The sequence below is a fragment of the Nomascus leucogenys genome, chromosome 15 (assembly GCF_006542625.1).
Source record: "Nomascus leucogenys isolate Asia chromosome 15, Asia_NLE_v1, whole genome shotgun sequence".
Lineage (NCBI taxonomy): Eukaryota > Metazoa > Chordata > Mammalia > Primates > Hylobatidae > Nomascus > Nomascus leucogenys.
Genome location: NC_044395.1, coordinates 69,696,583 through 69,818,478, shown reverse-complemented (window position 1 = coordinate 69,818,478; position 121,896 = coordinate 69,696,583). Strand labels below are relative to the sequence as shown.

The window sequence follows — 121,896 nt, the reverse complement described above, 5'->3', positions numbered from 1 at the left end:
GTGTGTGTGTGTGTGTGTGTGTGTTTTGCAGGGAAGCAAATGAAATTTAACATTTTTATGAGTCAAAGGAAGCCATCAAGAAAGTGAAAAGGCAACTCATAGAATGGGAGAAAAATTTTGCAAGTCATGTCTGACAAGAGTAGCTAGAATATATAAAGAATTCTCCATTTGTTTGTGTTCTCTCTTATTTCCTTGAGCAGTGGCTTGTAGTTCTCCTTGAAGAGGTCCTTGAAGAGGAAGAATCAATATCGTGAAAATGGCCATACCACCCAAAGTAATTTATAGATTCAATGCTCTCCCCATCAAGCTACCATTGACTTTCTTCACAGAATTGGAAAAAACTACTTTAAATTTTATACAGAACCAAAAAAGAGCCCACATAGCCAAGACAATCCTAAGCAAAAAGAAAGAAGCTGGAGACATCACACTACCTGACTTCAAACTATACTACAAGGCTACAGTAACCAAAACAGCATGGTACTGGTACCAAAACAGATATATAGACCAACGGAACAGAACAGAGGCCTCAGAAATAACACCACACATCTACAACCATCTGATCTTTGACAAACCTGACAAAAACAAGCAATGGGGAAAGGATTCCCTATTTAATAAATGGTGCTGGGAAAACTGGCTAGCCATAAGCGGAAGTCTGAAACTGGATCCCTTCCTTACACCTTATACAAAAAATAACTCAAGATAGATTAAAGACTTAAACATAAGACCTAAAACCATAAAAACCCTAGAAGAAAACCTAGGCAATAGCATTCAAGACACAGGCATGGGCAAAGACTTCATGATTAAAACACCAAAAGCAATGGCAACAAAAGCCAAAATTGACAATTGGCATCTAATTAAACTAAAGAGCTTCTGCACAGCAAAAGAAACTATCATCAGAGTGAACAGGCAACCTATAGAATGGAAGAAAAGTTTTGCAATCTATCCATCTGACAAAAGGCTAATATCCAGAATCTACAAAGAACTTAAAAAAATTTACAAGAAAAAAACAACCCCATCAAAAAGTGGGCAAACAATATGAACAGACAGTTCTCAAAAGACATTTATGCAGCCAATAAACGTATGAAAAAAGCTCATCATCACTGGTTATTAGAGAAATGCAAATCAAAACCACAATGAGATACCATTTTAGGCCAGTTAGAATGGCAATCATTAAAAAGTCAGGAAACAACAGATGCTGGAGAGGATGTGGAAAAATAGGAACACTTTTACACTGTTGGTGGGAGTGTAAATTAGTTCAACCATTATGGAAGACAGTGTGGCAATTCCTCAGGGAACAAGAACTAGAAATACCATTTGACCCAGCAATCCCATTACTGGGTGTATACCCGAAGGATTATAAATCATTCTGCTATAAAGACACATACAAGGCCGGGCACAGTGGCTCATGCTTGTAATCCCAGCACTTTGGGAGGCTGAGGCGGGTGGATCACGAGGTCAGGAGATGGAGACCACGGTGAAACCCCGTCTCTACTAAAAAAAATACAAAAAATTAGCCGGGCGTGGTGGCGGGCGCCTGTAGTCCCAGCTACTCAGAGAGGCTGAGGCAGGAGAATGGCGTGAACCCAGGAGGCGGAGTTTGCAGTGAGCCGAGATTGCGCCACTGCACTCCAGCCTGGGCCACAGAGCGAGACTCCATCTCAAAAAAAAAAAAAAAAAAAAAAAAAAGACACATACACACGTATGTTTATTGTGGCACTGTTCACAATAGCAAAGACTTGGAACCAACCCAAATGCCCATCAATGATAGGCTGGATAAAGAAAATGGGGCACATATACACCATGGAATACTATGCAGCCATAAAAAAGGATGAGTTCATGTCCTTTTCAGGGACATGGATGAAGCTGGAAACCATCATTCTCAGCAAACTAACACAGGAACAGAAAACCAAACACTGCATGTTCTCACTCATAAGTGGGAGTTGAACAATGAGAACACATGGACACTGGAGTGGGGGCATCACACACCGGGGCCTGTTGCAGGGTCGGGGGCTGAGGGAGGGATAGCATTAGGAGAAATACCTAATGTAGATGATGGGTTGATGGGTGAAGCAAACCAACATGGCAAGTGTATACATTTGGGCAATGTAGAGCAGTGCAAAAACTGGTCAGAGGGAACACTATGAGCATGAGCGCGTGCACATGTTTGCACACCTGGGAGTCCACACATGTTCCACAGAGCACTTCACCTCTCTGCTGCCACTGGCCCCCAGCCCCTGTGGCTTGCCCAGCATGCACACCATCACACCTGAGCAACATGCTTAGTTAACCCAGGGGAAGGAGGTAGAGCCCTCAGTGCTCCTGAGGTAGACAGAGGTTACCCATCAGTGTGAGCCACACTGCAGGCATTGTCTCCTTTGGGTGGGGCTGACATAAAGAGATATGGAGCAGGTGGGTTAGGCCTATGCTTTGCTGTATTCTGAGAGACTTGCCACCTTCAGAGTTCTTGTTTCCATACTGCAGAGTTTCCCACTAGGCTCCGAAGGGCCACTCTTTTTCTGGGTCCTCTACCTATGTTGGAGAGGGGAAGGAAAGAGGAACAGGACATATTTATTGGGAGCCCACTTTGTGCCTTTATATATTATTTCAGTCAAATGAGACAGAACCCTGAAAGATGGGTAAACTGAGACTCAGAAAGCATCAGTAACTTGGCCAAGGTCCCATAGCAAGCAAGGGGTGGAGCCAGATTCAAAGCTAAGCCTAGACTCCTCACTTCCCCACTTCCACCAGATACACTTGCTTCAGATACTGAGTTTTCTTTTTTTTCTTTCCATTGTTTCTCCTCTTCTGCTGTCTGAGTTGAGGTCAAAGCCTGTTCTCATCCCGGGAAATGAAACCAAATCATTGCTGACTGTAATGGATCCAAAAGACCCAGGCAACTTTGGAAAACACCAGCAGGGCTGCCATCAGCCCTGTTTCTTGAGGTCATGGTGATGTTGGCAATCACTCTGAAGGAAGAGGACAGAAATATATCTTATCTTTGCTTTAACTGCCAAAGCAGACACAGTCTTCAGGGCTGGGTGCCAAGTCAGGGGTACCATGTAGCCAGAGATCCTGGCACACATCTGGATAGCTGTTTGAAGAATCTTCCTGCCAAAGGGGGTTGGGGTAGTGGTGAGGACATCTGAGGAGGAAAGGGATCCTACAACTATAAGGACAAGGTGGTGCATGACGAGGGTCCTAGGAGTGGCCATTCTAACTTCAGGGTATGGCCAAAGGCAATATGCATGGGTAGGGAGGGAATGGGGAGGAAAATTTCTTGGCAGTCTCCCCTTTATCCTCTGCTCTTCTCCGCTACTTTTCAGGCCTCCAAACCTCAGCACTCATCCTGTTTCTCATTCTTAAAGGCCTCTCTGTTAGCTGAAGACCCAAAAGAGGGTTGCTAGGAGAATAGGTTGTAAGCCTAGATCCACAAATAGCCATCAGACAGGAAGGGTCTGCCTACAGGGGCATCAGCTCAGAGGAAAGCAGAGCTGAAACACAGTGATAATGTCATTTGAGTCTTTGGATCCAGCCATGCCTGAAGCCCTGCACTTTTAAATTAAGGGGACCAAAAATTTGCATTTTCACATAAGAAATTTTCAACTGGGTATCTGTCCCTTATAAGAAGAATAACATGAATAGCATTCTAACTGAAACAGTACTGGATTTTCTAGTATGATTTTCAAGTACAGATCTTCTATAACAGCCAAGGGAAGATGCAGAGAACTTTAGGATAGAGCTATTGCACATGGAAAATCCAGAATCTGGAGACACTGAAGAGAGGAATAGAGCTGGCCAGCCCCTGCCTCAGGAGGCCTCTACTCTAGGGATAGGGTAACATGCTCAAGTCTGGCTTCATGTCTGAAGCTCTGTAGAGAAGCCTAGAGAAAGGATAGGCCAGCCCCAATTTGAGGGTTCTGCAACCTACAGTTTTTCCTGAAGTTATTCCAGGTAATGATGGTTGCTACCTTCTGCTGAGCCTATGCTACATGACCAATGTATTACACTATCTATCATTTTATTTCTCACAGCAGCCCTGAGAAGTAGAGATATTGGCACAATTTTCTAGATGAAGAACTGAAAGCTCACAATGGTGCAGTAACTAACTAGTCACATAGCTAGTAAGCAGCAGAGCAGGGAATTCAAATCTAGTGTATTAGACTCCAAAACCTGTGTTTTTAACAACCATATTGTATGTTACTTCCTCCAAGATGGGTCAATGAGTCAGGGGACGTTGATTGGCTATATGGATAATTAATAATAATCTTTTCTGTTGGTACAGCCCTAGAGAGTTTACAAAGCACAATTGTATATGCAATCTCAGTACATCCATTTTACAGATATGGAAACTGAGGCTCAGAGGTAGGAAGTGATTTACTCAAAGTCATTTGGGCAAACAGGATAAACCACCCAGAGATAACTCCTTAAACTAAGCAGGCAGTCTGTAGTCTGCGAATACTCATAGTGTGTGGGGGGAGGAAGGAGCTGGCCTCACCACACTGAATGATGCTTGAGGGCAGTGATGGTATCAGTCTGTCCAAGGAAGGTCTCAGACAGGTGAGGGGACCAACAGGTATTGCAGCCAGCTGCAGAACACAAATCCCACTACACCAAAGGGCTCTGAATTCACAAAAAGATTCCCAGTTCCAGCCAGGCACCATTTATTTTTCAGCAACACTTGATATGGGCAAACTCCAGTTCAACTAGAGAGATTCAGCTTCCTGGTGTTCCCAGGGGGATCTAGCTCTGAAAAGAGCCCCTTTCTTCTGTCAGGACATCCTCAGCAAAAAAGGCTGCAGGTCTGAGCTGAGCAGCCTGGAGAGTGGGGATTCCAGTTCCCCCCGAGAGTGTCTACGTGCCTGGCTTCCTCCCTGAGGAAAGTCGCTGTCCCAGCCCAAGCCCTAGGGCCCCTCACTGTTGGACCTGCCCTGATGCTTTGCCAAACTCAGAGGCACCTGTCCTAGACAGACAAGGCAAAGCTGACTTTCACTGTTCCCTGGGTGATCCGCACCTGGAGGAGTGATCAGGCAGGGATGCAGGTGATGGGACAGAAGGGGCCAGGGCAGCCATTGTTGTTCACTGCTGAAAGTGTGCCAGGGGACTGGAAGGTGAATAGCAATCCCATCTGTCTCCTAGAGACCCTGTCCTCTGTGTGTAGGGGAGAGTAGGGGATGGGTACACAGGGAGGAATCCAGCCCTGGGGCTTCCTTGAAGCCAAGTGAGCAGCCTTCTGGATTTGTTTTCCCACAGTCTTTGAAACTGGGGCAAGTTTTGAAGGCAGAACAGAGTAAAAGAAGCAGCTTCATGAGGCCAAACCCAGTCTCTCCAGGTCTAGGTAGTCCAGCACAGGTTCTGGGAGTAGATGCCAGCTCTACCATTTGATTTCTTTGGTATGATCTTAACTTTTTGCCATCCTTTCACTAGTATTTATTGAGAACCCTCTGCATATTAGGGCATCAATGCTAAGCAGAAAATGGATTCAGTCACCTTTCTGGAGGTTCCAATCAGTGGGAGAGACAAATATTAATCCAACAACCAGTACCCCTCTACCCCTACCCCCACAGAAAGTGTGAACTGCCCAAGAGATAGATAGTATATACTTAGAGAGACTTCACCCTCTCTGGAAGGTCAGAGAAAGCTTTCCTAAAGAAATGATAATGGAGCTGAGGTCTGGAAGAAGCATAGGAGTTTCCTGAAGAGGGTAGGAGGGGGCACTGCACACAGGGAACAGGACAGTCAAAGGCAGGCCATTTGGCAACAGGTGACTGGAAGGAACTGGAAGAAGGCCCCTGAGGCTGAAGTACAGAGTGAATTGCAGGGTCTAGGCAGACCATGCAAGAATGTGGGTTTCTCCTAAGAGCAATAGGAAGCCTTCTGAAGTGCTCTTAGCAGGGAAGTGAGATGATCACACTTATCGTTTGAGAAGATTACTCTGGCAGCACAGTGAACAACGTATTGGAGTGGAACCAAGGAGCATTCAGGAGGCCAGACAGAAGGTATCAGGTATTTGCCTGTAAAATGGGGGTGATGAGAATACTATCCTACAAGCTGTGGCCAGGATCCAATGAGATACTGCATTTTAAGTGTCTATTCTAGTACCTGGCACATAGTAAAGGTCCAGTAAGCGTCGATATTGTTACTTTTATCATTGGTTATTTGCAGAGTGCACATATTTCTTATCCAGGTCTGCTCCTGTGTGATGGGGTGGAGGGGGTAGTTGTGGTTTCCAGAGTGGAAACGTGATTTGTGTCAAATCACAACGTCGAGACCAGAATCCAGGATGCCTGAAGGCCCGATCAGAATGTTTTAAAAGTATGGATTATTCAGGAAGAAAACGGGTTCCAATTGCTCCTACTAAGGACGCTGGAGGGATGGTGAACGATCCTTCAGATGGTAAGCCCTAGCACTTATTGAGAAAAACAGGTGCTTCTTTGGTCGGAGAGCAGGTGTAGAGCTCGCAGCCGCGTGCGCTCCCGCGGAGGCGAGGGACCCTCGCCACTCCCCCGCCCCACGCCTACCCGCGGGCTTCCGACTGCACCTGCTCCCCCGGCTCGGAAACGCGGGCCGGGTGCCGGGCTGCAGGCGGAGGGTGCCCGGGGGAGGAGGTCCCGAAAGCTTCCTCCACAAGCCTGCACAGGCTGCCCCCTCCCCAGTCACGTGGCCTGGTGGGTGGAGACCTACCTGAAGTTGGAGAAATCCCGAGCGCTCCCAACTGCGGAGAGAGTCGCCAGTCCTCCGGGACCGGGCGGTGGACACTGGAGCCCAGGCTGGCGGCGTGGAGGTGAGTTTCTGAGAAGCCGAGCAGTGGCGCGGGCGGCGGGACTCGAGGCATGGCCCGGCTGTCGGTGATCCCCGGGTCGGCCACGGCGTGGACAGGTGAGCAGGCACCCGCGGCCAGCGACAGAGATGGCCGAGGCTGCCGGGGCATCGGGCCCCAGAGCGCACGCCCGTCCAGGGGATGCGGGGCCCCCACGCAGGAGGGGGCGGTTGGGTGAAGAGGCCGCGGTGGATTCTCGGCCTGCCGGGTCAGTCCCACCAGCGCCGCCGCCTCCTCGCCGGCTTTGCCACCGGGCGAGCAGGGGACGCGAGACGCTGGGGAGCCGCGCGGGGCGTGGACTCTGTGCCGGCCCCGCCCCCCGCGCGCGCACTGGCTGCTCCCCGCGGCGTCACGCTCGGCTATAAAACGCGCGGCGCTCGGCCCTTGCGGCGCTGGAGGAGCTCGAGGCTGAGGCTCCCGGGGGGCCGCGGGCTACCGGGCCGCCGGCGCCTCAGCGATGTTTTACTCAGGGCTCCTCACTGAGGGCGGCCGCAAGGAGACCGACATGCGGGAGGCGGCGTCGCTGCGACAGCAGCGCCGGATGAAGCAGGCGGTGCAGTTCATCCACAAGGACTCCGCCGACCTGCTGCCCCTGGACGGCCTCAAGAAGCTGGGCTCGTCCAAGGACACGGTGAGCCCCCGCCGCCGTTCTCGCCCCAGCCCCGGCGGCTTCGCGCCTGCGGTTTTCCGAGGCCCCGCCGTTGCGGCTTTCACTGAGTCACGGCCCGGCCCGCCGCTGCCCTTGGCTCGCGGTCGCTGCGTCGCGGATTCCTCCCCTTCCAGCATCCCTGCTGCGGTTTCGGTGGGGATTCCGTCGTAGCTTTTCTAGCTTGCGCTCCCCTCGGCTGTGCCTCCTCCCTGGATGTCTCTTCTCCAGTAGAAGGAAGAGGTCCTGCTCTGCCCTCTTGCCCTCGGGTCTTCTTTTTCCTTATTCTTAATACCGAATTTTGTTCATGGGGCTTGTGCCTCCTACGCTGTGTGGTTGGTCCTGTGACCCAGACAGAGGTGATTCCTAATGGCTTCGTGTGAGGGGGAAAGAAGTGGAAAGGGGGTTTTTTGACAGTTGCCAGATCCAGAGGACTTTTGTTGAATCCATTGTCCCCCTCTGCAAAATCCACTTCTCTAGTTTTGGTCCTGCCTTTGACCTATCATCCTGAGTGGGGAGAGAGAAAAGGGGCCGAATGTGAAGGTTTCCTGAACCCCCAACATCTCTTCATCATTCTCCTCTTCCAGCCCCGCCCCCATGGAGTGGGTAGAGGGAGGAAGCCAGGGTGCTTCATCTCACCGACCAGCTAATGTGTGCATTTGGAGCTGGGGTGGGTGCAGTCTTCTTTTCTAGCACAGTTGTTCTTGGCATTAAGTAGAAGCACCCCAGGACAGGGGGCCTGGGGTCAAAGATGGTACTCTCCTCTTTCTATAGAATGGGATGGATGGCTAAGGGTTACCAATATAAAGAACTGTATTTGTCATCCCTCAGCCACTGTAGTGGTCCTAGGCCAAGTTTATGTTTAACTTTGTAGTTTTATCTGGAGTTTTCTTGTAGTTTGATTGTTTTCTTGAATTTCACAATCTTTTTACTCATTTGGGTGGTAATATATGAAACACTAATTAAATGTCTTTTAACAAATGAAATAGGTGCTCTGCATAATTTTTCTAGTTTTTTTTATTTTAAGCTTTTAAAATGTTTAATTTTGGAGGTGGTTGTCGGCCCTAGTTCACTGAAATTGCCATTTCTGGCCCCAGGAGGGCAGAGCTTCTGCATCCATTCCCTTTTTTTTTTTTTAATTTAACAGCTCTAATGATACACAGGTACATTATATTATACACGGTATAATATAATATACAAAAATTATACACAGTATAATTTTTCTCCTCCCTGCCATTAGTTACTTCTGTGCAGGGTTTGTCTGCTTCAGTTATCATGCTCTGTTTTTTAAAAGTTGTGTTTTTTTGTTTTGTTTTGCGTTTTGCACAAGCCACAGGGTAGTTTGTCTGATTTATGCTAACCCAGAGTGATAAGTGATTGAAATGTGCTCCTGCAAAAGAGATAACTCTCTTTTCCCTTCTTTCACTTTAAAGCAATTCGATTCATTTAACAAATCAGGTTCGAGAAGTATTCTTTCCTTCAGGCCAAATAATCCTATCCTAGTTCCTAGAATGCTCAGCAATCAATAAGAAGGAAGTATTATATTAAGAGAAGAATTAAAATACAGAGTTTTTTAATGCTGGATTTGGTTGTCCCTTGTTGTCGAGGAGTTTCCTAGCCCTGAGAGCTACCTGAGCTTCCTTCTGCCTAGGATTTCTTATACTACTTCATGCTGTGTAAGAATTCCATCCGCTTTTCTGACTCCAGTCTGTCTCAGTTGAGTCACAAAGGGCTGATAGCATACAGCACAGGCAGCAGGCTGCAAAGAGGAAGGAGCCTCAAGAAGCAGGATATTGCCTTGAGTATGACACATACACATGACAGTTGACTGTGAGGCTCTGAATCATGGTTCATGCTTTCTGTGCCCCACCGTCATGGAGTTGATTTCCCTCTCTCACTGTTTTCACACCTATAATGTACAAGTGATTGTACAGAACAGCCAGGTTACAGAAACCAAGGCAGACTGAGGTAGGGCTAGGAGAGCCGCAAGCGCTGGGGTGAAGCAGCATGCTTAAACTCTCTTGGAACTGTTGTTGCAGCCTTAGTACAATCTTAGAAGTGACCTTAGAAGTACATTATTATTGTTTTACTTTATAAATACATCTGGGATAGACCAGTGTTAACTCAATTTTCTCTCACTGCAAGGGAAATTTGGAGGATGCTAAAATTAATTGAATAGTTCTTACTTGAAGTAGTTTATAGTATAATCTCGACAGAAGGAGTCCAAGAAAAGGGAGAGGATAGCATCAGAGGGAGATAAGGAAGAGAGAGGAGAAATTAGTTGTTATTGACTTTTGGGTTTGTGAAGACTGTAGGTTGTTTTTCCTCATACTAGTAACCTATATTTGAATTATACCGCTGGGATCTCTGAATTATCTACCTCTTACTATGCTGTTTCTGTAATGTTCACTGCTTGATACCAGCCTGCCAGCTCTTTTAGGACTGGCAGAAGGCAACCATAGGAAATCAAAGGGGGTCATGTTCTCTTGGCCCCAGGAAAGTGCCTTTGCATATTCCTGTGTATATGGAGTTGGCTGCTACAAAGTCTTCTGTGGAAATTATATTTTTGTCTGGCCCTTTTGCTTTTATCCTTTTATCTTGTATTGTTCATTCTGTATTAGATTAAGAACTAAAACCAGAGATATGAGTGAGTGATATTATATTTGATTTTTTTTTTTAAGAGACGGGTTCTCACTCTATTGCCCAGGCTGGAATGCAGCTGCAGTCACATCTTACTGCACCCTCAACCTCACAGGCTCAAGAGATCCTCCCACCTCAACCTCCTGGGTGGCTAGGATTACAGGTGCACACCACAACACCAATCTAACTTTTGTATTTTTTGTAAAAATGGGGTTTTGCCATATTGCCCAGGCTGGTCTTGAACTCCTGGTCTCAAGCGATCTGCCCACTTTAGCCTCCCAAAGTGCTGGGATTATAAACATGAGCTACCACACCCAGCCCTGATTTTTTTTTTTTTTTTTAACTCAGTGAAGCTGGAGAAAAACATCTCCGTTCTTGGAAATTTGCCTATTGTAATTTATCTTGTTTTAGCCACCAGGTTCATAAAAGTTTTTCTCATTGTGCTAAGGACTTTTTAATTTTTAAAAACAGTCATGTTACGTGATAATATGCTGTCTTTCCTAGATGATATTATACTTACCTGTATGCATTAGGCCATATTCTTACTTTTCTGGCAATAGAGTTTTTCTTTCCTACATATGATTGCTTCTGATCATAGCTAAATGCTTTTTCAAAACTGACTAGAATTAGGAATGATGCTGGGGGAAAGATGGTTGAACACAGTAAAGCAAACTTACCATAAAATACCTGAACAGAATCTCTGTCTATTAGAGCAGGTCTGTGTGGTGTGCCCTATAGATTAGCCATCCATATCACCACAAGTCATGGGCTGGAGAATTTCAGAGGCTTAGAAGAGAAGCGTGAAATACCAGTATAACACCAAGATCTGGCACAAACTTCAGATTTGCAGAGTTGTGATTGCTTCCTAGTAATAGCAAACATTATTTGAATACTTGCTGTGTTCAGGACACAGTCCAGGGGCTAGGACACAAATAGGAAGATAGAAGTTTCTCTTTATAAACAGGTTTACAGATTGGGGGCAGGGAAGGACAGATCAGTTAATTTAATATACAAATATTTATTGAGTACCTACTACACATGTCATGCAATAATGTAAGCCTTGGAGATATAATAGTGAACTAAAACTGAGTTCCTGCCTTGACAGAACTTGCATTCTTGTGGGAGGAGGAGGCAGAAAGTAAAATTAAGTAAATGTATATAAGGTAATAATAATAAATACTTTCTATGGAGAAAATAAATCAGGGTAAGGGGAATAGGGAAGGCAGTGACTGGGGTGGGGTGGAGCCTGGCTATTTTGTAGGGTTGTCTGGGAAGGCCTATCTGATAAGATTACATTTGAGGAGATACTGAAGGAAATGAAGGAGCAAAGTTTCTCAGGGAAGAGTGTTTTAGGCAGAAGGAACAGCAAGTGCAAAGGACTGAGGCATCACTGTGCTTGATATAACTGAAGAACTGTTGGAGGACCATGTAGCTAGAGCAAAATGAGCAAGGGGGAGGGTGATAGAAGATAACATCAGAGATGTAGTAGGAGGCCATTGTGCAGGCATTTGGGTGTTTTTTATTTTTTATTTTTTTATTTTCCACTCCTTTCAGCGCATACCTATGCATTTGGGTTTTAACCCGAGATTGGAAACGAGTGGAATATTTTGAGCAGAGGGGTAACATGATATGACTTATTTTACAAAAAGACTCCTCAGGCTACTATGTGGGTTACACTGTAAAGGGGCAAGAGTAGATGAAGCAGGAAGACTGATTAGGAAGCTATGATACAGTAATCGAAGTGAGAGGTGATGGTACCTCAGAGCAGTGTGATAAGCTGTGAAGGAGATGAGAAAGGATCAGGTTCTGGATATATGTTGAAGGCAGAGCTGACAAATGTAATTGATGCATTGGATTAAGAGTGAAAGAGTAATCAAGGAAGACCGCGAGGTTTTTAATCTAGCCGTTGGAAGAATAGAATTATCACTTACTGAAGTGGATAAGACTTGCAGGGGGGAGCAGGCTGAGGATGGCAAATAAGAATGAAGAGTTTGCAGGCTGGGCGTGCTGGCTCACGCCTGTAATCCCAGCACTTTGGGAGGCCGAGGCGGGCAGATCACGAGGTCAGGAGATCGAGACCATCCTGGTAAATACGGTGAAACCCCATCTCTACTAAAAATACAAAAAATTAGCCGGGCGTGGTGGCGGGCACCTGTAGTCCCAGCTACTCGGGAGACTTGGGAGGCTGAGGCAGGAGAATGGCGTGAACCCAGGAGGCGGAGCTTGCAGTGAGCCGAGATCGTGCCAATGCACTCCAGCCTGGGCAACAGAGCGAGACTCTGTCTCAAAAAAAAAAAAAAAAGAATGAAGAGTTTGATTTTTGAACAAGTTTAGGGTCCCCATTAGTTACTTAAATGTAGATGCTGAATAGACAATTCTAGAAGAAGATAAGTAACACCACCAGAAAGCCTGTGCTAGTTGCCAAGATGTAATAGTCAAATGTGCTAGAGGAGTCCAGTGGAAGAAGTGATTTCTCTAGCCTGATGTGATGATAAGGATGGAGACCGGCATCTAATTACACCTTTACCATTCCCTTTGAGCCAGCTGACTGTGAGATGGTATAGAGAGAAGGCTGCCTCTAGAGTATGCTTTGTAGAACCTCAGAGTAGGAAGAATTTTACAGGTTATCTGGTCTAATTCCTTGCCCATTTGTGAATCCTTTCTAACAAAATGCAGCCTCCATGAGCAGCTGAGAAACCATTATTTCAGACGAATCCACAAAACAGATAACAATGAGGAATAGGCTGTTTGTTGGGTCATGAGCAAAGGCAAAGAAATAGAACACAGAAGGCCTGGGGCAGTGTAACAGCCTGCCTTATGTTTTTGAGCAACTGCAAACTGAAGAACAATCTGTTTGTGTTTCCATGGGGTAGAATGGGTCACGTGTTATATATTCAGCTAGTAAGCAAAGAGAAGGCACAAATATTGGTGACCTTTTGGATTTCCAAGGTCAGAGATAGAGACATGTATACTGGGCTTGACTCAGGAGTCCATGTTTATCTATAGACTGTGTATGAGGACTAAAATGGAGTAGGATGATTTCAGGCCCTTTTGGGGTAAAAGAAAAAGTGAATGGTATCCATGACCCTTGTTCTAACTAAGCTCTAGTTGTGGCTCTATTGCTAGCTAGTGACCTTGGATTTCTCTCTTGGGAATAAATGCTACAAAGAAAGCAGACCCCTATCATTTCCTGTTTTCTGGTTTAGTTCATTCTGTGGACCACAGAAATCCGTTAGTTTCTTTCTGTCTGGGTAGCTTGGGTAAAGGGATTGAGAGAGTGGCTTTAAAGTTTTTGCTCAAATTATGATTCTATGGTATCCTGCACTATAGTCTGATTCCTCTCACCTCTCTTTTCTTCAAACTCTATAGTTTGGTTAGAAGAGATGTTTAAGCAGCGTGGGTGCCAGACTGAGGAACCGTATTTTATTTTCACCCAGAATACAGCACTTCCCATAGTGTTAATTTCCTTTAGAAGCTCTTGATGGTAATGGAGGCAGAACTTGCCTGGTTAGAGTTTAGATGCCTCTAGCAGCCACATTTCAGGAAGAGTAGAGAAGCAGGGACTGCTTAGGTTAGCAGCTGCCTTGTTGAAGTTTAGCATAAAGCAGAATCCACGTCAGAAAGATGACTTAAAAATTATGTCTAAATGGCCACCAGGGTATCTGCAACATCCATCTAGCAAATTAGTACTGTGTATCCTTTTTTCTTTCTTTTTTCTTTTTTTTTTTTTTTTGAGACGGAGTCTTGCTCTCTCACCAGGCTGGAGTGCAGTGGTGCGATCTCAGCTCACTGCAAACTCCACCTCCCGGGTTCAAGCGATTCTCCTACCTCAGCCTCCTGAGTAGCTGTGATTACAGACACCTGTCACCACACCTGGCTAATTTTTGTATTTTTAGTAGAGACAGGATTTCACCACATTGGCCAGGATGGTCTTGATCTCCTGACCTCAGGATCCACCCACCTCAGCCTCCCAAAGTGTTGGGATTACAGGCATGAGCCACTGTGCCTGGCCTCCTTTTTTCTTTTTTTGAGACAGAGTCTCACTGTGTCACCCAGGCTAAAGTGCAGTGGCATGATCATAGCTCACTGCAGCCTTGAACTCCTGGCTTCAAGTGATCCTCCCACCTCAGCTCCCGAATAGCTGGGACTACAGGCGTGTGTCATCACGCCCAGCTAATTTTTAAATTTTTAAAATTTTTAATTAAAAAAAAATTTTTTTGTAGAGACACAATTTCACTGTGTTGCTAGGTTGGTCGCAAAGTCCTGGCCTCAAGGAGTCCTGCCTCAGCCTCCCAGAGGGCTGGGATTATAGGCAAGAGCCAGTGCACCTGGTCAGTACTGTGTATCTTGAAAGACAAGACAGCCCTTGGAAGGCCAATATGTCAATAAACAAATGAGAACCACTTAACCACATTTATAAAACAGTCATAGACTGGGGATACAAATAGTACAAACTCTTTAATATACAAGTATTGAAGGGATTCTGAAAGAAAAAATTCAATGACATTAATCAAGAAAGGCTTTTTGGCTGGGTGTGATGCCCCACACCTGTAATCCCAGCACTTTGGGAGGCCAAGGCAAGTGGATCACCTGAGGTCAGGAGTTCGAGACCAGCCTGGCCAACATGGTAAAACCTCATCTCTACTAAAAAGGCAAAAATTAGCTGGGTGTGCTACTATTCACCTGTAGTCCAGCTACTGGAGAGGCTGAGGTGAGAGAATTGCTTGAACCCAGGAGGCGGAGATTTCAGCAAGCCAAGATTGCGCCACTGCACTCCAGTCTGGGAGACAGAGTGAGACTCCATCTCAAAAAAAAAAAAAAAAAAAAGGAAAAAAAAGAAAGGCATTTTGAAAAAAATAAAGGCGTTTTGAAGAAAGAAGATGTAGAGATTTCTTTCAGTACTATGTCAGGAGCTGAGGATATAGCTGAAATCAAGACAGTCATGGTCCGTGCCCTTGTGCAGTTAACATGCTGGTAGGGCAGGGGTGAAATATAAACAAGTAAATACACAAAATGATTTTGTATTGATAATTACTATGAAAGAAATAGTGAGATTTGTTAGTAACTAAAAAGGTGACCTACCTACTTTAAGTTGTATGGTCAAGGAAGGTGTCTCTGAGGAAATGACATTTGAACAGAGACCTGGAAGATAAGAGGGACCTAACTATTAGAAATGTTAGGGGAAGAACATTTCAGGCAGAGGGGACAGCCGGTGCAAAGGGATTGGAATGAGAAAGAAATTTTGAGCAAGGAAGTGAGTGTGGATGGTGTTGAATCTGAATGAATAAAGGCAGAGTGGTTTGTATATGGAAGGAGAGGCAAGGGCCAGTTGGTACAGAGCTGTATAGAGAAGGGTAAAAAGTTTGGATTTTTTCTGAAGAACAATGGGAAGCCATTGAAGGGTTTTGAGTAAAGTACTGTATTACCTGACTTATGTTTTAAAAAGCTTACTCTGGTTTCCATGCAAAGAATGGACTGGAAAAGGGTAAAAGAAGAGGCAGAATGCAAGTTAGGAGGCTGTGACAGTACAGTTAAGAAATTATAGTGGTTTGGATTAGATTGGAAGTAGTAAAGATGCGGAGAAGCAGATCAATTCCAGGTGTGTTTCAGAGTACAATAGCACTTTTGATGGGAGGTCAGGAAATGAAAAAATAAAGAATGGATGTATGGTGGTGCCACTTACCAAGGTTGTTGGAAAGGAATTAACCCAATATGTTAAAACTGAACAAGACTTTGGAGCTCAAACCTCCTTTATAACTGATCAAGAGAGTAAGGTTTGGAGAAAAGTAATGCTCATAGAGGTTAGTGATTTGCCCAGGGTAATATGTGACAAGTGGTAATTTGCTGAAAGCAGAAAGCCTTCATGGAGTAGTAATTAAAAAGATGAGATTGGGAAGGAGGATGAACGGTAGTGGAAGGTCTTGAATGCTAAATTGAGGATTTTTCTTTGATACAACTAGCAAGAGAACCACTGTAGGGGAAGAGGACCATGAAAGTAATGTTAGGAGATTGCTTGGGCTTAGCAGTAACAGTAAATGAAGAAGAAAACAAGAGGAGGCAGAATTTCACTCACCGAGATAGGGAATAAGGGAGAATGCACAAGTTTTATAGAAAATATCAGTGGGATAAGTTACGTTTGAAGTGCCTGTGGAATATCTAAGTAGAGAAGTTGAAAAAGGCAGTTGGATCTATGGGTCTAGAATTGAGGTGACATCTGGACATGAGATAGAGTCATCATCATAAAGGTAGTAATTTATGCAATGAAAACAGATAAAATTGCCCTGGGAGTATATGTAGAGTGACAAAGGACCAAAGACAGAGCGATGAGGAACACTAACATTTAAGAAATGAACATAGGCAAAGGAACCAGTGAAAGAGTCAGGAACAGAATAAACAGGTGGTTTTAGAGGCCAGTGGAGGAGCGTTTCAGGATAAATGAAATGTTGAGTTTATTGCAGCATTGTTTCTAATGGCAATAATCTAAATGCCCATTAGTAAATAATTAAGGTATGTTTATACCACAAACTTGTCTGTCAAGGATGTGCTGTTTTAAAATGCAGAAAGTAGGGCAGACATAAGAAAATAGATGCTAAGCTGGTTATAAGATAACCTGGTATTATACCTGCCTAAGTTACATTGTGTGTGTGCACATGCTTTAGTTTTTGCATCTGGCAGACAGTTAGTTGGCTAAATTATCACCCATTCTTAGCCCTTTTCTATATGCTTAACTCCTCTATAGAGATTATAAAAGCTAAATTCTCTCCCAATGTCTGTTAGAGCTGGGAGTGGCCATATGAGTTCTGACCAAGAAGATATGGGCAAAAAACTGCTGAAGGAACTTCTGGGAAAGCTTTTCCTTTTCTGATAAAAGCAATTGATGGTGTTAGTGTAGACCCTCCTCCTTCCTCATTTCTTGAATGTGGATATAATGCCTGGAGCTGGGGTATTCATCTGTGACCATGAAGCAATGTCCAAGAGAATTAACAGAGTCAATAGCCCTGAAGTTGTTAAGCTGCTGAGTTAGTATCAGCAGCTTCTATCTCTAGACTTCTTGTTATGTGAGGAAAAATAAATCTCCATTTAAACTACTGTAAGTTGGCTTTTCTTGTGGCTGAACTCTTTTCTGCTACATGGGGTATATTTTTATTTAAAAATTTTTAAAATGTAAATAATTTAAAACTTAAAAATTTGAAGCTGTTGCTTGTGTTAGGGATCTCCATATCTCCAAGTAAATGGTGATACTGCTATTTCTTAATTGTTTTCATCACTATCTATCTAGTCTTACTTTTTTTTTTTTTTTTTTTTTTTTGAGGCAGGGTCTCGCTTTGTTGCCCAGGCTAGAGTGCAGTGGTGTGATCTTGGCTCACTACCACCTCCACCTTCTAGGCTCAAATTATTCTCCTACCTCAGCCTCCCAGGTAGCTGGGGCTACAGGCGTGCACTACCATGCCTGGCTAATTTTTGTATTTTTTGTAGAGGCAGAATTTCACCATGTTGCCTAGTCTGGTCTTGAACTCCTGGGCTCAAGCAATCTGCCCGCCTTGGCCTCCCAAAGTGCTGGGATTACAGGTGTAAGCCACCGCACCCAGCCCTGATTTTCTATTATAATGGATAAAAATTTAATTCTCTTATACCTTCCCATAATATTCACTCTTCTATTATGCTAACATTCTGTTAAATAACTATTTTGGGTCAAATAAGCATTTACTGCTTACATTATTATGACTATGTTCTTGTTATTTACAGCTGAGTCAAGTGTACTATTTCTTTTCTCATAAAAACATTTTTCTCAAAATTAATAATTTCCTTGGTTTTTAAAAAAAAGTTTCCATGTAAAATTTAATTCTCCTTCAAGTAACTTAAAACTATAGATGGTCTAGCAAGTCCATTGTTTTCTTGGAGGATCCTTCCTAGAGCCCCCTATCTTTTCATTTCATTTTGGACTGGCTGCTTTTAAGGCCTGTAGGCAACCTGTATCCTGGACTTTTCCTTCAACACCATTCTTAGAACTGCCTTTGCCTCTATTGGATTCTTTCATTCTTAGATCTCATGCTTTTCTCCTTGTTTGTTTCCCTCACTTTGGTGAAGCATGCATATCTTTCAGTAGCTTCTTGAGAAGACACACGAAATAACTTTCTTGAGTCTTGATTGATAGTTTGACTAGGTTTAGAAATTATGTACTATCAGATTTTTTTTTTTTTTTTGAGACAGAGTCTTGCTGTGTCACCCAGGCTGGAGTGCAGTGGCACAATCTCAGCTCAATGCAACCTCCACGGTGAGTTCAAGTGATTCTCCTGCCTCAGCCTCCTGAGTAGCTGGTATTACAGGCACCCACCACTACGCCCAGCTAATTTTTGTATTTTTAGTAGAGATGGGATTTCACCATGTTGGCTTGGCCAGGCTGGTCTCGAACTCCTGACTTCGTGATCCGCCCACCTCAGCCTCCCAAAGTGCTGGGATTACAGATGTGAGCCACTGCGCCCGGCCCCAGATTTTTGAAGGCATTATTCTATTGTCTTTTAGCTTTGACTGTTACTGTTGAGTAGTCCTATACTATTCTGATTCCTAATCCTTTGTATTTTGATCATCTTTTTCTCTTTGGAATCTTGTGGAATCTTTGTCATCCATGCTATTCCAAAATTTCACAGTGATGTGAAATCTTGATGTGGATCTTTTCTCCTTCATTATGGTAGGCTCCATGTGGGCCCTTTCAATCTTTAAACTCATGTCCTTCAGTTCTGGCTTAGTATGATACCCCATACTACCCTTCAGCTGTTCTCGAAATCTGAAAGCCTAGCCAAGCTATCAACCAATCAGTCTTTTTATTTACTCTTACAAGAAGAGTAAACTTTTGGCCTACTCCCCAGTTCTCTGGATCAAGTGAGAGTCTTATGAAGACTTCAGTCTATTTCCAACCCTAATTGCATCCTTCAACTGTAGAGGTTCTGATACCTCTAACTCCTCAGCCTTTTAATTTTAGTTTGAGTAGGACAACTGCTTTTACAGCTAGATGCAAATATATAATAGCTCAAACAAAATAGTTTATTTTTTCTTAAGTAACAGTATTAGTGGAAAAGTCAGCAAGATAGCCTCTTCCATATAGTCCTTTAGAGACTCAAACTAACAGTAGCTCTTCTGTCTTCAACATGTGGCCTCTGAGAAGGTAACCATAGTGGTCATCTCCACTCCAGCCAGTCAGAAGAGGAAAAGAATATAGAGAAGTATGCACAGGAGACTTTTATGGGCCAGGCATAGAAATGGTGCATGTCACTTCCACTCACATTCTATTCTGTAGAACTCAGTCATATGGCTATGCCTAACTGCAAAGAGGGCTAGGAAACAATCTAGGTATCTTCCCATGAGGAAGAGGAGAATTTTAAAGAGGATTTTAAAGAGCAACTGGCAGCCTCTACTGCTTCAGCTCTCTGTGAAGTGAAATGGTATAAAGCACTTAGCTTTCTCTAGTCCAGGTCATTAATTACTGCTTTTCTGCCTGCAATTCAGATTCCAGAATTTTGTCAACATCTTTTTTTTTCTTCTTTATTGTTCTTTTTGTTTTGTGCGTTTAGGACTTATTCTTTTACTGTCATTTTAGTGAAATTTTGGCTGAAAGCAGAGGTAAATATGCAGCTATATTGTTACTTAAGATATAGTATATGTAGGCATAATAAAATGACCAGAGAAAAACATCTCTGAGGTTCATATGGGTTTGTTGGCTGTAAATTTTCTATTCCTGAACTATATTATGAGTACTTTTTAGTTATCAAAGAGAATGAAAAGATTTATGTATATTGACATAGAAAATGCCTTTTTGTTTTTAGACGGAGTCTTGCTCTGTCGCCTGGGCTGGAGTGCAGTGGCGCCATCTCGGCTCAATGCAAGCTCTGCCTCCCAGGTTCATGCCATTCTCCTGCCTCAGCCTCCTGAGTAGCTGGGACTGCAGGCGCCCGCCACCACACCTGGCTAATTTTTTGTATTTTTAGTAGAGACGGGGTTTCACTGTGTTAGCCAGGATGATCTCCATCTCCCGACCTCGTGATCCACCCGCCTTGGCCTACCAAAGTGCTGGGATTACAGGTGTGAGCCACTGCACCTGGACATAAAATGCTTTTATATATTAAATGAAAATAGAAAATTTCAGAACAGTTTTATAGTATGATTATTCTTTTATATGTTTATAAATGTATTAATATTTTTTGAAAGACATATTTCTAAATTTAATGGTCATTATTTGTTGGGAGTGGGACTGAGAAGGGTTTGAGAGATTGGGGAGGTTTTTGCTTTTAATTTTATTTATGTATTTGTTCATTTATTTATTTGTTTTGAGATAAAGTCTTGCTCTGTTGCCCAGGCTGGAGTGCAGTGGTGCGATCTAGGCTCACTGCAACCTCGGCCTCCTGGGTTCAAGTGATTCTCCTGCCTCACCCTCTCTAGTACCTGGGATTAAAGGTGCATGCCACCACGCCTGGCCAATTTTTGTATTTTTTCTTTTAGTAGAGACGGGGTTTTGCCATGTTGGCCAGGCTGGTCTCGAACTCCTGACCTCAAGAGATCCGCCTGCCTTGGCCTTCCAAAGTGTTGGGATTACAGGCGTGAGCCACCGTGCCTGACCTTCGCTTTTTATTTTATATATTTCAGTGATACTTAAGTATTTTACATTGAGCATGTGTTTGAACCTTTTTTGGTTACTAAAGAACAAGTAAAGGAATAGTCAGCAGGGCCAAATGCACTAGAAAAGTCTGGTAAAATTAAGGCTGAAAATGTCTATTGTATTTGGAAATCAGAGGTCATTATTGGTATGGGATAAGAAGTGATCTCAGTGAAGAAAATATGCGATATCAGAAAATAGATGTCATGGTTTAGGCTTTTTTAAAAAAGACCATTCCAGATAAGGAGGGTGATTAAAGGAGGCTGTAGAGTCAAGGCAGCAGGATCTGACATTTTGTGGAGGAGTTTTCTCCCCAATATCTAGGAACTTTTAGTATGTTTTATAACTTGTGGAAGACGAATCCAGTAGAAAGAGAGGAAAATACAGAAAAGGGATGAATTCAAGCATAATGATTTCAGAACTTCCCTCGTTTGTCTCATCTGTCCTAATCATCCTGATTAGGTTCCTTTGCAAGATTAAGAACCAGATAAAGTGTTTAGCAAGACCAATGTAGGAAGACATCCCCAAACTTTAGGTAAGAGGGCTTTGTTTAGGTGGTCTTTGAAACTCCTTCCAATCTTCACTTCTACAAGTCCGGTTTTATCTGAGTTGGTCCTGGTAAGCATGGATGTAACAGAAACAAACACCCTGCTTTAGTATGGCTTGAGCTAGGAATCCAGTCTTATTGGTGAGAGAGATTCGAATGAAACATTTTCATTTCTTTTGAGAAGCAAAGCATTCTCTCAGTGTTGCATCACAAAATCTGACAGCGTTAGCACTTCCTCTAGCTCCTAGTCAAGCTAAGAAGCTCTCATTTTCTTTACAAGTGCCTCTCCCTCCACTTTTCCCAAAGATACCAATATAGAATGTGCTTTGCCAAGAATCAGTGTATTTTGGGAATCCATTTCTTCATCTCACTAGGGTTACAATGAGTCATGGCTGTGACTCCATTCTTCCTTAGGAATCTGAAAGGTGGCAGATACACTGAAGACCTCCAGTGCCAGCCCCTCCCCTTGAAAGGTTCTAGGCTCTGCACTTCTAAGAGTGACTTCCTTCCCCGTAGAATCAGAGTGTCATCTGGTATATGTTAGATAGAAACTTGGGGTGAAACACTCTCCTTTGAGGGATTTCAGGTTTAACACTCTCCTTTGAGGGATTTTAAATGCTGTTGTAGCCGGGGCATAAGATATTTGTGTATACAAATTTCTCCAGTCAAAGGATTTCTTTTCAAGAGATATCTTAAACTTTCTGGAGGCCACTTTGAATAGAAACAGTGGAGCATGATTATATCTGCCCTAGGAACTCTCCTAAGCTCTATCAAAGTGTAGACTTAAACTCACACTTCTCATTTTGCTTCTTAATATTAGGCCTCCTGGCATGCATATAAGGTCTAATTAAGTCCCCTGCTTCTTGGTCAGTGTTTTCCCCCTTCATACCTCCACTTTTTGGGCCACTAAAGGGAAGGGAAATGGATGACAAGATAGGGCAGGAGAAACCAGTGTTTTGAGGTCCAGGGGATGCCAGCATTGATGATTCTTGTGTGTTCTGTCAGGTTTCAAAGTGTGTCTGCTGAGAGGCTTGCTCAGCAAGTGTGAATTCCTGTCTTTTCACCCTATCCACCCATGGGTGACTCAGCCCACAGGAGAGCCAGCCACTAAGGCTTCGGCAGGCTGCATCTGAAAGATAAGAGAGTGAGACCTGACACAGAAGTAGGCAGAGCTTCTGAATACCTGTGTTAGCTAAGTTTCTTCAGCCTATGAAAATGAGCTGCCCTTTCTATAAGGCAGTGATTTGCTGTCACCTGGGAAGATACAGAGATTACTTACTCTAGACTAAGACCACTTTTCCCTTGAAATGCTCTTGTAAGGGGAAGAAAGGTAGCAGGCCTAGGTTAGTCCAAATCACAAGGGCTCTCAGTTCTCTTAAGCCCTAGAATATTTATCGGCCCTCTCCACATTTCCCAGTGTCATATCTTGCATTTTCATTCATTCAGGGTGGCCTACTGCAAATTGGTTTATGGTACCTGCTCTGATAATACCAGTGAAGTCCTCACTTGAAGGAAGTATAAATAAGAAGCAAAGATAGAGCTCAGTTATGGGAGGCTCCTTCATTATTTTTTTATGGCACCTGGGGGACAATGGGAAAGAGGGATGTGGCCTGTCACTAAGAAGTCTCTGCTTTCTATCCCTCAAGCAACCTCATAATATTCTGCAGAGGCGCCTCATGGAAACCAACCTGTCTAAGCTCCGAAGCGGCCGTGTCCCTTGGGCCTCTAAGACAAACAAACTCAATCAGGCTAAGTCTGAGGGGCTGAAGAAGTCTGAGGAGGATGACATGATTTTGGTTTCTTGCCAGGTAATGTTCTGAGAACAGCTTTTCCAGGGGTTTCTGGAAAGTAGGATGTGGGGCCCTCTCCTCCTGACTTTATAGAGTGTGGGTCTCATGGAATTCATAAGTGAGTTTTAAAAGGGACACTCCATGCAACACTGGAAGTGTATGTAACATTTTGTAAGCACGTGCGTCTTTATGGGAAGAAGGAACAAAGCTTTCATCAGATTTACAAATGGGTATGTGATTTTTAAAAAAAAAAAAAAAGATTAAGAGCTATTTGGTATATAGCATGAAACACCTAGAGTTTTTGGGGGATCTTCTGTCAGCCCTGGACTCAGCAGGAACAAGAGCCAGTCAAAGGCAGACTTAGCAGTGGGTAAAGATGGGACACTGTAACCCGTAATTGGGAGGATGCTCTCCAACCCTGCCTTTCATATGACATCTGCTGCTTGCTGTCTGCATCTCCTTTCCCTTCTGCTTCCCTGGCTCTTATTGAACAGTACATTTCCTCCCCACAGTGTGCTGGAAAGGATGTGAAAGCCTTGGTTGACACAGGCTGCCTATATAATCTCATCTCTTTGGCCTGTGTGGACAGATTGGGGTAAGTAGCCACTTGTGCTGAGTGGAACTTAGATGTGACTGTACTCTTCGCTTGACTCTATTTTATGGTTAGAGATGGTGAGGGTCTCTACAGCAGCTCAAAGAGAAGTATGCAGAGTTCAGATCTCAGCTGGAACCAGAATCCTTAGGAGAGGGGAGGAGTGGTGGGTTATCCAGCAAGTGGGAGAAATCAGTGAGCAGGGAAACCTTTGGCTTTCTGTTAACTCCCCCTATTAAGTTTTGAGCAAAGACCTCTACATTTGAATGAGAGAGCCTGAGACCTCTGGCTCCTTGTGTGTGCCCTGCCCTTATCCACTACATAGCAACTTAAAAGGAGCTGTCCTGTTGGTATACTCCATCCAGATGAGTAAAAGTAGGGATGTAGTGGGGCTTAGCTTACTCAGTCTTTCTGGAGGATGCACTGCCTGTCCCCAAGAAACATCCATCAGAACTGAGAATAGGACTGCACTTGCTACTGGGCCTGGGCCATCATAAAGGTGATTAGCCAGTAGTTTCTTTTGTTTTGTGTGGCAGAGCCTCACTCTGTTGCTCAGGCTGGAGTGCAGTGGTGCAATCTCGGCTCACTGCAACCTCTGCCTTCTGGGCTCAAGTGATCCTCCTGCCTCAGCCTCCCAAGTAACTGAGACTACAGGTGTGTGCCACTATGCCTGGCTAATTTTTTGTATTTTTTGTAGAGAGGGGGTTTTGCCATGTTGCCCAGGATGGTTTTCAACTCCTGGCCTCAAGCAGTCTGCCCGCTTCAGCCTCCCAAAGTGCTAGCATTACAGGTGTGAGCCACTGCACCCAGCCCTGAGCTTTTTGTATGGTGAAAAGATGAAGTACAGTGCAACATGATGGTTCCAGAAAGACTAATAATGTCCTGGTGCATAATTAGGCAGCAGACTGCCATGATTCCAGAGGAATTAATAACCATCTGTAAAACTGCAATTATTTTTCTTTTGGATGGGCTATAACACCAACAGAGAGGAAATAGAGGAAAGCAGAAGTATTGGCACAGAAAGTCCATAATTAAGTATTTATCCACCAACCCATAATAGCTCGGGTGCTAGCTATTCCAATCAGCTTATGTAACAATATGAAACCTTGGTACTGTTTCTTTCCTTCCTCCCCTGCACAGACAAGTTAAATTAACGAGGATTTTCTCCTTGATATTCCTTGCTGATATGAGTATCAGTGCACTTACCAAATAAGTACTTACCTCCACTAACATTATAGTCTAAGACAGACTGATGAAGACAGAGTGAAATAGAAAGGACATTGAGAAAATTACACATTGAACAAAGCACCTTATAAAATTAGGATTAATCTGACTTCTCTAGTATCTGTTACTCACAGATGGGTAAAAGGATGTGTTAACTCAATTGCCTCACACAATGGTGGGGACGGTAGGATACAGCATAGGATTCTCTGAATATGTCAGTTCCCCTCTCTTCACCAATACACATAAGTGATGTAAGGTTTTTGGGAACGGGAGATGAGTCTTTAGTGTTTTTATATCCCCCTGGCATGTTTAGAACAAAGTGCTGGAACAACATATGTAGGATGGCTAGCACTTTTCGGTACATTAATCCCAGGAGATCCCTGGAGAATTCCAATCGTAGGTCAGAAGGTAGGCATTGCAGGATTCTACCAGGAATCTCTGTCAAGGGGATTTTTGTATCTTCCTCTTTGGTACAGACTCAAGGAGCATGTCAAATCCCACAAGCATGAAGGAGAAAAGCTTTCTCTACCCCGGCATCTCAAAGTAGTGGGCCAGATTGAGCATCTAGTGATCACACTGGGCTCCCTCCGCCTGGACTGCCCAGCAGCTGTGGTTGGTAAGCAGAATTGAGGGCTGGACCTATGGACCCTAATGGAAACCCTCTCCCTACCCCCAACAAAACCTCATGTCATCTCATGCCTGTAAATATTGACTTTTTCAAAATGGTTCCCATTTTTCTGTACTATAGACCTTGTCCCAATTTTTGCTCTCCAAAGTACTAGATGGGCCCTGAGCTACATTCAAGACATGTTGAGAATCAATCAGTAAAACAAATGTGGAGGTCAGATAAAAAAAAAAAAAGTTCAAGGAGCAAGAGGCCGGGCGCGGTGGCTCACGCCTGTAATCCCAGCACTTTGGGAGGCCAAGGCGGGCAGATCACCTGAGGTTGGGAGTTCGAGACCAGCCTGACCAACATGGAGAAACATCGTCTGTACTAAAAGCACAAAATTAGCCAGGACTGGTGGCGCATGCCTTTAATCCCAGCTACTTGGCAGCCTGAGGTAGGAGAATCGCTTAGACCTGAGAGGCAGAGGTTGCAGTGAGCAGAGATTGCGCCACTGCACTCCAGCCTGGGCAACAAGAGCAAAACTCCGTCTCAAAAAAAAAAAAAAAGCAAGAAAACACATTTTTATGTACAGGTGAAAATGTCCCTGAGAGCTTTCCATGAACTAGTTAGAGACAGAGGGCAACTTACTCCTTTGCCATAAATCCCTTGATAATTTCCCACCAGTTTCCATACTTCTCTACATTTGATTCTTGACTATTCCAAGTTCTTGGGTTTTGTGTAAAGGCCTTTGTCCTTTAGAGTAAAAAAGACCTGGGTTTGAATCTTGGCTCTATTGCCTTGTAACTTTAATGATCTAGGAAAATTACTTAATATAACACATGCTCAGCCAGGCGCGGTGGCTCATGCCTGTAATCCCAGCACTTTGGGAGGCTGAGGCGGGTGGATCACCTGAGGTCAAGAGTTCGAGAGAAGCCTGGCCAACATGGCGAAACCCTGTCTCTACTGAAAATACGCAAATTAGCCAAGCGTTGTGGTGGGCGCTGGTAATCCCAGTTACTCAGGAGGCTGAGGCAGGAGAATTGCTTGAACCCGGGAGGCAGAGGTTGCAGTGAGCCGAGATCGCGCCACTGCACTCCAGCCTGGGCAACAAGAGCGAAACTCCATCTCAAAAAATAAAAAAATAAATAAAAATAACACATGCTCAATATATGTTTATTGGATGTTATTGGATGGATGGATGGAACCTAATAGTGATTAGGCCAATTTCTAAGCAAGCATGGAAATGGCTAAATCTTAATCATTTTTTTTTTTGTTTTTATTAGATGACAATGAGAAAAACTTGTCCCTTGGTCTACAGACTCTCCGATCTCTGAAGGTAAGATTGACTCCACTTACCCCTTGATACTTCCTCTCTGAGGCAGGTATCCTCCTACACAGGAACTCACAGTGGTATCACTGACAGGTTACCAGTGATTCTCCTGTTTTCAGTGCATCATAAACTTGGATAAGCACCGGCTGATCATGGGGAAGACAGACAAGGAAGAAATCCCTTTTGTGGAGACAGTCTCTTTGAATGAAGACAAGTGAGTGCCCAAATGGGTCAGATCAAGTCACATCCATTTGTCATGAGCTGCAAGCAGGGCGGTAGTGGTTCTCAGACACTGTCTGGGGTTGTATCCTGTCTTTGGCTTTCAATTATACTACAAATCCACCCTTCCCCACACCCAGAGTTCACCATCCCACAAAACTCTGTAGTGCACACATCAGAATGAGCAACGGTGATGCCACACAGAGTGGTAGGGAAATGAGTAGCTTTGAAAGCAAAATTTTACTTGCCTTCAGTTTAACTTTTTTTGAATTTGGCATTATTTCTCCTGACATTTATTTCTCATTTCAGCACTTCAGAAGCATAACTACAGCCTGCAGCATGTCTGCACGTGTGCATACACACCGGGTTGACAGATTGAGAAAACTGGGTTTGAACCAAATGCCGTAGCAACTTGCTGTGGACCAAGTCCTTCCATCTAATAGAAGCTCCAGGGGCTCCTTCCCATTCAGACCTCTCTAGACTATAGTCCATGCTTAGAGATCTTGTCTGGTTATGGCCATTGTTTTTTACTACTTTGATCACTTATAGACCTTTTTTGACACTGCCAGTCTCACTTGTGGCCTATTTCTCTGCTTCTTCCAGGAATTTGCTTTTATTAGTCAAGCATAGGGGCTGCCAGGTTCTGTGTCTCCATAGATATATTTGCTTCTTTTCCTATAGCTAAATGTATAATAAACAGGAACCTGACCTTTACCTCCTTTCAGCTGTTTCATACAGGTGCCAAGATACCTATGTCTTAGAATTAGAGTTTCTTCAAATTGATTCATTGATTTCTTGAGTATAGATTATGTGAAAGAGCCCAGGTACATCATCCATTACAGTTTAACTCTTTCATTTAAAGGTCCAGAGAGGCAAGTGAATTGTCTAAGTTCATATATTAGGTCAGTGACTGAAGGGACCAAGAATGCAGACCTGATTTCCAAGCCAAGACTCCCATGCTGCCTCATTTGTATTCAAGCCTTTAACAGGAGGGCAAAGAGGTGATAATGTGTTAAAAAAAAAAAAAGGCAGAGCAGGGGAGGAATATGCTCTGGAGATGGATGCTAGGATGATTTGGGTAGCTCTCCCTCCTGTGTGCCAAGCCCACTAAAAGCTCCTTGCCTCAAACTGTCACACTTAGGCCCTCATCTTGGTGCCTAAAGATGAGCGTACAAAGATGAATGAAATGGTTTCTCACTGTGAACCTCTTGGAGGAAAGGAGGAACCACAGACAGAGGAATATTAATCCCTCTCTTATACGGAATTGAAGGCTTAAGTAAATCAGAGTGTCACTGTCAGACGTTGATTACTCCCAAGATCCGATCAGCATTTCTGCCCATCCTATTAAGTGTCTGTCAAGGACTTAAGTAGCTGGAAACCAGGAGTAGAGAAAGATGGGGGGGAAAAAAAAGAGCAAGGCTAGAATAGAAGGGAGTAGACTGAGTAGAATCAGTTGGTGGAGAGGCCTATCTAGATAAACCTTTCTGGGAGGTAGGGAATGACATTTTCAGGCAGGGAATTGAGATGTTCAGTTCTGTCCTGATAAAAGGAAAGAGGCAGAGCAGGAGCCAGCAATGTTAAGGACGACTTTTTATAACTGCGCAGTATTTCCTGACCCCTCTCAAAGGTTGGGGAGAATACAAGGTTTCTTGAAGCTTTTTGACTGGGGTGTCATGTTAGGCACACAGGTGTCTGTAATGGAATCTCCCCTTCAGTTTGGTCATAGAAGTGCTTGGACAAGTCAGAAAAATAGCTAGCTGTGGGTATCCCTTTAAGATATTCCCAGGTCTACCCTGTGTCATAGCAGTAGTTCTCAGGAGTGTTTGTTTAAAGGATCCCACTTTAAACAAGTACTACCAACTACCTTGTCTGGTGTTCAGCAACTGCCCCTACCGAACAACCCTTTGGAACTCTGAATGATTTGGGCCTCACAGAAGCTCCCTAAAGACTAGGAACTTGGTGACCATTATTTGAACAACTAGGCAGGCATACTGTAGTCAGTTGTCATGGGGTCATTCCCTAGGCCCCCTTCCTATCAGCCTCTACCTAAAGAAGCTAGATAGAAAGCTAAGCGCAGCCATGGTTGGGAGGCTACATCTGAAGCTCATCGGGGTGATCCTGGGGTTACCAGCCTTCAGCACTCCCTCTAGCAACACCCCATTCTCTTACCTAGCGGGGATTTGTACCTTTCCACTGAGGCCTCTCCATGCTCCTTTCCTACCTTTCATGGCAATACTTTGGCCTGCCTCTTATCCTGGTACTAAGTTGAAGTAAAGTTCACCCTTTATTTCCCTACTTGAAAGTTCTACTCTGAGCCTTGACTCTTAGCCACAGTGAGGTATGTTGAAGGTTCCTTCTGGTTTATTCTTTTTTTTTTTTTTTTAGACAGAGTCTCACTCTGTCGCCCAGGCTGGAGTGCAGTGGCGCGATCTCGGTTCACTGCAAGCTCCGCCTCCTGGGTTCATGCCATTCTCCTGCCTCAGCCTCCTGAGTAGCTGGGACTACAGGTGCCCACCACCACACCCGGCTAATTTTTTGTATTTTTAGTAGAGACGGGGTTTCACCATTTACAGGATGGTCTCGATCTCCTGACCTTGTGGTCCGCCCACCTTGGCCTCCCAAAGTGCTGGGATTACAGGCGTGAGCCACTGCACCCGGCCTTCATTCACTTCCTTTAAATGCCTCCAAATTGATTACTCTCTTAGCTCACATCTCCTTGATGTGCATGAGGGAGGACTGGGTCTAATTTTTGGGGACTGAGAAGGTAAGAAGGTGAGGTCAGTTTTTCCCAGGAGTCCTAAAAATTCTGGTACCTTACATTGAGGGTGTGGGAGAAAGGGTGTCTACCCATGTCATAGTTCTGAAAATAGGCAGTAGCATGAAGCACCAAACTTGTCTCATTCCTTATTAGATGTCTATCTCAAATAACAGGGAGTTTGAAAAATATTGTTTTTATCATTTGATATTTCCATGCCTGACTCACTTGGGAAAATAACGTTTTCTGACTTTTTTCTATTTTCTTGCCCTGCACAGACCCTACCTGGTACAGTTTTCTATTTCTTAGCTCAAAGTGTCTATACAATGGGTTGCCTGGTATGTCAGCTGCCCTCACTCTTGTGTAATAGAAATATATTTCCAGGCTGGGGACGTGGAGGAGACGAACTGGATTCCTCCCTCCTCCTATTGCCAGGCCTCTCTGCATTGGCACTTTATCCTTTCAGTGTTTCTGGCTGTGTTGGGTTCATTTGTGAGACTGATGTAACAATAAAGTGAAATCTTCCCCTCTGTGTGCTTGTCTGACAAAGTCTTTGTGTCAGGGCCCCAGTCTGGAAGGTGGGGGAGACTAGGTAAAGTCTAATTGCATCAGCATTTTTCTCTTAGGGTCTTCCGTTCCTCCAGTGCTACTGGCCCTTCAGGTGTCTCTTATTGACTGTATGTCGAGCACATTAGCGAACCTCACTGAGCTTGGTTTTGTAATCTATAAAACAGAAGTAATAAAAGTGCTTACCTCACAGTGTCAAATGAGAAAATCCATATAGAGTGGTTAGCATATGGTAGTCACTCAGAGCTTCATATACGGGAACAATCTTTTATGGTGGGCCAGTCAGAAGTCTGAGAGAACACTTCTAGAAAAGGAAATATAGCTGGACACGGTGGCTCACACCTGTAATCCCAGTACTCTGGAAGGCTGAGGCTGGAGGATTACTTGAGCCCAGGAGTTCAAGACCAGCCTGGATCACATAGCAAGACCCCTTCTCTACAATTTTTTTTTTTTTAATTAGCCGGGAGTGGTGGCATGCACCTGTAGTCCCAGCTACTTGAGAGACTGATGCAGGAGGATCACTTGAACCCGGGAGGTCTACGCTGCAATGAGCCATGATTGAGCCACTGTACTCCAGTCTGGGCGACAGGGCAAGACCCTGTCTCAAACGAAAAAAAAAAAAAAAAAAAAAAGGAAATATTTAGTTCAAACAAATAGGAGAGGTTTGGGAAAGAGTTGAATGAACCTTAATATATAGTTAAAGTCATTGTCCAAATGGCATCTCAAATAAGTGATTTTCAAGATGATGGAAACTTACCTTTTAAGTGTTGATGTTTTTAATATGACTTAAACAGCATGGTTAAATAGTCAACAAGCAACACGCTTTCATTATGACAATGGTTATCACCATCTAGAATTATGGTTTTACTACCATTCAAGATACTGCCATTCCACCTCAAAATATTTTGTTTTGTTTTTGTCAGTTTATTCTGATGATAAAAAATGTCAAGTGGTTCACCTGCCTGGTCCTTAAGCGATGAGTGACAGAATCAATATTCATAATCATCTCAAAAGAATAAAACCAACAAATTAAAATTTACACAGTTAAGAATATATATTGTTGTCCAGGCATGGTGGCTCACGCCTATAATCCCAACACTTTGAGAGGTCGAGGCGGGCGGATCATGAGGTCAGGAGATCGAGACCATCCTGGCTAATATGGTGAAACCCTGTCTCTACTAAAAAAATACAAAAAATTAGCTGGGCGTGGTGGTGGGTGCCTGTAGTCCCAGCTACTTGGGAGGCTGATGCAGGAGAATGGCATGAACCCAGGAGGTGGAGCTTGCAGTGAGTCGAGATCACGCCACTGCACTCCAGCCTGGGCGACAGAGCGAGACTCCGTCTCAAAAAAAAAAAAGAATACATATTGTTACCTTCATTTTAAAATATTTATTGCACTTGCATAGTGGGGGAGAACTTGGATTAACAGAAATTCGCATTAAGATGATACTGATGTTTTAGTTGATTATACATTGTATGTAAAAATATTAAGGACTCCGTGTATAGGAGATGTCATTTGTAAGGCAGGGACATGTATACAATGTGTGGCACATCCAGAAAAGCACAATGGTAGTATGATTATTGTCTTCAGAGTTGTCATGTGGAAAGTGTTTTTTTTTTTTTTTCTGGTACCAGAAGGCAAGCATTTCTAATAGATGGAGGTAGCAGAGAGGTATATCTTGACTCAATTGGAGGAAAGCATTTACTATAAACCAGAGACTATGCTATCCCCTGCAAAGAAGGTAGTATTGTTCAGTTTTACAGAAAAGAAACCTAAGGCTCAGAATAGTATACAGATACAACTATTGAACACAATTATTATTTTAACAGTATCTTCATGACATTTAATATTGAGCACATCCCAGCACTTTGGGAGTCCAAGGTGGGAGGATCACTTGAAGCCAGGAGTTTGAGACCAGCCTGGGAAACATGAGACCCTATCTCTACAAAAAAATTAAAAATTAGCTGGACCCAGTGGTGCACACCTGTAGTCCCAGCTACTCCAGAGGCTAAGGCAGGGGGATCCCTTGAGCTCAGGAGCTCAGAGGCTGCAGTGAGCTATGATCACACCACTGCATCCCAGCCTGGGCATAATTTCTCATGTCAAATTCTTTGATTCTAGGACATCTTTATTAAAATGGCATTGTGAATCAAATGTAGCTTCTTGTTGACTCACGCATTATGAGCTTGTTTGAAGGGTTGCAGGCTGCTGTTCTCAAGAAGCAGAGACAAACTAGTCTGTGTGTTATCGCTTAGACTCTTCTGTCAACTGCTGCTTCAAACTTCTATTATCAGTGCATCCTGAGCTATAATACAGTGTTGTCCTATTTCATACTCACCTGTCTGGCCAATGACCTACTGGAGGCTGTTTCTCACATGATGTCAAGTACATGGACATTGTGACAACTGTCTTCTCAGAGACCTTTTTATTAAAGGGTTGTGGTATGTTTTTTCTTTCTTTTTTTTTGAGATGGGTTCTCGCTTTGCCACCCAGACTGGAGTGCAGTGGTGCGATCTCAGCTCACTGCAACTGCCGACTCCTGGGTTCAAGTGATTCTCCTGCCTCAGCTTCCCAAGTAGCTAGGACTACATGTGCCCACTACCACACCTGGCTAATTTTTGTATTTTTAGTAGAGACAGGGTTTCACCATGTTGGCCAGGCTGGTCTCAAACTCCTTACCTCAAGTGATCCTCCGGCCTCAGCCTCCCAAAGTGCTAAGATTACAGGTGTGAGCCACCGCCTGGCCAGTATGTTCTGAAAGACTCATGCCACCAGGTGCCTGACCACAATGGACAAAAACCTGGGTCTTTACCTGCTTTTAGATAGTGACTTGTCCAAAGGTTCTAGCAGCCTGATGACTATAGGCCTTATTCTTTCTTTCCAGCACCTTTTTTACATTATTTTCTGGACTTATGCCTCTTCCAGCAAATCCCAGCCACCATAATCAGAGAGGGGACTTCAATCCTGGTATTGCTTTTACTGGAGCCAGAGTAACCTCCCAATCTGTAATTAATACAGAAAATCTAACTCTCCAGGGAACCCAGATACTCCGATGTTGTTGACATACACAAACACTGCCAGTGCCCTTAAATAAGAGAAGTGGGTTGGGAAGAGGGAGTATGGTTATTCTAGTAGAGGTACTTGCGTTTGCCAAGGGATAGATTGGGGGGCAGAGGATATGGGGACATAGAATCTCCTGTACTCTAAGCCTGCATAACAGGAATTTAACTCTGCTTTCATCAGCAAACTACTCAGGGGGTTCTGTTATGAAATGCTGGACTCCTTGAAAACATTGGATAACCTTGTGCTTGAGGGTGGGTGCTATAGTGATAAGTGATTTTCATCCTGCTTGTTCTGGAAATGGGTAAGGACAGAGAATTTGAATGGTGCTGCAGCTGACCATAATGAGGAGACAATTACCCTGTTTTGTAAGTCCCGCAGAAACTGAGCTCATAAGAGTTTCTCTGTGGTATACAGGAACAATTGGGGAATTGAAAGTATATATCTATCTATAGATCTATATATACCTATCTATATCTATATATAGATAAGATATATTTTGGAGATGGAGTCTTGCTGTGTTGCCCAAGCTGGAGTGCAATGGCACAATCTCAGCTCACTGCGACCTCTGCCTCCTGGGTTCAAGTGATTCTTGTGCCTGTACCTCCTGAGTAGCTGGGACTACAGGCACACGCCACCATGCGTGGCGTGTGTGTGTGTGTGTGTGTATATATATATATTATATATATATATATATAATATGTATATAGTATTTTTAGTAGAGATAGGGTTCCACCATGTTGGCCAGGCTGCTCTCAAACTCCAGACCTCAAGTGATCCACCGGCCTCAGCTTCCCAAGGTGCTGGGATTACAGGCGTGAGCCTGGCCTAAAAGTATATTGAAGTGAACAGGTTTCATAAAGACCAGTTGGAGCACAAGGGTGTATGAAGGGGACCTGTTCTAAGGCCCGAGGAATGGCAATGAAGAAGAGGATCCAATGGTGGATGCCCCCGGGAGAGTGGAATTTTAGAAATGGTAAGATTCATTTTCAGCAGGTGAGGCACGAGGGAAAGGACAGGAATGGAAAAGAGTGACAATTAGAAGAAGAAATGCAGTGGGAAACTCAGAATCAGCCTAGGTTGTTTCCACCACTGGGATTCAGATCTGTCTATGTATACCAGAAGCCTAGTGGGAGGACCCATCAGGTATTTGTGTGTTTGAGGGAATAAGCAGCATTCTGGGAAAAGTCAACCAGTCAGACATGTCTGATCCCTTAACAAAACTCTTGACAACTTTTTAAAAAACAGTGGATTGGCCCGGTGTGGTGGCTCATGCCTGTAATCCCAGCACTTTGGGAGGCCGAGGTGGGTGGATCACTTGAGGCCAGGAATTCAAGACAAGCCTGGCCAACATGGAGAAACCTCATCTCTACTTACAAATACAAAAATTAGCCGGTTGTAGTGGCGCATGCCTGTGGTCCCAGCTACTCAGGAGGCTGAGGTGGGAGGATAGCTTGAACCCCGGGAGGCAGAGGTTGCAGTGAGCTGAGGTCATGCTACTGCACTCCAGCCTGGGTGACAGAGTAAGACTCTGTCTCAAAAACAACAAAAAAGAACGGTGGACTAGAAACATGGCTTCCTCCTGAAATGCCACTAAAATGACAGTAAAGGAATGTTAAATGATATAAGGACAAAGAATATGAGAGAAAAGATGGCAGCATCCAGGCAATGTCAAGAAAATCTTTGAATCCAGAAAGCAAAAAACAAGGAACAAACTGAGTAGACCAGAGAAAGCAGAAGTCTGGGGCGGGGGCTGGTGGAGTGTTACTAGCAATAAGCAAGCATGTTTGTGCCACAGAACCCCAGAAAAGGCTTAGGAATTGGAGGCATCAGTTATCTGGAAAGCAAGAGGTAGTAGGTGGAGGGCTAAAAACAAGATGATTACTTGAAAGACTATAAACTAAGTCCTGAGATCCTCACCCCTTATAAACTCATTCATTCATTCATTTGTTCATTCGTTATCTCCTGGGGAAGATGAACTAGTTGAAGCGACCACCACCAACTGGGAGCTGAGGGGAAACATCCTACTGAATATAGGGATTTAAAGCTCAGCATTCTGTTTGTTTTTTTGAGACAGGGTCTCACTCTGTTGCCCAGGCTGGAGCACAGTGGCGTGATCATGGCTCACTGCTGCCTCAACCTCCTGGGCTCAAGTGATTCTCCACCTCAGCCTCTTGAGTAGCTAGGACTACAGGCATGCGCCACCAAACCTGGGTAATTTTTGTATTTTGTGTAGAGACAGGATTTCACCATGTTGCCTGGGCTGGTCTTGAACTCCTGGGCTCAAGTGATCTGCCCACCTTGGCCTCCCAGAGTACTGGGATTACAGGCGTGAGCCACTGTGCCCAGCCTAAAGCTCAGCATTCTGAAGAGTCAGAAACCTTTCCCTGGCTTGGATCCCAGCAGTCTGAAACTTGGCTGCTACCTTAGGATACTGCTTTCACTGCAGCCCTCTCAAGGTGATTTTTTTCTCCCACAGTCCTATTACTGGTCCTGGAGATGGGGTAGATGATGTTCTTGTTCCTCATTACTGCTTCCAGACATGTCTCCTATCTTCCCTTAAAACTCTCAGCTTTGAGTTCCATACCATTAAATAATATCTCTTCTCTTCACTGCTATCATCTACAAAATCTACAAACCCCTGGGTCATCCCCTCTCATTTCTCAGTAAGTTTAGTTCATTGCTCATTTCATTTCCCGCAGCACTACTCCTGATTTAATTCTTGTCGATTTTTAATCTTTCAACACCCTGACTTATAGGTTCTTCGAATAGTAGTTTTCCACTGACCTTGTTCTCTACTATTCTCATCCATTCACTCTCAGTCATACCTTAGATCTATCTCGTTATTACCAAAAACTGTAACCCCTCCATAATCTATCTCATTATCTGACCACCTCTGTCTATCTTCCAGACATCTAGTAACTTAACTCCAACACTTCTTTCACTACCACCTTTTCATTGTCCCTAATCTCCAAGTTCCTTCTCTTCCTGTCATAATCAACTTAAATCCCAGGATCAATCATTATAATCATGCAACTTGCATGTACTTTTAACTTAGTTTGCCCCTTTTTGTCACTCTCACTTTGCAAAATCACAACTTTAAAGCCAGCTCTTTGCCTTTGTACCTACTTCTGTGCAGCAACTATGCTGTTTCGTCTTACTTTAAATTCATGTCCATAACCTTCAGGCCTTAATGCTGCCTGATAATCATATTTCCCTACTTTCCCATCCTCCTAGATCAGGAGTCAGCCAACTTTTTCTGTAAAGGGCCAGATAAATATTTTTGGCATAGCAGGTCATAGTCTCTTTTGCAATTATTCAACTTTGCCACTGTAGCATGAAAGTAGCCAGAGGCAATATGTAAATAAATGAAATTTGAGTTGCATTTATTTTTTACATGCCATGATGTAATATCATCTTAAATTTTTTCCCCAACTGTTTAAAAGTAAAAAAGTATCCTTAGCTTGTGGACTGCACCAAAATAGGATTTGGCCAAAGGCTATAGTTTGCTATGCTGTGTCCTAAATTATTTTATACCTTCTCTTTTCTTCCAACACTTCCTTCCCCATTTTCACTCTCAGATGATGACCTTGTTTTCCACTTCATTTATCCACCACATCCACCCTCTTACCAGCATCTATATGCATATGTTCAGCTTTCCCTTCCATTGCTGTGTTACCTAGCGCAAGACCTAAATACTATATAACTCACTGTTTATCTCCCTCACTAGAATCTAGTCCCAGGAGACAGTTTTGTCTGATGTATACCCAGAACCTGGAACAGTGTTTGGCACATAGTAAGTCCTCAACAAATACCTGAATGAATGAGCACTGTCTGTCAGACTAGCAGGCAGGCAAAAGTTTAGAGAATTTTACTCCAGGAGAACTTATCTCAGTTTTTTTTTCTTTCTTTCTTTTTTGAGACGGGGAGTCTTGCTCTGTCGCCCAGGCTGGAGTGCAGTGGCGCGATCTCGGCCCTCTGCAACCTCCGCCTCCCGAGTTCAAATGATTCTCCTGCCTCAGCCTCCCAAGTAGCTGGGATTACAAGCACGTGCCACCATGCCTGACTAATTTTTTGTATTCTTAGTAGAGATGGGGTTTCACCGTGTTAGCCAGGATCGTCTCAATCTCCTGACCTCATGATCCGCCTGCCTCAGCCTCCCAAAGTGCTGGGATTACAGGCATGAGCCACCACTGCACCAGGCTGGAACTTAACCTAAGAGAAAAGACCTACCTGTCCTGACAGTTGGAGATCTCCTTGATTATCCTAAGTTGTACTTTTTCAAATTTCTTTGAAAAAACACCCACAATAGAAAAAAAACTTCCCATTTTATGGGATCAAACCAGTACATAATATGTGTATATGATATGTGTGTGTAAGAAACCAAAGTTTCATAAAATAATTCCCTTTCTATGTATGATGTATTCTGAGGTGGTGTTTTCTATTCTGTTCTGTCATTTGGGGGAAATAAAACTGATTATATTGATTTCACAAACTACTAATGGGTTTGCGACCAGAAGTTTGAAAAATATTGCAGTATGTCCTACTAATTACAAGTCCTGAGTATGTACACAGAACTGTTTTTTTTTTTTTTTTTTGAGACAGAGTCTTGGTCTGTTGCCCAGGCTGGAGTGCAGTGGCACCATCTAAGCTCACTGCAACATCTGCCTCCCGGGTTCAAGAGATTCTCATGCCTCAGCCTCCCAAGTAGCCAGGATTACAGGTGCGTGCCACCACGCCCGGCTACTTTTTGTATTTTTAGTAGAGATGGGGTTTCACTATGTTGGCAAGGCTGGTCTTGAACTCCTGGCCTCAAGTGATCTGCCCGCCTCGGCCTCCCAAAGTGCTGGGGTTACAGGTGTGAGCCACCTCACTGGCCAGTGTACACAAAACTTTCTATCGGCTTTCTAGTGCCCCACTCTTACATATGAATGGATGGCCAAGGATCTCCAGACGTTTAAGAAAAGCTTCCAACACAAAACAGAAAGAAGCCTTAAAAATTCAACACAGACAATTCAAGAAACAAAAGAAAACATTAGAAATATTCTTAGAGTAATAAGATACTGCATCCACCAAATGGAACAGACTGCTATTTAAAAAGGGGAAGGGAGTGGACAACAAAGTGCTTCCCTGGAGGATGTTATGCTAAATGGAATAAGCCAGGCACAGAAAAACAAAGCCACATGATTCCCAATGTAGAATCTAAAACAAACTCATAGAATCAGAGTAGAATGATGGTTACCAGAGAGTAGGGGGAAGGGGTGGTAGGGGAAACAAGGAGATGTTGGTTACAGTAGAAAGTTTCAGTTAGATAAAGGGAATACATTTTTTTGAGATAAATAGTATAGCATGGTTAATAATAGTGTATTGTATATTTCAAAATTGCTGAAGGTAAATGTCAAGTATTCTCACCACAAAGAAGTATTTGAAGTGATGGATATGTTAATTAGCTTGATTTAATCTTTCCACATTGTATACATATAACATCACTTTGTACCCCATAAATATATCCAATTTGTACTTGTCAATTTACAATAAAACTTTAAATTACAAAAATAAAATGTTTTTAATTAAAAGAGAGGTTGGCAAGAAAGTACTCTGGTAAATTTAAAACATGATAACAGAAATTTTAAAATTCAAAAGAAAAGCTGGAAGGTGGAAATTTTCAGAAAAACAAAAAGAAGTGGAAAACAGGGAAGAAAGGATAAAATTATTTCAGGACAAAAGCTGTGCAGTAGTCTTAGAGAAAAACTAGTCCGGAGTGAAGGAGGATGATGGGCTCCTAGAGAGTTGTCTCCAATTTAAAAAATAAACTGATAGACTACTTGATGTGTTTCAATGTTTTGAGAGGAGAGTTTGGAATAAATTGATTATAGACACTTGAATGCTAGGTACTTAAGAAAGTTGCATGGAGAAAGAGGCAATAGTTAACTTCAATGAAAATAAAGGAAATGTAATCATATTATGCTAATTGGATCAATTACATACCTTTATAATAGTATAATGAATAGTACTCTACCTATATAGGGTGATACAGATAAACTGAAGGATGGAAGATGGAGAAATACATGTGTGTATTAGCAGTCTTCAGAGTATAAACACATATCTTATTTCCTATAGAAAAAGTAAAATAATGGCCCAAACTGAAAAATTAAGAACTAGTAGTATAAGCATGCTATTTAGAAATATGGAGATAAATACCAGAAGAGGTAGCTGGGAGAACAGAGATTATATCTAGGGAGTAGAAACTGAGAGTGTAGAGGGCTGGGACAGGGTCTGCTGTTTTTCATTATAAACCTAGTGATACTATTTGATTTTTAATGTAATGATAAAAATAAAACAATATGATTAATGTGGTATTTCATTTATTTGAAAATCTTAGGAGGGACTGTTTTAAGTTTTTTTTGTTTTTTGTTTTTTGAGACGGAGTTTCGCTATTTTTGCCCAGGCTGGAGTGCAATGGTGCAATCTCAGCTCACTGCAACCTCCGCCTCCTGGGTTCAAGGATTCTTATGCCTCAGCCTCCTGAGTAGCTGGGATTACAGGCACCTGCCACCATGCCTGGCTAACTTTTTGTATTTTTAGTAGAGAAATGTTGGCCAGGCTGTTCTTGAACTCCTGACCTCAAGTGATCTGAGTGCCTCAGCCTCCCAAAGTGCTGGGATTACAGGCATGAGCCACCACGCACCCAGGCTGGAGTGCAGTGGCGTGATCTCGACTCACTACAACCTCCGCCTCCTGGGTTCAAGCGATTCTCGTGCCTCAGCCTCCCGAGTAGCTGGGATTACAGGTGCCCGCCACCACGCCCTGCTAATTTTTGTATTTTTAGTAGATATGGGGTTTCACCATGTTGGCCAGGCTGTTCTTGAATTCCTGACCTCAAGTGATCCACCTGCCTCGGCCTCCCAAAGTGCTGGAATTACAGGCATGAGCCACTGCACCTGACCTGTTTTCATTAAATATTCTAAGACACTGGGAAATCAACAATACTGATTTAGCACCTCTAAAAGGAACTAAAAATTCTCCCCACTTTGGTACTCACCTGCACTGTGGTGTTTTATTTCAGGGACCCCAGTAACTTGTCAGAAGTAGTGGCACCAGCAGCTCTAGAAACATATTCTGTCCCCATACATTGTTGTTATCATGGTGAACACCAGCAAGTGATGCACTTAGGTGGCTTTACAGGCAGCAGCAGGCTTTACAGTAGGCTGAAAAATCCCACTAAACAGGGCTGAGTAGGAGGGAGCATCCTAGTGGGTGCACACAATAAAGAAGAGGGCTCATAAGACGTTTCCAAGATATGCTCAGAAATAACTGGAAGGATGTGTGTGTCCCCAGCCATAACCACTGGAGGCACAATACAAGGAAATCACCAATGCTGTGCATAACTCCATTTGTTCTCCTGGACTGGTGTTGCCTAGACAAGTGCTGGGTAGATCAGAATGGATGGGGTGGAAGAATTAAGGGGCATCCAGAGAGCTATTTGATCACTGGAGGGGAAAGGGCATGGGGGGATGCAGACAGATGGCAAAACCTGGGTCCAAGATATATTTGTCCCAGATACATAAATTGTCACTTTGCTCCCTCCCCTTCCGACTTGCACACTTACAAAGAAGGTTCCTCTTCCTTTTCTAACCATCACCCACCAGAGAATTTTTCAGGCCTTACAAAGAAGTGAGAGGACCCAGGCCAGTTGGGAGGGTACACATGGACCTACATCACTCTTTTTGAGGAAGTGAGTAGGGAAACCTAGTTATAAGGAAGCAAGGAAAATAGAGGGAGAGTGAGTACTAAGGCCAGCACCGTCTATAAACAGAACAACTCCCGTGTGACCTGAAGGTCTGGGAAGACCCGAGGTCAGAAATCTTCACTCCTCTGCCTACTATGGTGCGCCAGATCCCACCATTTGCACATCTTTGGGCATCTCAGCATCCCCTCTCATGGTCAGAAATAAATAAGGATTCAAGTAGGTGCCTGATACTTTTCTTTTAGACTAACCAGATGAGCCTTTCCCACTCCCCTTTTCCCTGGTCCCCGCAAACATCATATTGTTTTAATCTGTCTCCAGGTATAACGATAATAAGACAAAGTCCTTACCTTCAGAGAGCTCACAATATTTTGGTGGAGGTTTGAGTATAAAGGCAAATGTGAAAACATAATTTTACTATAATGGGGTAAAGTTAAGAAAGAGATCTATGCAAACATAGAAAGGAGTGCACTTAAGTCAGGGAAGGTTTTCTGGCTTAGAAGACCCCCAACCTAAAGGAAAAGTAAGAGTTATCTAGATATGAGCAGGGCAGAACAATAGAAACTGTCCCCTCCACTTCTATTGAGTCACCTGAAATTATATTCATTTTTTGGCAGACATATACCTCCCCCAAACATTCGGCTCTAGTTGTGCCACTTCTTCCTTGTCAGCCGTCTCCTTACCTTGGCCTGAGGCTTCATTGTCTCCAGTCAGGCAACTATCTCATAATCACACTCCACTCACGGCAGCCACATTCTGTATTCTAGAATAGCACTTCCTAACAGTGCTATAACATTTTCTAGTAGCCAGATTTAAGAGGTCAAAAAACAAGTGAAATATTTTACTAATATATTTTATTTAACCCAATATATCTAAAATATTTAAACCATATTTTTAAATTATTGAAATATTTTACATTTTAAAAATATTGTCTTTGAAATTAAGCGTATATTTTATACAGCACATTTCAATTCAGTCTAGCCACATTTCAGATGCTCAGTTGCCACATGTAGCTAGATAGTGGTTATACTGTGGAGCTCTAAAATTCTGCCCAGACTGAGTGTGCTTGGTGTTTCTCCATTAAACAGATGAGCCCCATCAGTTTGAGGCACAACTATGTATTTTCTCTAAGCCTCTGTACCTCCAAGGCCTTGAAAACAATTAGGAAGGAAGAGAAGGCCTATGAGGTTTCAGCTACAGCAGGCACTCCCTTTAGATGCCAAGCCTAGACAACCCTAAACTGATGCCTAACTTGCAGCTGAATCACCTTTTAGCAATCAGATCCAGTGCCTCACCAACCATTTGACCCAGGGAGTCTCCAGTTTGTCCTTTGTCCAGTAGAACACCCACTACAAAGCCTTGATAATTCATCAAAGTGACAGCACCTTCACAGGGCAGTCTGGTGAGAGGACATCTAGCCCTGCCACCCGGGTTCCTGTTGGGAACAATATCAGATAACTTCTTGTGTTAGATTCACATGAATCTAAGAATCAACATGGGCGAAAAATATTGAGAGCATTCAGTTAAAACATTTCCACAAATTAGGAAAAGACCATCTTTAAAAATCTGTTGGGGCCGGGCGCAGTGGCTCACGCCTGTAATGCCAGCACTTTGGGAGGCCGAGGCGGGCGGATCATGAGGTCAGGAGATCGAGACCATCCTGGCTAACACGGTGAAACCCCGTCTCTACTAAAAATACAAAAAAAAAAAAAAATTAGCCGAGCGTTGTGGCGGGCGCCTGTAGTCCCAGCTACTCGGAGAGGCTGAGGCAGGAGAATGGCGTGAACCCGGGAGGCGGAGCTTGCAGTGAGCCGAGACTGTGCCACTGCACTCCAGCCTGGGCGACAGAGCGAGACTCCGTCTCAAAAAAAAAAAAAAAAAATCTGTTTAGAGGTAAAAACACGGGTATTACATGGAGCATAATTTGAAATCCATTCCCTCATATTGAGCCAAGAACTACGGGCCCAGGGAAGGGAAGTGATTTGCCCAAGGTCATTCAACAAATCCCTAGTGGCTGTGATGATCCCTGTATCCTTGCCACTATCTCCCTTGTCTCCACTAACAAAAATATTTCAACGGGAGAATGTGCCGATCTAAGGTATTCCTAAAGTACCTGCTGAGAATGACAGCCCTCGGGAGACCAGTCAGCAGCCCTGAACAGGCACTGCCTTACCGGGGCGTAGCGCCCCAATTCGCCACCTCTTGGAGTCCTAGGCGGAGGATACTACTGGGGCAGTTGTTTCGCCAATTCCACATCTCCCGGAGCCTGGCCTGGCCCAGCCCCGCCCCGCCGCTGTGACCCACTTCCTAGCTGCAGACTGGACCAAGGGGAGGCACACGGGGAGCTCCACAGGGAGGCCATGTCCACTGGGGCAGCTCACAGAATTAGAAAGCCGACTGGGTGCTGTGGCCAGGAGGCGCGTGGTGCAGAGACCACCCCCAACCCTTTGACTGGGGGTTGGCATCCCGGAAAGGCATGGCTCGGCCAATTCCAGCCCCGTTTCCACGCTCAGCACCCGCCCTGCCTGTGCGCGAACGGCTCCGGCCAGCACGGGTCGCCAGAGGCGCCTGTGTGACACTCGGAGTTTGCTGGGGTCTCCGTGGGCGGGAGGACGTTCCAGCGCAATGGCGACTCCATAAGCCCCGCAGCTTCTGCGCCCGGGAAAGATATCCAAGAGCTGCAAAGCTCTGCTGGGCCCAGGCTGCCACCCCAGAGGCCCCCTTCCGCCCCGGGGCCAGGGCTAGGCCAAGGCGGGCACCAGGACCGCCCAGCCTCCCGGCCCTTCGCACTGGGAATCGTTTCCGGGGCGGATGCTTTTTGCATCTGACCTGGCGCGCCCGGTGACGCCTTCGCGTCCAGACGGAAGTGCCGGCGGAGGATCCCCAGCCGGGTCCCGAGCTTGAGCCTGAGCCTGAGCCCGAGCCCGAGCCCGAGCCCGAGCCGGGAGCCGGGAGCTGGTCGCGGGGGCTCCGGGCTGTGGGACCGCTGGGCCCCCAGCGATGGCGACCCTGTGGGGAGGCCTTCTTCGGCTTGGCTCCTTGCTCAGCCTGTCGTGCCTGGCGCTGTCCGTGCTGCTGCTAGCGCAGCTGTCAGACGCCGCCAAGGTGAGTCCCGCCCAGCCTCGCTCCTGACGGAAGCTCCTCCCCTGCCACCGGCCTTGCGGAAACTGGGTCTGCCAACCTGCTGCTCGGCCCATTCCTGACAGCCATACCCCTAGCCTCACAGCTCCGGCAGACCCCCGCCGCCACCAGCCCCGCCCCTCCCGACTGCCCGGCGGCACTCTCGCCCTCAGCCCCGACTGCCTGGCAGTCAGCGCCCCACGGTCGTCCCCAGCCCCGACAGTGCCCACAGCCCGGACAGCAGCCCCCCACCGCCTTAACATTTCTCTTCCCAGCCCCGGCTGCACGCACCTTACACTTGACCTTTTCACCTCCGAGAGCCTTTAACTTTCCACCCTAAGCTCTTGACAACCCACCTGCGCCCTCCGCCAGCCTCACAGGCCCCGCATGCTCCAAGCCAGAATGATAGGAAGCCCCCATCTGACAGAAGCCTTCCCTGTCAAGGGCCGACTCAGCTCAGCTCACTCCTGAACACTTCCCTTCCTGTGGTGGGAACTTGCTACTCCTGGCCTACTTCCCTCTCAGTAGGACCTACGGAGCATCTCTCATCTGCTTCATATTCTCACCTAACTCCCTCCACGAGTCCCTTAGTGCCTTTCTTGCTTTCTCTCTTCCTGATAATTTAGTGGGTAAGGGAAGAACCAAACTGCAAGAGAGGTGAGGTTGTGGCCTCCCTGGTTCGATTTCTTGACCTTCTAGTTCCCTGATGCCGTTCTCTGGTCCCCAGCTCTCCAGACCTTCCCTAGCTCCATGCATACCTGTGCTTCCTCTTTGATGAGCTGGCTCGTCATTGGGGGAAAACAGAAGGGATTCACATTAGTATGATGGGAAAACAGAATGACATTGCATTTTTAAAAATAGCTTTAATTTATAATATCTTTAAATGTAGGAGTGGGGAAAGGTTACAGGCAGGCAAATGTTTTTGATTCAGAGATTCTTTTTGAAACCATCTCTACCTCCTACCAGAAACAGGGACAGCAGCACGTCTCCTGACTTTCAAAACATTGCTGGCACCCTCTGCATATCTTGCCTCATAACTTTATGTATTGTGATCATGTATTTATTTTTCAGTCTCCTTTACTAGGGTGTGTCCTGATTATGGGCAGAAACCATGTCTTATGCTTATCTGAATCCACCTCATTGAGCACAAGATCTAACACAGAGCAAATGCTCACTAAGTGGTTGCTGAATACGTATGTGAATTGTCAATAGCTCTGCCAGACATATCACTGTATATAGGAGGAGTGGGCAAGGTCCTCTGGGGACTGATGATCCACTTCCTTCTCAAACAGATTCCCCTTTGCTGAGGAAGCATCTCTTCTTTTCTTTATCCAGACACTTAGTCACCTGTTCCTCCACCTCTTGAAACTTGTTTTGTTGGTAGTTGTTCTGTCTGTCAACCAGGAATTAGAAGCAAAGTTTCCTGGGAAGAGTATACTAAACTGATCTCAGAGTCAGGCTGCTTCCTGTGTGTACTTCCTTTCTAGTTGTAGGTGGGTGCCTCTGACATTTAATCCCTTCTACGGGACTCTGGCCCAACCCCTTTTATCAATGTCAGTGCCTTCTACCAGAGGGTGAAAGGATGATAGGTAGGAGAATTGTGACCTTTTTGTGAATAATTTTTAGTTTCTTTCCCATCCTTTAGTAATGAATATTCTTATTTACAGGCACAACTATCTGTTTACTATGTATCTTTCTAGTGGCAGGTAGATGGTAATAACATTAGCGTAATTTGATTGTCATGTAACCCATAAATATGGTTAATAAGTCTTAGATCATGTATTAGGTATTATTTCAAAATAACTACATGTAATATATAATGATTCATTAGCATTACCATAAAGGACTGTGGCTTTTAAAAACTTGTATCTGTCAAAGTTAAAGTTTTAAATCAATGATTTTAGAACACTTGGTAGAGGTTGCTTGGCAAAATGTATATGGTACAGTTTTAAAAAATATTGATGATGAACTGTCAACCACTATACTGTTTCCATTTTGGTTACAGAATTTCGAGGATGTCAGATGTAAATGTATCTGCCCTCCCTATAAAGAAAATTCTGGGCATATTTATAATAAGAACATATCTCAGAAAGATTGGTAAGTATCTGGATTACTGAATTACCTGTCACATTTGTTTCTGTGGTTGTCAGTGTTATTCCAGAATCTTCATCAAATGCATAGTTTTCTTTTTAAGTATTTCATTTGAAGCAAAAATGTGAAATTCTACTTCCATTTGAAAAAGTGAGAGTAAGGCCCTAAGTGCATGATGCAGGCCTAAAGGTATACAGCCAAAAACTAAGACCCATGTAGGCAGAGTTTCATGGGGGCATATGACTGGGTTTGGGGCACCTAAACTACCCATAGCTATCTTCCTGTACTCCCTTAAGTTTTGGTGAGGAACCTTTCTCCCTCTTGCTTTTCAATGGAAGGTTAGCAAGGCTCATTTATCTGGGTTATAATTTTTACAACTTGTAGGTTTTGATGATGTATTGCCAAGTATGGGAAGCTATGTTTAAAAGTGTCAGACGGCTCAAGAAGAAGTGGAAATGAGCTATGTGGTCAAGAGTTTCCCATTTGGTGTAAATGAAGAAGTTACAGTTGTGCCAAGATATTGACCTGTTCAGTCCATGGGCAGTCAGGCAGGCCTGGGATGACTGGGGGATCCTGACTGACTAGCCACCAGCAGCCTTCTCTGCTTATTCCAGCAGACCTGACAAACAGCTTTTTTACGTGTGCCATGAAACAGTTGGGATGCAGTTGTATTACAGCAGGATGAATGTGTTCCTTCCCATACAATTGTGATGTTTTATGGTTTGTAACCACGGTAGAAGATGGATGGGGTAGGAATTTAAGAAAAATAGTTCCAAATGGTAGGAGCTTTCACGTGTACCTGATTTCTTAGCTACATAGCCATCAAAGAGTTAGAAAGCAAGATTAAATTCATTCAGTTAACAGTATTCCAACCTGACTTTAAAAAAGAAAAGGCAGCCTTCGAGTATGTTTATTTTCTCTGATGCCACTGTCTGTTCTTCCCTGATACGCATTTAGGTTCAGTCTCATATTTGTGTGTTTTGTTTTGTTTTGTTTTGTTTTGTTTTGTTTTATGAGACAGAGTCTCACTCTGTCACCCAGGCTGGAGTATGATGGCGCTGTCTCTGCTCACTGCAAGCCCTGCCTCCCGGATTCATGCCATTCTCCTGCCTCAGCTTCCTGAGTAGCTGGGACTACAGGTGCCTGCCACCATGCTCGGCTAATTTTTTGTATTTTTAGTAGAGACGGGGTTTCACCGTGTTAGCCAGGATGGTCTCCATCTCCTGACCTCCTGATCCACCCGCCTCGGCCTCCCAAAGTGCTGGGATTACAGGCGTGAGCCACCATGCCCGGCCAGTTCTGTCTCATATTTGTTAAGTGTGTTCTTGAGAACTTCTTGTGAACCTCTATGTTCCACTATAAGTGGTGTCATATTAACCAAGCAATTTGGCCATATTCTTATAGGTTTTATATCAGGAAGTTACTTTATATGATACAAGAATGTTCAGGCCGGGCACAGTGGCTCACGCCTGTAATCCCAGCACTTTGGGAGGCCGAGGCAGGCAGATCACCTGAGGTCAGGAGTTTGAGACCAGCCTGGCCAACAGGGTGAAACCCTGTCTCTACTAAAAATACAAAAAAAATTAGCCGGGCTTGGTGGCGGGTGCCTATAATCCCAGCCACTCGGGAGGCCAAGGCAGGAGAATTGCTTGAACCCAGGAGGCGGAGCTTGCAGTGAGCTGAGATCGTGCCACTGCACTCCAGTCTGGGCGACAGAGCGAGACTCCGGCTCAAAAAAAAAAAAAAAAATGTTCAAATAAATCTTTATGTTACTTCTTTAAATTTTCCAAATTTATTCAGTGCTTACAGTTTATTCTATTATCAGTAATGAAATGCAATGCCTGTCTTTTGAGTAGCAAATGAACTCACTATTCAAGAGTTTAGCACTAATCTTTTCACTAACTTTTTGTTATTTCAGAGTCAGACAGGACCATATGTCATTAATCCCTGGTTATTAGTAAAAATAGCTTTGAAAACAGTTGAGGCAGGACATGGTGGCTCACGCCTGTAATCCCAGCACTTTGGGAGGCCAAGGCAGGTGGATCACTTGAGGCCAGGAGTTTGAGAACAGCCTGGCCAACATGGAGAAACCCCGACTCTACTAAAAATATAAAAATTAGCTGGGCATGGTGGCACACGCCTATAATTCCAGCCACTCGGAAGGCTAAGGTAGAGAATCGCTTGAGCCGCAGAGGCAGAGGTTGCAGTGAGCTGAGATTGTGCCACTACCCTCTAACCTGGGTGACAGAGCATGACTCTGTCTCAAAAAAAAAAAAAAAGAGAGAGAAAGAAACAAAGAAAATAAACAGTTGAGAATAAGGCTTGCTTGGGGTTTTTCTTCCCTCTCTCCCACTCTCCCTTGTTTCTTTCCTGCAGCCTAGCATTTTTCTGGGGATAAATTCCCAGCTGGCACTGAAAATTTTTAACTGACTTTACAAGGGCAGGCAAGTTATGATTCACCAGAATTATGGCTTTACGAGGACTCCAGTATCTGTGAGGGCCTAGATATAGTTTCACCTTTTGTTTTCTAGGCCTTTCATTTTGTCCAGTTTTTATCTTTAAGTCTTCATTGACTTACGCTGGCCGACTTAAAACTTAAGAGTAGTTGGAGTGCTCTGGTTTGTGTTTGGGGTGATTTAAAGCTAATGATGTGTTCCTTTTGGCACTAGGGGGAGGTGTTGCCTAGTTCCTTAAGTGGTTAAGCTCTGACTAGGTCTAGCTCTGTAATGACTGGTCAGCCAAAATCAACCTTCCTGCTTCCTCTCCAGCTGGGCACAACTTTTGCACAGCACTCAGTATCTTTTTGTTATTAAAATATATGTATCCTTCAAAAGAAATACTCAATACTTACTTAGCACTTAAAATTCCCAAGTCATTCTTAGGTATTGTTGCGAAGGCTTCTGAAGCTGAAGTAGGAAACTAAATAGGAGAGAGATCAGTTTCATTTTCCCAAGGTTCAGAGATAAAGAACTGACATAGGAAGCAGGAGTCCTGGATTCTGGTCCTTTCTCTTTTTTTTATGGCTAGAGTGCAGTGGCACGATCATAGCTCATTGCAGCCTTGATCTCCTAGGCTCCAGTGGTCCTCCAGCCTCAGCCTCCTGTGTAGCTGGGACTGCAGGTATGTACCATCACCCTGGCTAATTTTTATTTTTGTTGAGACTGGGTCTCACTATGTTGCCCAGGCTGGTCTCAAGTTGGCCTCAAGTGATCCTCACATCTTGGCCTTCTAAAACTCTGGGATTATAGAGATAAGCCACCATGTGTGGCCTGATCCTTTTTCAAATACGATTTTACTCTGTGACCTTCTCTAAGTGTGAGGCTAGATGAGCTCTGTGATCCTCAGATAGATAACCCCTGTTATGGGATATAGTTCCCTCTGCCCATTTTGTGCCTGCATCCGGTTGGGTAGATGCCTGGTCTTCTGTATATTTGGAACAGATATCACACACTTTTATGGTGAGAGTTATGGGGCCTTACCCGTATTTGAAATACCATCACTGGAAATTTAATTTTTCATTACTACCTTTGTTAAAATTAAATTACCTGTTAAGAATAACCTGGGCTGGGTGTGGTGGCTCATGTCTGTAATGCCAGCACTTTGGGAGGCCGAGGCAGGCAGATCACCTGAGGTTGGGAGTTTGAGACCAGCCTGACCAACATGGAAAAACCCCATTTCTACTAAAAATACAAAATTAGTCGGGCGTGGTAGTGCATGCCTGTAATCCCAGCTACTTGGGAGGCTGAGGCAGGAGAATCACTTGAACCTGGGAGGCAGAGGTTGCGGTGAGCCAAGATCACGCCATTGCACTCCAGCCTGGCAACAAGAGTGAAACTCTGTCTCAAAAAAAAAAAAAAAAAGAATAACCTATAACAACTTCTATCATATACCATTTTTGGTTATGTTTTTCTAATGCCACAGTTCAGAGGGAACAGAACATGAAAGGATGAATTTCTAGAAATTTATTATTTTTTTTTTGAGACAGAATCTCACTCTGTCGCCCAGGCTGAGTGCAATGGCGTGACCTTGGCTCACTGCAACCTCTGCCTCCCAGGTTCAAGTGATTCTCCTGCCTCAGCCTCCTGAGTAGCTGGGATTACAGGCATGCGCCACCAAGCCCGGCTAATTTTTTGTATTTTTAGTAGAAATGGGGTTTCACCCTGTTAGTCAGGCAGGTCTTGAACTCCTGACCTCATGATCCAACCACCTCAGCCTCCCAAAGTGCTCAGATTACAGGTGTGAGCCACCACACCCGGCCTTTTTTTTTTTTTTTTTTTTTTTTTTTTTTTTTTTTGAGACAGAGTTTTGCTCTCATTGCCCAGGCTGGAGTGCAATGGCAAGATCTCGGCTAACTGTAACCTCCACCTTCCAGGTTCAAGCGATTCTCAAGTCTCAGCCTCCTGAGTAGCTGGTATTACAGGCATGTGCCACCATGCCCGGCTAATTTTTTTGCATTTTTAGTAGAGGCGGGGTTTCTCCATGTTGGTCAGGCTGGTCTCGAACTCCCGACCTGAGGTGATCTTCCTGCCTCGGCCTCCCAAAGTGCTGGGATTACAGGCATGAGCCACTGCGCCCGGCTGAAATTAATTTTTAATTGACACAATAACTGTACATATTTATGGGATACATAGTGATGTTTCAATTCATACAAGATATAGTGATTTGATCAGAATATTTAGCATCTCAGACTTTTATCATTTCTTTGTGTTGAAAATATTCAACATCCTCCTTCTAGCTATTTGAAACTATAATATATATTATTGTTGACTATAGTCATCCTACAGTGATAGAGAACACTAGAACTTATTCCTCCCACCAAGCTGTAACTTTGTTTCCGGAAAATACATTTTGGTAGGGAAAGAGAAGGAATCACCCTAGAGTATTGGATGTCCCCAAGAGAATGGGTAAGATAAGATAGGATGGTGTAGTAGAGTGCTTGAGGCAGCCAGGAATGTCTAACAAAGAGATGCCAAAAGGAAAGAAAATTGTCCAACAGCTGGCAGGAGGACAGGAAAGCTTTCCCTAATTTTGCTGAAGGTGATAAGAGTCATAGACTCTTAATAGTTGAGGAGAATAATAATTTAGTTATTGCTTAGAATTGACAGATTTCTAGGAAAAATCTGACAGCACTGTGTTTACATAAACCATACATAATTAGCCTTGAAAATGGGGACGGGGAAATAAGTAACATTCAACAAAAACATTCATCCCTTTGTTAGTATTTATTTAGTTCTTTGGAATAACCAGTTTTTGTTTTAAAATATTTTTGTTATTCTATTTCTCCTTGCTTTTTCAGATTTGCTCATTAAGAAAAGTGATTGTTTCTTCCTGTGTGTGGCTTTGAGGGTTCAATTTTCAGAGTTTCAGAATTTACCACTCTGTTAAACGTGGTTAGTCATTCATACACCACACTGGCAGTTAAGAATGATGTTGGCTGGGCACGGTGGCTCACACCTGTAATCCCAGCACTTTAGGAGGCCAAGATGGGAGGATCAATTGAGGCCAGGTATTCAAGACAAGTTAGGGCAACAAACCAAGACCTGATCTCTACAACAAATTTAAAAGTTAGCCAGGCATGGTGGCATGCTCCTGTAATCATAGCTGCTCTGGAGGTTGAGGCAGGAGGATCACATGAGCCCAGGAGTCTGAGGCTGCAGTGAGCTATGATGGCGCCATTCCACTATAGCCCAAGTGACAGAGCAAGACCTTGTCTCTGAAAAAACAACAACAAAAAAGAATGATGTTAATTCACAAAAGAGATAATCTTATATTTGAACAGTGCCCCATATCACTTTAAACCATTTTAAGTAGTTTTGCTTAGTAACTGAACAAGTCTAAAGGTGACTTGATTTGTTAAGTAGTTTTTCATCCCATTTGGGATTTTTTGGGTGCATTTTTGTAACTGTTAACAGTAGCAACTTTGAAAATAGACACTACTATATGTGTGTCTTTGTGGCTTCTTAAATGGTTAAAACTTACCAAAATGCTAATATTGAGAGCAGAAATTATTTTACTTTATCTTATTGATTATTTGTTTTTTATGCTCTTTCAATGGGTAGGTTTAGTGATTATTCTAGATTTCAGGAAACTTTTGGTCAGAGCAAGCAGAAGAGCTAGCTGGGCTTAAGCAGCATTTTATCTTTGTTTTTTCAGTGATTGCCTTCATGTTGTGGAGCCCATGCCTGTGCGGGGGCCTGATGTAGAAGCATACTGTCTACGCTGTGAATGCAAATACGAAGAAAGAAGCTCTGTCACAATCAAGGTAAAATATATATCTCTATGTATACCTGTCTGTCTGTCTATCTGTCTACCTCTTTTTCTGCTTCTGGTTGGTTTCTAGACAAGACAGAAAAATTTGGATCCCTACCCCAAAAGGAATAATGGGCCTGTTCTGCCTGCCTCACTGAGGTTTGTGGATTAGTTAGGGCATGTTAGATAAATACGTGAAATGGCACAAAAATGCCCTATGTGTAATTAGCATATTCCAGAAAGATATCCCAGCTTCTGTGTAGGCCGTGTGTACCAAAGGCTGAGAGAGCGGCATTTATAAGCCCTCCTCTCCTTGCCTTTCCAGCCCTTTGAAAAAATTAAATATATAGTAATTATTCTAGAACTATTACTTCTGGATTTTAAGATTTCCCCTCTTCATTTCCTGTAGGACGGGGGTCCCTAGCCCCCAGGCCACAGCCCAGTCTGCAGTCTGTTAGGAACTGGGCCACTCAGCAGGAGGTGAGCAGTGGGCAAGTGAGCAAAGCTTCATCTTATTTACGGCTGCTCCCCATCATTCGCATTACCGCCTGAGCTCCACCTCCTGTCAGATCAGCAGCAGCATTAGATTCTCATAGGAGCGTGAACTCTATTGTGAACTGCACATGTGAGGGATCTAGGCTGCATGCTCCTTATGAGAATGAGAATCTAATGCCTGATGATCTGTCACTGTCTCCCATCACCCCCATATGGGACTGTCTAGTTGCAGGAAAACAAGCTCAGGGCTCCCACTGATTCTATGTTATGGTGAACTGTATAATTATTTCATTATATGTTATAATGTAGTAATAATAGAAATAAAGTGCACAATAAATGTAATGTGCTGGAATCATCCCCAAACCATCCCCCACCACCCCTGGTCCATGGAAAAATTGTCCTCCATGAAACTGGTCCCTGGTGCCAAAATGGTTGTGGACTGTTGCTGTAGTAAATGGGATGTAGATAACTCTCATCACCATTTGTATCTCTAATGAGTTCAGTTACTTTATTATAGTGGCTAATGGTTTTTCTTCCTTTTTTTTTTTTTTTTTGAGATGGAGTCTCGCTCTGTTGCCCAGGCTGGAGTGCAGTGGTGTGATCTCGGCTCACTGCAGCCTCCACCTCCTGGATTCAAGCGATTCTCCTGCCTCAGCCTCCTGAATAGCTGGGATTACAGGCGTGCACCACCACGCCCAGCTAATTTTTGTATTTTTAGTAGAGACAGGATTTCACCATGTTGTTCAGGCTGGTCTTGAACTCTTGACCTCGTGGTCCACCCACCTCAGCCTCCCAAAGTGCTGGGATTACAGGTGTGAGGCACTGCGCCTGGCCCAAATTTTTTTACATGGCACTTCCCATTCCTTTCTTCCCAAAAAGGCCCTGTGGGGAATCTGGGGTGGTTAGTTATAATAGTCACAAAGATTTCTGCTGTGATTGACCCTGTGGAAGAGCTCTTGCTCCAGCAGGGTGCTGAACTTTAGAGAAATCCTCACTGTACTATTATTTAACAGATTTGTAAAAAATATACAACTTATGTACCCTAAAAGTCACTCACTATAAGTATACAATTCTATAAATTTTAGTAGATTTAAAACATTTTAAAATCCAGTTTCAGGCCAGGCATGGTGGCTCACATCTATAATCCCAGCACTTTGGAAGGCTGAGGCGGGTGGATCACTTGAGGTCAGGAGTTCGAAACCAGCCTGTCCAACATGGTGAAACCCCATCTCTACTAAAAATATAAAAATTAGCCAGGTGTGGTGGCGCACACTTGTAGTCCCAGCTACTTGGGAGGCTAAGGCATGAGAATCACTTGATCATGGAGGCAGAGGTTGCAGTGAGCTGAGATCGTGCCACTGCACTCCAGTGAGACTCTGTCTCAAAAAAAATAAAAATAAAATCCAGTTTCAGAACATTCCCACTACCCCAAAAAGATCCCTCATGCCCATTTACAGTTAATCCCCATTTCCAGCTCCACTCCGTCACTAGTCTACTTTCTGTCTCTACATACATGGACATTTCATGTATATGGAATCATACAATGTATGGTCTTCTGAGACTGGCTTCTTTCATTTACCACAGTGTTTTTGATGTTTATGCAAGTAGTAGCATGTATCAGTACTTCGTTTTTTTTATTGCTGAATAGTATTTCACTATATGAATATGCATTTATCAGTTGATGGACATTTGGATTATGTCTGGGTTTTGACTATTATGAATAATACTGTCATGAATATCTGCACACATGTCTTTGTATGGATATATATGTTTTCCATTCTCTTGGGTTAATTCCTTAGAATGGTAAAATTATGTTTAACTTTTTAAGAGAGTGCCATATTGTTTCCCAAAGGGGTTGTACCATTTTACATTCCCACCACAGCATATGAGGGTTGTTTCTCCATATCCTTGCCAACACTTGGTATTGTCTATTTATTTTATTGTAGTCCTTCTAATGGGTGTGTCACACTGTACTTTTTCTCAGTACATGAATTAAGGTCACAAGAAAAAATCACCGGCCTAGAAAATACTTTTGTATATCTAAATTGAGCTAAAGAGTAGCTGAATCTAGGACATTATGTTCAGCTGGGAAAAAAAACAAACTGCTGTGCTAGCAGTGGTGACAGGTGATTAGCAGTAGGTGAAGTTGGAGTCTTGATGACCTGCAAAAAGATCTCAAAGATCTTTCCTCTTTTTTCTTAAATAATACTTTGGTGAAGAGTTGAGTTTATTTCTTATATTGCTATCTGGTTTGTATAGAAATCTGTAGGCTTAGCAGATATGTCAGTCAGTTTTACTATTATCATACAAAGTTCTGATTTATGGGCTTAAACAAAGATGTAACTTAATTTTCAATTTCCTTTAGGTTACCATTATAATTTATCTCTCCATTTTGGGCCTTCTACTTCTGTACATGGTGTATCTTACTCTGGTTGAGCCCATACTGAAGAGGCGCCTCTTTGGACACTCACAGTTGATACAGAGTGATGATGATATTGGGGTAAGTTCCCAGCCTGCCCTAGCTGCTCATGGCCAGTCCCTGTCATCATTTGATGTGAAGTGCAAGTGAAAAATAGTCATATATAGATGTTCACATGCTGAAGCAGATCCTCAACTAGAGAAGCTAAAAACAGCTCTGATTTCAGTATGTATCTCTTTATGAAGAAATTGCTTGATGAAGCCATAAATGTGGTGATTTAAATGATGATCTTTGGTGAGTGTGCTATACAGGGCCTTGCTTTCAGTACCAAAGGCACAAGTTTATTGCCATTCCCTGTTTACATTGAGAAAAGTGTCAGAGATGGTTTTCTCTCCAAGCTCTCCCGCCTGAAACACCTTTCCTGTCAATATCACCAAATACTTTAGAAGGCAGAGAGGTTTTCATCAAGGGAAGTGTGAAGATCATGATGTTCTTTTCTTAATGAAGTACAACTTGATAACCTGCTGATGTTTTATATTTCCTTTTTTTCTACTGCTTAAAAAAAAATCTGTGGGCCAGGTGTGGGGGCATACACCTGTAATCCCAGCAATTTGGGAGGCCAAGGTGGGAGGATCACTTGAGCCCAGGAGTTCAAGACCACCCTGGGCAACATGGTGAGACCCCGTCTCTACAAAAAATAAAAACATTAGCCGGGTGTGGTGGTGCGTGCCTGTGGTCCCAACTATTCAGGAGGCTGAGACAGGAGTGTCACTTGACCCCAGGAGTTCGAGGCTGCAGAACTGTGATCACACCACAGGACTCCAGCCTAAGCAACACAGCAAGAAGCCTATCTAAAAAAAAAAGAAAAAAAATCTGAGATCTTTAGAGAAAAATAAAACCATGACTACCATCACTCCAGATTCTCTTCCTGTCTTTAAATCACACACACACACGTGTGTGTATATGTTTATATATATATAGTATATATGTGTGTGTATGTGTGTGTGTGTATATATATATATAGTTGGCATAATCTGTATAAATTGCTTCATAGTCTTTTTAATATTTGTTTATTCAAAAATGTCCAGAAATTGACATAGTCCACAAACTTGTTGTTCAGTATAGCTTAGAGAAGTTTTTTTTTTGTTTTTTTTTTTGAGATGGAGTCTCACTCTGTCGCCCATGCTGGAGTGCAGTGGCGTGACTTTGGCTCACTACAACCTCTTCCTCCCGAGTTCAAGCGATTCTCCTGCCTCAGCCTCCCAAGTAGCTGGGTCTACAGGCAGCTGCCACCACGCCCGGCTAATTTTTTTTTTGCATTTTTAGTAGAGACGGGGTTTCACCATTTTGGCCAGGCTGCTCTTGAACTCCTGACCTCAAGTGATCAGCCCGCCTCGGCCTCCCAAAGTGCTGGAATTACAGGCGTGAGCTGCTGCACCTGGCTGGATATTTTTGTTTCATCATTATCCTGTATGAAATTGTTTCTGAATTTTCCATTCTTTTTTTTTTTTTTTTTTTGAGACGAGTCTCACTCTTTCGCCCAGGCTGGACTGCAGTGTTGTGATCTACGCTCACTGCAAGCTCTGCCTCCCGGATTCACACCATTCTCCTGCCTCAGCCTCCCGAGTAGCCGGGACTACAGGCGCCGCCATCGCACCCGCCTAATTTTTTTTTTTTTTTTTTTTTTTTTTTTTTTTTTTTTTTAGTAGAGACAGGGTTTCACCGTGTTAGCCAGGATGGCCTCGATGTCCTGACCTTGTGATCCCCCTGCCTCGGCCTCCCAAAGTGCTGGGATGACAGGTGTGAGCCACCGCACCCGGCCGAATTTTCCATTCTTTCATTATTATATATAATTTTTTTTTAGAAATTACTTTTTCATGTGGATTATTATATTGGACTATGTTCCTTAAAATGGGTAAAATTTAGAATAGTTTTAAGGTTCAATTCAAAAGCCAAACCCAGAGTGAGCCCTAGCCAACCAGTCAAAAGTCCTTTTACCCTGGAATGGCTTGTGGATCTATAGGCATAGATGTTGAAAGTCTTAAACTACATCCTTCCTTTACAGCATTAAATATCTTCCTGATTTCAGAAATAGACAATACAATAACACAAAACATAAAAGAAATGGGTGTAGAGATGAAAACATGTAGGGCAGGCATTTAATTGGTGGGATCACATGCTCAGTAATTGTTTTGTCCACCAGTGATTGATTCTGCTTGTGTATTGACTATTTGAGAACATTGTCTGTGAGAGGCCTGGCTGACTCTTGGATGTCATTTAAACTGATTCTAGGCAGAGAGAGGTTTTCTGACCAGAGCTGCGAATTTATGGTAACAACTCTACAAAAATAAGTGAATTTTAATTTTTAAAACTGTTGCTTATCCAAGATGTGAGTTCTGCACTATTTATATACTTTAAAAATGTTTTTGTTAAATTATCAGTTTTCATTTTTTCTGTTTTTGTTCAGTGTAGAGCATTTTAAAGCAAATAAAAGTGAGTACGAATAGTTAAGCTCACTGCAAGTAGTCACAATATTTACTATATCATATATCCATGACACATCATCATTATTACCAAAGCATTACAGTAAAACATGTTTTGTGTTTATTGTAATTTTATCAGGTGTGAAAAGAACAAACATAAAAAGGGTAAATCTCTATTTGCATTCCCCCAGCATCCGTGACCATGAGCAGCTAGTTCAGTCTCGTTCTGATGGGTAGAGAGCAGACCCAAAGGATTAGCTGGTTTGTTTAGTCTTTTGAACTTGTTCCTTCAGAAGATTTTTCTCCCCTACCTTGAAGAATAGATAACAGCACTAGGAAACTGAGAGGTCCTCTGCTGATCAAGTACATCCTTCTTCCCAGTATTGCTTATGTCAAAACAAACCAGTGGTGATAATATTTTCCTCCTCTGGTCCTTGACTCAGGGGATGATATTTTATACACAAATTCACTGAAGCACCATATTCTTATAGTGTCATTTTAATCTACCTGACCAAAATCTGTTTTGAGACAATATAACACCAAGTCAGGGTTAGGCAGGCTAAGTTTTAGTCTTTACGCTAATTTGTTAAATGACCTTGGGTCAATTTATTTCCATAATGAGAAATCAAGCAATTCTATAACTTTAGCCTGCCTCCTTTTTTTTTTTTCTTCTTTAGCTTTTTTCTTACATTTTAAAAAACATTTTAAGCCTCATGGAATTGTCTTTATTGTTTTCATTTGTAAGGTTAAAAGTTTAAAAATAGGCTATAGGTCCCAGCTACTTGGGAGGCTGAGGCAGGAGGACCACTTGAGGCCAGGAGTTCAAGGCTGCAGTGAGCTGTGATCACAGCTGTGAATAGCCACTGCATTCCAGCCTGGGCAACATGGCTAGACCCTATTTCAAAAAAAAAAAAAAAATTAAGTTCATGGCCAGTCTGGGCAATATAGTGAGACCACATCTCTTTAAAAAAAAAAAATCCACTTTTTAAATAACTTGAGTTTTAGGATTTGTACAAGCCATTACCTAAATAAAGTGAAAAGTTGAAGGAATTTTGGCAAAGAGGAGGAGGAAAGATTCTTTATAAAAACTCTTTGATATCTTTCAAATGTAGACATTGTATAAATGCCTTACTATAAAAACAAGACCAGGTGTTCTAACTCCTATAATTATAGTTGTATATATGGTTATGTGGTTATGTATATAGCTTTCCATATACATGCTGACTCCTGCCCTGGATATATAATAGAGCTTTTTCAAACATGCACAGCAAAATAATGTTGTTTCTCTCCTAGAGGCAAAGTTTAGTATAAGAGGTACAACTTGTGACTTGGATCTTCTGTTGGAACACAGAAGATTTGCTAACATGGGGTTCAAGAAAAAGAGATCAAGGAAAAGGCAAACAAAAGCAATAAATTACTATTGAATACTTTCTGTCATTTAGACAGCTGTGTTTATATCTCATTCATAGATAGATTAGCATGGTGGCTTCCTGTGTAATGACTACAAACATCCAGTTGTACTGGTTTACTTTGACCAGGTTAGGCTGGTTTTCTACACAGATACCTGGGCAACCCTTCAATAGCCTCTTTCCCAAGGCGGCAATTTACATGGAAGCCACTGGGTGCTTAACAATGGAAGATTCAATCTTTGTTGAATAGAGAGGGTGATTGTAGCACTTGAACTGTGTCTCTTTTCATTACAGATTGGGGAAGTGGGGAAATGAGGAAGCTTTTGGAAGCTAGTCCATTTAGTGTGTGTGTGTTGAGGGTACAGGGAGAGATTAAAAACAACCCAAGATAAGACTCTGTCGCTCACCCTCCCAGAGTGATGTGGCCCCGAGCTGGCAAGAAAACAATTCTAATGGAGACAGGAAATTAAAAGACAGATCTTTCCTCTGCCACAGATTAGCTATATAGTATTGAATAAAGCAAGGAAAGACCCTACTTTCCATATCTATAACATGGAGAGATGTTAACATGAAAACAGATTTTCTTTTCCCTACCAGTTAAGGAAGGCTTCTCTTTAACACAAATAACCACTGTCTTTTGCTTGGTCTCCACTTCTTTAAGGGAAATATCTTTGGAAATGGCAATCCATGGGAACGTTTCACAAATACTCCATCATTGCTTATGTTTCTTGAACCACCTAGGTCTGTACTTGAGTTCATACTCTATCTGGTAGTTGAGTGCTTAGGAGTGCTTAGCCAAATAAATGCTCTGTTGTTTGAAAAGTCCACCTACCCCTATTTCTGTGGCTGGCTGGTGACTGTTTTGTGTCTATGTTTTACCCTGACTGTGCCATCTCTAATGTTCTCCATTCCTGGACTTTTAGGATCACCAGCCTTTTGCAAATGCACACGATGTGCTAGCCCGCTCCCGCAGTCGAGCCAACGTGCTGAACAAGGTAGAATATGCCCAGCAGCGCTGGAAGCTTCAAGTCCAAGAGCAGCGAAAGTCTGTCTTTGATCGGCATGTTGTCCTCAGCTAATTGGGAATTGAATTCAAGGTGACTAGAAAGAAACAGGCAGACAACTGGAAAGAATTGACTGGGTTTTGCTGGGTTTTGTTTTAATGCCTTGTTGATTTCACCAACTGTTGCTGGAAGATTCAAAACTGGAAGCAAAAACATGCTTGATTTTTTTTTCTTGTTAATGTAATAATAGAGACATTTTTAAAAGCACACAGCTCAAAGTCAGCCAATAAATCTTTTCCTATTTGTGACTTTTACTAATAAAAATAAATCTGCCTGTAAATTATCTTGAAGTCCTTTACCTGGAACAAGCACTCTGTTTTTCACCACATAGTTTTAACTTGATTTTCAAGATAATTTTCAGGGTTTTTGTTGTTGTTGTTTTTTGTTTGTTTGTTTGTTTGCTGGGAGAGGGGAGGGATGCCTGGGAAGTGGTTAACAACTTTTTTCAAGTCACTTTACTAAACAAACTTTTGTAAATAGACCTTACCTTCTATTTTCGAGTTTCATTTATATTTTGCAGTGTAGCCAGCCTCATCAAAGAGCTGACTTACTCATTTGACTTTTGCACTGACTGTATTATCTGGGTATCTGCTGTGTCTGCACTTCATGGTAAACTGGATCTGAAATGCCTGGTGGCTTTTCACAAAAAGCAGATTTTCTTCATGTACTGTGATGTCTGATGCAATGCATCCTAGAACAAACTGGCTATTTGCTGGTTTACTCTAAAGACTAAACATAGTCTTGGTGTGTGTGGTCTTACTCATCTTCTTCTAGTACCTTTAAGGACAAATCCTAAGGACTTGGACACTTGCAATAAAGAAATTTTATTTTAAACCGAGCCTCCCTGGATTGATAATATATACACATTTGTCAGCATTTCCGGTCGTGTTGAGAGGCAGCTGTTTGAGCTCCAATGTGCGCAGCTTTGAACTAGGGCTGGGGCTGTGGGTGCCTCTTCTGAAAGGTATAACCGTTATTGGATAACTGGCTTTTTTCTTCCTATGTCCTCTTTGGAATGTAACAATAAAAATAATTTTTGAAACATCCATCAGTGTATCTATGTCTCCTGGTTTTTTCCTCCTCCTCTTCTGCTGTATAATGAGATTGAATATATAAAGACATTTTGTACCCTGTTCTGAGACTACTGTTTTATACCAATCTAACCGTAAAATATTGGTGTAAATTATCTGTGTTTGCATGTATAGACAGAATATATGAATTTGGGGGCGGATCTCTGAAAAGTATACTAATATTTTGATAAATTGGGAGATTTCAAATTCCTGAAGGGGTACTTGTTCTGAGAAATTCTTGGCAAAAAAAATCAGAATTAAATTCATAAAAGTGAGGTTTTAGGAGCCATTAATGGGGTTTTGGGGTTAAGTAAAATTTAGTTTTTTAAGCACCTACAAATATAAAAATCATCAATTTTATTGTTAGTATTAAAAGATTTAAGTTAAACCATGACCAAGTGGGATTTATCCCAGGTATGCAAAGCTGGTTCAACATTTGAAAATAACATATCTAAAGAAGAAAAATTACATGAATTTCTTTAAATACTTCTTTAGAATTTAAAGAAGAAAAATTACATGGATACAGAAAAAGCATTTGACAAAATAACCCCATTCATGATAAAAATTCTCAGGAAACTAGGAATAGAGAAGAACTTCAACTAGATAAAGAAATGAGCTTACAAAAAAACCACAGCTAACATTATATACTTAATGAGAAATTAGAAGCTTTCCCACTAAGATCAGGAATAAGGCAAGGATGTCTTCTGTTACTATTCCTTTTCAACATTGTACTGGAAGTCCTATCCAATGCAATGAGACAAGAAAAGGAAATAAAAGGTATAAATATTGGGAAGGAAGGAATAGAACTGTCTTTGTTTACTGATGCAATGATTGTCTATGTAGAAAACCCAGAAGAATTGACAACAACAATAATAGAACTAATAAGTGATTATAAAGGCTTGCAGGATACAAGGTTAGTATACAAAAGTCAATCAAACCAGGTGCAGTGGCATGTATCTGTAGTCCCAGCTACTCAGGAGGCTGAAGCAGGAGGATTACTTGAAGCCAGGAGTTTTGAGGCTGCAGTGAGCTATGATTGCTGCATGAATAGCTACTGCACTCTGGCCTGGGCAACACAGCAAGACCCTGTCTCTAAAAAATGTCAACTGTTTTCCTATATACCAGCCACAAACAGTGGAATTTGAAATTAAAAACAATACCATTCATAGTAGCACCCCGAAAATGAAATACTTAGGTATAAACCTAGTAAAACGTATCTAAGATCTATATAAAGACAACTGCAAAACTGATTAAATAAACCAAAGAACTAAATAAGAGATATTTCATATTCATTAATAGGAAGGCTCAATATTGTTTAGATGGCAGTTCTTTCTAACTTGATCTATAGATTCAATGAAATCCCAATCAATATCCCAGAAAGTTATACTGTGGATATTAAGCTTATTCTAAAGGTTATAAAAAGGCAAAAGACACAGAATAGCCAACACAATATTAAAGGAGAACAACAAAGTCAGAAAACTAACACTACCTTTGAGACTGACTATAAAACTACAGTAATCATGACAGTATGCTACTGGCAAAAAAGATCAGTGGAACAGGATAGAGAACCCAGAAATAGGCCCATATAAATACAGTCAACTGATCTTTGACAAAGGAGCAAAAGCAATACAATGGAGAAAAGATAGTCTTTTCAACAAATGGTGCTGGAACAACTGGACATCCACATGCAAAGAAATCTAGTTACATACCTTATACCCTTCACAAAAATTAAAATAGATCATAAGCCTACATGTAAAGCGCAAAACTACAAAACTTTCAGAAGATAACGTAGGAGAAGATCTAGATGGTGGTGATGACATATCTGATAAAGGACTGCTATCTAAAATATACAAAGAACACTTAAAACTCAACAATAAGGGACAAAAAAATTGATTTAAAAATGGGCAAAAGTCCTGGACATCTGGACAAAGAAGAGACACAGATGGCAAATAAGCATATGAAAAGATGTTCCACATTATATGTCATCAGGGAAATGCAAATTGAAACAACAATGGGATACCAATACACACCTATTAGAATGACCAAAATCTACAACACTGATAACACCAAATGCTCTCAAGGATGTGGAGCAACAGGAACTTTCTTTTATTGCTAGTGGGAATGCAAAATGGTACAGCAGCCTTACAAAACTAAACATACTTTTACCATATGAACCAGCAATTGTGCTCCATAATAATTACCCAATGAGTTGAAATCTTATGTCCACACAAAACCCTGCATGCAGATGTTTATAGCAGCTTTATTCATAAGTGCCAAAATTTGGAGGCAACTAAGATTTCCTTTGTAGGTGAACAGATAAACAAATTGTGATACATCCAGGCAATGGAATATTCAGCGCTAAAAAGAAATGAGCTTTCAAGCCATGAGAAGACATGGAAGAACCTTAAATGCACACTACTAAGTGAAAGAAGCCAATCTGAAAATGCTATATGCGGCCTGGTGCAGTGGCTGACACCTGTAATCCCAGCACTTTGGGAGGCTGAGGCGGGCAGATCACGAGGTCAGGAGATCGAGACCATCCTGGCTAACATGGTGAAACCCCATCTCTACTAAAAATACAAAAAAAAATTAGCCAGGTGTGGTGGCGGGAGCGTGTAGTCCCAGCTACTAGGGAGGCTGAGGCAGGAGAACGGCGTGAACCCGGGAGGCAGAGCTTGCAGTGAGCTGAGATTGTGCCACTGCACTCCAGTCTGGGCGACAGAGTGAGACTCCATCTCAAAAAAAAAAAGAAAAAAGAAAATGTGATATGCATAATTACAACTATCTGACATTGTGGAAAAGGCAAAACCATGGAGACAGAAATATCAGTGGTTGCAAGGGGCTAGAGAAGGAGGAGGGATGAATAGGCAGAGCACAGGATGTTTAGGCAGTGAAACTATTCTACGATACCACAATGGTGAATACATGTCATTATATACTTGTCGAAACCCACAGAATGTAAATGTATAACACCAAGGGTGAGCCCTAATGTAGACTATGGACTTTGGGTGATAATGTGTCAATACAGGTTCATCAGTTCTAACACAGTACTATAATGGTGTGGAATGTTCATAGCAGAGGAGGCCATGCACACATGGGGGCAGGGAGTATATGAGAATTAGCTCTACTTTGTGTTCAATTTTTCTGTGAACCTACAATTGCTTTAAAAATTAAAGTTGGGGACGGGCGTGGTGGCTCACGCCTATAATCTCAGCATTTTGGGAGGCCAAGGTGGGCGAATCACCTGAGGTCAGGAGTTCAAGACCAGCCTGGCCAACATGGTGAAAACCCATCTCTATTAAAAATACAAAATTAGCTGGGTTTGGTGGTGCACACCTGTAATTCCAGCTACTTGGGTGGCTGAGGCAGGAGAATCACTTGATCCTGGAGGCAGAGGTTGCGATGAGCCAAGATCGTGCCATTGCACTCCAGCCTGGGCAAAAGAGGGAAACTCTGTCTCAAAAAAAAAAAAAAAAAAAAAAAAAATTAAGTTAGCACGGCACAGCAGTCTATAATTCCAGCACTTTGGGTGGGATTTCTTGAGACCAAGAGTTCAAGACCAGCCAGGCAACAAGGTAAGACCTCATCTCTATAAGAAATACAAAAATTAGCCAGGCGGGTTGGCTCGCACCTGTAGTCCCAGCTGCTCGGGAGGTGGAGACTGCGATGTGCTGTGGTCATGCCACTGCATTCCAGCCTGGGCTAGAGAGTGAGACCTTGTCTCTAAATAAATAAGAAGGAATGCTTCTAATATTTATATTTTTAAAAAGATAAAAGTATACTTAAGAAGAAAGAATAAAATGGCTATTTAAGAAAAAGGTATTGGCTAGTTCCTATGATACTGGGTTATCAGAATTTAACATCCACATTCGTGTCACTAAAGTCCCCACTGCTAAATCTGACTGGCTTTAAAAAAATAAAAAGTAAAAAAAAGATGTAAGTTCATACTGACCTTCCTAGTTCTGGCCTTAATCTCTATCTAAAAGAATACTGGCCAATATTTGCACATTATGAGTCTATTGCTCCATAAATAATTTTGATATAATATCATATAACCCAGAAGAATGGGGGACATTCTTTAAACAAAAGAATTTGTTACAAGTATCCAGTTTTGTAAGCACACCTTTCTATTTAGTATGGTTATTTGTTATCATATCTACATCTCGGATAGGAAAAACAGCCAAACCAGAACTGAGCAGTTCTGTTTAACTGTAAACTACTTTGCATATTGTTATTAAATGATCACCTATAAATCAGGTTAAGTCCAACTCAGCCCAAAATACAGCATCCTGACAACAAAACTCAGGTAAGAGACTATTCTCCAGAGTGGCCCATGGGGAAGAATAAGAACACGATTTTTAAGAAAATCCCTAGGTACAGTTGATAAATACTGAATTTTGTCAGCTATCGGATTATTCCATTATCTTAAACTACCAATTATTACCCATATAATGGAAGATCCAGGTTTTGCTGGCAATTAAATCATCTAGAAGAGCAGAAGGAGTTTTGATTTGGAAGTCGGGACACTAGGTTCTCCCCTGCTCTGCTACTAGCTTTGTAACCTTAGCAACATATTACAACCTATGAGGAAGTTTTAAGTTTCCTTCCAGCTCTAACATTCCATAATTCAATTATATCGGCAGTTGTAGCTTTTTATTTTTTACATGCTATACATCTCTGAAATTTGAAGCTTTTATGCTCAGCAGACATCCAGAATCTCTTACAATTTTATCATTAAGACCTCATCATTTATTTCCCAGAATCGCTCTAAGGCAGAATCTGAGATTTTCCCAACATAGATGTGTTTGTTAGCTGTGTCTGTTTCTGGAACCATGGAGCCCCAGCACTACCAATCTGTGTTGCTTTCTTTTAAAAACTTATACTCAATTCCTACAAACACATCCAGACCCCACTAGGCTTTTCATCTTGATTCTCCTTGTTGCTGCATTTTATTTCATTTTCTTACTCTGCTGCCTTAAATTTTCTTCTTTGAATAAAAGGTGATCATATTTAAATGCTAGTACATTGATTGGTGAACTTATTGGAAATGCTCAACAGAAAAAATTTCTCATCAGTGTGCCTCCAGAGACACCATGCTCTTTTTTCAAGAATTACGAAAACTATTGCTAAAACCTAGAAAGTCTTAATTACTTGTGGCATATACAAATTACTCAGATTTCATCTGGGTCAAGATTTAGGATATTGTTTAAATGGTCTTTTAGGGTAAAACCATCACCAAAAGAATGATTTTTGTATAGTTAGGTTTGATGACATCTGCTTTACTTTTTGGTAGGCTGTTAATTCCCGCTTGTTAACTAAAGGCAACACTATGTCTCTGCTGTTGTCAGAAATGCAGTAATACGGACTCCACACCCATTTGCCACCATTTTGCAGCTTCTGCCATACCCGTTCTTTCTCTCTTACCCTCTAGAATTCCTGGCTTGGGAATTTCCTAACTTGTTTCTCTCAGTAACTTTTTCTTTTTGACAGAATCCTGGCTAGTTTTTAGTTTTCCAGAGATTTTTGTTTTGTTAGTTATCTTAGGTCATTTGGTCAGTAATTTGGAATCTTTAGTTTCCTGTTCCTCTGTTTCGATTTTTAATTGGACCTATCCCACTTATCTCATCCCCCCACCCCGTCCCTTTTAAGAAGAGCTTTTCCTGGCATTGACTTCTTTTCCAGCCTCTTTCACCATGACTTACTATAACCCTTTAACCCTGGCCACTCCTCCCTCCCGACACCCCTGCCCCTGCTGCCATTGCTGTTTCTCTAGTCCCCTGACCTTCATACTTGAATTCTGGTCTTAGGGGCTGCTCCTCCCACTACACAGTGCAGCCTGCTGAGTTTTTGCTGTATTCAGGTAGAGAAACAAGTGCCAATATTATCTAATCTTGCCCTAAACATTAGGACTGGTGTGTGTGTGTGTATGTGTGTGTGTGTGTGTGTGTGTGTGTAGTATGCCAAGCACAGATAATAACCCCTCACTCCTAAAGATGCTGAAAAATCAGCCTGCTGAGAAATTAACACCGTATTTCCTTCTTTGATGGAGGCCCACAATTAGACTTCAAGCTGCTTTTCCTTCTCCACTTTAGGTATGTTCCTCATCTCTCAACACGTGTGTTTAGGATAGATCAGTGTTGTGACTCTACAGTGTTAAGGAAAACATAAACCAGGTTTTCTATAAGGTGCAGTTTAGAAAGGAATGCTACATAAGGATTCATTCATCTCTAAAGAAAGGAAAGAGGCAAACGTTGGGTGCATTATAGGCACAGTCACCCCTCTGTACCTGGGGGGGTTGGGTTTAGGACTCCCCTCAAATACCAAAATCCACAGAGGTCCAACTCCCTTATAGAAAATAACGTAGCACTTGCATGGAACGTACACACACCCTCTCAAACACTTTCAGTCATCTCTGGATTACTTATAATACCTAATACAATGCACATTCTATACAAATAGTTGTTACACTGTATTGTTTAGAGGATAATGACAGAAAAAATGTCAGTACTTATTTAGTACCCATGCTGCCATCCCTTTTTTCCCCCTGAATATTTTCCACCCATAGTTGGTTGAATACACAGATGAGGAGCTCACCAATATGGAGGGTCAACTGTATTTTTTTCACTTTATCCTCACAACCACCCTGCAGAATAGTTAGTAGCTCATTTGAACATGGGGAAAGTGAAAGCTCAGAGAGGTTAAGGCACTTTCCTAAGGACACACAGCTAGGAAGGGGTAAGGCCATATTGAAACCTGAGGGTGTTATGACTGAGAGAAAAAGCTCTTTTCCCCCTGCCTCCAAGTTAACCGGTTACACTGCAGTGCCTCTGTAAAATCTGTTGTTGCTATATGACTACAGTCAAAGGCAAAAAGTAACAGTAGTTTAAAACAGGAGAAGGATATAGACCTATTCACAAAGAAGAAATGCGTTGGTGTGGAACCTCTTGGGTTATACTGCTTCATCCTTGAGTTCAACAAAAACACACACACACAAAAACCAAAAAAACTTAATTATAGGCTGGGTGAAGTGGCTCATGCCTGTAATCCCAGTGCTGTGGGAGGATCTTTTGAAGCTAGGAGGTTTAAAATCAGCCGGGGCATCAAGGCAAGACCCCATCCCTACAAAAAAAAAAAAAGAAAAAGAAAAGGCCAGGCATGGTGGTGCACACCTGCAGTCCTAGCTACTCAGAAGGCTGAGGCAGGAGGATCACTTGAACCCAGCAGTTTGAGGCTGCAGTAAGCCATGATCACATTACTGCACTCCAGCCTGGGTGACAGAACAAGACACTACCTCTAAAAATAAAAATGTAAAATAAATAAAAAATTTTAAAAACCTAAACATAGCTACACTTTACTCAATATATTTACAGTTCTACATATGTAAAAACTTGTATATTGACTATGTTTTAAATGTGTAGGGGAAGTTTCTTACCTAAAGGAGTCCCATAGTGAACATTTAAGAGCAAATGATTCCTTTTTTATTTGTATTTTCAGTTTTGCCTCTAGCACATCAGGTATTATTTAAGAAGGCTATGCCTCTGAGGTTGCATGATCATTAACTAATTCATAATTTCCCTTGCATATATTTGAATATTTTGGTGTTTCAGCCCTTCCCACACTTTTTTTATTTGCACGTCTTCACAATCATCATTATATCTTTGTTCCACCTGTACTATTATTTACTCACTCTTTGTCTTTAAATCAAATCACGCTTCTTACTCAAGTAGATTTAGTTTTAAGACAAACCTTATGGCCGGGCGCAGTGGCTCACACCTGTAATCTCAGCACTTTGGGAGGCCAAGGTGGGTGGATCATGAGGTCAGGAGTTTGAGACCAGCCTGGACAACATAATAAAACCCCATCTCTACTAAAAATACAAAAAATTAGCTGGGCTTGGTGGCGGGCACCTGTAATCCCAGCTACTTGGGAGGCTGAGGCAGGAGAATCACTTGAACCCGGGGGGCAGAGGTTGCAGTGAGCCAAGATCGCGCCGCTGCACTCCAGCCCAGGCAACAATGCGAGACTCTGTCTCAAAAAAAAAAAAAAAAAGGAACTTTATGTCGCTACCATAAATGTGAAATTACTAGAACTCACAATAAACAGAAGTTAGTAAAGACACTGAATTCTAACTAGATGCTATTGCTTGTTGAAGGCTTTGATCTTAGGATGATTAGAAAGCATTCTAGGCCAGGTGCGGTGGCTCCCTGTGTATAATCCCAGCACTTGGGGAGGCTGAGGCAGGTGGGTTGCTTGAGCTCAGGAGTTTGAGACCAGCCTGGGCAACATGGCAAGACCCTGTCTCTACAAAAACATACAAAACTTAGCCAGGCATGGTGATGCCCGCCTATGGTCCCAGCTACTCAGGTGGCTGAGGCAGGAGGATTGCTTGAACCTGGGAGGTTAAGGCTCTAGTGAGCCATGATCACACCACTGCACTCCAGCCTGGGCGACAGAGCTAGAACCTGTCTCAAAGGAAAAAAAAAAAAAAAAAGAATTCTAGTGGTGCGGTGTGGAAGACACATTCTCAGCAGACTAAGGTTGTATCTTTATAACCACAAGGATTGAAAAAGAACAGAAGGAGAATAACTTTCTCATAAGGCGATTCAATGTTATTTAGTGCTGTTTCTGTGTACCACCAAAAATCCTCTTACTACACACAGAATATTATAACACCATCTCATTGACCACATGAGCTCAGAAATTGGTCATCAAAGCAGAAAAGTCTTTAAAACATTGATCTCCAGGCGGGCATGGTGGCTCACGCCTGTAATCCCAGCACTTTGGGAGGCCGAGGCAGGCGGATCATGAGGTCAAGAGATCGAGACCATCCTGGCCAACATGGTGAAACCCCATCTCTACTAAAAATACAAAAATTAGCTGGGTGCAGTGGCAGACGCCTGTAATCCCAGCTACTCGGGAGGCTGAGGCAGGAGAATTGCTTGAACCCAGGAGGCGGAAGTTGCAGTGAGCCAAGATCACGCCACTGCACTCCAGCCTGGGCGACAGAGCAAGACTCCATCTCTAAAAATAAAATAAAATATTGATCTCCAAGAAAGTAGATCATATCTGCTCTCTATCTGACCACATTTATAAACTTGGTTATGTTTGCAGGTTAAAGAGGAAATGATGGACAACAGAGGCAACTCTAGTCTACCTGACAAACTTCCTATCTTTCCCGATTCTGCCCGCTTGCCACTGACCAGGTCTTTCTACCTGGAGCCCATGGTCACTTTCCACGTGCACCCGGAGGCCCCGGTGCCATCCCCTTACTCTGAGGAGCTGCCCCTGCTGCCTTTTCCCAGTGACTCCCTTATCCTGGGAAATTACAGTGAACCCTGCCCCTTCTCTTTCCCGATGCCTTATCCAAATTACAGAAGGTGCGAGTACTCCTACGGGCCGGCCTTCATCCGGAAAAGGAATGAGCGAGAAAGGCAGCGAGTGAAATGTGTCAATGAAGGGTACGCCCAGCTCCGCCATCATCTGCCAGAGGAGTATTTGGAGAAGCGACTCAGCAAAGTGGAAACCCTCAGAGCTGCGATCAAGTACATTAACTACCTGCAGTCTCTTCTGTATCCTGATAAAGATGAGACCAAGAATAATCCTGGAAAAGTTTCCTCCATGATAGCAACCACCAGCCACCATACTGATCCTATGTTCAGAATTGTTTGAGTCGCTGTTTCCAAATAGATACGAATAATATCACAAAATGGGGTCTCTTACAGCATCATTCAATAGCTTTTCCTAAATGTAATTTCCATGTGGGCAGGAAATAGCTCAAATGCTAACCTATGCTGGGTATTACTCGCCTGGGTTTCAATTGTACTAAACATGATCTCAAGTAGGTTGAGGAGCTGCTCTGCTTCTTTCATGAACTCTAGGGGAGCAGGGGGCCCCAGAGTCTCTGCATGTCTCACTCTGCCCTTCTCACATGCTTGGCCAGAGGCTGAGCTGTGAGAAGCTCTCACGGAAGCTTGTGAAGCGTGACTAACTACTTGATGCCCGTCGTCACTTCCCTGAAGCATCGTGCTGAACAATCACAATGAACTTCTCTTCATTTGTCAACATTTGGAGATTTTTATTTATTGAGGATTGACAAGAAGTCACCACCGTGGGAAAGTGTCTTGGGGCTAAAGCAAAAGTAGTTTACAAAACCTTGTTGTTATTTGAAATTATTTCAGATGCATCATTTTCCTGCATGCAGACTTCTTCAGGCAGCTTAGTATAGGGTCCAAGAAGGCAGAGCTGTGGCCGGGCATGGTGGCTCATACCTGTAATCCCAGCACTTTGGGAGGCCGAGGCGGGCGGATCACAAGGTCAGGAGATTGAGGCCATCCTGGCTAATGCGGTCAAACCCCGTCTGTACTAAAAATACAAAAAATTAGTTGGGCGTGGTGGCGGGCGCCTGCAGTCCCAGCTACTCAGGAGGCTGAGGCAGGAGAATGTCGTGAACCCAGGAGGCGGAGCTTGCAGTGAGCCGAGATCGCGCCACTGCACTCCAGCCTGGGTGACACAGCAAGACTCCATCTCAAAAAAAAAAAAAAAAAAAAAGGTCGGGCGCGGTGGCTCATGCCTGTAATCTCAGCACTTTGGGAGGCTGAGACAGGTGGATCACGAGGTCAGGAGATCGAGACCATCCTGGCTAACATGGTGAAACCCCGTCTCTACTGAAAACACAAAAAATTAGCCGGCCTGGTGGCGGGTGCCTATAGTCTCAGCTACTCGGGAGGCTGAGGCAGGAGAATGGCGTGAACCCAGGAGGCAGAGCTTGCAGTGAGCTGAGATTGTGCCACTGCACTCCAGCCTGGGCGACAGAGCAAGACCAGACCTGTATCTGCAGTATAACTCTGCTACCTCTTCTCTATGTCTCGGTTCTTCTCCACAAGATGAGAATAACAACAACAGCAATTCCCATGTGTTTATGATGATGATTAACAGAGCTTGACATGTAATAAGTATTCATCATGATTAAAAACTTTTTTTTGAGATGGAGTCTCACTCCGTTGCCCAGGCTGGAGTGTAGTGATGCAATCTCGGCTCACTGCAACCTCCGCCTCCTGGGTTCAAGCAATTCTCTGCCTCAGCCTCTCGAGTAGCTGGGATTACAGGCACCCACCACCACAACCAGCTAATTCTTTTTGTATTTTTAGTAGAGACGGGGTTTCACTATGTTGGCCAGGCTGGTCTTGAACTCCTGACCTCATGATCCACCCGCCTTGGCCTCCCAAAGTGGTGGGATTACAGGCATGAGACACCACTCCCAGCCAAAAACATTTTTTTTAGAGATGGGGTCTTGCTATGTTGCCCAGGCTGGTCTCGAACTCCTAGCCTCAACCAATCCTCCCACCCCTGCCTTCTAAAGTGTTGGGATTACAGGTGTGAGCCACTGTGCCTGGCCATCATTACTGATTATTATTATCATTATCTTGTTTTGTCCATAGCATCACCATTCTCTAGGTTCTCTAAGCTAGAAAACTTGGAGCTGCCAGGCCTTTCCTTCATACCTGGGAAGGACAGTCCCTGCCCCGTATCTTGGGGTCTGCCTTCAAAATGTGTCTATTTCTGCTTCCATGGCCAGCTTCAGCTCTTCCTTCTCCTTTAACTCCCAGGTCCCATCTGTCCCAAGGCCCAGTCAATGACCTATCACATACTGTCTATCACACTTCTCTCCACTGCTATGCCTCTATGAAGTCTTCTCCAACTTCCTATCCCAGCCGTTACTTGTTCCTTTATTTTGTATAAATATTTCTCTTGTGGTTGCTATCCTGCTATCTTTAGACACTTTACACACCTATCTCTGTCTTCTTCAGTAGACTGCAGGCTTATTCATCTTCTATTCCTAGTACCCAGCAAAGAGCCTCAAATCAGGAAGGTGTCGATGAATATCTGTTGTCACTGTTTTCTTATTGCAATCCCGTCACCTGTGTCTGGGTTATTGGTAGCAGTCTCCTGTCTGGCCTCTTGGGCTGCATTCTTAACAGGCTCCACCTCACACTCTCTGAAAGTATTTCATGTCACTTCATCGCTTAAGCTGCCTGATGACTTCCTTCTGAATGCCACCTTGTTTAAATTTATCAGCTTAGTTTTCAAAGCTCCCTACTGCAAAACAAAGCAGAAACATAAGAAGCCGTGTTTTCTCATTTCTCCTTGCCAGCAACATTTCACAAAGCCCCTGACTCTTACCGCAGGCAGCTCTTTCGCTCTTCGTAAAGAAGCTTTGAAGACACGACAGGACAGAGTACACGCCCCTCTCCCTCCTGCACCCCGTTGTCTCCTGCCTGAGTCACTACATTCCTTAAAAGATAAATGACCCGAGTTTTGGCCTTTTCCTATATGTAAGATAACATCTGATGGGGTTAGCGATGATGCCTCTGTAATCTGTAACCAGAATTACTCTCACACCCAAACCCTGATGTGAGTCTGCTTTAATGTGACTCCTAAGCAAGTTCAGTGTGATTTTGCACATGCTGAACCCATTTCCCCCAAACAGAAAATCACAGTCTTGCAAATGTATCCTTCTCTCTTCTCTCTTACTTCCTACCTAAACTGGAATATTCTCCTTTTCCCCTCCTCCACTGGAATCCCACTGTCTCATTCAAGAATCCTTCTTTCACTGCCAGAGACTTCATGGGTACTTTTTAATTTATTTTTTATTTTTTGAGACGGAGTCTCTCTCTGTCACCCAGGCTGGAGTGCAGTGGTGTGATCTTGGCTCACTGCAACCTCTGACTCCCTGGTTCAAGCGATTCTCCTGCCTCAGCCTCCCGAGTAGCTGGGATTACAGGCGTGTGCCACCACGCCCAGCTAATTTTTTGTATTTTTAGTAGAGACGGGGTTTCACTGTGCTAGCCAGGAGGGTCTCGATCTCCTGACCTTGTGATCCACCTGCCTTGGTCTCCCAAAGTGCTGGGATTACAGGCATGAGCCACTGCTCCCGGCCATGGGTCTCTCTTAGACTCTCTGTATGCCAAATAACTCGGCCTTGGTATATGGTCCTGGGCAGCAGTCATTCTCCTGACTATGAAGTGATGCTCCGGGAGGGCAGTCATCAGTTAAGAGGCTTTTGGTTGCAAGTAAGAAGCAGCCCAATCCAGAGTGGCATAATCAATAAGGGGAATTATTGGCTCACACAGCTGAGGCCTAGAGTAGCAGCACTGCCTACAGGCAGGACTCAGTACTGTCACCGAGAACCTATTTTCAGCTGGGCGTGGGGGTGCTTGTCTGTAGTCTGAGCTCCTCGGAAGACTGAGGCAAAAGGATCCCTTGAGCCCAGGAGTTTGAGGCCAGCCTGGGCAACCCTGTCTCAAAACAAACAAACCAACCCTCTATTTCCTGAGGTCTATCCTCTCTCTGAGAATAGCTTCAGTGTTCCCAAAAGGCTGTCAGAGGCTCTCAGAACTATCAGCTTTCTTGTTCAGGCATAGGAAGAAAGAGAAAGCCTATACCCCAGGATTCCCAACCAAAGTCTCCAGATTCCTGCTGATTGGAGAGGTTCAGGAACACGCCCCTGCCTAACCAACCCCTGGGGCCAGACAGGGATGCAAGGGGTGACTGACACCCACTCTACCCCTGGAGGTGGGTACCCTGGCCTCCCTATCCACGTGGATCTGCCAACTGAAACAGGACCTGGTAGAAGCAGGGTATGAATGTGGGGGAGACACCTCCAAACGTGCCTGCATACCAGGCACATAACCAGTGCACAGTGACTGTCAGAGCCCTCCAAATACGAGCCCCTCCCACGAGCAGAATCTGGACTTCTGTTCCTTTGTTGCCAGTGTCCACACCTCTCACTCCAAATGGTCACAACACCTCTGCTCCTCAACAGAGTCCTGCCTGTTATAGACAAACAGGCCCACACCTTTGGTTATTTTGGTTTAGACTAGGGACAAATTCTATCCTAGAGTCCCCAGGCCTTCAGTGGCTCCCCCATCCCTGCCGCTAGTGTGTACAGGCAGGAGGCCCTCAGTTTCTGCGGAGGTGGCTCCTCCCTCACAGGAGTCTCCTGGGATCCGTCAGGGCTTCCCACCACCACTGACTCTTCCAGCAGTGGGGCACCCTGAGCTTTGGAGAACTGAGGCTATACTGGCCTTTTTCCCTTCTTCCTCCTCCTCTTCTCTCCAAAGGGAAACCTGGAGAACATCCCCTCCCCCATCACTTCCTGCCCCACCCCTACCTCCCAAGGCCTCCTGTCCCCCTCTCCGCATGCTCAGTGTACTCACTGGCCACAGAGGAAAGCGTCCCCAGGCTGCACGCATGGTAACCGGCCTGGCAACCAGGAGTCGGTTGGGCTGAGGCCCTGAGCCCCAATTGTCAGAAGGGGCCTGAGGCTGAGGTGGAGGCTGGGAGTTTGGGGCCGTGGGTAAGTCCTTTTGGGGTCAGACCTGTGGACTTGAGTGGGGGCGGACCCTCACGGGGCTCTGGTGGGCTGCAGCAGTGCGGCTTGATCTTGGGCCCTGGTGGCAGCTGTCTCCTCTGAACAGAGGTTAGAAAGGTGATGGACGGCCCTGAGATCTCAGCTTGCCTGGGGCCAGAACTAGCCTTGTAGGTGACCGGGGAGGAGGAAGGAGGAAAAATACTAACATAAGTTGAGCTGCTGAATACGCCAGGTGCTTTCCATGTATTCTATCCTGAGTGTAACTGGAGGGGAGAGGTTAAGTGAGCACACAGCCAGCAGGCTGTAGGGAAGGATTTAAAGCTGGGCTGCTCTAAACTCACAGCACTTGCTCTTCCAGTCCCTTCCTTGTTTCCTAAGTGGAGGTTCCCAAGGCAGGTGACTCAAAGAGGAAACTGTGAGAGTTTGTGGGAGCAGGTGGGGCCGTGCATGGACTCAACTGTCCCCAGAGGCAGCTAACTGCAGAGCTGAGCCCTGCCTCGCCCAGGCAGCCACCACTGGCTTCAAGCTGCAGCTCAGGTAATGGTGGTGCCTGTTCTCAGGTGGATCCTCTGAAGGCCATGGACTCCTCCACGGGGCCCAGGATGCCTTTGCTCAAATACTGCAGCGTGGCCACAAGCCTGAAGGCCCCTGGCTGGGACGGTGCTGCTCCACCCTGGGACCTCTCCTTCACCTACCCCTTTGCCCTCCAAGCGCCCTGGCTCACCGGGCACAAGCCCCTTGCAAGGTACCTGTCTCTGCCCCTCTGGGGGAAGTGGGTGCCCTTTTCTTTTTCCTTTGTTCTTGGCTGTTGGTGGTAGACCTTGGTGGACAGACTTGCTTCCTGAGAAGGCGGAAAGGGGTCTTCATTGTTTGGCCTATGATTGGTGTATCTGTGTGGGGTCTGTCACTCCAGCCTACACTGTGCTCCCAGAGTCCTCCAGGGTTGATCTGGCTTTAGCAGAGTTGCAGATGCCGCAGTTGGCATGAGTGAGAGAAGGCAGTCAGGGATAGCCAGTTACAAGTTTATAGCTCATTTTACCATCAACGCTGAGACTTGGCTGGGCGCAGTGGCTCACGCCTGTAATCCCAGCAGTTTGGAAGGCCGAGGCAAGCGGATCACTTGAGGTCAGGAGTTCGAGACCAGTCTGACCAACATGACAAAACCCCATATACTAAAAATACAAAAAAAAATTGGCTAGGCATGGTGGCTCATGCCTGTAATCCTAGCACTTTGGGAGGCCAAGGCGGGTGGATCACCCGAGGTCAGGAGTTCGAGACCAGCCTGGCCAAGATGGTGAAACCCTGTCTCTACTAAAAATACAAAAATTAGCCAGGCATGGTGGCGGGTGCCTGTAGTCCCAGCTACTGAGGAGGATGAAGCAGAGAATTGCTTGAACTCGGAAGGTGGAAAGGTTGCAGTGAGCCAAGATCACGCCATTGCACTCCAGCCTGGGTGGCAGAGTGAGACTCTGTCTCAAAGAAAAAAAAATAATTAGCTGGGCATGGTGGCGCATGCCTGTATTCCCAGCTACTCAGGAGGCTGAGGCAGGAAAATTGCTTGAACTCGGGAGGTGGAGGTTGCAGTGAGCCAAGACAGTGCCACTGCGCTCAAGCCTAGGGAACAGAGCGAGACTCTGTCTCAAAAACAAAACAAAACCAAAAAAAACAATGAGACTTGCTTGGCCACCATATGAGAAATCAGCTAATGTGGGGTCTCCAGGTCCCTCTTCAGCTTCCCTTGGTACCCCTCCTTTGTCCAGGATTTTCCTGAATAGGATCCTCAGTCCGCTTTCTAAAGTGTGGATACAAGAGGCCAAAGGCACCACAGCCATATATGCACATGTGGAGCGTGTCATCTCCAGGGACTCGCATTCCTGCTGCCTGATCCATTCTGCCCACATTAGGGGCATGCCAGCTTGAATGATCCTTAATGGCTCCCTTTTGTGATCCACCCCGTGGACCATCCTGTTCAAGGCTAGAGTTAAGCATGGGACTTCAGATGCCAACAAGCACAGGAAGGAGGCTGAGGGGGGCTGAGGGCAGCTCAGCATGGGCCTGCAGGAGCTCCTCAGCACGAACAGCCTGGGTGCAGTGACGGCATGTTGATGGCAGCAGGAGGCAGACAGGCCCCCTTTGCATTCAGCCTTGCCCACAAAGTAAAATGGCTTCTTCAAAAACCCAAACCCTGACTCAACAACTCCCCTAGGCCAACTGGCCCTGACCACAAATTTTCTAGAACTAGCATCTCCTTTTTCTGTCCCACAGCCCCTTAGCTCCTCTGGGTTGTCCCTGCCCAAACACTTCCTCATCCCTCTGACCCCACAGCATCAAGTGGCATTACAATTTCACACCCTTGGTATTACTATCCAAGCTTCCACGCCTCATCCTGGAATCCCACACGCCGCCTTAGGATTTACCTTCCTGGCACTTTTTTTTTCTTTTTTTTTGAGACGCAGTCTCACTCTGTCACCAGGCTGGAGCACAGTGGCGCAATCCTGGCTCACTGCAACCTCCGCCTCCTGGGTTCAAGCGATTCTCCTGCCTCAGCCTCCTGAGTAGCTGAGACTACAGGCGCCCACCACCACACCCACCTAATTTTTGTATTTTTAGTAGAGGTGGGGTTTCACCGTGTTGTCCAGATAGTCTCCATCTCTTGACCCCGTGATCTGCCCATCTCGACCTCCCAAAGTGCTGAGATTACAGGCATGAGCCACCACTCCCGGCCCCTGGCACTCTTTTCTTTTCTTTTTCTTGATGGGGGTCTCACCTTGTCACCCAGGCTGGAGTGCAGTAGAGTCATTTCAGCCCACTGCAACCTCTACCTCCCAGGTTCAAGCAATCCTCCTACCTCAGCCTCCCAAGTAGCTGGGACCACAGGCTCACACCACCACATCCAGCTAATTTTTTGTATTTTTGGTAGAGATGGGGTTTCACCATGTTGCCCAGGCTGGTCTTGAATTCCTGAGCTCAAGTGATCCATCTGCATCGGCCTCCCAAAGTGCTGGGATTATAGGCTTGAGCCACACTTTTCCAGTCTGTTGTCTAGTGTAGGAATAAGCATTAATTAACTTGAATGTATCAAGGCGAATTACCTTTTGGTTGCCTTGAACCAACTCCCAATCCACCAAGGATGGTTCCCTTCACTGTCCTCTCCTTCTGCCCCTCCCAGAGGTTTACCTTATCCTTCCGGAAGTCATAGATTGCCACTTTCCATATAGATTTCTGTTCCACATGCCTCGTGTGCTGTGGTTCACCTCAGATGTACCCGTGAAACATGTTTCTTGATGTGTTTAGGCTTGTTGCTCTCCATCCACTAATTCCATTTGCTTTTTTCCAGGCACGCCTCTTCTTGCCCATGTCTCCAAATTGCCGACCCAGCATGGCAGGGGCCTGGCTGGCTGGGAAGAGCTGGAGATGCTGCCAACACATGGGTCCTAGCAAGAAGGGAAGCAGATGGTTTTTACTACCGGGCTCAAATAAAGGTCGCTCCTGAGGCAAGTCCCTGACCCCCAGTATCTCCCTGGCGTGCTCCTCTGGGTGGCCCTGTCATACCTGACATGCCTTAGCTGTGTGCATCTAGCAGGCTGGTCTCTTGGATAAGCACAGCTCTCCCATGGCCATGTTGTAGAAGTGAACATGTAATACCACTGAGTGTATTAGTTTGCTAGGGCTCCCTAACAAAGTGCAACAAACGGAGTGGCTTAAACCACAGAAATGTGTCATCTCCCATTTCTGGCGGCTGGAAGTCCACGGGTTGGCAAGGTTGGTTCCTTCTGAGAGCTGTGAAGAAGAATCATTCCCATGCCCTGCTTCTGGCTTTTCATGGCTTGCTGGCAGGCTTTGGTGTTCCTCAGCTTGTAGAGGCATCACCTTGATCTCTGCCTTTACCTTTACGGGGCTTTCTCCCTGAGTGTGTGTCTGCCCACATTTCCCCCTTTATAGGGACATCAATCATACTGGATTAGGGACCTGCCATATCCAGTCCTCATCTTAATTACATTTGCGATGACCCTATCCCCAAATAAGGTCACATTCTGGGGTCTAGGACTTCAACATCTGAATTTGGCAGGGGGCAAGGCATGTTGGCTCATGCCTGTAATCCCAGCACTTTGAGAGGTAGTGGTGGGAGGATTGCTTGAGGCCAGGAGTTCAAGACCAGCCTGGGCAACATAGCAAGACCCTGTCTCTACAAAAAAATTAAAAATTAGCCAGGCATGGTGACACATGGCTGTAGTCGCAGCTACTTGGGAGGCTGAGGCAGGAAGATCACTTGAGCCCCAAACTGATGGCACCACTGCACTCCAGCCTGTGGGAGGAGGGTGGAGGTGGGGAATGGGACACAATTCAATGCATAACAGAGAAGAAAATGTACTTTAAAAGTACTTTGTTGAGGCAAATTCAGTGTGTTGAATGAACACTAGCCTAAGGGAAAGGTGGAACGAGATGTGTTTGCTCACATGCACGGGTGTGTGCTGGTACACAGAGAAGCACACTCCCGCCATGCTGGGGGCCAGGCCTGGCCTGTACTTCAGTGGCTACTCATTTCTTTTTTTTTCAGAGTCAGACTTACTTTGTGAATGTAGATTCATGAAGGGAAGACTAGTGTAAATTCTTTAAAAATATGAATTTCAGAATTTCCAATCAAAAGTCAGTTTTCAGCTGGGTGCGGCTGCTCACGCCTGTAATAACAGCACTTTGGAAAGCCAAGAAGGGTGGGTTACCTGAGGTCAGAAGTTCAAGACCAGCCTGGCCAACGTGGTGACACCCCATCTCTACTAAATATACAAAAATTAGCCGAGTGAGGTGGTGCGCTCCTGTAGTCTCAGCTGCTCGGGAACCTGAGACAGGAGAATCGCTTAAACCCAGGAGGCAGAGGTTGCAGTGAACCAAGATCACGCCATTGCACTCTAGCCTGGGTGACGAGCAAAACTCTATCTGGAAAAAAAAAAAAAAGTCAATTTTCAAGTAACTAATATGTGAATTAAAATGAAATTCTAGCAAAGCTTTGCTCAAATATAGGTTCTGTCCAGTGATTTGGTAAAAATAATTTATAACCAGAGTTTATTTCTCTTCTAAATCACAGAGTACTTGAAACGGCTTGTACTTTTAAGTAGCTGCAGCACCGTTCTCTCACTTTTGCTATTCATTTGCTTAGCTAACCCTTTCCTCGTCGCCTTGTCGACTGCAAGGGCGGTGCTGAGGCAGCCCTGTGGCCACAATCGCTCCTCGCCTGCATGAGCCTCGCAGGTGAACAACCATCCTGTTGGTCTTGGACACATCCCTGGTTGGTCTTGGACACAGGAGCGACACTTCTTGCGGGTGCTGGAAGGAAGAGATTGCATTGAGAAAAGGTCCAGGGAGGACCCAGGTTACTCCTGGCAATTGCAGGTCAAAAATTTGGTAGGAGGAAAGAAAACCAGGCAAAGGAAGGGAATGGAAAGAAAGAGGCAGGAAGTGATCCACAAGAGTTGCCCGAGGCAGGAAGAGATTCAGGGAAGCACAACTGCGCCACACAGCCTGCCTGTCTTGGCTTTGACTGGCTTGAAGCAGCATCTGCCCTGTCCCTTCTTTAGGTGCCTGTCACTGTTTGGAAGGCAGCCCCTGGGCCTGGTGTGGGGGCATCGTAGGGAACCTGGGTGCTTCCTACTGTACTTTGTAATGCCAGGTCTTATTCTGAGTGTTTTCTTTCCCACAGCTGGAGAGACAGGGGGTCCTGCTTGTGGAATTCGAGGCTCCTCTTGTCGCAGGCCCAAAGCTGCCAGCCCAGCAGCAGAGAGTGGTCTTAGAAGAGGATGTCATTCCTCTCTCACCATCTGTAGGATACTCACTGAGACCAGGGGACAAGGTGCTGGCAATCTGGAAGCCAGGCCAACAGCAGTACGGCCCTGGCACTGTTCTTTTGGGCTTGGAGATGAGAGATCCCCAGAGAGGTAAGAGAAGCTGCTCTGACCCATCAGTCCCCAGAAGGAGCCAGGCTGTAATCAGGCCACAGGAGAGAGCCAAGGGTGCGTCTACAGCTTAGGGGTTTCTAAGGCATTAAGAAGAGAATTTTTCCCCCTTGCTTGCTGCTTAATCTTGAGGCAGCAACATATGCCTCAAGATGCACATTGTATCTTTCAGATTATATAAAAAAAATTGTAATCAGGGTAAGTGGCCTAAAACTCTCATATCTATATTGCTTAGCTAAACCATGGTTTAGCTACTGACGACCCAGCCCTCACCAGGTCCTCCAGGGACCAGACAGTCCTCTTCTGCAGGGTCAGTCAGTACCACTGTAATTCAGAGAATGACAGAATGAGGCTTCTACTGAGAATGCATTTTGGTTTTGGCAAGAAAAGTGAGCCCCTGCAGGCCACTGTAGTCCAGGAGGCAGGGAGGCTCAGGCAAGTCCTTGGGAAGTGGAGGTAACTATGGTGCAGGTGAAGGATGTTCCTGGCAGGCTCTCCATGGAGAGGTGCATGTGAGGAGCCAGGCAGCCAGAGCAGAGGGGCCAGGCTGAAGCTCTGCCTTTGCCTGTGTGGATAGGAGAGGCTTTATCCCACTATTAGGAAGTGGAAGCTACTTGGGAGGCTGAGGCAGGAGGATGCCTTGAGCTTGGGAGGTTGAGGCTGCAGTGAGCTATCACTGTGCTACTGTACTCCAGTCTGAGCCAGACCCTGTCTCAAAAAAAAAAAAAGAAAAGATAATTGGTAATTATAACAAAATGTTGCTGTTTTTTGTTATGTAGCATCAAAGGAAGAAGAAATCACTGTTCATTTCTGGAATGGCAAAGCCGCTAAAGTGCCCCTAGGTGGGGTCCAGTCGGTGTCCCTGGCCATCTGGAAGAAGGCTGTGGAGAGGCTGCACAAGTCTTTCACCAGGGAGCACCCCAGGCCCCTTCACTGGGCCCCTTGCTGCTCTCTGCTGGGGCCAATCACTGGGTGCATCACTAATGAGCTTCCTCCGGATGCTCCATTCCTGTGCCCTCTCTGCCACCCTCATGTCTGCTGCCAGCTGCTGTACCAGGGCTGCCTCTGTGGCTGCCCTCCATGTGGCACCACTTGGTGGCCTCTAACCAGGACCTCAGAAGTCACAGCCAGAGAACTTCCAGAGTTGGAGCCCACAGCACAGCTTTTGCCCCTGGAAGGTCCTAAAGAGGAGAAAGTAGCAACACACGCTCCCCTGGCTGTTTCTTCCTCCTCGTCCTCCTCCTGTGAACAAGATGGTGTGGAGAATGATCTGGAGATGGGCCCTCCCCAGAGACTGATGGTGAACAGTGCAGTCAACACAGATCCCATCCTTCCTGAGACGCCTCTGAGGCAGAGTGGACTCTGCCAGCCTAAGTGGAGGTACTGGAAGAGAAACGGGCCTGAGCCATGCCCTGGGAAGCCAGGTATACCAGGGGAGTGGGCTTGCCTTCTCAGGCAGGGGCTGGGGCCCCGGCTCCCTTCCCTCCCACATGTCCCTTAGGAATTTGATGCACATGTCCACTCTGTTGGGACTGCAGTAATCCTTGGGAGTCTGGTCACGCTGAAGAGGAGGCTGTGGCAAGAGGGAAATAGCAGGTTTCCATTTCAGCTATGAGGCCCAAAGGAGCAGGATGAACTGATCTTTGTGCTAAGGTTGCATCCCTATTTAATACCTGCCTTTTTCTTTCTTCACTAGTCTCTGCTGACAGAGCACTGCCATTGTCTGTTTTTAGTCCCCTCCTTTTTTCTTGGAGGCCTTGGTTTTTCTCTAGATGAACAGTCCAAATGCCTCCAGGTGTTGATGAGTTGATGCACTGAAGCATAGAAACGGGTCTTAAGCATTGGTCGTGAGGCCCCACTCTCCCGCTGGGTCCCTCAGTAAGTGAGCGGGGAGGACCTGGGCACTGCGATGTGCTTCTTATCCCTCATGGCCAACAGGGAAGCCGTATGCTGTTGCCGCTGGCAGTCTGCAGCCAGTCCCACGCTGCATCGCCTCCAGCTGAGAACTGTGTGGCGGGCCCTGCTAGGTTCGGGGAGCCCATCCTATCTAAATTCCCAACAGAGTCCGGAAAGAGCAGAAGCCTGTCAGAGCTGTGTGAAGGAGGTGGCCTGGGTAAGTCTGGCCCTTGACAAGATTCTGGGGGTCCTGGGGTCACTGAACGTATCTGGGGCAGGGAGGCTGTGAGGTGAAGGAACACCACTGCTAAGGGCTTAGATCTCTAGGTACTGCCCACACTGGGACCCACTGGGGGTCCCTGGTTGAGACCATAGCCCTATTTCTAGGACAGCCACTGAGCCAGAAGGACTGCTCAGCCCATGAGGGTTTTTTTTTTTTCTTTTGGGACAGAGTCTCACTCTGTTGCCCAGGCTGGAGTGCAGTGGCATGATTTTGGCTCACTGCAACCTCTGCCTCCCAGGTTCAAGTGATTCTCATGCCTCAGCCTCCCCAGTAGCTGGGATTATAGGTGCATGCCACCATGCCTGGCTAACTTTTTGTATTTTTAGTGGAGATGGTGTTTCGCCGTGTTGGCCAGGCAGGTCTCGAACCCCTGGCCTAAGTGATCTGCCCGCCTCGGCCTCCCAAAGTGCTGGGATTATAGGCATGAAACACCAAGCTGGCACCAATGAAGATTTCAATCTTGCCCCAGGGGTAAGGACTTTATTAGTGTTCAGTTCCAGAAAGTTGAGAAATTGTTTGTAATGAGAAGCTTTCCTGGTGACTCCTCTGAACCCCTGGGCTTTGGGAGGGGTGGGGAGGAGTATGTCTGCTGCACTTGGATTTTATATGAGGATTTTCCCCTATCTCTCATAGGCCCAGCTGTGCTCTTCCTCCACTCTCCAGGAGGAAACTTTGTATTGAAAATATAAAATGGGGAGGTGGGTCCTAGGCTTCTGTGAAATGGGTTACTCCAATCTTGCAATGGCAAGCCTTGGCAGCAGCCACTCAGAAATGGCGATTTCGCTGGGCACAGTGGCTCACCCAGCACTTTGGGAGGCCGGGGGGTGGGGGTGGGGGGGACAGATCACTTGAGGTCAGGGGTTCGAGACCAGCCTGACCAACAAAGTGAAACCCTGTCTCTACTAAAAATACAAAAATTAATCAGGCATTGTGATGCACGTCTGTAATCCCAGCTAGTTGGGAGGCTGAGGTACGAGAATCGGTTGAACCCAGGAGGCAGAGTGAGCCACTACACTCCAGCCTGGGCGACACAGTGAGACTCTATCTGCAAAAAAAATAAATAAATAAAAAGAAAAGAAAGAAGTGCCGGTTTCTTTCTCCATTTGAAAGAAATGCAGCTATGGAGAATTTAGCATGAAAACTCTAGAGTTTGGCACCATTGTCTTTATATTATCATTTGTAGAGAGGGCATAAAGAAGATGGTACCAAACTCTAGAGTTTTCATGCTAAATTCTCCATAGCTCCCAATGCCTCTTGCTCCAGCACAGCTTGGAGAAAGAAGAGCTGTACCTACTCAACAGAGAGGGGTCTGTGGGGAGCAACTGAGACAGTGCCAAGCCCAGCACAGGGGAGAGGGACAACCAGAGGGGCCACGGAGGCCAGACATACCCTAGGTACCATGTCTGTGTTCCCACTGCTGTGGTTTGCTCCATAGCAAACTCTAGAAGGGTTCCAAACCTGATTAAGTCCAAACAAATTTCCCCTGGCCCTAAGTTTACACAGCTCTTACTGCTACTGCCCAAAGCCACTTACACCTACAGTCTCTCTCCACCACCACATTTAAACAGATCCACTCCAAAGTTATTTTCTCCCCTGAAATAAATTCTAATAATTGACTATAAAGAAGAGAACTATAGTATCTTCAGGTACTTGGCCTGGCTTTCCTGTTAAATACTGGATCTTGTGTTAAGCTCTAGGGAAGGTTCCTGGGGCTGACCCATGAGCATCATCAGCATGTTCCCAAATATATGGAGAGCATGCCCGAGATGGTGTGTGGAGACATGGCCATCCCCCGTCCTCGCCACACGACTGCCTGCTCACTAGTGAAGAGAAGCACAGAAAACCAGGGTTAGGGCTGAAACAAGGCAAACACCAGAGCTTTGCTTTTCTCCCCTCCAGGTTTTGTATCTTTTAAAGGAAATATGCTGTTTTGCTTCTCCTAAACATGCTTGATGTTTAATCAGTTCTTTTTTTTTTTTTGAGACGGAGTCTCGCTCTGTCGCCCAGGCTGGAGTGCAGTGGCGCAATCTCGGCTCACTGCAAGCTCCGCCTCCCTGGTTCACGCCATTCTCTTGCTTCAGCCTCTCCGAGTAGCTGGGACTACAGGTGCCCGCCACCACGCCCGGCTAATTTTTTTTTTTTTTGTATTTTTAGTAGAGACGGGGTTTCACCGTGGTCTCGATCTCCTGACCTCGTGATCCGCCCGTCTCGGCCTCCTAAAGTGCTGGGATTACAAGCGTGAGCCACCGTGCCCCACCAATCAGTTATTGCTATCAGGACTCGATATCCGTTCTGTCGAGTGCTGATGCTCGACACTCAATTTTGAGCTTTGCCTCTCACAAAAGCTGTTGCATAGGTTTCTCTGTCCTCCACACTTTCCCTTACTTTTAGTTACAGGCAGTGAGAGGTTACAATTAGATCCTAATAGTCCTAGGGAGGCCAGATTGTGAGCTGCTGGCAGGGAGGTGCTTTCTGCCTCCTTTGAAACAGGATTCAATCTGTAGTTTTAAAAGAAACGTAAAAAGCGTTCCTTCCCTTTTAGATTGGTCTATTCCTCAGGAAGTCACATCTCCCATTATTTTTGTTTTGCTCCAATATTTTTTTTTATTTTTAGAGACAGGGTCTCACTATGTCACCCAGGCTGGAGGGCAGTGGCACGATCATAGCTCACTGCAGCCTCAAACTCCTGGGCTCAAGCAATCCTTCTGCCTCAGCCTCCCAAATAGTTGAGACTACAGGTGTGCACCAATGCACCCAGTTCAATTTCTTAAAATTTGTTTTTCTATCAGCTTGTAATCTCTTCTTTGTGGTCTGTGTTATCAGTGATCAGTGAAGGTGTCAAAGCTCCTTTAACTGGTGGCAGTCAGTTACCTTTGCTTGCCCTACTGGCAGTTTAGAAAACACATCCAATAACTTCTTCACAACTCCAAATCTTGGGTATCAGATAATGTTTCCCAAAAGCATAAGGGCCAGAAATGATAACAATTTTTTTCTCTAAATATAGAAAACATTACATGGACACATTGCATGATGGCAAAAGAAAACAGGCCAGGTGTAGTGGTTTATACCTGTAACTGCAACACTTTGGGAGGCTGAGGCTGGAGCCCAGGAGTTCAAGACCAGCCTGGGCAACATAGTGAGACCCTGTTTCTACAAAAAACTAAACAATTAGCTGAGCATGGTGGTGTGCGCCTGTGGTCCCAGCTACTGGGGGCTGTAGTGAAGAGGGGGTGGCAGGTGGGAGGATGGCTTGAGCCCGGGTGGTCGAGGCTGCAGTGAGCTATGATCATGCCACTGCATTCCAGCCTGGGTGATATAGCAAGACCCTGTCTCAAATACATAATAAATGAAAAGAAAACAATGCTTGAGCTTACAGATACTTCAGTGATCCTTGTTTTAGTTCTACTTATCCCATCAAAATGGTGGCTTATTCAACCTAAGTAATTGACTTTTGGGTTTAGGAACAAGATATTCCAACATCTGGAAAGAAGAAAAGGATCACAAACAGCAGAGAGCACAAACTGTAGTAGTGGGGACTACCAAGGAGCTGGTCTCAAAAGCAACCCACACAAAGCCACCGCAGACCCCGCCAGGGGAAGCTGAACACAGAAAGTGGAGTCAGAGCCTTGCAATACGTCAGTGGAACAAGAATTCCTGTTAGACTAAGAGCCCTGAGGATCTAGGTAAAGCAGAATGGCTGGAAAGGGGCTTCCTAAGGACTCCTCACACGGGTCTTAAGACCTTTTGGGTCACATCCCCTTTAAGAACGGTAAAACCTATGACCCCTTGTCCCAGAAAAATGCACATACCCTCAATTTTGCATGTAATTTCAGAGGCTTATGGAACCCATGAATTTAATCACAGGCTTCTTGGGGGTGCAAGGATCCCCATTTAAATGACCCCCTGTTCTATGGTATTGGGTAGGGGTCTGCTTTATTAGGCCCTCTGAATATGGAGTCTATTCCTCACTAAGAATGATAATATAGCCCTACTTAAAACTTCATTTCCATCATATAAAACACTGGCACCTTTCCCAAGGAAAGGTTTGTGTTCAAAATGAGAGAATCGCCAGGCAACGAAACTGGGAGATGTCACAGTACTGCTGTGGCAGCTTCAAGACGTTTGGGACATAGCAATGACTTTTTTTTCTGAGACAGGATCTTACTCTGTCACTCAGGCTGGAATGCAGTGGCGTAATCATGGCTCACTACAGCCTTGAACTCTTGGGCTCAAGTGAGCCTCCCACCTGAGCCTCCTGAGTAGCTACGACCTGAGTAGCTAGGCACATGCCACCACACCTGACTAAATTTTTTACTTTTTGTAGAGATAGGGTCTCACTGTGTTGCCCAGGCTGGTGTTGATTACTAGGCTCAAGTGATCTTCCTGCCTTTGTTTCCCAAAATGTTGGGATTACAGGTATGAGCCACCGCACTCAGCCACATCAATGACTTTAAAATCAGTGACTTTTGATTCTTAAAATTGCAGTCGGCATAACAATCTATGGATTTTTTCCCCTTTTATAGGTAAAGAATAAACATGGTAAATACTCAAGGAGTTATACAGAGTGGCTGACAAGGCCTTCTTCAACGGAAGGAGGCAGAGGACAGGCCACAGGTAACAGTCAAATAACCATTAGTATCTCCACCCCACGAAGACCTCCCTGCAGATAAGCAGCAGGAAGGCACCTGTTGTGAGGGCTATAGGAGTGTGGGGTCCTGCCCTGGGGCTCCCTGCCAGGGCCCTGGTGAAACTGCTTTAAGATGCCTCTTCCACGGAAGGGGGGTCAGCCTGCTTTGGGCAAATGTGTCCACAGCCACTCTGCCACCTTCCCATAAAGCCTACAGTTGTACATGAGTGACATTTTGTTTCACCTCTTAATAAAAATGAATTCTCTTCATTTCTAAATCTCTTTATTATCATAATTAACCTTTACTTGGAAAGCAAGCAGTAAAACCTGTTCAGACAGCATCATTATATTACTTTCAGGCAAACAAGCATGGAGGACTTCTACACCCTCAAGTTAAAAAAGGCACTGAGGCTGGGTGCAGTGGCTCACGCCTGTAATCCCAGCACTTTGGGAGGCCAAGGTGGGTGGATCACGAGGTCAAGAGATCGAGACCATTCTGGCCAACATGGTGAAAGCCTGTCTCTATTAAAAATACAAAAAAAATAGTCGGGCGTGGTGGCGGGCGCCTGTAGTGCCAGCTACTCGGGAGGCTGAGGCAGGAGAATGGTGTGAACCTAGGAGGCGGAGCTTCCAGTGAGCTGAGATTGCGCCACTGCACTCCAGCCTGGGCAACAGAGCAAGACTCTGTCTCAAAAAAAAAAAAAAAAGCACTGAAAGAGACAGACTCCACTTCCTGGGAAGGCTGACCCGGTCAGCACTAAAAACAGGATTAATGTATAGCTATTAAGAGAATCATACAGTGGCTTTATTCTTACTACTTAAAAAAAGGTGATGTGATGGCGGTGATGGTCAACATCACACAGGGAAGACCAGGTCCACACTTTGTCCAGAATCAACTGCTACCACATGAGTCTTCTTGGTTAAGTCATTTGAGCCCACAGTGACAGAATAGGTCCCTGGATATACTTCTATGTAGAGGTCCTTAGAGATGTTCTCAGCCTAGAAGGAAAAGAGAATATTAGTAGTTTAGAGATTTTATACCCCAGTGCCACCATGGCCCCCCAGCAGGCTACCTGTCTATGCAGAGGTGTGATGGAATGAAGCGCTAATGTGGGAGACAGAGGTCCTCCTTTCAAGGCTCAGCCTGCTCACATACAACACTGTCATTTTGGTAGGTCTCAGCCTTTCCTTATTTCTAGAACTGTGATAATACCTCACAAATAAGCATGTGAAAACGCTCTGTAGATGCTGAAGTGTTACATGAACATGAAGGATTATAAAAAGAACACTCTACTTGGAGTTAGGCAGAGGGAAAGGCTAGAGGCCACTGTTTTGGGGATCAGAAGTAGACAGTGGCACTTAGCACAGATGAGCAGTAATGACAAGGTACTCGGGAGTGATGAGAGCCCTTCTTTTAAACTGTGCTTTGCTAAGTTCACTATCAGGAAGATGAGAGGCATTTCTTTTGTCCTAAAGCTCAGAACAATTTGAGTGAATTCCATTTTGTCACTGAAGCAGCAATTCAGCTGGCTGACAAAACTCTCCCTTGGAGGACTGGTTCTCCCAGAGTACAAAACATTGGAAGCTAGAGTTAATGGAAAGATTTTATTTAGAGCCGAACTGAGCACAGTCTTCCAAGGGTAGACTTCACTCATGGCTGGGAGGTTATATCAGGTGTGCAGGCAGAGGATGGGTCTCAGTTCAAATGGCAAAAGGACAAAGTCACAAACCAGAAAAGAGCCTGTAATTAAGGGCCAGAGTGACAGCTGGGATGCCATTATATGCTTACTTAATGCTGAGAAGGGGCCACAGGCAGAAGCTGTCGATTCCACTACCACACACAGGAAAAGCCAAACTACTGGCCAGCAAATTGCACTCAGAGGAATAAATGATCATGTTTACATTTTTATGAAATATCCCCTCTTCCTCCTACCTTGCAGATGGATTTGAAGCCAATTTTTTCCAAAGCTGTTTTATGTTGTATTCTTTCATGCCTGTCCAGTTACTGCAAAATTGGAAGTCTACCATCCTTTAACTGATGTAAATGTGTACGACAATGTCATTAACTATTTATTGGTTGTCAACCATGTAAATAAAAGTCACTTTTAGAAAATATGGTTACATCAGAATTGCAGAAAGCCAAGGATGCTTCATTTGCACACAAGGGAACATAGAGATAAGGTTGGCATGTGGCTGTAGAACTCCAACACTGTGGAACATCAGCATTACCAAAAGTCAGCAAGTGTTGAGAGGCATCTAAGCCTTAACAACTTATATTTGTACTAGAAGCAGAATATTCTTAATTGTTACTAACTCTAGTATACTTCAAATCCTGACTAGTAGCAAACTGTATACAAACAAAAAGTAAGAAATGTATTGCGGCACCATGCTGAATGAAGTTCCTTTCCTCAGAATTCTAGCCCTTCCAAGTTCCAAAAAGGATCCCCTGGCTTCATGAACTAATGAGTACTTTATCCTAAAAATGAAAAACTCATTATATGTTTTTACAGAGAAACATTTGTGGAAAAGAACAAATGCCTTCAAATGTTTTGGAACCTGATCTCACCAAATGTGTATGTTTCGGAATTTCAGCAATGGTTTTCACTTTGTTAGCAGGAGGATCGTGCCCCTCCTGCTGCTTGAACAGATGGTGGAATTCCAGCAGGACCCAGTGCCAGCCCAGCTGAGCTGTAGGAACTGAGAGGTGAATACTTCACATTCTTTCCAACCACAACTATGAGTTCAGGCACAAAGAGTATCCCTGAAGCTTAGAGTGAAGGAAGAATACCAAGAAAACCTAATTTTACACTGAACCAAGATTTTGTGTGCCCTTCTTAAGTGTAAGAACATCTCAACTTAAAAATACTATAGACTCAATTCAAATAGCCCTCTAAGAACCATGTCAACTGGTTCATGGAGTTGCAAGGGTGGTGAAACCCAGTGTGTAAGCAGTTCCGTACTCACAGGCTGGGATGCCTCTGGAGCATGCTCTGATATTTGATAGATGCCTCCAGGACCAAGGGATGTCTTTTTTCTGTCTTTTCTCTGAAGAGACAAGTAGAACACTGATTTGTGCCCAAGCTTTCACTTTTGGATTGTAAAGAGAAGTTTTCTTCTACCTTATTAGGAGTTAGTAATTGTTCTGTCAGCTTTTTCTAAGTTGTCATCTAAGTCATTAAGGCATTTTTAAGTGAATTCTGTGAGGTATTTTTAGTCAGGTGTTTACTATAATTTTCATCCTTACATGGGCTTCAGAATCAGATACACCTGAGTTTAAGTCCTATCTCTGCTATTTACTAAGAGAGATTAACTTCTCTTGAGCCTTGGTTTTCCAGTCTGTAACATGGCACTCTTGGATTGCAGGGAAAATTTAAAATGCAAAAGTGACACTTAGGCTCTCAATACATTCTCTTCTGTGCTTCTTCTAGGAGTGGGGGTGGTCCTAGAAGGGAACAGGCTGACTGATAAAGCCAATTTCCCTTAGAGGGAACTTACATTTTAAAGGGAGGGATGGGAACGACTCTTCCCCACATGTACCTAAGTGCACCCTTTAGGGTCAGGCGCACTTAGGTAAGAGTTCAGGCTAGGCCAGAAAAGGGGACTCAGGACTCAAGCTCTGGCACCACTACTCACCTCCCAGGCCAGGGGAGGCGTGTGGGAGGTGCTTCGAGTGTGCACTCAGCCCTTGCTCATGTCCCTGTGCCCACTCTCCCATCCTTTTCCTAAACTTCCTCCCTCTAACACCCCAAAATGGCTGACAGACCAAAGAAGTCAAGAATCCAACTTAGACTCCGGAATAGACTCTGGACTTCAGTTTGCTATCTTTGAGTACAAGTAGGGTAGTTTAAAACAAAAGCAAAAACCTAGTCTCTTCAGAAACCACCACCATCACCTCCTCCTTTGAATGAGTTCAATAAGCAGAATCTTTGGCTTCCCCAGAATGACATGTGGTAAAAGGTAAGTTTGTAGGGAGAGGCCCGTAATTGTTATTAACTTTACAAAAAGTATTTTCTTAAAAGAGACCCCCGTCCCCACACTTCCCTTGTACTTTCTTTTTAAAAATTGTGAAAGACATGGGCCAGGCATGGTGGCTCATGCCTGTAATCTCAGCACTTTGGGAGGCTGAGGCAGGCAGATCACCTGAGGTCAGGAGTTCAAGACCAGCCTGGCCAACACGGTGAAACTCTGTCTCTATTAAAAAATGCAAAAATGGGCCAAGCATGGTGGCTCACGCCTGTAATCCCAGCACTTTGGGAGGCCAAGGCAGGCAGATCACGAGGTCAGGAGATCGAGACCATCCTGGCTAACACAATGAAACCCCGCCTCCACTAAAAATACAAAAAATTAGCTGGGCGTGGTGGCGGGTGCCTGTAGTCCCAGCTACTTGGGAGGCTGAGGCAGGAGAATGGCGTGAACCAGGGAGGTGGAGCTTGCAGTGAGCTGAGATCGCGCCACTGCACTCCAGCCTGGGCAACAGAGCGAGACTGTGTCTCAACAAAAAAAAAAAGAAAGAAAGAAAGAAAAATACAAAAATTAGCTGGGCCTGGTGGTGTGTGCATGTAGTCCCAGCTACTTGGGAGGCTGAGGCAGGAGAATTGTCTGAACCTGGGAGCAGAGGTTGCAGTGAGCCGCGATCGCACCACTGCACTCCACCTTGGGTGACAGAGTGAGACTCCCTCTCAAAAAAAAAAAAAAAAAAAAAATTACCAAAGACATGACAGTTATCACCTTACAGTAAAAAATGTAATTATTAAAAATCTTCCCCCAGCCTGGGCAACATGGCAAAACCCCATCTCTATTAAAAACATTAAAAATTAGCTGGGTGTGGTGGCATGCGCCTGTAGTCCCAGCTACTTGGGAGACTCAGGTGGGAGGATCACCTGCCCAGGAAGTCAAGGCTGCAGTAAGCCGTGATTGCTCCACTGCACTCTAGCCTGGGTGACAGAGTAAGACCCTGTCTCAAAAAAAAAAGAAAAAGAAAAAGAAAAAAAATTCCTATTCCTAGATGTAGAAGAGGATATTTGGAGCTCTTTTTAAAAAAAAATAGAGAAAGGGTCTATGTTGCCCAGGATAGAGTGCAGGGGATAGTCACAGGGGCGATCATTGCATGCACCACATTCCAGGCTTGGAAGCTCTTTTCTTTAAACCTGCCTGAGAATCCCATGGCCCAGGACTGCAAGTTCAACTAAAGATCCTACAGTGGCATCAATCTTATATTTTTGACAACCTCCTATTTCATGTTCATTGCTGTAAGTTCTCTAAGGCTATGAATTTACAGATTTCTGTTAAGCACTGTAATGCCAAGTTACACAGGCATCCAGTGACACACAGTCTAGCAGGGGCTCTTGAATATAGGGTGTCATAACTTGGTAGACTGAAGGCATGGTGCAGGACAGTTAAGTACACTTACCTGACCATTCCCTAGGTCCGAGCACATGTGCAGCTTCGACTCGCCTCTGTGGTAACGATAGACATGGGTTGCCCCTCCTTCCTCTGGCACAGATGAATAATATTTCTAGAGACGTAATGTCAAAGACGTTAGCTAACCGAATTGTCTTGTCAAATTTTCAAAAAACCCTGATATTTGGGCAAAGTACAGTTAAGGAGGGAGGCAAGAGAGCAAAGGTGAATTACCTGCCCTCTTGACAGGCCTCTGAAGTCATGCAACAAACCTTAGCCCACCCAAAGTGGCTGCAGAAAAAGAAATGCATTTGGCATCCCCATGCTGCCACCTGCTGCCTCTGTAGGGCAAGAACACTGGCTAACTAAAGGTGGGCAGGACCATGCTCTCTGCCAGGTTAAACAAATTTCACATCTTTGCCCCCATGTTCAATGCACATATCCTTTCATTTCCTCCCCTAAAAAATGTGGATGAACAGTTCCATGTTTATTGTCTAAGTCTCAAGACAAGGACACAGGAAGAGAGGGGTACATTTTCTTGAGATTTAGAAACACAGCAGGAAATGAAACATAAACCCAAGAGCTCTGCAGCCCTTTTCTCTGTGCTTCCTGTGCACGGGGGAGTGGAGGGAGAAGTCTCTAATTTAAGAAGAATCTTCCAAAAGATCGGAAAACAGTTACATTTCTCTTGTCTGCCTCCTTCCTCCCCCTCAAAGTTAGCCTTAGACTTGCCCTTGATAATGACTAATGATGAGGACATCACAGCCCTGCTTGTTTTGAACACATGGTAGGGACACTGTCTAAAAAACATGTGACCAGAGGAATGAGAAGCTGGGGAAAGCACTTGAGGACACAGACCTAAAGATGTGTTTTAGTGGCTGCTTCAAACTGTGGAGGCAAACCCAGTACACAATTCTTAATTCTATCTCTAGAAAGCCAAGGGGTTCTGAGGCTCCATTTCCTAACAGAGACTTGAACTGTAGCATGAACTGAAAACCAAAATGAAGAACAGCAATTTGCTAAACCTCAAACCAAAGACAAATATTATTCCTTTTACTGAACCATGAACCAAGGGTTTAATCACTTTAGAGTTGAAGCTATTGATTTTTCTAAAACCACTGAACAATACAAATAAGATAAAAATATTCCCTGAACTATTCCTCTTTGGTTGGAATCCTATTCTTGGAGTCAGGGATTCTTATAAAAGGCGTAGAAAGATTAGAGTTTTTTGAGATCTTAACATATGAAACTGAAAAGCAGGGCAGAAACAACGTATTCTCTTCCATCTCCCTTGTGGATCAGCCTCCTTACAACCATGTAGGACTCACGAAGTGTTAAGGCTGCAAGAGGCCAGAGTCTGCTGTAATTCCTAGAAGACAGCGCCTTCCATGCAGGTAATTTCCTTGAATGTTTTTTGGCCTGCCTTCAACATTCCCTAAGTATCGAAAGATGACTTGGCTGGGTATGGTGGCTCACGCCTGTAATGCCAGCACTTTGGGAGGCCGAGGCGGGTGGATCACAAGGTCAGGAGATCGAGACCATCCTAACACAGTGAAACCCCATCTCTACTAAAAATACAAAAAATTAGCTGGGCGTGGTGGGGGGTGCCTGTAGTCCCAGCTACTAGGGAGGCTGAGGCAGGAGAACGGTGTGAACCCGGGAGGGAGAGCTTGCAGTGAGCCGAGATCGCGCCACTGCACTCTAGCCTGGGCGACAGAGCAAGACTCTGTCTCAATAAAAAAAAAAAAAGTTAAAAAAAACCCCTAATATTTAACTTATTTGCTACGGAATTCGGCAAATAAACTATTTTTCCTCCTACTAGACTGAAAGATCACTGAGGGCAGAAGACCTTTTCTGACTTTTCATTGCTATATTGTCAGCTACAGAGTTAGGCATTCAATAAACATTTATTGGGTGAATTCTAACTTGGATTTACCCCCTGGTTTAAGTCCTTGGCTGATTACAATCTGACCATGAAGGCTGGGCAGGAGAAATAGGTAGTCTCCAGATTCTCCCTAAATTCCAGAAAGATCCAAATGTGGTCCATCAGCAGGTGATGGGGCATAGCTTTGGTTCACACCAACTTACCTCACACTGACTTGAAGTATAGTCCATGAATTCAGCCATTGTTCTGAAGGAAGCACTAAGGGTTGGGGGTCTCTCTTCTCTCTATTTGAATAAACGGCACGTCACAGGTTAGCTCTAGGATTCCCTGCTGGAGAATGAAGCCATTTTGGAAATAGTCTACTTTTTACTTTTGGAAAGGCTCTGCAAGTTTATGTCAGAAAGAACGATGTTATTGAGAAAGAATTCCAACTCTAAAAGATAGACATGCAATTTATCCAGGATCTAAGAGATATGTTTGCAGGCTTTCCTCTATTATCAGATGATAGCTGTAAGATTTTTTTTTTTTTTTTTTTGAGACGGAGGTTTCGCTCTTGTTGCCCAAGCTGGAGTGCAATGGCGCGATCTCGGCTCACCGCAACCTCCGCCTCCCGGGTTCAAGCGATTCTCCTGCCTCAGCCTCCCTAGTACCTGGGATTAAAGACATGCGCCACCACGCCCGGCTAATTTTGTATTTTTGGTAGACACGGGATTTCTCCATGTTGGTCAGGCTGCTTTCGAACTCCCGACCTCAGGTGATCCGCCCGCCTCGGCCTCCCAAAGTGCTGGGATTACAGGCATGAGCCACCGCGCCCGGCTAATTCTTTTTTTTTTTTAAAGTAACCAACCAGGGCTGAACACTACCGTTATTCTACAGCTACCCAACAAGAATCTTTCAAATGTAAAGCGTTTTGAAAGGACTTTTCCATTCATTGTCCTGATCCTTTCCAGCTTCCGCTAAGGAGAGGTTTCCTCAGCTGCTTCTGCGCTGCGCACCCCTGGCTCCCAGCGGGCTACCGCGGCGCGAAGGACTGGGGCGGTCCCCGGCACAGCGACCCTCACCTCTCCCGGGAGAACGCGCTGCTGGCCGGCTGCCGGCTGTTTCTCTAGGTGGGGCGCCTCCCGGGCAAGGACCCCTATGCAGCCTTTGGGACGCTCCAGGGCATGCCAGTCCACCGCCCTCCTCTTGGCCCTCTCCAGCACTTCTAGAGCCAGCCTTGCTGAACGCTGCAGGGAACGTCGGTCCACCCCATTCAGCGCTGCGGCCGCCAAACAGTTGTCCATGGCTCCCTGAGTGGGCACATAACGTACAAACGCCGGCAGGTCAGCTGGGCCGCGGAGACCCTGCTCCAAATCCGGATGGGAGCCCCAGCCTCGACCTCCCTGGAGACCACCGCTCCTGGTCCGCCCCCAACGCACACTCCAGCGGGAGCCCAGCCAGGACGAGGGCTAGCGCGCCCGCCCCTTCCATTTCCATCTCCCCCTTCCGCTACCTAGGAAGCCTCCTCACCCGGCTCACTCGTCAAGGCGCATGCGCGCAGCGCTATCCTAGGAAGAGGGCCCAGGCCTGGCGCTCCCGGCGGCGCCGGCGCAGCTGGGCCATTGGCGGAAGGCGGGAGAGGCGGGAGAGGCGGGAGAGGCGGGAGAGGCGGGAGAGGCGGGAGAGGCGGGAGAGGCGGGAGAGGCGGGGCGGCCAAACACGCCTTCTGCGTCCCGGCCGTGGCGTCTGCGCGCGGGTTGCCTGGCTAACTGCTGAGCGCTGGAGGCGGGGCGCCGGGCGCTGGGGGCCGGGGGTCGGGGGCTGGGGGCTGAGGACTGAGTCGAGCCAGCCGCCCAGGACATCTGTCCGCGCTTTCGGAGGAACCTCTGCCGTGGGGCTGGCCCTTAGAGGGCTACTGCGCTGCTTAACTTGATGGACCTGGGGTATAAAGGCAGGTCTCCTGTTGAGCTAAAAAATCATGGGGTACCAGCTAGTTAGGCAACATAGCGACAACCCGTGTCCACACACACACACACACAGTAGGAGGAGTGGTGGCGCGCATCTGTAGTCCCAGCTACTCGGGAGGGTCGAGGTGGGAGGATCGCTTGAACCCGGGAAGCGGAGGTTGCAGTGAGACGAGATCGCGCCACTGCACTCCAGCCTGGGCGACAGAGGAAGACTTCGTCTCAAAACAAAAACATCATGGGGAATAAGGCAAGTGCCTCCAGCGCCTCTTTCTGCTTGGTCTACATTTTGGGGTGTCGCTACTCTTGTTTGAGGAGGTGATTAGGCCAAACTGTGTGGCTGCCAAGGTGGCCTTTGGAGAAGGTAACAGCTCGGGATGGAGGCGAGACGGAGGCGGGGCTGTCTGCAGATGTTCCTGGCCCCCGGGGCAGGGGGCGCCTGAGGAGTTGTAGGGTCTCTCATAATCCCTCAGCGCAGCTCTCTCGCCCCTCCAGTGGGAAGTACGGATTCACACATTTTTGGAGACGTGTTCTCTTGGGGTCTGACTCCATCTTTCAGGAAGACTGCACCATGTTTAAGTAAGGAACTGTGAATGCTTAAACTATGTTTAAGTAAGGACCTGTCACTCCACTCCGCTGGTTATTTGGTAGGAGATACAGCCCAAGCTCTCATTGCTAGTTAGTGACTCAACCGCACCACCCAGCGCATAGCAAAGCGCTGATGCTTAGGAAGGTCCCCTTTGAGGGACACGCTCAGTGGGGGTCACTTTAAGGAACACAAAGAAATCCTCCTTTAAGTCTCTTCTGTGGTTCATGAAAAAGGAAAGAAACTCTCCATCCTCACCTTTAAGTCTCAACAGATGGCTTGATGAACAATTATCAGGTACCAGGTGAGTAGTAGGAGACCAATACGACCTCCTTCTATACTATTTAACTTTTGCAAATTTCCTGCTTTCCCCTCATAAAAAAGAATAACAGGAGTGAAACCCTACATTATCCTTGAGATGATTTTTTTTCATTTTATTGGTATTCCAAAACATTTCCTTCAATAAGGGTTTATCAAGTGCCTCCTTTAGAACATAGTGGTTATACGTGCATGGGGTCCTGTATATCCACTCCCGAGAGCTGGTTTGAATTCTGGCTCTGCCATCTTTTTTTTTTTTTTTTTTTTTCCATTTCTTCTCCTTCTCCTTCTCCTTCCTCCTCCTCCTCCTCTTCTCCTCCTCCTCCTCCTTCTTCTCCTTCCTCTTCCTCTTCTTCGTCTTCTTCTTCCTTCTTCCTTCTTTTTTTTTAATAAAGAAACGAGGGTATCACTCTGGCAGCCAGGCTGAAGTGCAGTGGCACGATCTCGGCTCACTGCAGCCTCGACCTGGGCTCAAGCGATCCTCCTGCCTCAGCCACCACGCCCCGCAAATTTTTTAAATGTTTTGTAGAGACAGGGTCTCCCTATGTTGCCCAGGCTCTCTGCCACTTTTTTGCTCTGTGGTTCTGGGCAAACATATTACTTCTTTGAGCCACACTTTTCCTCATCTCTGTATCTGGGGATTCCAATAGTACTAACTTCTTTAGACTGAGCTTCTTGAGGGCAGGGACTGTATCTGTAGTGTTTACTGAGTTTAAGGTGCATCTAGTATTTACTATTTTGTCTGTCACAGTAAGGACTAAAAATAGCTCTTGAATGTGTGAATTGGGTTGCCATAAGGATTCTGTGAGATAATTCCTGTAAAATGCTTAGCACAGTGCCCTGCAAAGATAAGTGCTCCATAGACTTAGCTAGCATCAGTATGTGCCAGGCACTGCCCTAGGAGTTGTGGAGAACAGAATGTGGATCAGACTAAAGGAGAATAAAAAAGAGGAAAGAATGCACATAAAATCTATAATACCAGGAACAAAATATTAGGACATGCCATAAGATTGACACAGATAAAATGCTATCAAGCTTAGGAGACTATATTCAGCTGGGAGGATCAAGAAAGGTTTTGCAGAGAATGTAGTTTTCAAGCTAGGCCTTGAAGGATGGCCTAGGAATTAGTGAGAGAAGAGGTAGATAAGATACCTGTTAACTGCTTTTACAATAAGTGTGGTTGGAGTGGGACAGAATTTGGTCCTCTTTATTTTTTATGGATTTCAAGGTTTTAGCACATTCCTCATAGGGTTATTGTGAGTATCAAGTAAGTTAATATCTATAAAGTGCATTTATAGTACTTGGTACATAGTAGTTGCTCAATAAATATTAGCTAGTATTATTATCTTAAGCTTCAGCCTGGTCTCCCAAAATATGCTCTCACTTACCCAGTATCATAGCTACACCTCATCTCATTTGTCTCTCTTCCCCATTCTATTTTAGTCATTCCAGTTGAAGCACTACTTTCTTTTTGTCAGGTCAGCTCTTTGAAACCTTTCCCAGTGGTTCCCAGTTGCCACCTCTGTTGCCATAGCCTTATAAAAATGTTTTTTGTATACTTTTCCAATCTAATTTAAATTATGTGTAGTTACGGTTTCTTTTCTCCCAATGGCCTTTCAACTCCTTGAAGGCAGAAACTGTTCTTATTTGTCCCTAAACATTCCAGGGCCTGTTAAGTAGGGGGTGTTCAATAGACATTTGTTGAAATTACTCTGATTTAATTTTTAAGTTAAATAGACTTCTATTAGCCCAGCTAAAGAGGTGGCTTTGTGGTGGCTCACACCTGTAATCCCAGAAGTTCAGGAGGTTGAGGTGGAAGGATTACTTGAGGCCAGGAGTTTGACAGCAGCCTGGGCAACATAGTGAGACCCCTGTCTCTATTTTTTTTTAAATTAAAAAATTAGCCTGGCATGGTGGCTCATACCTGTAATCCCAGCTACTCAGGAGGTTGAGATGGGAGGATTGCTTGAGCCCAGGATGTTGAGGCTGCAGTGAGCTATGATCGTGCCACTGCCCTCCAGCTGGGACAACAGAGTAAGACCCTATCTTAAGAAAAAAAAAAAAAGAGTTGGCTTTTCTATTAAAAAAAACCTACCTACATGAACTTTAATGAATGTAATAAATATTCAGTTGTAACTACATTTTCTCAGAATTTAATGTTTAGAAATTTATGGGAAAGAAGATGCTTGAAATGAAACTGAAACCAAAAGACTCTAAATTAAATCTGCATTTGTGTTTATTTTTCTATTTGTAAATATATTTTTATATGTGTATATTTATAATTTTAAAGATTCATTCTGTAAACCACAGATTGAGATACTTGAGAGATTCCTTTTTATCTTTTTTAAGATTGGCTGGGAATAATGATAGAACATGACCTACCATCAGGCCCCCTGTGGATCAAATACAGCCCACGCCAAATGAAAGCCACTGGTGAGAACTGAAAATGGAATTGTAAATGGAGAGAGGGCAACTAGGAATGTGCCTGGTCAACAGGGAAATGGACTGTCAGTATTGACAGAAAAATAAACTATTGGTATGAGTTTTTAATGACTTCTATCTTCACAAGGGTAAATTCACTATGGAGAACAGATGAAAGTTAGTTGTCAGGGTTCTATGTTTTGGAGGAGATGCGTTGGAAGAGGTTTTTAATTGTGAAATGGGGAAAGAGACTGGTGCTGTATTTGGGACTTTTTGAGGAGAAAAAACAAGTCCAGCGAAGGGCAATGTAAATTCCTTTTCTTTATGTGAAGGGGGCCAAAAAGGGTTAAAAACCCAGGATGCAAAAGTGGGTACTGTGCCAGAGTTAGACAGTGATTTATACTGTACATACCAGAAACTGTATAAATCATTTTATTTGACAAATGGTATTGTTATTTCTCCAGCACACTTAAGAGCTTTGGAATCATCACAGCTTTGTAAGGTAGTATTACAGACTGAGTCATTAGATCATTCATTTTGCCTGATTACGTCAACTCACTGGGTTATTGGGGGAATGAAAGAAACTCATTATCAAAATTGTCATCTTGATGATGTAGATTAAAGAAAATGAATCAAACTTATGAGAATTAACTTTCACAATCTGTTTAAAATTGACTGGGAGTTAAAAAATTGGTTGCAGAGTGGGAATGATTAAAATCTTGTCATTTTTAAAAGTCAGAGATTAAAGGAATAGTATTTGGAAGATATTTAATATAAACAGTTGAAATTTATGTAGAGTTTTTTTTTTTTTTTTTTTAAAGACTTCTTGGCTGGGCGCGGTGGCTCACGCCTGTAATCCCAGCACTTTGGGAGGCCGAGATGGGTGGATCACGAGGTCAGGAGATCGAGACCATCCTGGCTAACATGGTGAAACCCCGTCTCGACTAAAAATACAAAAAATTAGTTGGGCGTGGTGGCAGGAGCCCGTAGTCCCAGGGGAGGCTGAGGCAGGAGAATGGCATGAACCTGAGAGGCGGAGCTTGCAGTGAGCCAAGATCGCGCCACTGCACTCCAGCCTGGGTGACAGAGCGAGACTCCATCTCAAAAAAAAAAAAAAGAAAAAGAAAAGACTTCTTTATTGAGGTATAATGTACATATGATAAAATTTACCTGTTTTAAGTGTATATTTCAGTATTTTCTGTAAATTTACAGAGTTGTCAGCATCACCAAAATGCAGTTTTGGAACATTGTCATTACCTGAGAAAAATCCCTACAGTACACCATATGCAGTCAGTTCTCAGCTCCTGCCTCTGGGCCTAGGTAACCACTCTTCTGCTTGCTGTCTCTATGAATTTGCCTTTTCTGGACAATTCATATAGATGGAATCTGATAATATGTGACCTTTTTTTGCCTGGCTTCTTTTAATTAACATAATGTTTTTGAGGCTCACACATGTCGTAGCATGTATCAGTACTTCATTCTTTTTTATGACTGAATACTATCCCGTTATATGAATATATTACATTTTGTTTATCCATTTACCAGCTGATGGTCATCTGAAATGTTTCTGGTTTGGGGCTATTTTGACTGATAATGCATAGTAAGACTTTGTGTGGACACATGTTTTCATTTCTCTTGGGAATACAGACTTGAGCCGCCGCACCCAGACCAGATGTATGATTCATAAGTATTTTCTCCCAGGCTGTGTCATGTATTTCATTTTCTTAATGGTGTAATTTGAAGTACAAACATTTAAAGTTTTGATAAACTCTAACTTATTAATTTTTTTCCTTTATAAATTGTGCTTTTGGTGTTATATCTAAGAAATCTTTGCCTAACCTAAGGTCATGAAAATTTTTTTTGAAGATTTTTTCTATGTTTCCTTCTAATAGTTGTATATTTTAGTTTTTACATTTAACTCTATGCCATTTTGTATTAATTTTTATGTGCGTTATGAGGTAAGGGTCTAGATTCATTTCTTTTCATGCAGATGTTCAATTTTCTCAGTACCATTTGAGTAAAAGACTATCCTTTTCTCATTAAATTCCCTTGGCAACTTTGTCAAAAATCAATTCACCATAAATGTAAGAGTTAGCTTTTAGACTTTAAATTACGTTCTGTTAATCTATATGTCTGTCCTTATGCCATATCATACTGAATTGGTTATTGTAGTTTTGTAGTTAAGTTTGGAAATTGGGAAGTATATCAACTATGTTCTTCAATTTCAAAATTATTTTTATATTTTACTACAGTCATATTTCCATAAAATTTAAATTCAGTTTGTCAACTTCGGTGTAACAACTGTTGATGTTTTGATAGAGATTATATTGAATTCACAGATTAATTGAGGAAGAATTGCAATCTTAACAATATTGGGTTTTTGAATTTATGAACATGGAATGTCTGTCCATTTATTTCAGTTTTCTTTATTTTTTTTACTAATGTTGTGTAGTGATTAGTGTACATATTGCACTTCTTTTAACAAATTTATTAAGTATTTTTATGCTGTTGTGAATGAAATTGTTTTCTCAATTTCATTTTCAGATGAAATTATTGCTAGTGTATAGAAATATAGTTGACTTTTTCATATTGATATTGTATCCTGTAACCTTGTTAAACTCATTTACTTGTTTTAAGAATTTTTTTGTGGATTCTTTAGGATTTTCTATATACTGGATCAGATCTTCTGTGAATAAAGAAAGGCTAAGTTTTTTCTTTTCAATCAGGATTTCTTTTTCTTGCCTAATTGCACTGGCTAGAACCTCTAGTACAATGTTGAATAGAAGTGGCAAGGGGAACATCTTTGCCTTGCTCCCAATTTTAGAGGCAGAACATTCAGCCTTTTACCATTAAGTATGATATTTGTTTTTTTGTACATACTCTTTATTAGGTTAAGGAAGTTCTCATCTATCTTAAAAAATTATTTTTAATTAGCTTCTTTAGGTTGAGAAGAAGTTTCCTTCTATTCCTAGTTTAGTGAAAGTTTTTATCATGAATGATTGTTGAAGTTTGTCAGATGTTTTTTGTACATCCATTGATGTGATCATGTGGTTTTTATTTTTTATTCTATTAATATGTGTTGAATGAATTGATTTTTGGATATTAAGCCAATCTTTCATTGTTGAATTTGGTTTGCTAGTATTTTACTGAGGATTTTTCTGTGTATATTCATGAGGGATATTGATCTCTAGTTTTCTTGTTTGTGGTCTTTGTCTCTTTTGGTATTAGGATAATATTGGCCTCATAGAATGATTTAGGAATGTTCTATTTCTTGGAAGAGTGTGTAGAATTGGTATTATTCTTAAGCATTTGATTAAAACCATCTGGGTCTGGGCTTTACTTTGTGGGAAGATTTTTAATTACTAATTCAACTTTTTTCCTTGTTTTAGGTCTACTTATATTTTCTATTCCTTCTTTTTTTTTTTTTTTTTTTTGAGACAAGGTCTTACTCCTGTTGCCCAGGCTGGAGTACTGTGGCATAATCACAGCTCACTACAGCCTCAACTCCCTGGGCTCAGGTGATTCTCCCATGTTAGCCTCTCGAGTAGCTGGCACTACAGGCGTGCATCACCACCAGGCCCACCTAATTTTTTTGGTACTTTTTTTAGTAGAGATGGGGTTTTGCCATGTTGCCCAGGCTGGTCTTGAACTCCTGAACTCAAGCAATCTTCTATTCCATCTTGAGTCAGTTTCAATACTTGGTGTCTAAGAATTTGCCCATTCACTTAAGTTGTCTAATTTGTTGACAAAAAGCTATTGATAATATTCCCTCACAATCTTTTTTATTTCTTTAAGATCTGATTATGGTAATCTGTGCCTTCTCTTTCCTGCTTTTTTTTTTTTTTTTTTTTAACATCTTGGTCAGTCTAGTTAAAGTTTTGTCAACTTTTAATATCCTTTTTTTTTTCTTTTGAGACAGTCTCACTCTGTCACCCAGGCTGGAATGCAGTGGTGCAATCTCACCTCACTACAATCTCTGCCTCCCAGGTTCAAGTGATTGATTCTCCTGCCTAATCCACCCAAGTAACAGGGATTACAGGTGCATGCCACCACACGCGACTAATTTTTGTATATTTAGTAGAGACAGGGTTTCACCATGTTGGCCTATGCTGGAGTGAAACTCTGTCTCAAAAAATAAATAAATAAATAAAACTTTAAAAAATACAGATGGCCAGGCATGGTGGCTCATGCCTGTAATCCCAGCACTTTGGGAAGCCAAGGTGGGCGGATCATGAGGTCAAGAGATCGAGACCATCCTGGCCAACATGGTGAAGCCCCGTCTCTACTAAAAATACAAAAATTAGCTGGGTGTGGTGGCAGACGCCTGTAGTCCCAGCTACTCAGGAGGCTGAGGCAGGAGAATTGCTTGAACCTGGGAGCTGGAGGTTGCAGTGAGCCGAGATCACACCACTGCGATCAAATGTAAATTCAACCATCTCGATAATAGTGTTAAATGTGAATGGTTTCAACAGCCCATTCTATAAGTAGAGATTGTCAGACTGGCTTAGATCCAACTGTCTGTCTACAAGAAACACAACTTATAGTCAAACACATGAATAAGTTGAAAGTTAAAGGTTAGAAAAAGATATACCATGTAAACTATAAGCATAATATTGCTGGAATAAAGAAACAGAATCCTGCAGATACCTTGACTGTAGTCCAGTGAAAACCCTTTCAGACATCTGACCTCCAGAACCTTAAGATAATAAACTTGTGTTGCTTTAAGCGTCTCCCCTTGCCAAAAAAAGATTGCTGAGGTAAATGTATTAACATCAGACAAAATAGACTTGAAGACAAGAAATATCACTAGACAAAGTAGGGCATATCAGAATCATAACAATGACAAATCATTACATCTGGAAGATATAGCACTTGCAAATGTACACGACCTTAACAACACAGCCTCAAAATACCAAAGCAAAAACTGACAAAATTCAAGCAAGAAATAGACAATTCAACGGTGGTAGTTGGAGACTTCAACACCTCACTCTTTTTTTTTTTTTTGAGATGGAGTCTCACTCTGTCACCTACATTGGAGTGCAGTGGTGTGATCTCAGCTCACTGCAACCTCTGCCTCCTGGGTTCAAGTGATTCTCCTGCCTCAGCCTCCTGAGTAGCTGGGATTACAGGCATGTGCCACCACACCCGGCTACTTTTTGTATTTTTAATAGAGATAGGGTTTCACCATGTTGGTCAGGCTGGTCTTGAACTCCTGACCTCATGATTCGCCTGCCTCAGCCTCCCAAAGTGCTGGGATTACAGGCATGAGCCACTGTGCCCAGCCCAATCCTCAGTCTTAATAACTGATAGAACAAACAGAAAATCAGCAAAGATATAGAAGGCTAAATGATACTGTCAGCCACCTTGACACCTATAGGAAACTCCATCCAACAATAGCACAATACACATTCTTGTCAAATACTCCCAGAACATTCTCCAAAACAGACCATTTTTAGGTCATAAAACAAGTCTTAATGAATTTAAAAGGACTGAAATCATACCAGGTATGTTCTCTACCCACAATAGAATTAAATTAGAAATCAACAATAGAAAATTTGGGGAATCTACAAATATTTGCAAATTAAACAACACATAGGTAAATAATCCATGAGTCATAGACTAAATCACAAGGGAAACTAGGAAATGTTTTGAACTGAATGGAAACAAAGATATGGTATATCAAAATGTATGAAGGCAGCTAAAACTGTGATTAGAGGGAAGTGCCAAGCTTTAGATGTCTATATTAGGAAAGAATATAGGTCAAATCAATAACCTAAGTTTCTACCTTAAGAAACTAGGAGCCGGGCATGGTGGCTCATGCTTGTAATCCCAGCACTTTGGGAGGCTGAAGTGGGCAGATCAGTTGAGGTCAGGAGTTCGAGACCAGCCTGGCCAACATGGTGATACCCCGTCTCTACTAAAAATACAAAAATTAGCCAGATGTGATGGCACGCACCTGTAATCCCAGCTACTCAGGAGGCTGAGGCAGGAGAATTGCTTGAACCTGCGAGGTGTAGGTTGCAGTGAGCCAAGATTGCACCACTGCACTCCAGCCTGGGCAATAGAGCAAGACTCCATCTCAAAAAAAAAAAAAAAAAAAAAAAAGAAAAGAAAAGAAAGAAAGAAAAAGAAAAACTAGGAAAAGAAGAACAAACTAAACCCAAAGGAAGCAGGAGGAAGGGTATAATGATGATTAGGTAGAAATCAATAAAATACAAAGTAGAAAAATAGAGAAACATCAATGAAACCAACAGTTGGTTCTTTGAAAAGATATTAAAAATTGGGCCAGGTATGGTGGCTCACGCCTGTAATCCCAGCACTTTGGGAGGCCAAGGTGGCTGGATCAGTTAAGGTCAGGAGTTCAAGACCAAGGTTTCATTCTTGTTGCCTAGGCTGGAGTGCAATGGCATGATCTCGGCTCACTGCAACCTCTGCCTCCCAGATTCAAGTGATTCTCTTGCCTCAGCTGCTCGAGTAGCTGGGGTTACAGGTGCCCACCACCATGCCCGGCTAATTTTTTTGTATTTTTAGTAGAGATAGGGTTTCACCATATTGGCCAGGCTGGTCTTGAACTCCTGACCTCAGGTGATCTATCCACCTCGGCCTCCCAAAGTGCTGGGATTACAGGTATGAGCCGCCGCACCTGGCCTTTAAACAAAATTTTTTAGTGATTGTTCTAGGAATTAGAATATGCATCTTTGTTTGTCACAATCTACTTCTTCTTTTTTTTTTGTTTTTGAGACAGGGTCTTGCTCTGTCACCCAGGCTGGACTGCAATGGCGCAAGTGTGGTTCACTGTTGCCTCCACCTCCTGGGCTCAAGTGATCCCCCCAACTCAACCTCCTGAGTAGCTGCGACCACAGGCACATGCCAACACGCCTGGCTAATTTTTTTTTTTTTTTTTGGAGATGGAGTCTCACTCTGTCGCCCAGGCTGGAGTGCAGTGGCATGATCTTGGGCACTGCAAGCTCCACCTCCTGGGTTTGTGTCATTCTCCTGCCTCAGCCTCCTGAGTAGTTGGGACTACAGGCACCACCACCACGCCCAGCTAATTTTTTTTTTTTTGTATTTTTAGTAGAGACGGGGTTTCACTGTGTTAGCCAGGACGGTCTCGAACTCCTGACCTTGTGATCCACCTGCCTCGGCCTCCCAAAGTGTTGGGACTACAGGCGTGAGCCACCGTGCCGGGCCAATTTTTATATTTTTTATAGTGATGGTGTCTCACCATGTTGCCCAGGCTGGCCTCTAACTCCTGGGCTCAAACAATCCAGCCACCTTGGCCTCCTAAAGTGCTGAGATTACAGGTGTGAGCCACCATGCCTGGCCACAATCTACTGATTGATATAAACTTAATTTAGGTGAAATATAGACAGTTCTCTCCAATATAACTCCATATCCCCCCTTCTCATGCTGTTATATTACATTCATATATGTTACAGATCCAACAAGACAGTGTTATAATTATTGCTTTATATGCTTTTATGGCTTTTAAAGAAGTTACGAGAAAAAATGAGAAACATATATACAGAGTCCTTTATATTAACCAACATATTTACTATTTCTGATGTTCTACATTCCTCTCTGTAGATTTGAGTAACTCTGAAATCACTTTCCATCAGCCTGAAAAACTTCCTTCAATATTTCTTGTAAGGCAAGCTGGCAACAACAAATTTTTTCAGTCTTTGTTTATCAGCTGTCTTTATTTCACCTTCACATTTAAAGGCTATAAGGCTATTTTTGCTGGATATAAAATTTTTAGTTGGCAGATATTTTTCCTTTAAACACTTTGATCCCTGCTTTCTTAGTCTGTATTGTTTCTGATAAAAAGTCATCTGTTAATTTGATTGTGATTTCTTTGTAAATGATGATCCACTTTTCTCTGCTGCTTACAAGATTTTCTCTTTGTGTTTGCCTTTCAACAGTTTAACCTTGGTGTTTCTAGGTATGGACCTCTTTGTGTTTATGGTACTTGGAGTTCTTTTGATCTTCTTGGATGTGTAGATTTGTTTTTCCTCAAATTTATAAAGTTTTCGTCCATTTTTTTTCTTTAATATTTTTTTCTGTCCCTTTCTCTTTCTCTTCTTTTTCTGGGACTCTCCTTATACATGTTAGTATGTTTGGTGGTATCTCTCAAATCTCTGAGGCTTGTTCATTTTTCTTCATTCCTTTTCTTTTCTTTTCTTCAAATTGTATAATCTCTATTGATCTATCTTCCAGTTTACTGATTCTTTTTCTGTAATCTGAAATTTGCTCTTGAGCCCCTCTAGTGAATTTTCAATTATTTTCTTTTCACTCCATAATTTCTGTTTGTTTTGTTTTATAATTTATTTTTATTGATATTCTATATTGTCACTGTTGCCATACTTTCCTTTAATTTTTAAAATTTGATTTTCTTTAGTTCTTTGAACATATTTACAACAGCTGCCTTGAAGTCTGTCTGCTAAATCTAACATTTGGGCCCCTACAGAAAAAGTTTCCATTAACTGCACCTTTTTCTATATATGGGCCCCACTTTTTGTTTGTTTGTATGTCTTGCAATTTTTTTGTTGAAAACTGAACATTTTAGATCAGAGGTCAACAATTTATTTCTACAAATGACTGGATAGAAAATATTTTAGGCTTTGTAGTCAATGTGGCCTCTACTGTAATGTGAAAGTAGCCATAGACAATATGTAAATGAATGAAAGTAGATGTCTTCCAATAAACCTTTATTTAAAAAACAAGCAGTAGGCCATAATTGGGCCATGGGCTGTAGTTTGCTGATCACTGTTTTAAATAATGTATGATGGCAACTCCAGATTTTGATTTCCACCCCTACCTAAGGATTGTTGATATTGCTGCTGTTTGTTGGTTTGTTTAGTGAGTTAACTGGGCTGATTCTGTAGTCTTTCTTTCCTGTAGTGTGTTGCTACTGACATCTCTCCTTAATTTTTTCCTTTCTAATTCTTGTTTTTATTTTATTTTACTTTATTTTATTTTATTTTTTTATGAGATGGGGTCTCGCTATGTTGTGCAGGCTGGACTCGAATTCCTGCACTGAAGCAGTTGTCCCTCCTCAGCCTCTTGAGTAGCTAGGACTACAGATGTGTGCTGCTGTGCCCAATTTGGTTTTATTTTTAAGTCTCTTTCCTAGGAATTGCGCCTGGGTCAACATAGCTAGTGGTCAGCTAATAACTGGGAAGAGATTGTACTTAAACATCTTGAGCCTAGTAAGGCTCTACTGTTTGCTAATTATTCTGTGTGTAGTTTGGGGAACACATTTAAAGTTCAGTCAAGGCCATGTGGCTATGGCTTATGCCTAAAGCCCAGTGCTTTAGGAGGCTGTGACAGGAAGACTGCATGAGACCAACAGCTTGAGGCCAGCCCAGGTAACACAGCAAGGCCCTGTCTTTGCAAGAAATTTTTAAAAAATTAGCTGGGCATGGTGGTGCATGCCTGTAGTCCTAACTGTGAGAGGATTGCTGGAGCCTGGGAGTTCAAGGTTATAGTGAGCTGTAATTGTGCCACTGTGCTCCAGCCTGAGCAACCGTGTGAGACCCTATCTCTAAAAAAACAAGAACAAAGAAATAGAGTTCGGTCAAATCTACCCCAATTTTATTTCTATGTATGCAAGGCTTCACATTCAGCCATTGAAATCTGTAGCCCACTGTGGTCTCTCCTGGGCATGTGCATAACCATGCACTTGTACACAGCCTTCCAGACCACCAAGGGTATCAGGTTCCACTATGGCTGTCTTTTTCCCTAGATCTGCCTATTAAATTTCTGGCTGGTCTGTTACTTTTCCCAACCAAAACTACAGTTTCAACCAGCAATGATACTGACTTTCCCTGATCATTTACTACCAAGATCACATGTTTCTGACAATGTCCTAAGTACCAAATTATATTGCAGAGCTGCTGATTTTCATGGATTTTACTGTACTGATAGAACTACTATGTTGGAGTTGGGGGTAGGGAGTATAGGGATTGGAAAAACTCAAAATACCATGGATTCATATTTTTCTTACCAAGGTTCAATAGTTTGATTTTTTTCCTTTGTAAATGCTTTTTAATTTGTCATGTGCCTCTGGTTAGTTAGTTAGTTTTTTTGTTTGTTTGAGATGGAGTCGTGCTCTGTTGCCCAGGCTGGAGTGCAGTGGCAAATCTCTGCTCACTGTAACCTCTGCCTCCTGAGATCAAGTGATTCTTCTGTCTCAGCCTCCAGAGTAGCTGGGACTACAGGCATGCACCACCACACCTGGCTAGTTTTTTTTTTTTTTAAGTTTTTTTTTGTATTTTTTGTAGAGATGGGCTTCGCCATGTTGGCCAGGCTGGTCTTGAACTGCTGACCTCAGGTGATCCACCCGCCTTGGCCTCCCAAAGTGCTGGGATTACAGGCATGAGCCACCGAGCCCAGTCTCAGTTTTCAAAATCCTGAAATGATTGTTTTAACAGTGTTGTACAGATGCTCCTTGACTTAGGAAGGAGTTACATCCTGATAAACTCATTTTAAGTTGAAAATATTGTAAGTCAAAAATGCATTTAATACACCTATCTGCAAACATTGTATCTTAGCATAGCCTACCTTAAACATGTTCAGAACGCTCACATTAGCCTAAAGTTGGGCAAAATCATCTAACACAAAGCCTATTTTATAATAAAGTGTTGAATATCTCATGTAATTTATTGAATGCTGTACTGAAAGTGAAAAACAGAATGGTTGTGTGGGTATTCAACATATGGTTTCCACTGAATGTATATTACTTTTGCACCATCATAAAGTTGAAAAAACTGAAGTCAAATCTTTATAAGTCAGAGACTACCTGTACAGTTTTATTGTGGCTTTATGTTAAACGATTTGCCAGCCTCCTCACTCTGCCATTCTGGAAGTGTTCCTTGTGTAGAGTTTTAGTGTCCTAAAAAAGGTCACAGTATTTCCCGACAGATCTAGCAGTTTTGAAAAATTAATATATTCCAATTCCTGTTCCCTTCCAATTTTATATTTCTCCTAAACTTTTTGTGATATAATTCTGGACTCTCTTAAGGCTTACTTTTATATATTATTTTAGGATAAAGCTTATATTTATTCCTTCCATCAATATTTATTTACTTGTTCCGTGGACATTTATTAAACCTCTGCTGTGCATTGATACCGGAATGTATTTTGACTCCAGGAAGCTCTAACAAGTACAGTAGGTAGCCAAATCTCCAAAGTTAGTATTATACCAGTTCTAGAGAAAATTTTATATCTCCTAGCTTATACTAAGTTTACCTAATTATAATTATAGGTATACTCTATTTAAGAAATGTAAGTTATACTGTGATTATATTACTGTTTGCATTCAAGTATTTATATCCCTCAGTTTTGTGACTTCTTTTTCCAGTCATATACCATGCCCTCCACATTTTTTTCCCAATTTCTAAAATTGTGGTAAAATACACGTAAAATAGGCCGGTCATGGTGGTTCATACCTGTAATTCGAGCACTTTGGGAGCCCGAGATGGGAGGATCTCTTGAGGCCAGAAGTTCAAGACCAGCCTGGTCAACATAGCGAGACCCCATCTCTGAAAGAATAAATCTTTCTTTAACGAAAAATAAAAATAAAAAACAAAAAAGCACACAAAATAAAATATACTTTTCTAAGCATTTTTAAGTGTATACTTCAGTGGTATTAAATATATTCAAAATGTTGTGCAACTGTCACCACCATCCATCTCTATACTTCTTTTCATCTTGTAAAACTGAAACTCTGTAGTCATTAAACAATGATTTTCTATTCTTCCCTACTCCCAGCCCCTGGAAGCCACCAATCTGTCTTCTGTCTCTATGATTTTGACTACTATAAGTACCTCATATAAGTGGATTCATACTGTATTTTTCTTCTCGTGACTGGCTTATTTCACTTAGTATAATGTCGTAAAGTTTCATCCATGTTGTAGTATATTGCGGAATGTCCATCCATTTTTTAAAAAAATTTTTTTATACTTTAAGTTCTAGGGTACATGTGCACAATGTGCAGGTTTGTTACATATGTATACATGTGCCATGTTGGTGTGCTGCACCCATTAACTCGTCATTTGCATGAGGTCTATCTCCTAATGCTATCCCTCCCCCCTCCTCCCACCCCACAACAGGCCCTGGTGTGTGATGTTCCCCTTCCTGTGTCCAAGTGTTCTCATTGTTCAATTCCCACCTATGAGTGAGAACATGTTTGGTTTTTTGTCCTTGTGATAGTTTGCTGAGAATGATGGTTTCCAGCTTCATCCATGTCCCTACAAAAGACATGAACTCATCCTTTTTTATGGCTGCATAGTATTCCATGGTGTATATGTGTCACATTTTCTTAATCCAGTCTATCATTAATGGACATTTGGGTTGGTTCCAAGTCTTTGCTATTGTGAATAGTGCTGCAGTAAACATACGTGTGCATGTGTCTTTATAGCAGCATGATTTATAATCCTTTGGGTATATACCCAGTAATGGGATCACTGGGTCAAATGGCATTTCTAGTTCTAGATCCTTGAGGAATCACCACACTGTCTTCCACGATGGTTGAACAAGTTTACAGTCCCACCAACAGTGTAAAAGTGTTCCTATTTCTCCACATCCTCTCCAGCACCTGTTGTTTCCTGACTTTTTAATGATGGCCATTCTAACTGGTGTGAGATGGTATCTCATTGTGGTTTTGATTTGCATTTCTCTGATGGCCAGTGGTGATGAGCATTTTTTGATGTGTCTGTTGGCTGCATAAATGTCTTCTTTTGAGAAGTGTCTGTTCATATCCTTCGCCCACTTTTTGATGGGGTTGTTTGTTTTTTTCTTGTAAATTTGTTGAGTTATTTGAAGATTCTGGATATTAGCCCTTTGTCAGATAAGTAGATTGCAAAATTTTTCTCCCATTCTGTAGGTTGCCTGTTCACTCTGATGGTAGTTTCTTTTGCTGTGCAGAAGCTCTTTAGTTTAATTAGATCCCATTTGTCAATTTTGGCTTTTGTTGCCATTGCTTTTGGTGTTTTAGATATGAAATCCTTGCCCATGCCTATGTCCTGAATGGTATTGCCTAAATTTTCTTCTAGGGTTTTTATGGTTTTAGGTCTAACATTTAAGTCTTTAATCCATCTTGAATTAATTTTTGTGTAAGGTGTAAGGAGGAGATCCAGTTTCAACTTTCTACATATGGCTAACAAGTTTTCCCAGCACCATTTATTAAATAGGGAATCGTTTCCCCATTTCTTGTTTTTGTCAGGTTTGTCAAAATCAGATGGTTGTAGATGTGTGGTATTATTTCTGAGGGCTCTGTTCTGTTCCATTGGTCTATATCTCTGTTGTGGTACCAGTACCATGCTGTTTTGGTTACTGTAGCCTTGTAGTATAGTTTGAAGTCAGGTAGCGTGATGCCTCCAGCTTTGTTCTTTTGGCTTAGGATTGACTTGGCAATGCAGGCTCTTTTTTGATTCCGTATGAACTTTAAAGTAGTTTTTTCCAATTCTACGAAGAAAGTCATTGGTAGCTTGATGGGGATGGCATTGAATCTATAAATTACCTTGGGCAGTATGGCCATTTTCACAATATTGATTCTTCCTATCCATGAGCATGGAATGTTCTTCCATTTGTTTGTGTCCTCTTTTATTTCATTGAGCAATGGTTTGTAGTTCTCCTTGAAGAGGTCCTTCACATCCCTTGTAAGTTTGATTCCTAGGTATTTTATTCTCTTTGAAGCAATTGTGAATGGGAGTTCACTCATGATTTGGCTCTCTGTTTGTCTGTTATTGGTGTATAAGAATGCTTGTGATTTTTGCACATTGATTTTGTATCCTAAGACTTTGCTGAAGTTGCCTATCAGCTTAAGGAGATTTTGGGCTGAGACGATGGGGTTTTCTAAACATACAATCATGTCATCTGCAAACAGGGACAATTTGACTTCTTCTTTTCCTAATTGAATACCATTTCTTTCTTTCTCCTGCCTGATTGCCCTGGCCAGAACTTCCAACACTATGTTGAATATGTTGAATAGGAGTGATGAGAGAGGGCATCCCTGTCTTGTGCCAGTTTTCAAAGGGAATGCTTCCAGTTTTTGCCCATTCAATATGATATTGGCTATGGGTTTGTCATAAGTAGCTCTTATTATTTTGAGATACGTCCCATCAATACCTAATTTATTGAGAGTTTTTAGCATGAAGGGTTGTTGAATTTTGTCAAAGGCCTTTTCTGCATCTATTGAGATAATCGTGTGATTTTTGTCTTTGGTTCTGTTTATATGCTGGATTACGTTTACTGATTTGCATACGTTGAACCAGCTTTGCATCCCAGGGATGAAGCCCACTTGATCATGGTGGATAAGCTTTTCGATGTGCTGCTGGATTTGGTTTGCCAGTATTTTATTGAGGATTTTTGCATTGATGTTCACTAGGGATATTGGTCTAAAATTCTCTTCTTTTGTTGTGTCTCTGCCAGGCTTTGGTATCAGGATGATGCTGGCCTCATAAAATGAGTTAGGGAGGATTCCCTCTTTTTCTATTGATTGGAATAGTTTCAGAAGGAATGGTACCAGCTCCTCCTTGTACCTCTGGTAGAATTCGACTGTGAATCCATCTGGTCCTGGACTTTTTTTGGTTGGTAACCTATTAATTATTGCCTCAATTTCAGAGCCTGTTCTTGGTATATTCAGGGATTCAACTTCTTCCTGGTTTAGTCTTGGGAGGGTGTATGTGTCCAGGAATTTATCCATTTCTTCTAGATTTTCTAGTTTATTTGCGTAGAGGTGTTTATAGTATTCTCTGATGGTAGTTTGTATTTCTGTGGGATCGGTGGTGATATCCCCTTTGTAATTTTTTATTGCGTCTATTTGATTCTTCTCTCTTTTCTTCTTTATTAGTCTTGCTAGCAGTCTATCAATTTTGTTCATCTTTTCAAAAAACCAGCTCCTGGATTCATTGATTTTTTGGAGGGCTTTTTGTGTCTCTATCTCCTTCAGTTCTGCTGTCATCTTAGTTATTTCTTGCCTTCTGCTAGCTTTTGAATGTGTTTGCTCTTGCTTCTCTAGTTCTTTTAATTATGATGTTAGTGTGTCAATTTTAGATCTTTCCTGCTTTCTCTTGTGGGCATTTAGTGCTATAAGTTTCCCTCTGCACACTGCTTTAAATGTGTCCCAGAGATTCTGGTATGTTGTGTCTTTGTTCTCCCTGGTTTCAAAGAACATCTTTATTTCTGCCTTCATTTCGTTATGTACCCAGTAGTCATTCAGGAGCACGTTGTTCAGTTTCTATGTAGTTGAGCAGTTTTGAGTGAGTTTCTTAATCCTGAGTTCTAGTTTGATTGCTCTGTGGTCTGAGAGACAGTTTGTTATAATTTCTGTTCTTTTACATTTGCTGAGGAGTGCTTTGCTTCCAACTATGTGGTCAGTTTTGGAATAGGTGTGGTGTGGTGCTGAGAAGAATGTATATTCTGTTGATTTGGGGTGGAGAGTTCTGTAGATGTCTATTAGGTCTGCTTGGTGCAGAGCTGAGTTCAATTCCTGGATATCCTTGTTAACTTTCTGTCTCGTTGATCTGTCTGATGTTGACAGTGGGGTGTTAAATTCTCCCATTATTATTGTGTGGGAGTCTAAGTGTCTTTGTAGGTCTCTAAGGACTTGCTTTATGAATCTGGGTGCTCCTGTATTGGGTGCATATGTATTTAGGATAGTTAGGTCTTCTTGTTGAATTCATCCCTTTACCATTATGTAATGGTCTTCTTTGTCTCTTTTGATCTTTGTTGGTTTAAAGTCTGTTTTATCAGAGACTAGGATTGCAACTCCTGCCTTTTTTTGTTTTCCATTTGCTTGGTAGATCTTCCTCCATCCCTTTATTTTGAGCCTATGTGTGTCTCTGCACGTGAGATGGGTCTCCTGAATACAGCGCACTGATGGGTCTTGACTCTTTATCCAGTTTACCAGTCTGTGTCTTTTAATTGGAGCATTTAGCCCATTTAAATTTAAAGTTAATATTGTTATGTGTGAATTTGATCCTGTCATTATGATGTTAGCTGGTTATTTTGCCTGTTAGTTGATGCAGTTTTTTCCTAGCATTGATGGTCTTTACAATTTGGCATGTTTTTGCAGTGGCTGGTACCAGTTGTTCCTTTCCATGTTTATTGCTTCCTTCAGGAGCTCTTGTAGGGCATGCCTGGTGGTGACAAAATCTCTCAGCATTTGCTTGTCTGTAAAGGATTTTATTTCTCCTTCACTTATGAAGCTTAGTTTGGCTGGATATGAAATTCTGGGTTGAAAATTCTTTTCTTTAAGAATGTTGAATATTGGCCCCCACTCTTTTCTGGCTTGTAGAGTTTCTGCCAAGAGATCCGCTGTTAGTCTAATGGGCTTCCCTTTGTGGGTAACCCGACCTTTCTCTCTGGCTGCCCTTAACATTTTTTCCTTCAGCTTTGGTGAATCTGACAATTATGTGTCTTGGAGTTGCCCTTCTCGAGGAGTATCTTTGTGGTGTTCTCTGTATTTCCTGAATTTGAATGTTGGCCTGCCTTGCTAGGTTGGGGAAGTTCTCCTGGATAATATCCTGCAGAGTGTTTTCCAACTTGGTTTCATTCTCCCCGTCACTTTCAGGTACACCAATTAGATGTAGATTTGGTCTTTTCACATAGTCTTGTATTTCTTGAAGGCTTTGTTCATTTCTTTTTACTCTTTTTTCTCTAATCTTCTCTTCTCACTTCATTTCATTCATTTGATCTTCACTCACTGATACCCTTTCTTCCAGTTGATCGAATTGGCTACTGAAGCTTGTGTGTTCGTCACATAGTTCTCATGCCATGATTTTCAGCTCCATCAGGTCATTTAAGGACTTCTGTACACTGGTTATTCTAGTTAGCCATTCGTCTAATCTTTTTTCAAGGTTTTTAGCTTCTTCTCGATGGGTTCAAACTTCCTCTAGCTCAGAGAAGTTTGATCATCTGAAGCCTTCTTCTCTCAACTCGTCAAAGTCATTCTCCGTCCAGCTTTGTTCTGTTGCTGGTGAGGAGCTGCGTTCCTTTGGAGGGGGAGAGGCACTCTGATTTTTAGAATTTTCACCTTTTCTGCTCTGTTTTTTCCCCATCTTTGTGGTTTTATCTACCTTTGGTCTTTGATGATGGTGATGTACAGATGGGATTGGTGTGGATGTCCTTTCTGTTTGTTAGTTTTCCTTCTAACAGTCAGGACCCTCAGCTGCAGGTCTGTTGGAGTTTGCTGGAGGTCCACTCCAGACCCTGTTTGCCTGGGTATCAGCAGTGGAGGCTGCAGAACGGCGAATATTGCTGAACAGCAAATGTTGCTGCCTGATCGTTCCTCCGGAAGTTTTGTCTCAGAGGGGTACCCGGCCATGTGAGGTGTCAGTCTGCCCCTACTGGGGGATGCCTCCCAGTCAGGCTACTCGGGGGTCAGGGACCCACTTGAGGAGGCAGTCTGTCCATTGTCATATCTCAAATTCTGTGCTAGGAGAACCACTACTCTCTTCAAAGCTGCCAGACAGGGATGTTTAAGTCTGCAGAGGTTTCTGCTGCTTTTTGTTTGGCTATGCCCTGGCCCCAGAGTTGGGAGTCTACAGAGGCAGGCAGGCCTCCTTGAGCTGCGGTGGACTCCACCCAGTTTGAGCTTCCTGGCCACTTTGTTTACCTACTCAAGCCTCAGCAATGGCAGGCGCCTCTCCCTGAGCCTCACTGCCGCCTTGCAGTTCAATCTCAGACTGCTGTGCTAGCAATGAGCGAGGCTCCATCGGCGTGGGACCCTCCGAGCCAGGCGTGGGATATAATCTCCTGTTGTGCCGTTTGCTAAGGCCGTTGGAAAAGTGCAGTATTAGGGTGGGAGTGACCTGATTTTCCAGGCGCTGTCTGTCACAGCTTCCCTTGGCTAGGTAATTCCTTATCTTATTTTGAGAAATGTCTATTCAAGTTCTCTGCCCATTTTTGAATTATGTTGTTTGTTTTTTGTTGTCGAGTTTTAGGAGTTCTCTACATATTCTGGATGTAATCCCTTATCAAATATATGATTTGGAAATATCTTTCATTCTTTGGGTTGCAATTTTACTCTGTTGACAGTTTCCTTTGGTGCTGCCAAATTTTTAATTTTAATGCAGTCCAATATATCTATTTTTTCTTTTGCTGCCTGTGCCTTTGTGTCATATCCCAGAAATGATTGCCAATTCAACGTTTTGAAGCTTTGGCCTTATGTTTTCTTCTAAGAATTTTATTGTTTTAGGTCTTGCATTTAAGCCTTTGATTCATTTTGAGTTAATTTTTGTATAGGTGTTAGGTAAGGGTCCAAGTTCATTCTTGCAACAATGGCCACCTGCCTCTTACTCTGCACATCTATGATCAGAAACAGCATCAGCAGACAGAGCACAGATCACTGACATTTGAAGGACAAGATCCTTTTTGCCCATTCTGGCTCCAGCAAGCTGTTTCAGGAAATGTGTACAGCTGCCTGCCATGGGGGTGGGGCATGGGTAGCGTCTACTACACTAAGAGCTGAAATTGACCAAAATTAACCACAATTTAGGTCCAAGACTTTTCCTGGAAGTCACAAACCTTCAATAGACTCCAGAGAGGGCCAAAATAATTACATCAGACAGATGCTGCTGTGCAAATGTTGTCTAGCTGGGGAGAGACATTCCTGCGGCTTCCTACTCCACCAGAATGTTCTCTCCTTCTCCACATTTTGTGCAGGGAACATAACTGGCCTCCACACAAAGTTTATTTTTTTCTCCCCATCCCCAGTAGTAACGAAGGCTAAGATGTTCCATTTGGGAGGGAGGGGCAGATTGGGTGTATACTGGAAGTCACAGATAGTGGTTGTGGATCATGGGGAGGGACCTCAGGGTTGAGGTGGCTCAAATTGTTATCTGAGGTGCCTTGGCTAAAGGATATAGCAGGTAGAGAGGTATGTCACCTTTTATATTACTTTTTTCCTTTGATTAGGGAAGTTTTGCTCCCCTTTGTGACCAGGCAAGACTGGGCATAAGGTATGTGGGGCAGAGGATGCTTCTAGTATGAGAAAGAAGAAAGAGAAGGTGGGTGGTTAGGATTGGAGCTGAATAGAACATGTGGCTGGTGGAGAGAGAAAAGGTACGGAAGGGCTGAGTAGACTTTATGCAAGACAGATTTATTTGGTTGACAGTAGGTATTCTCAGGTAACACATAGATTATCATCCTTTTTGCAGTTAAGTAAAATAAGGTGAGGTAAGGGGATTATTTTAGTAAAGATAGTAGTGGGATTTTCAAATCTATTTTCTGTTATATAGTGGGAACAGAGGGAAAATACTAGCAAATGTTTCAGGCAAATTGATTCTAAACCTGGTTCTCTGACTGACTTAATCTTTGACTACAACCAAATTGTTTAACCTGCCTAAGCATTATTGCTAGCACTTATGAAATGAGATGTTAGAAAAAAATGAAGATAATGCAAAATATTTTGAAAAATTATTGCTATATAAATGTAAGAAAGCCTTATCATTCTATAGTACCAAAATATTAAGAGCTGCTGCAAAATGAAATTTATTGTAAGATAAATCTTCACAGGCTGGGCGTGGTGGTTCACGCCTGTAATCCCAGCACTTTGGGAGGCCGAGGTAGGTGGATCACCTGAGGTTGGGAGTTCAAAACCAGCCTGACCAACATGGAGAAACCCCATCTCTACTAAAATTACAAAATTAGCCGGGCATGGTGGCACATGCCTGTAGTCCCAGCTACTTGGGAGGCTGAGGTAGGAGAATCGCTTGAACCTGGTAGGCAGAGGTTGCAGTGAGCCAAGATTGCACCATTGCACTCCAGCCTGGGCAACAAGAGTGAAACTCTCCGCCCCTGCCAAAAAAAAGATAAATCTTCACCAAAATCCTGATGAAAATTAATGGAACGATAAGATTTAATTTACAGCAAAAATCCAACAGACATGTATTGAGTACATGTTTGTTGAGCAGTGATGTTCATGTATGTTAAAAGTGATGGACAGACCACTTATTTGTCATAAATCCTACAGGTACTACCATTTAAAATTTCTTGGTGCCCTTTTCTGCTTATTGTGTCTATGATGCTAGTTTAACTCAGTACATTTGCTTTATAAAAAGCCAGAGAAAGATGATAGTCTGTTTATCTAGGTCCTCCAAAGCATTTCCTGCCAGGCAGTTGACATGTAGCCTTGGCACAATTTCAGGATACTGTTTGCTTCTGTTTACCCTTTCCAGATACAGCATCTCCTAAGAATTGAGGTGAGGAATCTCCTTTAACTTTTTTACATTTTAGAAGTATACTTTATTCTAACACTTTAGAATGCTTTTCATGTAAGAGCAATGAAAATCTTTGTGTCTTTAAATTAAAAGGAAAATGGATATGTTTTAGTGCTTCACTAGTAGAAAAGGCAAAGCCTTAAAGCGAGTTCACCTAATAAAATGTACTCAGAAGAATATTTCTAGGCTGGGCGTGGTGGCTCATGCCTGTAATCCCAGCACTTTGGGAGGCTGAGGTGGGAGGATTGCTTGACCCCAGGAGTTTGACACCAGCCTGGACAACATGGTGAGACCTTGTCTCTACAAAAAAATTTTAAAAACTAGCCTGGTGTGGACCTGTAGTCTCAGCTACATGGGAGACTGTGGCGGGAGGATCACTTGAACCTGGGAGGTTGAGGCTGCA

General features: G+C 43.6%; 5 protein-coding genes and 1 long non-coding RNA gene across 11 annotated transcripts; 4 read left to right on the top strand and 2 right to left on the bottom strand.

Moving 5' to 3' along the window:
* The first annotated feature begins 7,160 nt into the window (after positions 1-7,160).
* Positions 7,161-30,347, top strand: NRIP3 (nuclear receptor interacting protein 3). Of its 2 annotated transcripts, none has more exons than XM_030828671.1 (7): positions 7,161-7,448; positions 22,945-23,106; positions 23,601-23,683; positions 25,381-25,520; positions 26,795-26,847; positions 26,961-27,055; positions 27,923-30,347. In XM_030828671.1, exons 1-7 carry the CDS (start codon positions 7,275-7,277, stop codon positions 27,960-27,962), a joined length of 747 nt encoding a protein of 248 aa, XP_030684531.1. In that variant the 5' UTR covers positions 7,161-7,274; the 3' UTR covers positions 27,963-30,347. The 2 variants fall into 2 exon arrangements, with proteins under 2 accessions (XP_030684531.1, XP_030684532.1); XM_030828672.1 differs by having other exon boundaries at positions 27,370-30,347.
* Positions 30,348-32,008: 1,661 nt separating this feature from the next.
* LOC105739409 lies at positions 32,009-43,816 on the bottom strand. The gene is made up of 5 exons (XR_001115321.2): positions 43,364-43,816; positions 42,486-42,625; positions 41,874-41,989; positions 40,486-40,693; positions 32,009-32,302 (listed from the first exon to the last, which is right to left on the bottom strand). It is a non-coding gene; the product is annotated as an uncharacterized LOC105739409 (long non-coding RNA).
* TMEM9B (TMEM9 domain family member B) lies at positions 43,756-61,568 on the top strand. Its single transcript, XM_030828670.1, has 5 exons — positions 43,756-44,295; positions 46,316-46,407; positions 52,555-52,663; positions 55,511-55,645; positions 60,380-61,568. The coding sequence occupies exons 1-5, from the start codon at positions 44,191-44,193 to the stop codon at positions 60,533-60,535; spliced, it is 597 nt and encodes a 198-aa protein (XP_030684530.1). The 5' UTR covers positions 43,756-44,190; the 3' UTR covers positions 60,536-61,568.
* Positions 61,569-65,854: 4,286 nt separating this feature from the next.
* ASCL3 (achaete-scute family bHLH transcription factor 3) lies at positions 65,855-71,303 on the top strand. The gene is made up of 2 exons (XM_003254920.1): positions 65,855-65,896; positions 70,702-71,303. The coding sequence occupies exon 2, from the start codon at positions 70,714-70,716 to the stop codon at positions 71,257-71,259; it is 546 nt and encodes a 181-aa protein (XP_003254968.1). The 5' UTR covers positions 65,855-65,896; positions 70,702-70,713; the 3' UTR covers positions 71,260-71,303.
* Positions 71,304-75,864: 4,561 nt separating this feature from the next.
* Positions 75,865-88,985, top strand: C15H11orf16 (chromosome 15 C11orf16 homolog). Of its 2 annotated transcripts, XM_003254917.2 has the most exons (7): positions 75,873-75,946; positions 76,522-76,706; positions 79,299-79,455; positions 81,657-81,891; positions 82,689-83,333; positions 87,550-87,771; positions 88,612-88,985. In XM_003254917.2, the coding sequence occupies exons 2-6, from the start codon at positions 76,540-76,542 to the stop codon at positions 87,747-87,749; spliced, it is 1,404 nt and encodes a 467-aa protein (XP_003254965.1). In that variant the 5' UTR covers positions 75,873-75,946; positions 76,522-76,539; the 3' UTR covers positions 87,750-87,771; positions 88,612-88,985. The 2 variants fall into 2 exon arrangements, with proteins under 2 accessions (XP_003254966.1, XP_003254965.1); XM_003254918.3 differs by lacking the exon at positions 87,550-87,771 and having other exon boundaries at positions 75,865-75,946.
* Positions 88,982-97,593, bottom strand: AKIP1 (A-kinase interacting protein 1). 4 transcript variants are annotated; one of them, XM_012502951.2, is made up of 6 exons: positions 97,510-97,593; positions 97,062-97,289; positions 96,204-96,284; positions 94,126-94,230; positions 91,680-91,760; positions 88,982-89,714 (listed from the first exon to the last, which is right to left on the bottom strand). In XM_012502951.2, the coding sequence occupies exons 2-6, from the start codon at positions 97,281-97,283 to the stop codon at positions 89,571-89,573; spliced, it is 633 nt and encodes a 210-aa protein (XP_012358405.1). In that variant the 5' UTR covers positions 97,284-97,289; positions 97,510-97,593; the 3' UTR covers positions 88,982-89,570. The 4 variants fall into 4 exon arrangements, with proteins under 4 accessions (XP_012358405.1, XP_030685529.1, XP_012358424.1 ...); XM_030829669.1 differs by having other exon boundaries at positions 97,519-97,557; XM_012502970.2 differs by lacking the exon at positions 91,680-91,760.
* Between the last annotated feature and the right edge of the window lie 24,303 nt (positions 97,594-121,896).

What these genes read in the sequence shown, in the direction of transcription:
- ASCL3 (XM_003254920.1), top strand. Translation starts at nt 70,714, where the DNA reads ATGATGGACAACAGAGGCAACTCTAGTCTACCTGACAAACTTCCTATC.
- C15H11orf16 (XM_003254917.2), top strand. Translation starts at nt 76,540, where the DNA reads ATGGACTCCTCCACGGGGCCCAGGATGCCTTTGCTCAAATACTGCAGC. An exon ending in GATGAGAGATCCCCAGAGAG is followed by an intron (nt 81,892 to 82,688) that starts GTAAGAGAAGCT and finishes TTTGTTATGTAG; the next exon opens with CATCAAAGGAAGAAGAAATC. An exon ending in GCCATGCCCTGGGAAGCCAG is followed by an intron (nt 83,334 to 87,549) that starts GTATACCAGGGG and finishes TTTTGGGTTTAG; the next exon opens with GAACAAGATATTCCAACATC.
- AKIP1 (XM_012502951.2), bottom strand. Translation starts at nt 97,283, where the DNA reads ATGGACAACTGTTTGGCGGCCGCAGCGCTGAATGGGGTGGACCGACGT. An exon ending in AGCGCGTTCTCCCGGGAGAG is followed by an intron (nt 96,285 to 97,061) that starts GTGAGGGTCGCT and finishes TTATTCAAATAG; the next exon opens with AGAGAAGAGAGACCCCCAAC. An exon ending in ATACTTCAAGTCAGTGTGAG is followed by an intron (nt 94,231 to 96,203) that starts GTAAGTTGGTGT and finishes TTACGTCTCTAG; the next exon opens with AAATATTATTCATCTGTGCC.
- TMEM9B (XM_030828670.1), top strand. Translation starts at nt 44,191, where the DNA reads ATGGCGACCCTGTGGGGAGGCCTTCTTCGGCTTGGCTCCTTGCTCAGC. An exon ending in AGCTGTCAGACGCCGCCAAG is followed by an intron (nt 44,296 to 46,315) that starts GTGAGTCCCGCC and finishes TTTTGGTTACAG; the next exon opens with AATTTCGAGGATGTCAGATG. An exon ending in GAAGCTCTGTCACAATCAAG is followed by an intron (nt 52,664 to 55,510) that starts GTAAAATATATA and finishes AATTTCCTTTAG; the next exon opens with GTTACCATTATAATTTATCT.
- NRIP3 (XM_030828671.1), top strand. Translation starts at nt 7,275, where the DNA reads ATGTTTTACTCAGGGCTCCTCACTGAGGGCGGCCGCAAGGAGACCGAC. An exon ending in AGACTCTCCGATCTCTGAAG is followed by an intron (nt 26,848 to 26,960) that starts GTAAGATTGACT and finishes TCCTGTTTTCAG; the next exon opens with TGCATCATAAACTTGGATAA. An exon ending in GTCTCTTTGAATGAAGACAA is followed by an intron (nt 27,056 to 27,922) that starts GTGAGTGCCCAA and finishes TTTCATTTAAAG; the next exon opens with GTCCAGAGAGGCAAGTGAAT.